Consider the following 144,179-nt stretch of genomic DNA (forward strand, 5'->3'; position numbering starts at 1 on the left):
TGTTGGGAAATTTGGAGAGACCTGGCCAGTCAATTACTAACATACTCATACTCTTAGTAAAAGCATTTATCTTCAACTCACAATCTATCGATTCTATTCGATAGATTCAAAATTCTATGTTAAACATCACAGCATAGTTGAAAGATACATTTGCGTATAGAAATACGAAGAGGGTGTCCAGCAGAGATAGATGGGATGGGCTGAGGGAAATTGAGAGTTGGGATGTGGAACTGGAGATAAGTGGGAGAGAAGTTGGGGGTTCAAGCTGGGTGGGGGGTTCAATGACAGTTAAAGATAAAAGTCAAAAACAAAGTCAAAATAAGCACAAAATACAAGTTTAAATAACATATTTAAAACATAAGTGATGCATGGAGACAGTTTTATGCAACTACAACTACCACTGCATACATATACAGAGCTCACCCTACTCACTCTCCACCTCTTTCTGTGTGTTTGATCCTCAGTTCAGACAGAGTGTTCCCAGAGCGACTACATGAGCACCAAACCCAGAGCTCCACTCAGGGGGCCCAGGAAGAAGCAGGGGGTCCAGCATCCAATCCGAATGGGACGATACTGACCACAGTCATCCTCAGATCACAATCCTTCTCATACAAACGCTAAACGAGAATTGAGCCTTAATTTGCCTTTGAGAGCTGACTGCTGAAACACACCAAGTTCTTTATGTTAGCCTGTTCTTTAAGTCACGTGGTATACATCTAATTGTACAACTGATTGTGTGTAAATAAAGATTGAGTTATCTTATAAATGTGAATCAAATAATTATAGTCTGATGTAATATGATCTTCTGGGAAACTATTGAGAATGGACTCTTGAAGTTGTGGGCAGCATACCCCCAACAACAACAAATAATACAAAATGAATGTTCATCTCTCATATCCCCATGCATACGGTAGTCAACGCGCGCACACAAACACACACACAGACAGGTTAAGCGTATAGACACAGGGACACCCTCAGTGATATGTAGTGCGCGTGTGGCATAGCTAGATGAAGACCCTAGTGAATGGGTCTCACATGAAACAGTGGTTTCCAAATACGAGGGGACTAAACCACATGCTCTCTCTCTCTGAGAGCCACTGTGGTTTTCATGTATGGGTCAACATAAGGGACTGTCCTACATTGAAACTGACACACTGAATTACAAATCCCTGCTTGTGCTTTAGGTCATGACCTTAATGTAAGGTACATCTCTCTATTTTCACTACGGAACACATTGTGTTCACGTGTGTAACTCGGCCGATAAGAAAACGATAGGAAAAAACTTCTGCAATGAAAAAAAACACACAAAAAAACACTGCATCATTTCCTGAATAAGGTTCCCTTGGAGGTTGTTTTTTTGTGCCATTGTGCACTTTTGTATGCATAAGAGGCACTCCTCCTTGATGTTGCACACCTTGCAGTTTCTATGTAGTTAGGGTAAACACACTGCAGCAGACTATGAGGGCTGTACAGGTTTCATTTCACAATGTAGTAGTGCGTATGTCCAAAATGGAAACCTTTTCTCTTTCTAGTGCACTACTTTTGACCAGGGAGTGCGCTATAGGGAATAGGGTGCCGTTTGGAACGCATTCCGCATAAAAGTCTGAGGTTAACAGAAGTTTAGGAGATCTTACACGTTTTATTCTTTGAGATATCATTTAGTTATCGTGAACCTTATGAATTATAAAGCCTTTTATGTGCTGTATGGGCTTTTTTTAAATTACATAAATGCTTTAAAATGACCAAGATTATCTCATAGAACAAAACGTATATGATCTCCTAAGCCTGTGTTGACCACAGACCTTATTTTTTGGCAATTACCCAGAAACTCCATACATTTTCCCATAGGCTCTGTCCAACGAACCATGGCTGAGTTAGTGCCTACAACAACAAAAAACGCCATTAATATTGCTCTCAATGCGGGACGCCGGATGGCTATAGTGTAGCAGGGCTGTTAGGATGATCATGAAAGGATCATCTGCATCGCTTCAGCCTTGACATGACTGACAGTCACGTGTGAGTGTATGATTGCTCTGGGGGAAATTCTGGGTTTGGTGTTTATGTAGTCACTCTGGGAAGACTCCACTCTCTTTAGTCTGAGTTGATGATCATTTACAGACAAATGTAGTAATGAATAATATCCTGTGTGGACCAGTCGGTAGAGCATGATGCTTTGTATGTATGCATGACTGTACGTCTCTTTGGATAAGAGTGTCTGCTAAATGGCACATATTTTACTATTATTTTATAAAGACTTAAATGTAGAGAGGAAATAGGGTGAGCTACAGTAGGTGTGTGTGTGGGTAAAGTCTACACCTGTTGTATACGGCGCAATCAAATTTGATTTAACTTGTGTGTGTTTGCCTATAGTAAGAGTGGTATTTTTGAGTAAACTTTCCAGCGACCGTCATTATCCAGAGTCACTTCACATCATACAGATAGATACCTTAATTCAAAATTGAGAGGGCTATTAACCCCCTCCCCTCCCCCTTTTACCTTAATAATCTGCATGATGTGAAGTGACTCTGGATAATGACGCTCACTGGAAAGTTGACTCAAAAATATCATGAAAAACAAGAAATGTTGGCCTATACAGTCGGCACAACGTGGTGTATGGTTATAGGATTTGGCGCATTACACGTCTGTGATAATATAAGTGCAACATTATGTAAGTTTATCTGACTAACTGACTGACTGACTGTCTGTTGCAGGAGACAGTCACATAACCACAGACAAAACCCACGTTGTGCGATGGTTGTCACTGACAGGTGCTAGGTAGGCCTATGTAACAACCGCGTGATGAGTAACTCTGCCTGAGACCTGAATGCTTGCATTAGCTCTAGCTCAGCAGGCTAACACAGTCTTGGGGGCAAGACCCAGGTTCGAACCCTGGTCACTCACATTGGTGCCGTAGCCCAGGTGGGTCTCTGCGAGTTCTACCAGAAGCAGTGAAATATGATATAAAGTGAGTCTATATAACAGTTCTGAGATAAGAAGGGCGAAATCAAACATGACTAATGCGATACGAGGTTCCAAGCCCTAACACACAGAGAAGTATCAAATTCAAAGGGCATCAAAGGTCACACACCGTTAGAGGGCGGATACTCTTGTGAAGTTCAGAGTGCACTGCCACAGAGTGCGGATGTTTTTTCCTCAAGAGTCTGTGCAGTCAGTCGCCCTGTTAGATGTGCAGCAGAGAGAGTTGCTTACAGTTGACGAGGGCCAGATTGTTGGTCACGGTGAAGTGACAGGGAAGGATGTTATGAGATGTACGCTGTCATCGTGTGACGAGCATACGTTGAGTGATGTCTAGGTAGAGCAGAGCAGTCACTGTCTCGGTCTGGTTGGCATACAGTGTATCGTCTCATTTACCCTGATTGTTGTGCACTGTAAAGGGATACTAGGGGAGCTTCAATTTTACCACAAAACTGAGGACTTTCAAGATGAACGTTTACTGGATACCCACAATCCTCCTCTCCCTCTGCCTCTCCAGTGCTGCCAACATGATAAGCTCCCACAACTGTAAAGGTAAGACCTGGGCCTGCTTAAAAGCTCACGTTCTATAGTAGTTATGACTGAAAATATGATGTATTATGTATACTAAGTACTATCCATCCAGATGTAATGTATGCACATGTAACAACAAAATAAAAATCTGGGGGGGATCGATATGGGCCAAAATGAATAAATAAAAAGCTCTGGGCCAGTTCAGGAACGTTATAAAATGTTCATATACAAATGTATTATGTAGAATAGATATGAATGTCTGTCAGGTAGAATAGGGAATCGTTTCAGCTCTAATTATTACATTTCTATCTGAATGCTTCACCATTGGACTTTGTCATTATCGTTCATCTATATTCTAAGTATCAACAAATGTCACATCAGGCAGGATCCATAGCACTACCAGAACATTCTGATAACTGGAACAAAAGCAAAAGGTGGACCAATCAAAGAGTTGCAGATCATTCAAGATTGCAATGCTTGCAGAGGTGCATGGTTTTATTAGATGTGGATGCTAGTTGCAGTGGTTTGAATTCCTCCAACACATTACTCAAACTACTGTAGTTAAACCCCTATTATAGATGTGGATATGCTTTAACATCTATACTGCAGCTATATTATGAATAGAATAAGCAGGTGTATGTAATGCATTGAATTGGCTGTTTCCTCATTTTGATAGGTCTTGCAGAAATGAAACGGCAGGGGTGGGGGGGACAAGGATTCAACTAAATGACTCACATTTTCTATTCCACACAGTTACGGGACTGCCTCTCTCCACCACTTTTTGAAATCTCAGACCACAACAGTTGTTTTGGAGAATGTTCAATGTGTGGGTTAAAATACTGTGAAATTATGCATGTAAATAATCCAAACATGAGAGTATAAAAAGACTAGGTAAGCCTTAGAAGCCATTTCCTGTGTGTGTGTGTGTGCGTGCGTGCGTGCGTGTGTGTGTGTGTGTTTTACTATACTTGTGAGTTCCAAAAGTCCTCAGAAGTTCGCTAAAATTCTGATAATATTTAACAAGTAAAATAGTTATTTTAGGTTTAGGGGTTAGGTTCAGGGTTAGGGTTAGAATTAAGGTTAGGTTTAAAATTGGGGTTAGGGTTAGGAGTTAGGAGTTAAGGTTAGGGTTAGGGAGAATAGGATTTTGAATGGGAATCCATTGTTAGTCCCCCAAAAGTCCTCACAGGTATAGAAATACATAGCTGTGTATGTGTGTGTGTTCAAGATCAAAGAGACAAGCAATTTGGCAAATGACAGGAGTGGCAAGGAGTGGAACGTTAGCTAAAAAGACTGGTAACCAGAGTAGGTTTCTACTAGCCTGGTCCCAGATCTGTTGACAGTGACTCAAATGCTGTTATTGTCAAGCTAAAAAGTCTGGTCTCACAAAAATTTGTCTGGCATGACAATTCTATAAGGACTTGGCAAGAGAGCAGAAACAGACTGGCACCCAGGCTAGGTTTACACCCCATTGCACTCACCAAATCTTGCTGTGTCAGATCAGTGATTTCTTCAAGGAAAGACGGAGGGAAGTATTTAAACAGAGCCCTTGTCTACTTCCCCCTGATATAACGCACACAACTGACGGCCTCTGTTTGACTTTTGACCTTCCCTCATCAGACAAGCTCAGAACGTTCCATGTGGTCCGTGTGTCTGTCAACGGCACTGCATCGGTCAGCTGCCCCAACCTGACAGGCAAGGACCAGGAGGAAATGAGATTCCACCTTTACTTGGGCTTGGTCGAGGTTGGCAACCACACTCACGACAGTGCTCACAACCACAACTCCACAGAGACCGTGAGTCCTGTTGGGGAGGGTCTGGGGCTGAGGGTGAACGAACAGGACCATACGGTCAGTTTTGTCCTCTCTGGAATGACCACGGAGCGCGCTGGGGTCTATACCTGTGAGGGGCAACCCATGTACCCACCTCCCATTGAGAAAGTACAAGACGAGACTCAGACTGTGGTCCTGGTTGAAGGTATGTTTACTTCAAAAGGAACTAATCTATTGCAAGCACACACAAATTCACACGCATGCGTGCAGGCATGCATTCACGCACAGTAGTTCAAAATGCTATATCTTGATTTGAAGGAATATACACTGAGTGTACAAAACATTAGGAACACCTGCTCTTTCCATGACAAAGACTGATCAGGTAAATCCAGGTGAAAGCTATGGTCCCTTAATGATGTCACCTGTTAAATCCACGTCAATCAGTGTAGATAAAGGGGAGGAGACAGGTTGAAGAAGGATTTTTAAGCCTTGAGACAATTGAGATATGGATTGTGTATATTTGCCAATCAGAGGGTGAATGGGCAAGACAAAGATTTAAGTGCATTTGGACAGAATATGGTAGTAGGTGCCAGACACATCGGTTTCAGTGTGTCAAGAACTGCAACGCTGCTGCCTTTTTCATGCTCAACAGTTTCCCGTGTGTATCAAGAATGTTCCACCACCCAAAGGTCATTCAATTAACTTGACACAACTGTGGGAAGCGTTGGAGTCAACATGGGCCAATATCCCTATGGAACGCTTTCGACACAATGTAGAGTCCATGCTCCGACGAATTGAGGCTGTTCTGAGGGCAAAAGGGGATGCATCTCAATATTAGGAAGGTGTTCCTAATGTTTTATGCATTTAGTGTATATTCTAATGATGTACTTGTGCTTAAAGGCCAAACGGGCCAGTTTCCTGGACCTAGATCATCTTATTTATTTGACTTAAAATGCACTTTCAGTGTAAAAACTCAAGTACCCCAGGAGTATACTTAATCTGGATCTGTAAAACTACCCCTTGAAGTTTAAAACTTACATCTCTCTCCCTCTGATTGGTTGGTCAGCATACCAGTGCCAATCAGGAAAGACTGTGGGATGTGTAGGCTCTAGAGTGGATGGTGTCCCTGTTTGGGCATGGGTGCTGGGGTTCTGGATCACCATCATCTATGGCCTGGCTGTCACTGTCATCACCTTTGTCATCTGGGTAAGTGGCATCTCGCTTCCTTTACTCAGAGAGATGGTAACTTGTCTTACATCCATGAGGTGCTGCCTCCTGAGATAAAAAAAAATATAAGTAATCTCTCAAGCCTTGGCATAAATTCAATGCATAATGAACTATTTAGTCCAAGAATGTAATACAGTACCAGTCAAAAGTCATCACACCTACTCACCTTTGTTACTATTTTCTGCATTGTAGAATAATAGTGAAAACATCAAAACTATGAAATAACACATATGGAATCATGTATTAACCAAAACAAGTTTTTTTTTAATCTAAATATATTTTATATTCGAGATTCTTCAAAGTAGCCACCCTTTGCCTTGATGACAGCTTTGCACAGTCTTGGCATTCTCTCAGCCAGCTTCACCTGGAATGCTTTTCCAACAGTCTTGAAGGAGTTCCCACATGTGCTGAGCACTTGCTGGCTGCTTTTCCTTCACTCTGAGGTCCAACTCATCCCAAGCCATCTCAATTGGGTTGGGGTCAGGTGATTGTGGAGGCCAGGTCATCTGATGCAGGACTCCATCACTCTCGTTCTTGGTCAAATAGCCCTTACATCGCCCAGAGGAGTGTTTTGGGTCATTGTCCTGTGAATTTTCCCACAAAGCGCAAACCAGATGGAATGGCGTATCGCTGCTGAATGCTGTAGTAGCCATGCTGGTTAAGTGTGCCTTGAATTCTAAATAAATCACTGACAGTGTCACCAGAAAAGCACCCCCATACCATCACACCTCCTCCTCCATGATTCACGATGGGAACCACACATGCAGGAATCATCTGTTCACCTACTCTACGTTTCACAGACACGGCGGTTGGAACCAAAATTCTAAAATTTGGACTCCTCAGACCAAAGGACAGATTTCCACCGGTCTAATGTCCTCATGTTTCTTGGCCAGAGCAAATCTTTTCTTCTTATTGGTGTCCTTTAGTATTGGTTTCTTTGCAGCAATTCGACCATGAAGGCCTGATTCACGCAGTCTCCTCTGAACAGATGATATTGAGATGTGTCTATTACTTGAACTCTGTGAAGCATTAATTTGGACTGCAATCTGAGGTGCAGTTAACTCTAATGAACTTATCCTCTGCTGCAGAGGTAACTCTTGGTCTTCCTTTCCTTTGGCAGTCCTCATGAGAGCCAGTTTCATCATAGCGCTTGATGGTTTTTGCAACTGCACTTGAAGAAACTTTCAAAGTTCTTGACATCTTCTGAATTGACTGACCTTCATGTCTTAAAGTCATGATGGACTGTAATTTCTCTTTGCTTATTTGAGCTGTTCTTGCCATAATATGGACTTGGTCTTTTACCAAATAGGGATATCTTCTGTATACCACCCCTACCTTGTCACAACACAACTGATTGGCTCAAACGCATTAAGAAGGAAAGACATTTCACATATGAACTTTTAACAAGGCACACCTGTTAATTGAAATGCATTCCAGGTGACTTCCGCATGAAGCTGGTTGAGAGAATGCCAAGAGTGTGCAACGCTGTCATCATGGCAAAGGGTAGCTACTTTGAAGAATCTCCAATATAAAATATATTTAGATTTATTTAACACTTTTTTGGTTACTACATGATTCCATATGTGTTATTTCATAGTTTTGATGTCTTCACTATTCACTATCTTCACTATTATTCTACAATGTAGAAAATAAAGACAAACCCTTGAATGAGTAGGTGTGTCCAAACTTTTGACTGGTACTGTATGTATTGAAAACACAAGTGATACATGGAGACAGATTTATGCAACTACCACTGCATACATATACAGAGCTCACCCTACTCACTCTCCACCTCTTTCTGTGAATTTGATCCTCAGCTCAGACTGAGGAGAGTGAAGTGTTCCCAGAGCGACTACATGAACATCAAACCCAAAGCTCCACTCAGGGGGCCCAGGAAGAAGCAGGGGGTCCAGCATCCAATCCGAATGGGACGATACTGATCAGTCATCCTCAGACAAAAGCAACACGAGAGTCGAGCCTTCATTGGCCCTTGAGGGCTGACTGGAGAAACAGACAAAGTTCTTTATGTAGATACAAAAGCTAGCTCTTCAAATTATGTGGTGTACATCTAATTGTTCATCTGATTGTGTGTAAATATAGAGAGTTATCTTAGAAATGTTAATCAAATAATTATAGTCTGATGTAACATGATCTTCTGGGAAACTATTGAGAATGTAGTTTTGAAGTTGTGGGCAGCATACTATATAAGTAAATATCCCCATGCATACTGTAGAGAACGAGCACACGCCAACACACACAATTTGGTTATGCGTACAGTCACAGGGACATCCTCTTTGATTTGTAGTGGGTGTGTAGGAAGACCCTAGCTCTGTGGTGAATAGAACCACATTTTCACACTCTCTCTGAGAGCCACTGATTGTCATGTACAGTATATGTACAGTGCCTTGCGAAAGTATTCGGCCCCCTTGAACTTTGCGACCTTGTGCCACATTTCAGGCTTCAAACATAAAGATATAAAACTGTATTTTTTTGTGAAGAATCAACAACAAGTGGGACACAATCATGAAGTGGAACGACATTTATTGGATATTTCAAACTTTTTTAACAAATCAAAAACTGAAAAATTGCGCGTGCAAAATTATTCAGCCCCCTTAAGTTAATACTTTGTAGCGCCACCTTTTTCTGCGATTACAGCTGTAAGTCGCTTGGGGTATGTCTCTATCAGTTTTGCACATCGAGAGACTGAAATTTTTTCCCATTCCTCCTTGCAAAACAGCTCGAGCTCAGTGAGGTTGGATGGAGAGCATTTGTGAACAGCAGTTTTCAGTTCTTTCCACAGATTCTCGATTGGATTCAGGTCTGGACTTTGACTTGGCCATTCTAACACCTGGATATGTTTATTTTTGAACCATTCCATTGTAGATTTTGCTTTATGTTTTGGATCATTGTCTTGTTGGAAGACAAATCTTCGTCCCAGTCTCAGGTCTTTTGCAGACTCCATCAGGTTTTCTTCCAGAATGGTCCTGTATTTGGCTCCATCCATCTTCCCATCAATTTTAACCATCTTTCCTGTCCCTGCTGAAGAAAAGCAGGCCCAAACCATGATGCTGCCACCACCATGTTTGACAGTGGGGATGGTGTGTTCAGGGTGATGAGCTGTGTTGCTTTTACGCCAAACATAACGTTTTGCATTGGTGCCAAGTTCAATTTTGGTTTCATCTGACCAGAGCACCTTCTTCCACATGTTTGGTGTGTCTCCCAGGTGGCTTGTGGCAAACTTTAAACGACACTTTTTATGGTTATCTTTAAGAAATGGCTTTCTTCTTGCCACTCTTCCATAAAGGCCAGATCTGTGCAATATACGACTGATTGTTGTCCTATGGACAGAGTCTCCCACCTCAGCTGTAGATCTCTGCAGTTCATCCAGAGTGATCATGGGCCTCTTGGCTGCATCTCTGATCAGTCTTCTCCTTGTATGAGCTGAAAGTTTAGAGGGACGGCCAGGTCTTGGTAGATTTGCAGTGGTCTGATACTCCTTCCATTTCAATATTATTGCTTGCACAGTGCTCCTTGGGCCTGTTCGGGACAGATTTGTACCTTTTCAGTTCGGGCATTTGAACTTGCAACCTTCCGGTTACTAGTCCAACGCTCTAACCACTAGGCTACCTTGCTGGTGGTTCTGGTGGTTCAAATCGAGAATTCCCCAGCTACAGGCCTCTCTCAACTGTTTCAGTGTATTGCAATATTGTCACGACTTCCGAAGTCGGTCCCTCTCCTTGTTCGGGCAGTGTTCGGTGGTCCTTCTAGCCATCATTGATCCATTGTTCATTTTCCATTGGTTTTGTCTTGTCTTCCTACACACCTGGTTCCAATCCCATCAATTACATGTTGTGTATTTAACCTTCTGTTTGTCCTTGTCGGAGATTGTTGTATGTAGGTGTTTATTGTTATTCTGGTGTGCGATGGTTTTTGCACCCTCTATTTGTTATTTTGTTTACTTTGGTTTTCGGAGGTTTTGATGTTTATTAAACAGCTCCGTTTTTACCAAGTTCATTCTCCTGCGCCTGACTTCCCTGCCACCAGCACGCACCACATTACAAATATTTTAGATTTAACCATTGTTTAACCAGATTTTTATAGAACTACTTTACAACTCGTCCTTTAAGGGTTAACTTAAGTAACTCAGCCACAAGGAAACGTTAAAATACAAACAAAACTGCTGTAATGACAAAAAAAAAAACACACCTAGCATCACTTCCTGTCTACTGTTTCCTTGGAGGCTTGTGTTTTGTGCCATTGTACACTAGAGTATGCGTAAGAGGGACTGCACCCTGATGTTGCACACCTTGTAGTTTCTATGTAGATAGGGCAAAAGCATTAAACCAACAGACTATTTTATTTTTTATTTAACCTTTATTTAATCAAGCTAGTGATTCAAATTGAGCATTCCCAAGCTTACAGGCCTCTCTCAACTGTTTCAGTGTATTGCAATATTTTAGTTTTAATCATTGTTTACAGATTTTTATAGAACAACTTACAACTCGTCCTTTGAGGGTTAACTTAAGTAACTCAGCCACGAGGAAACGTTAAAATACAAGCTGTAATGACTGTAACGGAAAAAAACACACCTAGCATCATTTCCTGTCTACTGTTTCCTTGAAGAGTGTGTTTTGTGCCATTTTATACTAGAGTATGCATAAGAGGGACTGCACCTGATGTTGCACACCTTGCAGTTTCTGTGTAGATAGGGCAAACGCATTAAACCAACAGACTATTACATTACATACATTTTCTTTTAACCTTTATTTAACCAGGAAAAGCCCATTGAGACCCAGAGTATCTTTCTCAAGGGACACTTGGCCAAGAAGGCAGCAACAATCAATACATTACATAATTAAAACATACAACAATACAACATGATCCAGCCTAAAAAAAAGCATTTTACACTCCTCTGTAACAGAGTCTCCCATCAATATTTTAAATTAATTCAGTGGCACTAACATATCTAGATGAAACATGGATTGTAGACTATTCAATGCATCTGGTGCACAAGAAGAGAATGCAATCTTGCCTAATACTGTGAATGTCCTGGGGACTTTAAGTAGCAACCACCTAGCAGACCGGGTATGGTAACTGCTGGTGGAGAAGGAGACCAGACTACAGAGGTAAAGAGGGAGTTTAGGGCTTTGTAGATGAACACATGCAAATGTATTTTCTGCGCATATAAAGTGAGGTCCATCCTACCATTTGGTACAATGTGCAATGGTGGGTGAGTAACTTGGCATTTGTAATAAAGCGCAAGGATGCATGATAAACAGTCCAGTCTCTGTAAGACAGAGGAGGTTGCATGCATATACAACAAGTCACCATAATCAATTACAGCGAGAGGGCTGTACAGGCTATGAGGTGTACAGGTTTCATGTCGCAATGAAACATTAGCCACATACCAAACGGCACCTTCTCTCTTTATAGTGCACAATTTTTATATTATATACTACATATACTGTATACTACAGTGCATTCGTGAAGTTTTCAGACCCCTTGACTTTTTCCAAATTTTGTTACATTACAGCCTTATTCTAAAATGGATTAAATTGCCCCCCCTCCTCATCAATCTACATACAATACCCTGTAATGACAAAGCAAAAACACATTTTTAGACATTTTTGCAAATGTATTAAAAATCAAAACTGAAAATCAGATCAAATCAAATTGTATTTGTCCCATACACGTGTTTAGCAGATGTTATTGCGGGTGTAGCAAAATGCTTGTGTTTCTAGCTCTAACAGTGCAGTAATATCGAACCGTAATATCTAACAATTTCACAACAATATACGCAAATCTAAAGTAAAGGAATGGAATTAAGAATATATAAATATTTGGGAGAGTAATGTCAGAATGGCAAAGACTAAGATACAGTAGAATAGGACAGAATACAGTATATACAGTGGGGAGAACAAGTATTTGATAAACTGACGATTTTGCAGGTTTTCCTACTTACAAGCATATATAGGTCTGTAATTTTTTATCATAGGTACACTTCAACTGTGAGAGACGGAATCTAAAACAAAAATTCAGAAAATCACATTGTATGATATTTAAGTAATTCATTTGCATTTTATTGCATGATATAAGTATTTGATCACCTACCAACCAGTAAGAATTACGGCTCTCACAGACCTGTTCATTTTTCTTTAAGAAGCCCTCCTGTTCTCCACTCATTACCTGTATTAACTGCACCTGTTTGAACTCGTTACCTGTATAAAAGACACCTGGCCACACACTCAATCAAACAGACTCCAACCTCTCAACAATGGCCAAGACCAGGGAGCTGTGTAAGGACATCAGGGATAAAATTGTAGACCTGCACAAGGCTGGGATGGCTACAGGACAATAGGCAAGCAGCTTGGTGAGAAGGCAACAACTGTTGGCGCAATTATTAGAAAATGGAAGAAGTTCAAGATGATGGTCAATCACCCTCGGTCAGGGGCTCCATGCAAGATCTCACCTCGTGGGGCATCAATGATCATGAGGAAGGTGAGGAATCAGCCCAGAACTACACGGCAGGACCTGGTCAATGACCTGAAGAGAGCTGGGACCACAGTCCCAAAGAAAACCATTAGTAACACACTATGCCGTCATGGATTAAAATCCTGCAGTGCACGCAAGGTCCCCCTGCTCAAGCCAGAGCATGTCCAGGCCCGTCTGAAGTTTGCCAATGACCATCTGGATGATCCAGAGGAGGAATGGGAGAAGGTCATGTGGTCTGATGAGACAAAAATAGAGCTTTTTGGTCTAAACTCCACTCACCGTGTTTGGAGGAAGAAGAAGGATGAGTACAACCCCAAGAACACCATCCCAACCGTGAAGCATGGAGGTGGAAAAATCATTCTTTGGGGATGCTTTTCTGCAAAGGGGACAGGACGGCTGCACCCTATTGAGGAGAGGATGGATGGGGCCATGTATCGCAAGATCTTGGCCAACAACCTCCTTCCCTCAGTAAGAGCATTGAAGATGGGTCGTGGCTGGGTCTTCCAGCATGACAACGACCCGAAACACACAGCCAGGGCAACTAAGGAGTGGCTCCGTAAGAAGCATCTGAAGGTCCTGGAGTGGCCTAGCCAGTCTCCAGACCTGAACCCAATAGAAAATCTTTGGAGGGAGCTGAAAGTTTGTATTGCCCAGGAACAGCCCCGAAACCTGAAGGATCTGGAGAAGGTCTGTATGGAGGAGTGGGCCAAAATCCCTGCTGCAGTGTGTGCAACCCTGGTCAAGAACTACAGGAAACGTATGATCTCTGTAATTGCAAACAAAGATTTCTGTACCAAATATTAAGTTCTGCTTTTCTGATGTACCAGATACTTATGTCATGCAATAAAATGCAAATTGAATTTCTTAAATATCATACAATGTGATTTTCTGGATTTTTGTTTTAGATTCTGTCTCTCACAGTTGAAGTGATAAAAATTACAGACCTCTACATGCTTTGTAAGTAGGAAAACCTGCAAAATCGGCAGTGTATCAAATACTTGTTCTCCCCACTGTACATATATGAGTAATGCAAAATATGTAAATATTATTAAAGTGGCCAGTGATTCCATGTCTATGTATATAGGACAGCAGCCTCTAATGTGTAAGTGGTGGCTATTTAACAGTAATTAACTGCTTGATGGCCTTGAGATAGAAGCTGTTTTTCAGTCTCTTGGTTTCAACTTTGATGCACCTGTAGTGATCTCGCCTTCTGGATGATAGTGGGGTGAACAGGCAGTGGCTCGGGTGGTTGTTGTCCTTGATGATCTTTTTGGCCTTCCTGTGACATCGGGTGGTGTAGGTGTCCTGGAGAGCAGGTAGTTTGCCCCCGGTGATGCGTTGTGCAGACCTCACTACCCTCTGGAGAGCCTTACGGTTGTGGGCGGAGAAGTTGCCGTACCAGGCGGTGATACAGCCCAACAGATGCTCTCGATTGTGCATCTGTAAAAGTGTGAGTGTTTTTGGTGACAATCCAAATTTCTTCAGCCTCCTGAGGTTGTAACAGGCGCTGTTGCCCCTTCTTCACCACGCTGTCTGTGTGGGTGGACCATTTCAGTTTGTCCGTGATGTGTATGCCGAGGAACTTAACTTTCCACCTTCTCCACTACTATCCTGTTGATGTGGATGGGGGGTGCACCCTCTGCTGTTTCCTGAAGTCCACGATCATCTCCTTTGTTTTGTTGACGTTGAGTGTGAGGTTATTTTCCTGACACCACACTCCAAGGGCCCTCACCTCCTCCCTGTAGGCCGTCTCGTCGTTGTTGGTAATCAAGCCTACCACTGCAGTGTCGTCTGCAAACTTGATGATTGAGTTGGAAGCGTGCATGGCCACGCAGTCATGGGTGAACAGGGAGTACAGGAGAGGGCTGAGCACGCACCCTTGTGGGGCCCCAGTTTTGAGGATCAGCGGGGTGGAAATTTTGTTTCCTACCCTCACCACCTGGGGGCGGCCCGTCAGGAAGTCCAGAACCCAGTTGCACAGGGCGGGGTCGAGACCCAGGGTCTCGAGCTTGATGACGAGCTTGGAGGGTACTATGGTGTTGAATGCCGAGCTGTAGTCGATGAACAGCATTCTCACATAGGTATTCCTCTTGTCCAGATGGGTTAGGGCAGTGTGCAGTGTGATTGCGATTGCGTCGTCTGTGTACCTATTGGGGCGGTAAGCAAATTGGAGTGGGTCTAGGGTGTCAGGTGGGGTGGAAGTGATATGATCATTGACTAGTCCCTCAAAGTCATTTAGCTCAGTTACCTTAGCTTTCTTGAGAACTGGAACAATGGTGGCCCTCTTAAAGCATGTGGGAACAGCAGCCTGGGATAAGTATTGATTGAATATATCCGTAAACACACCAGCCAGCTGGTCTGTGCATGCTCTGAGGATGCAGCTAGGGATGCCCCCTGGACCGGCAGCCCTGCTAGAGTTAACACGTTTAAATGTTTTACTTAAGTCGGCCACGGAGAAGGGGAGCCCACAGTCTTTGGTAGCGGGCCATGTTGGTGGCACTGTATTGTCCTCAAAGTGCGCAACAAAGTTGTTTAATTTGTCTGAGGAAGATGTCGATGTCCGCGACGGGGCTGGTTTTCTTTTTGTAATCCGTAATTGTCTGCAGACCCTGCCACATGTCTTGTGTTTGAGCCGTTGAATTGCGACTCCACTTTGTCTCTATACTGACGCTTTGCTTTTTTGATTGCCTTACGGAGGGAATAACAACACTGTTTGTATTCAGCCATGTTTCCAGTCGCCTTGCCATGATTAAATTAGGTAGTACGTGCTTTCAGTTTGCGCGAATGCTGTCATCAATCCATGGTTTCTGGTTAGGAAAGGTTTTAATAGTCACAGTGGGTACAACATCTCCTATACACTTCCTTATAAACTCGCTCACCAAATCAGCGTATACATCAATGTTATTGTCTGAGGCTACCCGGGAACATATCCCAGTCCACGTGATCAAAGCAATATTGAAGCATGGAATCCAATTGTTCAGACCAGATTTGGATAGACCTAAGCACGGGCGTTTCCTGTTTTGGTTTCTGCCTATAGAAGGGGAGCAACAAGATGGAGTCATGGTCAGATTTGCCAAATGAGGGTGGGGGAGGGCCTTGTATGCATTGCGGAAGTTAGAGTAGCAGTGGTCGAGTGTGTTACTCAGTCATGCACTGCAATCGATATGCTGATAGAATGTAGTTCTATCCTTGTTCTTGGATTAGTTTTGTTAAAATCCCCAGCTACAATAAATGCAGCCTCAAGATATGGTTTCCAGTTTGCATAAAGTCCAGTGAAGTTCCTTGATGGCCATCTTGGTATCAGCTTGCGGGGGGATATACACAGCTATGACGATAACTGAGGAGAGTTCTCTTCGAAGATAATACGGTTGGCATTTGATTGTGAGCAATTCTAGGTCAGGTGAACAAAAGGACTTGAGCTCTTGTATGTTGTTACAATTACACCATGAGTCGTTAATCATCAAACATTCAACCCCACTGTCACGTGTGCTCCCTCTCCGGCCTCTAGGTCACCAGGCTGCTTGTTATTGCGCACACCTGTCACCATCACGTCATCAGACTTACCTGGACTCCATCACTTCCCTGATTACCTTCCCTATGTATGTCACTCCCTTTGGTTCCTTCCCCAGGCATCATTGTTTCTGTTTCTTGTTTGTGTTTGTTTTGTATTATGTTCTGTTTATTTTATTAAAACACTCACTCCCTGAACTTGCTTCCAGACTTTCAGAGCACATCGTTATAGAATGACGCCTCCCCTAGTGAAGCATCAGGGAGTTTATTCATTTTTTTATAATTGATTTTTTGGGTGGGAATGACGTCGGGTCCGGGAGCCGTTACAGGCTCTCATGCCTTAGACAGATTGCCAGGCTCCCCTGCCTCCGCCGGCTCGTCAGGCTCTCATGCTTCAGCCGGATTGCCAGGCTCCCCTGCCTCAGCTGGTCTGTCAGGTTCCCTCGCTCCAGCCGGCGACAGGTTCAACTGATGATGAAGATTGCAACAGAGAACCTGCTGACACAGGAGCTGTGCATGAAGGAGGAGGTGTACCATCAGAGCCTCATCAAGCCACTGCACATACGGATCAGCAGGTACGTATGGAAGCTAGCTGCGTCTCAATGTGAGGCAGGGCTGGGATCAATTCCATTTCAATTGAGTCAATTCAGGAAGTAAAGTGACATTTCTATTGCCATTGAAAATATTAGAAAATGTTTGTCTCAAATATGTTTGTCTTGTACAGAAGTCATAGGCAGAGGACCTGGCCCTCCCACAGCTCCATAAAGTCACTGTCTACACCAGGCCTTCCAACAAGCACACTTCATCATCCTCCTGGATTTTTTAAACATTTATTTTTACCTTTATTTAACTAGGCAAGTCAGTTAAGAACGAATTCTTATTTTCAATGACCTAGGAACAGTGGGTTAACTGCCTGTTCAGGGGCAGAACGACAGATTTTGTATCTTGTCAGCTCAGGGATTTGAACTTGCAACCTTTCGGTTACTAGTCCAACGCTCTAACCACTAGGCTACCCTGATACTAGGCTACCCTGATTATAAGGGTAGCCTAACCACTAGGCTACCCTGATAGTTGGCCTGAGGACAGAGAGGGTGGAGGACGAGGAAGAAAGCAAGGTTTGTAGTTTGAATGGCTCGTCGGTTAGTTAGAGCACGGTGAAAGCAACACCAGGATTGTGGGTTGGATTCTTGTATCATCCACTCCACATACGCTGAACATATGTCCAGTTCTTTCAGTGTTGACAGTTCTTTAAGTTGCTTTGGATAAAAGTGTCTGCTAAATGAACATATTATTTTTAAGGTGAGAAAGGTGTCGGAGCGTTACCAACCGTATGGGCACCTCAACGACGAAAGGGCGCACATGAACGTGGCGGTGATTGTGGCTGGGAACTCCTTGGTTAACCTGAAGTGCTCCCTTTTGCTAGAGAATGCTCCCTCGGTTGACAGCGGACGCTTTATGGGCATGGCAACTCAACTGGAGTACGAGGCGGGGCACACATTGCACAGAAGCTGTCTGTGAGGACTGCAGGTAACAAATCAAAATTGTACATTTACATACATTTTGCTCTCATACTTAGTCAGTGCATTCAACTAAAGTAGACGACAACAACATATCCCAGTCATTCCAAGTGAAACCTTCCTCAAATCAACTTTTTTTCCTTCATTTTTTCATTACCATTACATTTGTATCTATAAAATGGATAAATATATTCACCTTAAATTGGAGAGAAAAAAAACTCAAACATTCATGTGATTCTTCTTTATCATTTCTGTCAGATGTGACAGATATCATCGGTTGAGGCAACATCAGCGGCAGTTCCCATGTTGACCTACAGAGGGCGAAGGTTTTCCAATACGAAGGGACCATCTGGGGACCATCAGATTTTTCTCAACCAGTCCTAGAGATTATATATGACAGGTAACTTAACTGTTTGCCAATAGGTTATTGCCAAATTGTTTATCAATGAGTCTGTACTGTTCCTCTAGTCTGTATGTGCTGTATAGCCAACTCCTATGGTCGTTGTCATGACAAAATGTCCTTAGGATTTGGCAAGACAGCACCGTCAGATCTGGGACGAAGCTACGGTTCCTGTGCAATTTCATTAAAAAATAAATAAAAGGAGAGCCGCACACTCTATGAGCTCAGATGCAAAAATTGTATGTCCAACGTTTCGACAGACAAGCTGTCTTCACCTGTGCTATTTCATACCTATATTCAACTACCATAAAAATACCACTGCACTAAGTTTTGATAATATGTGTCATCAGTACTCTAGTTCTAACACACACATAGTACACTCAAATGTTGAATAGCTTTTTTTTCTCAAAGGAAATGGCTACAGTCTGACTTTCTGAATTTGGTCAGTTCCCAACGTGCCACTGTAGCCTCCAAGTCCCAGAGGGCTACAGCCATATCAGCCACTAATAGGATCATTGCAGTTCTAAAGGCCTGGAACTGCAACTCTTCTGCTAAGGAGGTCCTCTCCTTTGGCATACTCAGCACAGGTAGGGTTAAAAGTCAACATAGTGACAGCTGCAGGTAGGAGGGAATAATACTAGTCTGGTCCCAGATCTGTTTGTGCAGACTTGCCAACTCCTTTAGTCATTGACATGACTATAGCTTAGCTATAGACTTAGCTATAGAAAGACTGCATCATTAAGCCTGATCCTAGATCTGTTTGTGCTGTAACATTAGCATTGACAACAGCCATAGGATTTGGCTATTGCAGCACCTAAAGATCTGGGACCAGGGTATATAGTAATTGTATATATTGTATCAGCATTTTATATCATGTATTTCAGGATAAGTTTCAATGTCACGAGCACAAGTAGAGTGAAATGCCTTTTTTGCAAACTCTTAACCCAACAATGCAGTAATCAACAACAAACGTAATACTAAAAATAACAGGGTATAACAAAAACATACAATAAATAAGAACACAAGAAAGTAAGCATACTAAATAAGTGCTGCCTATGAAGCCAATAGCCTGTATTCATAGTGTCTGAGTATGAGTGCTGATTTAGGATCAGGTCCCGCCCTCTGTTAATTTATTATGATCTAAAAGGTTAAACTGATCCTAGATCGGCACTCCTTCTCTAAGACACTTTATGAATAAAGGCCCTGATATCTGTCTTCTCTTGGCCTCTCTGCAGGACAGTACAACCTCCCAGCTGGTGTAGTATTCTCAATGCCAGTGAGCCTCCAGGATGGTAGATGGTCCGTGTTGTCTGATGTAATTGGTGATGAGAAGAGGGCCACACTGCAGATTGCTGCAGACCAACTCAGGGAGGTGAGTATAGTAACTTGGACACAGACACAGCAATCACATTGTGTCTCATAGTTTAGTATGCTTCTGTGCCAGTGTTTTTAGATTATTTCCCGGGGGGGGGGGCTGATCTGTATCAATGGCAGTGGAAACATCTGTACTGCATTGCCCTCATTCCTTTGGATTAATTGATTTTTCATTAACTTTTAATTGCAAAGTAATGTTTCTTTTGTGTTTATACTATTTTGTTTACACTATCCCTAGGAGAAAGATCTTGCATCAAGGACAAGAAAAGACACTGCATGAATTTACACTACTTTCTGACGCACTTCCTGTCAGAGTTGTAATATGTTTGTTCAAAATAAACAATGCTCTTTATACTTTTTGATAAAGACATCTGATATTTATTTGCGTATTAAAGTTATTCAAGGTTGAATGTTTTACATTTTTGGTGACTAAATAAATAGTGATGACCTCAATGAATTATATCATCATCACTGGACTTCTGGTTGCACCTTTCCCGACTGTATCCTTCTTCCCCACTGCATCCTTCTTCCCCACTGTATCCTTCTTCCCCACTGTATCCTTCTTCCACACTGCATCCTTCTTCCACACTGCATCCTTCATCCCCACTGCATCCTTCATCCCCACTGCATCCTTCATCCCCACTGCTTCCTTCTTCCCCACTGCTTCCTTCTTCCCCACTGCATCCTTCTTCCCCACTGCATCCTTCCCCTTCAACTCATTGTTTGAGCTATGAAGTTATTTTTACATAGTTCATGCCATTCTCAGATTCCATGTCTGTAAGCCTTATGTAACGGGTGGGGTTTGAATCCGAAATCGTCCACATCAGACCTAAGGGCAAAGGCTGGAACGCCAAGGTTCTAGTGAGGAATGTTTGCAGATTTGCATGTCTCGTTTTCAAGAGGCTCTGCTTACCAAGTGTTCATGTCAGTACTGTAACACAGCACTGACCAAGATAGTTCACCATTCGTTCACACTGACACCCTCCTAGTGCTTCGAACCAACAAGAAATCATTCATTTTATACAAGAGGGTCTTAGCTTGCCCATGTTCAACACCTTGAGATGTATTTAGATAGACAAAGCCTTGTTCTTTTTTTTTTAGCTCAGGCAGTGCAACTACACTTGAACCCCGTCAGACAGACAGACTTCCGCAGAGGAAATTCACGCCATATGTTAGACCTGCAACTCACCACAGGCGTTTGCATTTGAGTTTTGACTCAAAATGGGGGGTGCTGTATTGAAGCCACAGCGCAAAAAGCTTGCATTTATAAATGACTGATTTTCACAAACTGCAGGTTTGGTACATCAAAACACCTTTAGGGTGAATTTAACCACTTCTGGTTGCTCCAGGAAGCTTAGAATCAACACAGGTTAACCTCATAATGGCCTGATGAATTGTCATCGAAAGGCATTCATAACCCACATAGGCTTCAGGTTGAATTTAGGGGAACAGGCAATGTATTCCAATGGGGAGAGATGTCATTGTAAATGGTGAGATGAAAAAAACCTGTTTTCACTGTTAAGTTATCGAATTGAATTATCGAATTGTGCTTCTAACCCTAACGGTTCTTTCGCTGTCACCCAAAAGCACTTGAAATTTAGGTCCAGGCTTCATTATGGGCCTACCTTTTTTCACAGTAGCTGCGCTCAGACCGAGCGAGCTACGGTCAAGCGGGGCATCTCGTTGAACTCGGCACAGCCTAGAGATTATGGTAATGCCATTGCAGGCTCTGTGTGTCTTTAAGCTCCACACTGTGTCACTCCATCCTTGCTGTGTGTGTGTGTGAGAGAGTTTTTTTCATTGACATCTGTTGGGAGAAATGACTGATTTACAGTTTGAGGGTTGCTTAATCACAGATACGAAGTTTTGGAAACATCTAACCTTTTTAACCCTTCGAAACAACCCCTATGACCCCAATTTAAGGCACTTCCGGGTGGCACAGGAAGCAAAAAGTGAACGCATATCCTGATTGGGGTAGGCTTTTACAGAATCCTGAGTTTAAAGTCTTTACGTTAATGCATACTTTTAAACTAAACATAATACAAAAATAACAGATTTTTTTTAGGGGGAGGGGGGTACTAATTTTACTGTCCCCACAACAAATACTAAGTGGTAAATAAGTAATTTAGTCTTTAACATTTAATTGAAATACTGTAGAATTCCATTAATTCCTATGGAGGACTGTGCCTATTGGGGAGTGCCAATGTGGCTTCAAAGCCTCAATGTCCAATATATAGCATCAGCAATAAAGGATATGTTAGAGGATATGTAAGTGGGCTGTCTTTTATTTAATTCCCAACCCCCAAACACACAAGAGGCTATAAGCAGCAAAGTGTCAGGAGCAGAGCAGTGCCCCTTGAGCAGTGGAATAGTGCCTTGCACAAGGGCCCAACAACAGGTTTGGGCTGAGTTCTGGTGAAGCAGCAGTTCCACATTGGCGTCAAACAGGAATGGCTTCACACACACATGTGTAGGCTACATTATGTAACTATTCTTATATCATGGTCCATAGATAAACACTGCATGCAATAACACACACACACACACACACACACACACACACACACACACAAACTCAGCAAAAAAAGAAACATCCCTTTATCAGGACCCTGTCTTTCAAAGATAATTCGTAAAAATCCAAATAACTTCACAGATCTTCATTGTAAAGGGATTAAACACTGTATTCCAATGAAACATAAACAAGTAATGAACATGTGGAACGTAGTTAAGACACTAACAGCTTACAGACTGTAGGCAATTAAGGTCACAGTTGTGAAAATTTAGGGCACTATAAAGAGGCCTTTCTATTGACTTAAAAACACCAAAAGAAAGATGCCCAGGCTCCCTGCTCATCTGTGTGAACGTGCCTTAGGCATGCTGCAAGGAGGCATGAGGACTGCAGATGCGGCCAGGGCAAGAAATTGCAATGTCCGTACTGTGAGACGCCTAAGACAGGTTACAAGGAGACAGGATGGGCAGCTGATCGTCCTCGCAGTGGCAGACCACATGTAACACAGGATTGGTACATCCGAACATCACACCTGCGGGACAGGTACAGGATGGCAACAACAACTGCCGAGTTACACCAGGAACTCACAATCCTTCCATCAGCGCTCAGACTGTCCGCAATAGGCTGAGAGAGGCTGGACTGAGGGATTTGTAGGCCTGTTGTAAGGAAGGTCCTCATCAGACATCACTATCAACAACTTTAAATATTTACATGTGTTAAATTTGAAATAAAGGCAGTTGACAGTGAGAGATTTTTTGTTGTTGTTGCTGAGTTTACACATACACACACCATTGCTCACACCCAAGCATTTTTTTTCATTTGTATGATAATGATGTAATATTGATTTAGCCAATTAAATGCATGCGAAGACAAATTCCTCACGTGCTCTGAAGCTGTCTTTTCCCTCTCGCGCCCTCTCAACGGCTCGCTAGACAGACGCTTACAAAAAGGCGCGTAGTAAAGATTAAATAGTCGTTAGTTTACAAGTGATCTTGATTAATTTACTCGGAAACTCGATTTCAACATGAGGGAAATTGTTCATCTGCAGGCCGGTCAATGTGGAAATCAGATCGGTGCCAAGGTAAGGTCATTTATTTTATGAAAATGTATTGCAAACACAGTTGCATTTTTCAAAGTAAGTAACGTTAGCTAGCTAACTTTGTGTCGCTAGCCTGCTCATGAGGTAAATCCAAACTAAAGTATTTGCGATTTGCTAGTTAACGTTAGCTTTGGTTATCTGAAATGTGTGGTTGATATGAAGAGTAAAATTCGGTCAACTTTCGATGGTTGCTCGGCTAGCGCCTAACTTTAGCTTGCTAGCTATAATGCTATGAGTAACGTTTACCCGCCCACATGCCACTAACCATTCCAACATACTTTTGCAGTTTTGGGAGGTTATCAGTGACGAGCATGGAATAGACCCAACAGGCACTTATCATGGAGATAGCGATCTGCAGCTTGAGAGAATCAACGTGTACTATAATGAGGCAACAGGTAACCAACTGAAAATGATCCTTTATGTACATAGCGGTATTTTTTGTATATATTGTAACGACCCGGTGTTTATAAGCGTCCGCTCGAGCATGCTTTTGCTGCACAGTCATAGCGCGCTGCACTTCGGGCTAGAAGGTCGAGGGTTCGAGACCTGCTCCCTGCGGTTTCATTACATTGGTGTCAGAAGTGATCGGACCTGGCATCCACGACAGTGCGTGTGCCTGGCGGGTGAGCGCGTTCCTGTAAGAAGTTAAATCGCAAGCTAGCGCGAGGACGCGCTCTTTGAAAGGAGCGAGTAGTGTAACGACCTTGGTTTTATAAGCGCGGATATCGACTCTGCGGCACAGTCAATAGCGCGCTGGACTTCGGGCTAGAAGGTCGAGGGTTGGAGACCTGTTCCCTGCTTGTTTCATTATTGTGGTTTCAGATCTTATAATACAAATTGATAGTAGCTAGTTGAAGTGATTTTAAAGTGTATTTGCGCTTTTGTAGTAGTGTCAAGTTTTCAAAAAAATGGTGTTCTCTTTAGTTAAAGTCCTTCGTAAGATACACATCGTCACACTGATATTATTCAATTAAAATATTGACATCAACCTGTCCAGATTGTAAGATTTGCTTCTGTTCTGTAGTCCCATTCTGAAATTGGCTTGCAGTCAGCTGCAGCATTGTATTTGATATTTTGATCTGGGAATGTGCCAGCAGCTCAAGCTTCTTTGTTTATGTGCCAGTGAAGTGAGTTCTGAAAAACAAGGTATGCATCTTAAGGTTTGTGTGAAAACTTTGTATGTCCAAACTCAGAATAAAATAGGCCTGATTTCAGATCTTTCAGGTATAAAATATAATTTGGAAAATCGTTCTTGCACAGCATGTAGGCTGAATGTTTGTTTTAATTTTACTATTATATTAATTGTATTATTGTGTGCATACTCAGTGCCAACCGTGTTCCTATTGGTCAGTCACCAGGATCGGCTCATAACACCAGCCACACTACATGATAAAGGCCCAAAAATTCAGACACTGCTAGAATTTTGTCAGCCTATGACCGCACGAAGCGGTACTTAAAATTGCCAGACCTAGACCCTGTCACACTGAACGAGCCAAGACATCAGACAATCGTTAACGACCTAAGAATCTGCCTACAATGTCGACATTTTGTCTAGGACGGAAAAAATTGTGGCATAAGACGGCTAAAATCGTAGTCAGCAAAGGCCTTAAAAAGGTTGGATGGAAACCTGGTAATGCATGTAAAGTACATGTCATGACAGGCCTGATGGAAACAGAATGTCAGTAAACATTCCAAATGTCGACAACAAAATACACTAGACATGGTGGGATCTTTTTGTGTTGGTAAAATAAATTGTCGGTGGAAACGCATTTACGCGCAAATATTGATATAACAACCATCATATCGAAGTAAACTTGGAATCACGCAACATGGTGTGGTCTCCGACTCAGAAACAATGCCATTTATTAGGCTACAGATGAGATCTTTATGCTCCTTTCCAATAAATAGAGGGTCTAATTCTGGTGACTTGATGCTTGTCTGCTTTTTGACAAACACAAATATTCTCACTCTTATCCATAATAAATCTCATGTAGACTAGCCTACCCGCACTGTATCTGCAAGCTGTTGGCTAGAGTGCATGTGCCAAGACCAGAGTAGGAACATTTGCCATTTAAGAGAATGAAGTTTACGATGGAAACAGTTTACGATGGAAACACATTGAACTTTAGTTTTTTTTTTTTTTGTATATGAAAACATGTACTTTTTCTCTTATCACACTGGTTTTTATCTGCAACAATTTGCATGAAAATCTGTCACAAATTATTGACCCATAATGTGATTGTTAATTTATTTCAGGTGGCAAGTATGTTCCTCGTGCCATTCTAGTTGATCTGGAGCCTGGCACGATGGACTCTGTCCGCTCTGGACCATTCGGCCAAATATTCAGACCGGACAACTTTGTCTTTGGTGAGGAAATGCTTTGAAATTGTAAATTCATTTCACCTGGTCATAGTCGATTCTACCATAGTAATACGCCTAGCCTACATCTCATTGCGTTGCTTTTTGTTGTTTGTCTAAAGGACAGAGTGGTGCAGGTAACAACTGGGCAAAGGGCCATTACACTGAGGGAGCAGAGCTGGTAGACTCTGTCCTGGATGTGGTGAGAAAGGAAGCCGAGAGCTGCGACTGTCTTCAGGGTTTCCAGCTCACCCACTCCCTTGGAGGCGGTACAGGCTCTGGTATGGGTACCCTGTTGATTAGCAAGATCCGTGAGGAGTACCCTGACCGCATCATGAACACCTTCAGTGTGGTGCCCTCCCCCAAAGTGTCAGACACTGTGGTGGAGCCCTACAATGCCACCCTGTCTGTGCATCAGCTAGTGGAGAACACTGACGAGACTTATTGCATCGACAACGAGGCCTTGTATGACATCTGCTTTCGCACTCTGAAGCTGACAACTCCCACTTACGGGGACCTCAACCACCTGGTGTCAGCCACCATGAGTGGTGTCACCACCTGCCTGCGCTTCCCCGGCCAGCTCAACGCCGACCTACGTAAGCTAGCTGTCAACATGGTCCCATTCCCCCGCCTGCATTTCTTCATGCCAGGCTTTGCCCCCCTCACCAGCAGAGGCAGCCAGCAGTACAGAGCGCTGACGGTGCCTGAACTCACCCAGCAGATGTTCGATGCCAAGAACATGATGGCTGCCTGCGACCCCCGTCACGGCCGCTATCTCACTGTGGCCGCCATTTTCCGTGGCCGCATGTCCATGAAGGAGGTGGACGAGCAGATGCTGAATGTGCAGAACAAGAACAGCAGCTACTTTGTCGAATGGATCCCCAACAATGTCAAGACTGCAGTCTGCGACATCCCGCCCCGCGGCCTTAAAATGGCCGCTACCTTCATCGGCAATAGCACGGCCATCCAGGAGCTGTTTAAGCGCATCTCTGAGCAGTTCACAGCCATGTTCCGCCGCAAGGCGTTCCTGCACTGGTACACTGGAGAGGGCATGGACGAGATGGAGTTCACCGAGGCCGAGAGCAACATGAACGACCTGGTATCGGAGTACCAGCAGTACCAGGATGCCACCGCCGAGGAGGAGGGCGAGTTTGAAGAGGAGGGAGAAGAGGATATGGGTTAGACGGATAAAAGGGTTTTTTAAAATCAATTTCAACTGCATTCCATTCCTGGTTTCAGTTTATTCTTTTATTCTTTCACTGCACAAAGAGCTGCTGTCAGTGTTTAACCTGTTGTAATTGCAATAAATCTTATCAGCATTTTCTGAACTTGTTTGTGTTCCTTTGTAGATGTAAAAGATCAAACTGATGAGTAGTTTCTGAAAAACAGGAGAAATTTGAAAATAGATACCCTTCTTCACAATACAGTTCTTGTTAGGTGCCTTTATAGATTAAGAAGCAGTAAAAGCATAGGCAAACATTTCTATAACACAATTTGTTAATATAATCTTATAGTTGGTTACAGTGGGATTACAGCAAAATAAATTACTTTTTAAATGAATCGCACTAAATTGCCTCATTGGCAACGTAGTGTTATCAGAATTCTTTAAGGGACATTGGTGTAATAAAAGCTGCAACATACAAATTGCATGCTTGCCAAAAGTCCAAGGTCTTGCTCCCTTCAAGTTTGGAGAGGACAATTGCATTTTTAATGCTTGGTAATCACATGCAATGTTCCAAATTGCTCTCATTTTGAGGGAAACTTACAGAAGTGCTTGGAAGGCATTGGCCAGGAAAAAGGTTAGTTTATATTACAATACAGTGCACAGGGACAACTTGGGTTGGGGAACTTTAGACTAGACATTGGTGGACGCCATTTTCTACTTCACATTCATTTTTCGTCTACATATTAGTCTCCATGTGCAATGGGATCTTCCATTGCGCAAACTAAAGTACCTCCCACTCCTTGAGATTCAGATAGGCACACTTGCAGCAACAAACCTGTCCTAGTTAAATTGGGGTCGAGCTGAATTCCCACTAATGACCAATTTATGAAATTAAGAATTCCAATCATCAGGTTGCAACATTTATAACCCATTGTTACATAGGACCTAGGTCACATACCTTTTTGGGGAGATAATGCAATGCATGTGTATTCCTATTACTTTCAATAATTTGTCATAGCGAATCGCAGTTGTATGTGGGATTGCCGTGACAAAACCAGCATAAATAACCTTTACATGTAAGGTACCTAGTCTAGACAGACTGGTTGCCTCCCACAATGTTACAAATGTTTTGCCCTAGGTCTGGGATTTCCAAGAGTATTAAGTACCCATAACATTTAAGTTGTACAAATATTAAGCAATTGGTGGAGGTGAAGTAGCACTTGCATTAATTTACAAACATTACAGAATACAACTAACAAAATAGACCTTTGAGATGTTGACAACGAGCAATTGAAAAGGTTGTCAGCATACCACAGTAAGTACGTTTTATATGGGTAAAGAAATTTACCATCACCTGGTTTGGGGATAAAAAGATAATACACCCTAAAATTGAAAGATCTATTATTGTTTGGGAGATTTCACAATTTTGCTGAGTGTGGAACTTACTTGAGGGGCTGCTGGTCATTAAATTGCCTTTGATAAAACTCCCAAACAATGTATTTGTGCGTATGATGTCCAACACACCCTAAGTTTCTGAAATGTAATTTTAATAGATGGTTAAAGTAAGTCCTGTGTGTATGGCTAATTACTGCAATACTAAGTTTTGTTTGGGAGATTTCACAATTGAGTGCTGCATTTACTTGAGGGGTTGCTGGTCAATAAACTGCCTTCAAAGAAACTCCCAAATGTACGCATTTGTGCATACACGATGAAAACGTGTTTTGCTGAAGATCTAAATCCAATGCAGATTGTAGAATCGACTTGGGTTACTGACCATAGAGAATCTTTATTACTTTAAAATTCCCGCATGACGGCAATAAATAGTTTATATCATATATATTAATATAATCAAAACAAAAACCTTTTCTTTCTCTCAAAGAATCCATCCACATATAATATGTTAATCATTTCCTTTGAGAAGGGTGGTTGTAGATCTGGTCCCTATAACCTGGTCCCATTGCAGATTGTGCTGTAATATACCAAACTGCATTTAGCATTACAACATACAGCACAAACAGATCTGGGACAAGGCTCCAAACCCTTCCTCCTGCCACCCAAACACATTACTAGTAGTTCCCAAAACTCAAATGGCTTGTTCCCTTGGTTAAAAGCAATACAACCCTGTCAAACACAGGTGCCATCAAGCCCGAGCCTCGAGAAACACAAGTTTAATCCCAAATGGCACCCTATTCTAGCTATAGTGCACTACTTTTGACCAGAGCCCCATGGGCCCTGGTAAAAAAGTAGAGCACTGTAAAGGGAAGGGTCCCATTCGGGACTCATACACAGTGATAGTGTGAAGGCAGAATCAACCACAGTGATCTCAATCACTAACCAACTGCCACTAACCACAGACACTTTGATAAGTGTACATATATATCTGTATAATGTATATCTACATAAAACAAAACAGTAGGGTATGAGCGGTGATGAGGATGCTAGAAGTACTCTGGTTGGTGCATTGGAGATGGGGGTGTGTCTGTGGGAGAGGCCACTCCCACTATCCCCTGTCCATCAGGACTGAGAAGACCCAGCAGGTCCTCGTCCATCTCCTCCAGTTCACTTTGGTCCAGAAGCTCAAAGTCCTCATCCTCGGTCGGTACAAACATGTCATCCGGCATCTCCTCAGCACTCCTCTCCTCGGTCTCCACAGCGACCGCATCCTGGTCCTTTTCTGCCTCGGCGACATGGGGACTTTCCAGGGTACTGGGGGGCGTGTCGGTGGGCAGGAAATCTGCGATTGAGGGGACCTTGCTGTCCTCGGTGGAGCGTAGCATGGCCGACAGAGTGTTCTGCACCACTGTGGAGATTGCCGTGTTCACAATCTCCTCACTCAGGGCTTCCAGTGACTGCCTCGGGGCCTGGGTCTCCACTTCCCCCCCATGCACCACCTCCTCCGGTGTCCCAGCACCCAGCAGTGGTCCCTGGTCCCCACCTGGTGGCCGTCCACGTCCGTTGAAGTGTGTGTTGACAAAGTGGAGTGGGGAGGCCAGGTGCTGGATGAGGAGGCTGGCCGGGCTCATGGGCTCCCCCCCCTCCGAGGGCCGTATTCCCCCAGCCGTAGCCCCATCCCCTTGGCCCTGACCGGGGCCCCGCAACGGAAAGTGGAGGAGGCTGTGCTTGATGGGAAACTCGTCAACCGAGGAGAATTCAGATCGGTTCCTTAAGAAGGCCTCCTCTGGGTCATTGTGCACACTCTGCTGGTCCGGGTCTAAACAGTCACAGGAGAGAGAGAGGATGGGGTTAAAAGGTAGTCAGCGATACATGAAGTAAATGGGAATATTGGGTTGACTTCTAAGAGTGTGAATCGCAAGGCTGAACTTCTCTGCTGTTTTGGTCCAGCAGCTGTCACATTGCAGCAGCTTGAAGCTCACCTGCACATGGCCAGATATTATTTGTGAGTGAATATCTACAATATCCTGCTTGTGGAAACGCCATGTCGATGAGTCACAGTTTTTATTTTACCTTTATTTAACCAGGTAGGCCAGCTGAGAACAAGTTCTCATTTACAACTGCAACCTGGCCAAGTTAAAGCAAAGCAGTGAGACAAAAACAGGAGTTACACGTGGGATAAACAAAAGGTACAGACAAAATCACAATAGAAAAATCTATATATAGTGATTAGAAAATTAAAATTAATATGAAATTCTGATATATAGTGAATGAAGAAGGAGTCAACAGCATATATCAAGATAATGACAAATCAAATTTGGCTAGTGCCAATATTTGATTCACATGATTTGGGCTGTGTAACATGCTGCTCAATTATAAAAATCCCTGCAAGCCAATTCTGTCCTTTCGCCGCACACATTTAAAAGCGTCAGATTGATCATAATTCTAAGTATCCCTATATTTGTTATTACGGTGCTATTACTATTATTAGTGTTCCTTTCGCAGGAGTCTCGTAGATTAACCTGGCCTGAGCGCAATGGCAACCATGTATTGTGCTAATACAGCTGAGTAAACGGTGTTAAACTGGAACCTTGTAGTTGTGTCGTATTTCACTTAACATTGGTGGCAACGGATGGCTAGTACCTACAATGTGCCACCTCGCTTCGACGAGAAGAGGTCGTATGAAAGTTGGAAACATTTAACTTGGAATCTGGACACGGGTTACTAATCTGGACAAGAAAAAGCAAGTATTTGCGTTTGTATTATCGCTCGAAGGATGAGCGAGAGATACAGCACTGGAAATATCTGTTGAGGATTTGAACAAGGATGACGGTATGGGAACTTTGATTAGAGCACTGGAATCTGTGTTTCTTAGAGAAGAGAAAGACCGTGCCTACGAGGCATATTCAAACTTTGACAGTGTTAGAGACATTTCGGTTGCAATTACGGACTACATCATTGATTTTGAACAAAGATACAATAGGATGCGCAAGTACGAGATGGTTCTCCCGGATGCCGTGTTAGCTTTCAAGTTGCTATATACTGCCTTTCTGGGTGGTAGGAAGAAACAGTTGGCTTTGACTGCTTGTACTGTGCTGACTTTGGCGTCAATGAACACGGCACTAAACATACGTTTTGGTGAAAAATACTTCTGTCGCGCCAAAAACAGATGGGACGACCTGGGACGAGGATCCACACCCTTCTCCTGCCAACCAAACACATTACTAGTAGCTCCCAAAACGCAGATGGCTTGTTCCCTTGGTTAAAAGCAATAAAAGCCTGTCAAACACAGGTGCCATCAAGCCCAAGCCTCGAGAAACACAAGATTCATCCCAAATGGCACCCTATTCCAGCTATAGTGCACTACTTTTGACTAGTGACGCAGCATATACATAGAGCAGCAGAGAAAAGGCGCCAAAAAGTTACTCATGACAACCAGACGAGGGCGCCAAATCCACTGGACAGATATGGCAGGAGATTAAAATGGGCCATTTGTCAAAGCACTTACCATTGGGTTAAAGACTGTCCTCATAAAAAAATGAACACGTTAAACAGAGGAAAATGCAAACAGAGAGAACAGTGTAACACTGTTTTCAAACCAATCTGCTTCTGAGTTCTTAGAATCTGCTGTGATTGCTACTGCATGTACACACACAGTTTGTGGCACAAAATGGCTTGATAACTATGTCAGTGAACTAAATATGAAAGAGGTACAAAATGATTGACACACCAAGCAACAGAGCTTTCAAATTTGGAGATTTAATTTAACTAGGCCAGTACAGTTAAGAACAAATTCTTACTTACAATGACGGCCTAGGAACAGTGGGTTAACTGCCTTGTTTAGGGGCAGAACTACAGATTTTTACCTTGTCAGCTCGGGGATTCGATCTAGCAAGCTTTTGGTTACTGACCCAACACTAGGCTACCTGCCACCCCGAGATAGGGGAATTGTTCATTCTACCAAGAGAGTTAAGATACCAGCAACTATTGGTCAGACTAATAAGTGTCACATTGAAACAGAGGTGGTCCCTACAGACATCCCCTTACTATTAAGCAAAGCTTCCATCAAGAAGTCAGGGGCTGTACTAGACATAAAAAAAAGACAAGGCAGTGACGTTTAAACAATCAGTGACCCTTGAACTTACTACCTCAGACCACTATTGTGTGAACGTTTTAGACAAAGACATCACACAGAGACCATGTAAAAATGAGATTCTGACAGACACAGAACTAAGGAAAAAATGTATTGTTAAAACGTCAAACCGTTTGGACATGCAGTTGGCAGACTTCAGAAATTACTCAGCAGTTCTGGGAATAGTGATGAGAGTATTTTTCATTCTACGGCAGATAGTTAACAGTTGTGAGACTTGTCAGAAATATAGCAAAACTAAGACCAGGCCAGCTGTTGGTTTGCCACTGGCTTCCAAGTGGTTGTAGATCTACATGAGTTGGGACCAAGTGTGTGGTACCTTCACATGCTTCAGTGCTGGAAGCATTGTCAATACAATGAAACCCAGTGAAAACATCAATTACTTAATTCATTCCTGGATAAGTGTGCATGGCCCGCCCCAGAAATTGTACAGTGACCATGGAGAATTCAATAATAATGAAATAAGAGAAATGGCTGAGAAATTCAACATGTAAAGACAACTGCTGCATACAGTCCATGATGCAATGGATTTATGGAGAGACAATCAAACACTCAGAGATTCTGAAAGTGAAGCAAGACAATGGATGTGACTGGAAAACAGCCCTAGATTAGGCTTTGATGGCAATAAAAACGCAATGCACAATTTTCATGGCTACAGCCTAGAGGTCGACCGATTAATCGTAATGGCCGATTAGCTTGTCCTGCGTTGCATATAATCGATGCGGTGCCTGTTAATTTATCATCGAATCACAGCCTTCTTTGCCAAACGTGTGATGATTTAACAAGCACATTTGCTTAATAATCCTTAAATGCAATAGGGCCAAAAGCACTTCTAGTGGCTAAATGTTGGGGAGCTAGCTGCTGAAGAACTCCCAAAATATTCACCGACATGCACCTCAGTCACTCAGATTGCTGCTGACAGTAATCTGCCAGAAAAAAAAATGGAAACTTAATTCCATAGACATCAAATCTGCATTTTTTTCAGGGAACAGAGCTGTCAAGGGACATTCACATCCGACCTCCGCCTGAAGCTAAGAGTGAAGGAACACTGTGGAAACTAAAAAGTGTGTATGGCCTGGAAGAGGCATCACTCTTACTGATGCAACAATGCTGAGTACAGGTGGAAAAATGTCACAAATGGATCCTGCAGGCTTCTAATGCAATGTGACTGGAGTACTTCCCTGTCATGTTGATGACTTTATCTGGGTTGGCTCACGGACCTTTACTCCAACTGATTCCACACCTCAAAGCTGTTTTCCAGGTCAGCCGTGAGGAGCATGATCATTTTTGTTATGTTGGCATAGAGGTTATTACAGCCGATGGAACAATACTGATGCAACAGGAGAGCGAAATCAAGAATCTTCAACCTATCCACATGGATTCTTCAAGAGCTAATTCCCCTCTCGGTGGAATTGAAGTTGATCAATTGAGTTCAAATATAGGTCAAATTCTATATGTTGCTTGACAGAGTAGACCTGATGTAATGTTTGATGGCTGCAACTTGGCATCCAACACAAAACACCACTGTACAAACCATTCACGAGGCAAACAAAGTTGTTCGTAAACTGTAATCACAAGTGACTAAAGTTTCAGCATGTTTGAAAAGTTGACTCTGAAACTAGTTGTCTTCAGTGATGCTTCCCTAGGGAACCTTACAGATGGAAGCACAAAGTGGACATGTAATTTTGTTAATGGGTGAAGGAGGAAGATTCTCACCTATCTGTTGGCAGATAAAAAAGGATCAGAAGTGTTGTCCAAAGCACACTTGCTGGAGAAACTCTTGCTCTTGCGGATGAAATTGACAATGCTATCTTTCTTGCAACTCTGTTCTCATCAGAGCTTACCACTGGTGAGACAAAACAGCACATTCTACCTGTAGTTTGTGTCACTGACAACTACTCCTTAGTTGATGCTGTGAAGTCAACCAAGTCTGTCACAGAGAAAAGACTGCCTTGAGATAAGCAGCATCAAGGAACTAATTCAAGCATCGAGAATCCAGCGGATTTTGTGGTCGGCAACAAGGTAGCATCCGGTCTTGTGCTCCTAAAGGCACTCAGTAATGGAAAGTGGCAGCTTGAGAAATACAAATAAAAACTCACACAACCCATTTGTAATGGGGAACTTAAATAATACTTGGGACATTCAATTGTTGTTGATGGTTTATTTGTCTTTAAAAGAAAAAAGTGGGAGATTGTTAAATTCATTTTTTAAGTAAGTATCACTATATTTCTGTTTAGGGCGCTAATCACTCTGTTATTAGCAGGAGTCTCGTTGTAGATTAACCTGGCCTGAGCCAATTGCAGCCATGTATTGTGCTAATACAGTTGAGTAAACGTTGTTAAACTGGAACCTTGTCGTATTTGAGTTAACACAGAGGTATGTCTAACATCGGGTTATATGCTAGGGCTGGGCATTTGAAATGATTTCACTATTAGAATAATAACATGATTTTTCAGATAGTCTAAATACATGTTTTAAAGATATATATTTTTGTTTACTTCAATGGAGACTTGCTCGCGTAACTTGAGAGCCGGTGCGCTGCGCTATGCTTGGAAGTGTGGGGGAGGGGCGATAGGGGAGCAGGGGCCGGTGTGTGTGACAGTCTGTGTGTGTGGTATGGAGGGAGAGAGAAAGATGCCAAAACGACTCGCGCTAGTTAGACAAACTTGTTGCTGCCATTTGGTTATCATACCATCTGCAAGTGCCCTTCTTGACTGCATCTAATCTTTGTAAAGAAGCTGTCTACAGTAGCCAGCTAAATAGCTAAAGTAGCCAGGCTTATTGAGGCATCCTTGTGTACAACAACTTTATTCATATGAAACCACAGCCTACCACTTGGTTGATCATTGTAGCCTAATTCCATTTAGCATTGATTAGAAATCTCCCACTTCACTTGCTACACACATGGAGCCTCTGATTGTCGTGTCGCTTTGATTGACCGACAATAACAACACACTAGGCTACCGGTGAGTATTTGTTTATGGGGCAAAACATTTTGCTTCGGTTTGCACTAATAAATACACACCATTTATTTTCTTTTAAATCCAAGTTGCAGGACAGATACTTTGGAGGAAGGGCCTGTTGTGCTTGGGTACTTGCCTTCAGAGACGTCTGTGAGCTGTGGGGTGGTTGCTCTGGATACGGAGAACCCCCCACTCTCCAAAATGGATGCTTCCTCGTCAGACAGCTCCGAGTCGGTGATGGCCATAGCCAGGGCTGTGGTCTTTGCATCCACCTGACCAATGACATGGCACAATTTTATGATATCACCATTGTTCTATAGTGAAAGGCTCTCGACAGAACCCATACTAGAGCCCAATTAGGTGATTAGAAAGTCAAGCAATAATATTGTCTTATCCTCTCAATTGAATGTCAACATTGAAACATGAATTAAACCACATTCTGTAAAAAAACAAACAATATTTAGTCATTCATTGAGGGGAATGTCTTGGTAAAGTATGAATAATCTCTCATTCCTCCTGAAGTGTGCGTTTGCTCTATTCCATACATATTTAAAATAATTGAATTTATAGGCGTGGGCTAGAGGGAGTTTCCATAAACATGAATTTCCTTTCAAATCCATAAGGGGAAGTGAACATGTACACACTTCGGGAGAAAGGAAAGATTATTGGGATGCAACACTTGTCAAATTTTGAAACAGCATAATTATTTGACATGCATGACTCAGCCAGTACTCTACACAGACCGGTGTGGCATAACCAATCAGAGCTGCGGTAGACCTATTTCACAAGCATTTCGCTACACCTGCAATAACATCTGCTAAACACGTGTACATGACAAATAAAATAATATTTTTGATATGCAAATAGACCATTGCCATTTATGAATCTGTGCCATTTACTTTAAACTGAACTGTATTTACAGCATGAGCGGTCGTGAGTAGATGCTCTTGTTTTGAGATCAAAGCGAGAGCTGCATGTAGCCACCTATGCACATTTTGTTCATATCCTTTTCTAGTGAGTCAGTTATTAGCCCAGTTATAGATCATTGGTAGTCTGCAATGGGGGAATGACTGCTTCCTACAAGAGCACAACACCTGTACATCTCTAAACATAATTGAAAAGCAAGTCAGGTAAAGATATATATATATTTTTAAAGGGGCAGTGCTGTTTTTTGAGGCAGGCTTGAATAAGCTAAGTAGACAATAGGCAGCACAATTTGTCTGATTCTCTGTAATAATGGTATGGGAATAATAATCCATATTATCTTGTAAAGTGGTTTCTTGCATCAGTCACAACATTTTCAGTCACTTCATTGTCTGAGTGGATAAAGATTCATGTCAAGCCCTGCATGTTTATTTTTTTTCAAAAGTCTCATGGAATGTAGGCCGACATTGAACATCACACATTGGCTGAATGATAGAACAGCTATTTCCAGATTAAAATGTTTTGGGATGCATTTTCTCCATTGTTTCTGATGGTAGGTCACTCTGGTAAGACTACATTATGATCAAATAGCCATAGTAGTCTACTTGGCCACTGTTAAAAAAAATAACTTAAAGCGGGTACAGCCTCAGTGTTCACAGTAAACGTGTACTGGAAGTTCCACTGAATTGTCACATTCAAGTTGGGGCTCAGCAGACCTGAAATTTGCTCAGTGACGAAATAGACGAGGGAACATTGCCCCCAACCCTAATTCTAACCTTAATCCCCTAGAAATAGCCCTGTTCCCCTTGTGGGGGCCGACAAAATGTCCCCAGTTAGTCAAATTTTTGTTCTGGTCCCAACTTACCAGGGGGGCAAAGCAGGACAGCTCCTCCTCACTCTCGCTCTCTGTCTCAGCCCTGGGCTCATCCCCTTCCTCCACCTCCTTCTTCACCTCTGCAACACACACACACAGTTTAAAGGGTAACTACAGGACCCAATAAGTTGAATTTAAGACTTAAGGCCTTTATAATGACACTTGGCAAGCAATTTAATACAAATTGAGGTCTGCGAGCGCCACACCAGCTAATTTTCTTCTCCAGAAATGAGCCCATGTTGGCGACAAGTCATATTTTCACCAAAGGTGGCTCATTATCAGGCAGGTGTGCTATTTTAGCATTGAGCCTGATGAATGTAGTAGCATAGTGGCTACTGGCTAGACTATAGATGGCTGAAGCATGGGGTTGCCCATCTGCATTTGTTGGGTTACCCCAATTGACTGATCATTAACTAAGTTTCCAGAATTTTGGCTTTGATACCAATACCAACTTAGTATAATGATACTCAATACCACTGATAAAAAAATGCCTTAAAAAGGTCAAATATACAGCACTGTTACTGTATAAAACACATGGTCAACCCTCCATCTGGAGAGCTAGGCCACTTGGTGTGCAGGCTTTTGATCCAGCACTGCTCAAACACACCGAAGTCAGCTTAACAAGGTCCTGTTGAGCAGTTGATTTGTAGAGTCTGGTTTGTTAGAGTGGGGCTGGAACAAAAGTCTACATATACTGTAGCTCTTCTAGGGTTATTATGCTATAACATTAGACTACAACCAAAAAGTTGATTCATTAAGTCAGGTATCAAATGGCTATACTTCGAAGCAAGGTAGCGAAGTGGGAGGGCTCTAGACTGACTTTCCAGTGTCAAGTAAAGAAGTATGCCATTTCAGTAACATATTCAGGGAGTGCATGATGGATATTTTGATGTGCAATATTTCAAAATATGATCCAAAATAATTAGATATTTTTGTCTCTTTAGAGATGAATTTGCCTGTATATTTGTTGTGCATATATATTGGCCTAGGCTATAGCCAATGCTACATACATTTACCAACTGAGGAAGTGGAAACTCAAAACATTTTAGCTAGATTGCTAAATATGTTAGATCAATTGTATGGCGAAAGAAACTAACAGTAAATGTAACGTCCTACAAAAACTTTCCATTGGTAGCATACTTGATGTATTCACCATAAAAATTCACTGCTCCGTTGGCAAATCATCTCAATTCCATACTGTGTTTGTAAAGTGTTTTTTTCCTCTATATTGACAGTTCAGAAATAGAGTCGCTTAACAACAGTAACAGTAGTTGTTTGAAAAACTGTCTTTCACGCAATTATATTTTGAAATGTTGCTCAACTTTCAGTATGCTTGCGCTTATCAGAATACATCCCTCCCTTCAATCCATGTGCAAAAAGGGGAGCGAGAGTGAGAAACATGGACAGGGCAGATACTTTCGTTGCAGGAAGCAGGTTAATGTACATTACAGTTGACCAAATAATGGTTTTAGAACCCCCCCCCCAAAAAAAAATTTTTTTTTTTTTTTAAATCAGCAGCATCGTTGATTAGCCTAATCACCGAAATTACAAACATAAGCAAAGTTGCTTCGGTACGAGCAGGGCAGTAATTTTCAGTTCATCGTCCCATCTCTAGTTAGTGTTGTCTTTCAAATGGCATCGGCTACCTTGCTCTCCCCTCTGGCAACGACGTGACTCAGAGGTGTATATGTGGATAGGTCTTGAAAGTGCGCCCAGAGTATTATCAATTTAATCAATTTAGTTTGTTTTTCCAGCGGTGGCAACAACTAAGCAGCTGCATAATATAACAGAAACACTGTAGTCATCTCTGTTGCATATTTTAAAGCCCTTTAAAAGTGCAATTTAAGACATTTGAAGACTTAAGGCTTTTAAGGATCCGTGGACAGGATGTCTGAAAATAAATTTGCTCCAGCTGCCACACCAGTGCCACAAACCGGAAGGGAGGAGAACGATTTCCCAGGCAACCCTGACGTTCAGTGTTCACAGCTAGAGAGGGGACCTGGTGACATGTGAATGATGGCAGGGCACACACACTAAAAGACACACACGCACCATCAAACACATACTGACAGACAACACGCGCGCGCACACACACACACAGTGTAAACTCACTCCTCTTATCGTGCTTGCGGTGCTGCGTGTCTCCCTTCATGCTGTAGTCCAGTTTCATCAGAATGGGCTCCAGGCCTGTGTACATCCGTTGGATAAGCTCGTGGTACACCACCAGAGGCCACACCAACACACTCAGCGCTGGGCACAGGACAAAAAAAACAACCTCAACATGGCACTTAAATGGCGTTTGACTCACCATGACAAGCACAGCATCCCAAATGGCACCCTTTTGCCTACATAGTGCACTACTTTTGACCAGGACCCATAGATTTCTGGACAAAAGTAGTGCACTATATAGGGAATAGGGTTCCATTTGGAATGCACACCATCTTTAGTTTAACCAGAGAAAGGGATATACCTCAGGGTTGTATTCATTAGTGAACAACGTAGCAAAACATTTTGCAACTGAAACCATTTACTCCAAACACTACAACTAAGCTGTTCCTATTGCAAATGTTTGGATAATGTGTGCACTATAGACTACAACCCTAGAATACTGAGCGTCACATATGGTCAATACATTTCCGGGTTGGGGAATGGCAACACTATAAATGGTGGGATGAAGGTTGCATTTAGAAGTTATTGGCAATTGTTATGCAGTAGCACTGCATTTCTTAGACAACCACACCCTTTGGCATACTGGTTGGTTGGTTGCCTTTGTGAAAAACAAGGAAAAATAATTGAAAAAGCAAGGCAGCTCACCGATGATATAGGATATCATGATTCCTGGTACGTAGTGTCCCACCACGGCAAGCACAGAACAGCCAGAGCACATCATGGCACAGAACTGGAGGGAGAAAAGAGACGCAGTGTCATTAAACTTGCAAGTTGGCTGAAACTAATGTAGAGGAGGGACAACTACTTCAGCAAATACCTCTTCAGGTCAGAGGAGGATGGTGGGAGGCGCTATAGGAGGCGGCTCATTGTAATGGCTGGAATGGGATTCATGCAACGGTATCTAACACATGGAAATCACATTTGACGCCGTTCCATAAAATCCATTCCAGCCATTACAATGAGCTCATCCTCCCCTCCTACAGCTTCTGCCACCAGCCTCCTCTGCTTCAGCTATACAAAAAAATGTATGCAACTCAACCAATTTAATGTTTTGATAAACCATGACTTTGAGGCACTTTATAATATAACAATATGGTAACAGTTTTAATACACGTCGACCTCCAGATACCAAATGACAATCAGTATATGTGGCCCACGTGGAAATCGAACCCACAACCCTGATGGAGGCAATGAGCTCTAACCCACTGAGCCGCCAACAAACCCAACATACCTTTCCATGGTTCTGCCTTTTGTACTGCAGCATCTCCTGGACGAAGAGGCAGCAGTAGAGGTAGCTCTCCACCAGGTGGTGGCTGAGCTCTGGAATACTGAGGAGCCGGGGTTGCACATTTATGGTCTCTCTGCAGTCAGAGAAAGAGACTGTGGGATGTACACACGAACACAAGCAGTACTAAGCCAGACCTAAAAGGATTCAAGCATCTCAGAGTAGGAGCGCTGATCTAGGATCAGATTACAATGGATAGAGTGAGCCTGGTCCTAGATCAGCTCTTCGACTACTCTTTATAAATATGTGCCCTGATGCTATTGACAGGCACAGACCATCAAACAAGTAGGGAAAACACCTGAATATTCACATGATAGTCACTAACAGTAAAGTGCTTGAAGGTGTTATAGGAGCAGGGTGAGTTAGGATGTGTTTCAAGGCCCAGTGTAGTCAAAATTGTGATTGTCCTGTGTTTTATATTTCCACACTATGAGGTTGGAATAATACTGTGAAATTGTGAAAATTATGATAATTCCCTTTTAGTGTAAGAGCTGTTTGAAAAGAACGCCTGCAATTTCAGCCTGTTTTGGTGGGATGAAGTTTAGGCCTTCCATGGTGACATCATCATGCATTAAATTAGTTAATAGACCAATAAGAAAGAGAATTCCAAACCTCTGCCAATAACAGCTAATGTTACATGTTCCCCTACCCACTCAGACCCCTCCTAGCTAAATTCTTGCTTGAGAAATTGCTCTTTACTAAGAAGTTATTTGTTTATTTTTGTACTATTTTAATTGAAAACAAATCACAGTAAGGTACTTAATCGTTACCCAGAAATGATTTGATATTGAGATTAAAACAGCTGCATTGGACCTTTGAGTCAAGATGTGTACCTTTCCATTGGGTTGGCCTCAGGATAGTGAACTGTAGTGGAGAGAGGAGACAGCACAGATTTGGTCATCTAAGTCCAACATCAACAAGGCACTTTAGACTTCATATAGGCTTGGTAATCAAAGTCATCAGAACAATGTTATGTAAAATCAAATCCAAATCGACAGCACTAACATTTAACCAGCTTATCAAATCGTGACCTATACTAGCATTTCAGACTTCACACTGACCCCAGGGCCAGGGGTGGCTGTGGCATGAGCAATGCATGCATGCACCTACTAAACTCAGCAAAAAAAAAAAAAAGTCCCTTTTTCAGGACCGTGTCTTTCCAAGTTAATTCGTAAAAATCCGAATACCTTCACAGATCTTCATTGTAAAGCGTTTAAACACTGTTTCCCATGCTTGTTCAATGAACCATAAAAAATTAATGAACATGCACCTGTGGAACGGTCATTAAGACAGTAACAGCTTACAGACGGTAGGCAATTAAGGTCACAGTTATGAAAACTTAGGGCACTAAAGAGGCCTTTCTACTGACTCTGAAAAACACCAAAAGAATGATGCCCAGGATCCCTGCTCATCTGTGTGAACATGCCTTAGGCATGCTGAAAAGGAGGCACGAGGACTGCAGATGTGGCCAGGGCAATAACTTGCAATGACCATACTGTGAGACGCCTAAGAGAGTGCTACAGGGAGACAGAATGGACAGCTTATCGTCCTCGCAGTGTCAGACCACGTGTAACAACACCTGCACAGGATCGGTACATCCGAACATCACACCTGCGGGACAGGTACAGGATGGCAACAACAACTGCTGAGTTACACCAGGAACACACAATCCCTCCATCAGCGCTCAGACTGTCCGCAATAGGCTGAGAGAGGATGGACAGGGCTTGTAGGCCTGTTGTAAGGCATGTACACCGTCGCTGGACCAGACACGACTGGCAAAAAGTGCACTTCACTGACGAGTCGCTGTTTTGTCTCACCAGAGGTGATAGTTGGATTCGCGTTTATCGTCGAAGGAATGAGCGTTACACCGATGCCTCTATTCTGGAGCGGGATCAATTTGGAGGTGGAGGGGCCGTCATGGTCTGGGGCGGTGTGTCACAGCATCATCGGACTGAGCTTGTTGTCATTGCAGGCAATCTCAACGCTGTGTGTTACAGGGAAGACATCCTCCTCCCTTGTATGGTACCCTTCCTGCAGGCTCATCCTTACATGACAATGCCACCAGCCATACTGCTCGTTCTGTGTGTGATTTCCTGCAAGACAGGAATGGCAGTGTTCTGCCATGGCCAGCGAAGAGCCTGGATCTCAATCCCATGGAGCACATCTGGGACCTGTTGGATCGGAGGGTGAGGGCTAGGGCCATTCTCCCCAGAAATGTCCGGGAACTTGCAGGTGCCTTGGTGGAAGAGTGGGGTAACATCTCACAGCAAGAACTGGCAAATCTGGTGCAGTTCATAAGGAGATGCACTGCAGTACTTAATGCAGCTGGTGGCCACACCAGATACTGACTGTTACTTTTGATTTTGCCCCCTCTTTGTCCAGGGACACATTATGGAATTTCTGTTAGTCACATGTGTTACGTTTCCCAGTTTCTGTGTTGTTGTGGGTTTGTATGTATGTATTTCAGGAAATGGCTTCCTGGAAGTCCACCAAGCAGCTGATTGGTCGGCCCCATTGCAGATTGGAGCTGACCCCGCCCTCTCGTCAGGGGATACAGCTGTCTGCAATTACAGACATCTTCTCCAGCTGTATATAAGCCAGTGTTCCTTTGCTCAGAAAGAGAGAGCTTATTAGTATGTCTTGTGTTGCGCAGACATTTTTTTGTACAGTATTTAGTGGCCGGTCCTGCTGAGGTATGTTTTCGTCACAAGGACTTTGTTTTGATGATTGAAGGTGTTCACGTTAGTTTTATTATGTTTTTGTTCCCAGGGGGAAGGCACCTTGGGAGTGTTTAGGCAAGAGGCCTGCGGGCATATATACACACACACACATACATACACATATATATATCCCTAGTATGTACTCTGTCGATGCACACTAGGTAAGACCTGGGCAGACCATCCCCTGTATTTTGGTTAGTGCGCCAGGTGGTGCTAGTTAGGTAAGTTGTGGATAGGAGAGGGGGCTCTAACTTTCTTTGCTTCCATCCAGCAACTTTTCCCCAAAATTACCATGTGAAGGAATAAATTCCATGTTAACGGTAAAATTGTGTGTCATCCTTACCTGCACCTACAGTCACATACCTCTTTCACTCCACAGGGAGTTGTGTTGCATTGACTCCTCCAAGAGGCATGTGTAACATGTCTGTGGAACTTGTTCAGTTTGTCTGTTGTTGAATCTTATGTTCATACAAATATTTACACATGTTAAGTTTGCTGAAAATAAATTCAGTTGACAGTGAGGACGTTTTCTATTTTGTTGAGTTTATGAACTTACCTGTTGTAAGAGGTAACTTATGCTTCCATCTCTCCAGCTGCATGAGCCCTAGAATGGAAAGACTCAGGAGGAAGAGAGGACGCAGGGACGTCGAAGACAGAAGCCTGTAAAAAAGAAACAACCCATACCATTTTAAAATGTAACCAATGTTTGTCACGTTCCTAACATTAAATAACGTTAACTAGCGAGCCACAAGAGTGAATAGACTGTCAGCTAGCTCCCTGTCCTGGTTCAGGACAATACATAAAACAGATCTCCTGCCAACTTGGCCACGTTCAGTTGTCAAACGTTGCAGATTTAACAAGCCATGAATACAGCCGTCATGATTCCTTGGTCTACATGTCGGAGAGGCACGTTCTACATTTACTTACACGTCTTGTTATCTAGATTTGACAGCTGCCAACTAGGTAAGTTACTGTTATTTGAAAGAGAGCGCACTTAGAATTTATGTAGAGTATTTAGCGAAACGTTACTCGTTTATTCGATAATAGTAGGGTAAACTTTGGCATACCAAACTACCAGCAGACATCATTAAATAGCTAATTAGCCACCTAGCTAGCGCGTCACTGTCGCCCGAGGAGGATTATCGTTGTCATTCAATCTAACTACAGTAAGTAGCTACTACTACTATCAAGCTAAGACATTAGCTACAGTGCATCTTCCTATTCAGTGCAAAATAACTGATTACATGAGTGATTCTTACTAATTCTTTAGCATTACCAGAACAAGGTGTTCAGCGTGAGAGCAACAAAGATGCTGTAGAGCGGCCTTTCCCAAACAAGCAGCCTCTGCATCCATAACAGCAACGGCTCATATTGCGATAGCCAGCCTTGAAGACGCTCCCGCAGTTGCACGAGCTCAGGGTTCCCATCACCGCATACTTGCTCTGATCCTCCGGCAGGGAACAGGTCCTCGAGTACGGAAGAAACAGAGGGGCATCTAGCCTCCTCTCCGCTCGCCATCTTTCCCCCACTTTGTTGTGTTGTTTTGGTGATCACGGGGTATGGATAGGCGGATAGATCCGCGAAGGCCCGTCATGGATTTAAAAAAAAAAAAAAAAGTAGGAACCGAGGTTACTGGTGGTCACTAGTTACTACAGCCACAAAGTAATAAACCCCGCCTATTTCTACAATTGCTCGTCTTAAAATGAGATTTTAAATCTAACCCCAACCACACTGCTAATATTATGCCTAACCTTAAATTAAGACCAAAAATCTAAAATGTCGTTTTCATGAATTCTTACGATCTAGCAAATTAAGACTTTATAGGTGTGCTATCTAGTGGAAACCCAGTTTACTGGCTCAGCATGTCACGTGCTTCCTTGTTTACTGCGCTTGGTTTTGCAAAAACAATAGCTATTTACTGACATCTGCTGGATAAATTGGATAGTACTATCCAGTCTTACGTAAAATACCATTTATATTTTTATCTCCACTTGTTTCTCTGAAAAGCTTACATAAAACAGTGAAATCCATTGTGCAAGTCCATTAGAAAAAAAACAAGTCAAATTGATTTGAACATGTTTAATAGAACACAAATTCAGCGCAACACAAAGTAACAAACTTATATCGTCAATTTGATGAAATGTAACTAACGACTATTGTGATTCATTGAACTCAACTGATACAGCTGATTGTTGCAGATTGTTTTTCTCTACAACAGTATGTTGACATTTTGAAAACGGTCTCCCTTTTCATCCACCATGGACTTCACATTGTCCTCTAGTGATCTCAGTTTGATTTGCTTGAAATCTCTGGAAAAAAAAAAAAAACACAATAGTGGAAATGCAATATTATCAAAGATTGGAATTATTGTAACCAAAGCATATGATAAAAAAAGGTTGTGTGCATCAAAGTGTGTTCTTATTATATCAGCATAAATAGATAAGCTCCATACAGATTCTTACAGATTCTTGCCATAGACACAAACCAATCTGAGAGATGCAAATGAACAACAACATGGTTGCATCCCAAACGGCAACCTATTACCTACACATAATGAACTACTGACCGGAGACAGACTAGTGTCCTATCCAGGGGCTGTACTTGTACATCAAGGTGCCTCACACTACAGAAACAGGAGATGAACCGTTTCGGCTTGCACAAGCCAAGCTATTTATTAATTTTTCACCTGAGTCATATGGACACTGGTCAAAAGTAGTACACTATAGGGAATAGGGTGCCATTTGGCACCGAGATCAAATCAGATATCATCAAATCTTTATGCAGATACATCACCATATTCCTCTAGTGCCATACTGTAACTTGGCCTTTTAGCTGCAGCTAGTCCATAGAATGTCAACCACAAAAGCTTGGAATCTTCAAGATTCCAGTCCTTTTGAAAGTCATTGGATTTATACTGCTCCCCATGCACCAGGCAAGCAGGGAACGATAGGCCAGAGGTCATCATAATCACCCTTTGCAGAGAAAGTGTGTGTGTGTGTCTGTGCGTGTGTGCCCACTTGCATGTTGGTGCTTCAGGGTACGTGGTGGGGGGTTGATATGTGGCTGAAGCTCAGAGAAACAGGGTGCAACGTATAGCAGCAGCTGTTGTGGGGGGTCAAAGAAGTGTGTCGGACAGCCAGTCAGTGAGCTGGGGGGATTGGAGAGAGGAGAGAAAAAGGGTGGACATACCTGGGCCAGGAAGGTGGGGCTAGAGGCGGTGGAAGATGGAAGTAGGGCAAGGGGGCCTGACTCCCACAGGTGCTAAGAGGCTAAAAGGGCGTCAATACCTGCCGGGCTTAACACCATGGCCTGGAGCAGGTCAGAGAGAGAGATGATCCCCCTGCACACGTCCTCTTTGTCCACCAGGACCAGCCGATGGACCTGAGGGGAAAGGATGAGGAGTAAAAGAGGTGAGGAGAGGATGGAGAGAGGAATGGGGCAGGATGGGGTAAGATGGGGACAGGATGGAGGGCACGATGGGGACAGGATGAGGGCAGTATGGGGAGAGGATAGAGAGTGGATGGGGTAGAATGGGGAGAGAATTGGTGCAGAATGGGGACAGGAGAGGGAGAGGATGGGAGTGTGTGGTGGGAAAGGGCTGGTCATGGTTACACAACAAGGACTTACCAGTAATTAAGTAGAGTAGAGTAGAGTAGAGCAGTAAGCAGAGGGCTAATGCTGATACAGTCTACAGCTAATGCATTCAAATATATTTAAATACTGGTGGCCATAACTCTATTTATATTTCATTGTGTGGGCTTATAGAGCTAAATGTTACAGCATATCAGCGCCCATTACTTTGATGTCTTTTTTAAACAAACTGGTAGGTGGAGTGGAGAGAGAGGGCCACTGTGATAGAGGACATGACCTTGGTCATATTCAGTAGTGCACACCGTAGCAAAAATAACAAGTGTTTCTAATTGGACACGTTCAAGTAGTCCCTCGCTGTTGCAGCCCGTTTTCTTCCATTTGGAGCCTTATGAATACAACCCTGGTGGGAGCAGAGTGGGACACTAACCTCAGCCTTAATTATGCGATCAATGATGGTCTCCAGGGTCTCGTCGGGGAGGCACTTGATGACGCCCTCAATGAAACAGCAGCGCCGTCGGATGGCCTCCTGCATGGACATGTTCAGGTTGTTGTACGTCTTCTGGGCAGCCAGATTCTGTCTCCGAGAAGAAGAGAAGAGGAGCGGAGAGAACAATAAAAATGTACACAATGCACCAACAAAGATGTGAAGGGCTTTATTTTGTATTGTTTTCAAGTGAATTAAACTGTAATGGGCAGCTTTGGGGTACTTACAATCACATCAAATCTGGAGTAGAGAGCCACCACCTTGCCTTGGTGTACAAAGGACAGTGAGATACATAGCCTACCTACATCTTACAAGTCAAACTTTATTTTTGAAGGGCACCTACGTAAGGACATACACATACTGTACTAGTCAGTGTTCGACTTTGAGATGAGGTTAACCCACCTTGCTCGTTTACTACAGGCAGTGCGGAGACCCTCCTCTCTACAAACACAGACAGGGCATCGTAGACTGAGGCCGTCTGCTGGACCGTGGCAATGTTCCGGAATGTCCCGATCCCAACGTCCTGGATCGTCTTCTGCATGAAGCAGGGTTTTGGGACTGTCTTTTTCTGTGTAGAGTACTTTTAATTTTTTTTTAAAAAGGAACACAAGGATTGTAAAAGCAACACATACAGTTCACAACACCACTGTTTGAAATGGATGACCATATGATATGAGCATAAACACACAGACATCTTCTTCAAGTCATGTTGTCTTACAAATATATGGAGAAACTTGAGGATTCGCTTGTGCGTGAGAATGTGTAAGACATTTCCGGACACGGGATCGATAACCGGCAATCTGTGGATCTTATACCTCAGTAGGGAATAGATGGCGTCGAAGAGGCTGCAAAGGAGAGGAGGGGAGACTGAGTAGGCCCATAGTGTCTAACCCTGGAGAACACAACCAACATCCACACCTGGGTCATGTTGCAAAACGTTTTGCTACAGTGTGCCGTACTGAACACAACCCAGAACACTGCCTGTAATTGACTGACTCCCAGCCTCAATTTCCTTAGTCTGTTACTCATTTTAAAAAGTTATCAGTAAAAGTAACAACTCAGGCAAAGCCAGGTGACAGGAGTTGGTTTGACTGAGAGCTGCGTAGATTCACCTGGCGTCTGGAGCGATACTGTGAAGACAGTGGTTGGAGTATTGCAGGTACACATCTGCAGAGAGAGAGAGAAATAAACAGAATGGAAAATCACAGAAAGACATGTACGTATATACCATAGACATAGAACACTGTATCATTTGCTTTCTCTAGCTTATTTACTTGAATGAATCACCTCGCCATGTTCCAATTTGATGCCTCTCCAGCTCGTTCATTTGAACCTGTGGGAGGGTGGAAACATATTGGACAAATTATGATGAATTATTTCTGTGTTATTCACACAACCATGATCTTGTCTCCATTGAACATGCTTTATAGGCCAAGACTAGGCTTAAAGGGATAGTCCACCCAAATTGCAAAATGGTTTCCTTACCATGTAAGAAATGTATGGCAAGATAAGACAGCAATCCATGCTTTGGTTTCTAACCTGGCCACTGTCACCAAAGGCTAACTTTTAAGAATGTTTGTCCAAAAATCAATGCAGGTCAATATCCCCGTTATTAGCATTTTGCATGTTAAATGTCCAAATCATCTTTAAGGATGTTTATTGAGCTACACAATCCATTTCAGGCACATTGGGATGACTTGGACATGAAATGTGAAACATGCTTATGACTGGGATATTGACTGGCATTTGGTTCATATACGCACCAATGGGGACCTGTAGTAACGATGGAGAATGTTGATGAAATCTGTTATAGTCAGCATACCTGTGAGGACAATAGAGAGAGAGAGATAGAGAGAGAGAGAGCTCTTATCACTATTGGCATGGATACGTGCTAGTGTCTAGTCTTCATATCACACTACCCCCAAAACCAGCCCAAGCTTGCAATCATTCAGGACATTGCGTTGCCATAAGCATGTAGCAAGAGAGCACCCCCTAATCTCTTCACTTACCCACAAACCTCTGTGTCTTGCTATCCCAGAGAGGTGCAGCTCTCAAGCCGTTTGCTACAAGAGCGAAAAAGGCTTTCTTCACCTGCAAACATAGGATTTTTTTTAACACAACCAGTTAACACCGGTCTTAGTAGTGAGTATGTTTTAGGGAAGAAGGAATGAGGCTGCACATTAATTATTGCTGCAGGGACAAGGGAAAACCACTATAACTGACTGTAGCTGTAGTTACAGGAGAGAGGAACTCTGACTTGAAATGTCATACCAAAAGGGACCATGACCTTTCCCTTGGGAAGTGGAGGGAGAATATCTGGGCTGAGTTCAGCAGGAAGAGTATGTTCTGAAACGGGGAGGCACTACGTGAATTTGCCAAATAAGAACACAGATTTTAGTTTCCTGTAACCTGTTGTGAGACGTTTTGCTACGATGTGCCCTACTGAACACTGATCCTGGACTCTTGATTTGGCCCCCAAATGATTTTGTATTGTTCAGTTCCAACATACAAGTGGGTTACATGACCCTGGACTCTTACTTGTAGTGTTGTGTCAAATATGACCAGTTTACAGCTGGTTGGAATGGCCTCATAGCAGCAATGACTTTTCATGAACTTCATGTACATCTCAGCATCAGCCTCTGAAGTTATGGGTAAGTGAAGTGGGTACAAAGTTACACACACACACACACACACACACACACACACACACACACAGTTATAGATCCCCTATACACCTCATTCCATAAAACAGACACACAAATGTACATTCACACACACAAACACTGAAGGTTACCCGAATTACCTGAATTCTTCAATTCTTCACGCATCTCTTGAAACATGATCTAGACCAACAGAAAAAGAACACCAACAACACTCTATAACACCTTGATAAATGTGCTCTAAAATCACTGCTGGAATGAAGCTCGAAGGGAAAACATTCGGGATCAAGTTGAACTAAGCTCTAAACCAAAAACAGTTTACAATCCAAACAACTTGTTTTTTTACCCCAGCTTTACTCCTTGTAGTCCTAAATGTTTCAGTCCTACACACACTTCTCAAACACAAATCTGGCCAACTCGTGTACCATGACTTACCTGCCTGATAAGTATTTTCTCCATGAAAGACTTGGGCACAACTCACCCAACAATAAACGCTAGATCCTGCTACATGCAGGCTCCTCTCCCCCTGCCTGTCCCACAAACCAGTTGGGTCTATATTAGGAGCAGGAGTCTCAAGTGGTATGCAGAGGGCCAAGGGGATGGGGGTGGGGTCTGGGGTGAGGCGCAGGCAGAAAAGGGGTGGGTACATTCCTCTCTGACATATTCTGCATAGTTTCTGTGTGGATTTGAGGAGCATTACATCATGTTGTTGACGGGTTCCTGGGTTGTGAAAACGTTTTGCCTGGCGATGTAACTGATCTGATACGCAGACTTGGCACCGTAGGACGACACGAGGAACAGCAGTCAAAAGGACGTGTTGTGTTGTAATATGGATATGTGCTGAAGTTGAATGCAATGGAGAGGTGCTGCAGTGTTTTAAAGGCTTGCTATGACTCTGGTGATGGGTGTAACTATGTTGACTGTTTTGATTCAGCTGTAATGGCTTCCTGTTCCCATTGGCATTGTGTTGTTCATTGTTATTTGCACGAGCTTGAGGAGGGCAGCAATAACAGGAAACGAGGTGAAGCACACTATGTTGTGCAGAGTTGTTGCTGGGTAGATTGCATTTGAATTGCGTTTCCTTGATTCCTCACATCTTCTCTCCTTTCAAAACACATTGGAGAAGATTGGGGCTCATATTTACAGTCTCAGAGTAGGAGTGCTGATCTAGGATAAAGTTGAGCCGAACACAACCTTACAGTGAAATGCTTACTTACAAGCCCTTAACCAACAATGCTATAAGAGGTTAAGAAAAATAAATGTTAAGTAAAAAATTGAAAATAAAAGTAACAAATAATTCAACAGTAGCGGTAAAATAACAATAGTGAGGCCATATACAGGGGATATCGTTACATGGTCAATGTGCGGGGGCACCGGTTAGTCGAGGTAATTGAGGTAATAATCTCAGTCTAAAAATAATTGTCCTCTCACTGTCAACAGCGTTTATTTTCAGCAAACTTAAGATGTGTAAATATTTGTATGAACATGACAAGATTCAACAACTGAGACATAAACTGAACAAGTTCCACAGACATGTGACTAACAGAAATTTAAAAATAATGTCCCTGAACAAAGGGGGGGTCAAAATCAAAAGTAAGTCAGTATCTGGTGTGGCCACCAGCTGCATTAAGTACTGCAGTGCACCTCCTCCTCATGGACTAGATTTGCCAGTTCTTGCTGTGAGATGTTACACCACTCTTCCATCAAGGCACCTGCAAGTTCCCGGACATTTCTGGGGAGAATGGCCCTAGCCCTCGCACTCCGATCCAACAGGTCCCAGACGTGCTCAATGGGATTGAGATCCGGGCTCTTCGCTGGCCATGGCAAAACACTGACATTCCTGTCTTGCAGGAAATCACGCACAGAACGAGCAGTATGGCTGGAGGCATTGTCATACTGGAGGGTCATGTCAGGAGGAGCCTGCAGGAAGGGTACCACATGAGGGAGGAGGATGTCTTCCCTGTAACGCACAGCGTTGAGATTGCCTGCAATGACAACAAGCTCAGTCCGATGATGCTGTGACACACCGCCCCAGACCATGACGGCCCCTCCACCTCCAAATGTATCCCGCTCCGACGATAAATGCTAATCCGACCATCACCCCTGGTGAGACAAAAAACGTGACTCGTCAGTGTAGAGCACTTTTTGCCAGTCCTGTCTGGTCCAGCGACGGTGGGTTTGTGCCCATAGGCGACGTTGTTGCCGGTGATGTCTGGTGAGGACCTGCCTTACAACAGGCCTGCAAGACCTCAGTCCATTCTCTCTCAGCCTATTGCGGACAGTCTGAGCCCTGATGGAGGGATTGTGCGTTCCTGGTGTAACACGGGCAGTTGTTGTTGCCATCCTGTACCTGTCCTGCAGGTGTGATGTTCGGATGTACCGATCCTGTGCAGGTGTTGTTACATGTGGTCTGCCACTGAGAAGACGATCAGCTGTCCATCCTGTCTCCCTCTAGCGCTGTCTTAGGTGTCTCACAGTACAGACATTGCAATTTATTGCCCTGGCCACATCTGCAGTCCTCGTGCCTCATTGCAGCATGCCTGAGGCACGTTCACACAGATGAGCAGGGACCCTGGGCATCTTTCTTTTGGTGTTTTTCAGTCAGTAGAAAGGCCTCTTTAGTGTCCTATGTTTTCATAACTGTGACCTTAATTGCCTACCGTCTGTAAGCTGTTCGTGTCTTAACGGTCGTATGTTCATTAATTGTTTATGGTTCATTGAACAAGCATGGGAAACAGTATTTAAACCCTTTACAATGAAGATCTGTGGAGTTATTTGGATTTTTACAAATTAACTTTGAAAGACAGGGACCTGAAAAAGGGACGTTTCTTTTTTTGCTGAGTTTATGTACATGTAGGTAGAGTTAAAGAGACTATGCATAGATAATAAACAGTAGCAGCAACATAAAAGAGAGGTCTGGTTAGCCCTTTGATTAGCTGTTCAGGACTCTTATGGTGTGGGGGTAGAAGCTGTTAAGAAGCCTTTTGGACCTAGATTTGGCACTCCGGTACCGCTTGCCGTGTGGTAGCAGAGAGAACAGTCTATGACTAGGGTGGCTGGAGTCATTGACAATTTTTAGGGCCTTCCTCCGACACCGCCTCGTATAGAGGTCCTGGATGGCAGGAAGCTTGGCCCCAGTGATGTACTGGACTGTACGCACTACTCTCTGTAGTGCCTTGCGGTCGGAGGCCGAGCAGTTGCCATACCAGGCAGTGATGCAACCAGTGCTCTTAAAATGCTCTTGATGGTGCAGCTGTAGAACCTTACGAGGATCTGAGGACCCATGCCAAATCTTTTCAGTCTTCAAGGGGGAATATGCTTTGTCATGCCCTCTTCATAACAGTCTTGGTGTGTTTGGACTATGATAGCTTGTTGGTGATGTGGACACCAAGGAACTTGAATCTCTCAACCTGCTCCACTGCAGCCCAGTCGATGCGAATGGTGCGTGCTCGGTCATCCTTTTCCTGTAGTCCACAATCATCTCCTTTGTCTTGATCATGTTGAGGGAGAGGTTGTTATCCTGGCACCACATGGCCATGTCTCTGATCTCCTCCCTTTTGGCTGTCTCATCGTTGTCGGTGATCAGGCCTACCACTATTGTGTCATCGGCAAACTTGACGATGGTGTTGGAGTCATGCCTGGTCATGCAATTGTGAGTGAACAGGGAGTACAGGAGGGGACTGAGGACACACCCGAGGGGCCCCCGTGTTGAGGATCAGCGTGGAGGATGTTGTTACCTACCCTTACCACCTGAGGGAGGCCCGTCAGGAAGTACAGGATCCAGTTGCAGAGGGTGGTGTTTAGTCCCAGGGTCCTTCGCTTAGCTTTTAGATGACAGAGGTAACCTGATCCTTGATTAGCAATCCTACGCTGAGACACTTTGTGAATACAGCCCACAGAACAGGAACCCCATATTCTGCTCCAATGCAGTTTGAGGAGACAAAGATGAGGAATTTAAGAAATTCAATTGAGAATCCAAAGATGGTGGCTTAGGTGACAGTGCCTTAGCCTGGTCCCGGATCTGTTTGTGTCGTCTTGATAAAGACCATGTGAATTGGCAAGACAGCCCAAACAAATCTGTGACCAGGTTAATGCTTGCTTGACACTACACATGTAGATCAGTGCCTGTGTGACTGCAGTTCTTAGATGTCAGCTCAAATGGCATATTGCTTTCTAGGGTGTGTGTGTGCCCAGATTGTGAGATTAATAACTCAATGTTGACAACTCACATTACATACTGTATGTCAGTGGACCATGTGAACAGCAATACAGGCATAAATTACAAATGATTATTTTTTGGTTAAGAGTCAAGCATTTTATTATTATTTTTTTTAAACAGATTTCTACACATTGTTTACAAAATTTAAGGATATTGTGCTTCAAAATCTAAGTCTGATTTGAAAAATGTTTTATTTAGATGTTTTCAGCAATTCAACAAAAGCCAAACTTCATGAGTTCATGTCCTAGGGACCACAGTGCCTCCTGGCTTTGTAAGAAAGGTGTCAATGTAAAACCAAGTCATATGTACAAATATCAAATTCCCTAGCAAGAACCTTCTATCTTGAGTAGAACAATATGAGAAGAGCCAACTGTTTTTCAGGGATGAGAGACTGAAATAGTATTACATCCCCATTCAAGTAAATCTATGGAGAAAGAAGACATTTTCCAATTTTGAGCGGGTGGAGAAGACAAATTGTATGCGAGTGATTGAGTGGTTTTTAATGCTGTCAGGTCTCCCCAACCAAATTGGTATGTTAAAGAGGGATACTAATTAATTGCATAAATTAAAAAACAGACATTTCTACTTAAAAAAAAGTGATGTTTTGCACAATACAACTGTTTCCATGAAAAGGGTAATTGGATGAAAATCGCATTCATTCGATACATTTTCAATCATATTCAAAACTCATTTAAAAAAACATCAAAACAGTAAACTGGTTATGACCTATTTCAGTTGCGTGGCATTCTGTTGTACAAACATGAAATTAGAGATCGCCACTGCATTCTATCATGGTAAAATAAATAGTTAGAGTTCCATCTGTCCCCCAGTGCTATCTGAGTTTAGGGTCATGTTCAGCAGGCAGGAAATGAAACAAATGTCCCCAAAAAGGGGTGGGGGGGCCTCTCTGACCTTGTCCAATAAAAAACTTCTATTTTCGTTTACTATTGCGAAGTGGTGTAAAGCATTTCGATATGATGTGCCCTAATGAACACGACTTGAGGGGCAGCCAAACCGAGATATGAATTGAATGTTTACTGTTTTTTCACTGGAATAAAAAAGCATTACATCTCTATTGTTCAGTGCAGGGACCAGTAGCCATCTGTGCAAAAATATGTTGACATTTTTTAAAATAACAACTACAGTAAATGAGAGAATAATAACCCAAAAACTCCATGGCAAATCAAATGTAGGCTAGTTGTCTCTAGCTTGAGTGCAAGTCTGTTTGTGCCATCAATCCAACTCCTTCTCACTCATTGTCATGCAATGTTTGGCTTGACAAGGACAGCAATAGAGTTGGCAAGAGCACAAACAGATCTGGGACCAGGCTAAATTGCCTCCCTTCTTAAAGCGCTACAGTACAGTACTGACTTAGAAAGCAGCCTTGCTTTTGTGGAGACAACTTACTTTCAACACATTCTCCAATAGCTATGATGTCACATCAACACTTAACTCTTCCAACTAAAAACTTGACTTAGCCCAACTCCCACAAGCCCCCATTTTCAAGCATAGGTAAAGAGTAGGTAGCCTGGGTACCAGTCTGTTTCTTCCATCATGCCACTTTGTCATGCCAAACATGGAGTGTGAGTGGAATGATGACACAAACAAATCTGGTACCCAGGCCAAAGACTAGGTAGTAACAAACGCTGTGTGGCTATGGTAGCCATGCTTAGACATGTTTTGTGTCTTTTTTAAACCAAACAAGAAAGATTAGTTTGCCATGTACACACCTTCTAGACCTCAAACACCTCCTTGACTTTGGAAACACCCATTGTAAAGCGATGTGATCCAACCTCCTTTGAAAAAGATACGTTAGAGAAGATACGAGGGTCTGAGCACAGAACTCAGATCTCACGCTGTTATGAGTTCATCTCACTTATTTACACCAATTCAGCTGGCAAACCACTGTACAAAATGTGCTACTCACCTTTAGGGGGCCTTATCTCAAATTTAGACAGTATATGCAACAAAAAAATGCACATACAATACAAAATCAATCCTTTCACTGCAACAGACGCATTCTGAAAAATCGGTTGGTTTAATTTGGAGTCCGGCGTCATAGCCATTGCAGGGTAACGATAGTGGCTTGTTTTGTCCGTCTGTGTCTAGCTGGGCATGAGGAGAGATTGGGCTTTCTCGATGGGCAGCATGAACTGTGGGCAGCAGGGTCCGACACGGAGGGTTGCCATGCCAGTCAGACGGGAGTCCAGGAGCATCGGGGTGGCTCCGTAGAGGAGGGGGGCAGGGGCCAGCCACGGTGCTGCGGGGTGACCAGGGGTTCCAGGCTTAAGTAGTGGAGCAGAGGTGTTCGATGGGCCGCACTGGATGGAGCCAGGAGGGAGGCTCCCCACTGTAACTGGGCAGCCGGGGTAGTGCAGAGAGGAGGCGGACAAGGCTGGTTCAGTGTCAGGCTGGGGGTGTGGGTCAGTGTGGCTTAGGGAAGTGAGGAGAGAGCCCCATAGACACAGTATAGAGGTCTGGGAGGTGGTTGGCGAGCCGTGGTTGTCGTGGGTGTGGAGAGTGCCAGGTCTGCGTTTGTGACTGTCGTTGCCCAAGACGCAGCAGCGAGGGAGGTCGGATGCTGGACTTGGGGTCTCTGGGACTGGGAGCAGGCCTAGTGGTGGTGGTGGAGAGAGGCTGGAGCTAGGCAGGTGGACTTGGCTGACTGGGGACAGGGGCTGGTTGCTCCTGGGGAGGCTGGTGGCGATAAGGCCCGCGACACTGGTCAGATACACCAGCCCCAGCATGCAGGTCACCTAGAGAGAGGTGAGGACGTGGATTTAGTGGATTTCTTTCAGTGTGTTTTTCCTTTCCTCCCAAACTAACTACTTTCAAAAGTGTTGCTTCTTTCAATCAACACATAGTTTGTGGGTTTCTACAATGAGCAGTTTTCAGAAATTGATGTGATGGAAATGTTATACTTGTTCTTTTTCTTATAACTCATTTCTGTGTTCATTCATGTGCTGTTCTAATAACCAATTTTTGTGTTCATGTAAGTGACTGATTTAACAAATCCTCACTTATCAGTATCTACAATTTGGCAGTACGCTCAGACCTTGTTATGAGAAAGAAAGATATTTCAGTTTCAAGGTCTCAGCTTAGAGAGAAGAAGCCTCGTGAGGTATTGGTCTGTCACATGTATGACCCAATACTGATCAGTCACACAAATTAAACAAAACTGTAATGATGAATTAATTATGCTAAATCATGCAAATATAACTTGTCTGTGTATAGCAGTATATAAGACAACTGCTAGGACTGCCACAGCAGAGCTCCTAACAGAAATTCACTATGGATTGAGTTTGTTGAAACCTCTCCAGCACGCTGACAATAAACACTGATTAATTTAAGCTCAACTTCGAGTGTCCCTGTGTAAGAATTTCCATGACATTGACATGTTAATTTCAGGGGCGTTTCTGAGACTAGTGTTGTGTCCATTTGGCACAAAACAGGAGAAAACATACTACCTGAACATGTCAAATAAGAAATGCTATTGTCCATTTCAAAATGTTCTGCTACAGTGTGCCCATACTGAGGATTACCCACAACTCAGTCCTTTAGTGCACTGTGGACCCCACTGCCCTGTCCTCTGACCACTGGCCCCTCCTCACCTTGGCAAAGTGCAGGTAGATGGCCGTCAGTGCTTGTCGCCACGCCGCCTGCTCCAGAAGCACACAGAGGTCAGTGTAGGTGAACCAGCCTCGCTTCATCCCCTGGTTCTCTGCAATACTGGAGTCACAACAGGCCAGAGTTAACACACAAACAGTCCACACTCAATGCAAACAGAGAGGGAGAGATGGACCTAGAACAGAGTCTGGCTACGCTCATGTTACTACGCTCATGTGACACACATGACCAACCCTTTGTTTGAAAAAGCAGCTCTGTATCAGATCTACCAGCCAAATTACCACAAGAACTTGACACTACTAATTTAGTTATTCCCTGAAAAGTCATGGGGCTTACAAAAATAGAAGTCTCTATGACATTCCGAACCCTTCATAGCTTCTTGTGTTTCTAATGGTTCTAATGCATTAGGAGTCACACACAGACACATCCACCCACCCCGACACAGGCAGATTTTTTCTTGAGCTGATGGTTAGGGGGTCGGAACATAATAACAAATATTTTGTAGACTGCAAATTGACTACAAGAAGGCCAAACAGATATATTTGACTAAAGCAATAATTTCAAATCTTGCACAGATTTGTATACGATCACATATACTGTATCTCTCTCTATTATGCATAGGAATACTTTGGAACAGAGTTCCAGAATTAAAATCACTTGGTTGATTTGCTGGTGTTTTTACATTAAAGTAATGTCCAACAATACATTGGAAAAATATTTTTTAATTAATTTTTTAAATCACCCATGGGGAAACCTGCACCAGCACGAAAAACGATCTACGTGAATGACGACAATCACAAACCTGGTTTCTAGTTGATTCAGTATGCCAAAGTAGTCCCCTGGCTCAGTGAAGAGGCTCCACTCCTAAAACACAGAAGTGAGAGCAGCTGTCAGATTGCATATTATATGTCCATACAAATACAGTACAATGGGATTTAAATATTAGTGATGGGTGGGTTGACACAACCTGCAGTCCCTGTGGTTATAACCACGGGCGGGTGAGTTTAGGGTCATGAAATATTGTGTGGATGACGTGTGTGTGCTAGCAATGTTCCCTCTAAGCTGCAGTTCTTTATTTGTACTATTTTCGACATTGTAGAATTATAGTGAAGACATCAAAACAACATATGGAATCGTGCAGAACCCAAAATATATTTATAATTGAGATTCTTCAAAGTAGCCACCCTTCGCCTTGATGACAGCTTTGCACTCTTGGCACTCTCTCAACCAGCTTCATGAGGAATGCTTTTCCAACAGTCTTGAAGGAGTTCACACATACTGTTTGCTGAGTACTTGTTGGCTGCTTTTCCTTCACTCTGCGGTCCAACTCATCCCAAACCGTCTCAATTGGGTTGAGGTCGGGGATTGTGGAGGCCAGGTCATCTGATGCAGCCCTCCATCACTCTCCTTCTTGGTCAAATAGCCCGGAGGTGTGTTTTGAGTCATTGTCCTGTGACTAGTCCCACTAAGCGCAAACCAGATGGGATGGCGTATTGCTGCAGAATGCTGTAGTAGCCATGCTGGTTAAGTGTGCCTTGAATTCTAAATAAATCATTGACAGTGTCACCAGCAAAGCACCCCCACACCATCACACCTCCTCCATGCTTCAGGGTGGGAATCACACATGCAGAGATCATCTGTTCACCTACACTACTTCTCACAAAGACACGGAGGTCAACAACAAAAAATCTCAAATTTGGACTCACCAGACCAAAGGACAGATCTCCACCAGTCTAATGTTCATTGCACATGTTTCTTGGCCCAAGCAAGTCTCTTCTTTTCTTATTGGTGTCCTTTAGTAGTGGTTTCTTTGCAGCAATTCGACCATGAAGGCCTGATTCACGTAGTCTCCTCTGAACAGACGATGTTGAGCGTGTCTGTTACTTGAACTCTGTGAAGCATTTATTTGGGTAGCAATTTCTGAGGTTGGTAACTCTAATGAACTGACTCTGGGTCTTCCTTTCAAGTGGCGGCCCTCATTCATGAGAGCCAGTTTCATCATAGCACTTGATGGTTTTTGCAACTGTACTTCTCTTGCCATTTTTCAGATTCACGCGCCAAATAGCCTACACCCCAATTGTAAAATGCTTTTGGGAAGGGGCCGAACAGAAAAAAGTTCATGGCGATCCAGTGAAGCAAAAAGGACAATAAGAGAAAAGCTACGAAATGGAGAGTTGAAAATAAAGAAAAGGCGGGGCAAGAAAAGTAATGTTTGGGAAAGATTTGGTAAAGTGGTAAAAGAGGATGATAACAGTGTCAGCTATGTTATGTGTGATGATTGTGAGGCGCTATACTTTAAAATAGGCATATGACACTTCAAGGGAACTGTAGCCCACTGTTCAGATGGGTTAAAAGGATACTGAAATCTGGACACTGACTTTAGGTCTATAACCTCTCACAAAGCCTTAATATTAACCCCATGCGGAACATAGCATTTATTGCAGTAAAATGATACACCAAATGTAGGAAACATTTAGACTCAAACAGGAGTGGAGAAATCTGATTTTTCTTTCAGCATCTTGAGAAAAAGCGAATGCGCAGTTAGATACCATCTGTAGAGGTGCTATCTTTATCAGCATCATAAAAGCTGATAGTATTTCAACCACATAAAATATGCATCCAAGCACAACTGAAATATTTTCAGAAACCTGTTGGATTGTTTACACAGCTTTCTATTTCCTTACAACAAGTCCACCTGATGCCATTTGGAAATTCACACAGAAAATATTTCCTTTTTTTTGTTATTGCATTTTCTCCAGGTTCCTGAACGTCTTTGCTCCGTGAAAGAAGCAGAGACGACAAATGTCAACTACATTGAAGCATTCATTCTATCGATTTGTGATATTCTGGTGAGCAAGGGTTTATTTAGTCTTCTAGGGAAACATAATGACGGAAGGGAAGCTGCATGTATCTAATTATAGACAAGGTGACTAAAAAAGCCTACCAAAATGTCCATAATTATAAGCAGAAACATACCTAAGTCAGGCAATAAAAAAAAATCATGCACCTTCTGTCAAAAAATCGTTCTGCCGTCGCTGACTGTAGCCTACAGCGCATTTTCTATTTTAGCTGGTTAGGGTCGGTCCCCAGACATTCATTGCGGACGGGTACGGGTGAACTAATGGTTGACCCACGCACCACTATAAAATATATGGCTCTGAGTGGGACCACACGTTTCTGAGCCTGTGTATATGTTGAGCGGGTCTGTTACTTGAACTCTGTGAAGCATTTATTTGGGTAGCAATTTCTGAGGCTGGTAATGTAATACTACGTATAACTTACAATGGCATCGAGGAAATTCATCTCCAGAGTGTTGACAGTCTGGACGTCCAGTTTCCCAGCAGCCCCCCACTCGTCATTGAACACCTCCTCATCCTCCCCTTCGTCGTACAAATATTTGCTGGCAACCATCTGGAGGAAAGGCGAAACAGGATTAGGAGGTTAAGATCAGTCCATATGTCATAGAAAGCTAGATGTGTTTGCATCTTTCTCCTCACACATACTACACAGGAGATTCCATCTTATTACTTTTGACGTGACTATTGTTGTTGACTGATGTCCTGCATTGTTGAAGAAGCTATCACGTCAGCATTTTGTTGCATCTTTTATACCTGCTGTAAACAGTTTGTGACAAATAAAATGTGATTTGAAAACATTTTCCAGACACACACTTAAGCCTACTCCTGGTCTAAAAAGCACATTGCGGGTGGCTGCGGGAAATTCTAAATTGAACAAGAATTAGGTGTAGTATATGGGTCTGGGCCCTACATGCCCAGCAATTATAGATGCCCATTTTCATAACAAGCTGTTCTGTGACCATTACGTGCATAGCCGTGGCTTAATTCTGGCGAGACGACTAGTGTTTCACAGACATCGCTATGACCTAATTCTGGCGAGAAGACCTGTGCTTTTCAGTCACCCACATGGCCATTGCATAATTCTGGTCAGATGGCCTAATGCTTATCACATAGGCTAAATAGCCTTTGCCGAATTCTAACGAGACAACCTGCAAGTCCCAAATGGCACCCTATTCCAATCAATCAAATAAATATTGTCACATACTTCTTAAACAACAGGTGCAGACTAACAGTGAAATGCAGGTCATTGGTCTGACAATAAGCAGTACACTACAAAGGGAATAGGGTGCCATTTGAGATGCATGCAACCTTTGGCCCACATACCATGGAGATAAGGAAGAGGTCAGAGGAGGAGATCTTTTGCAGGTATTCGGGGTTCCTGTGTCGTAGCCTTTCGATGTAGACCAGGGCCAGCATCATGGCACACGGAGAGATGCATGCCTCCCTGAAAAACAAACCAACTATATTAAGTTATGAAGACCATTATATGCTAAAAAAGGATAACAACTGTCAACATTCACTGACAACATACCTCGCGACATGAGCAGCATATTTCTTGTGCAGTTTTCGAATTGGGCTAGGGGCAGATTTCTGAAGGAGTTCCACAGCAATATCTAGAAATCATATTCAGAACATATGAATCAATCATTCAAATTCACAACATAATAAACAACAGTCACACATGGACAGGACACAACCTAACAGACAGAATAGCTAACCTGTAACAGGACAGGAAAGGTTATCTAGAGAGCCGTCTTGGTCCAGGCCATAGTACAATCGCTTCCGCACTCTCTCAGACAGTTTCTGATGTCCAGGAAGAAACTGTGAAGGCAGATCAGAGTTCATTGAGCGAAGGGCCTAATTTCATGACAAAAACGAAACTGAAATAACGTTAGCTAGCTAACTTTACATAAGCAAGTCATGTCAACACGGTTGGAATAAGTTAGTTAGCTAACTAGCTATCCCACAAACTCTTATATTCGGTTATCCCATTGGGTTTGCTGGCTACCGTTTTACGAGGTAACAGTTAACGTTAGGTGACAAGTCATGAAGTTGAAGCTAAGTCCAGAACAACCACATTCACATATAGCTAACGTTAGCAGGCTGGTTAGCTACGTTACCGCGTGAGCTAGTACAATACGTAACGTTAAACGTTAACTTGGCCGTGTTTTGATGTTCAATTGTAAGACAGGCATACAACACGTGTTGTTTAACCTGGTATACCTATTTAAAATGCGATTATTACCAAATATGTCTAAAACTCACGTCAACCCGTTTGCTGTCATATTTCACTACCTAAACTAGCCAACTCAGCTAGCGTCACTCGCCTTGACAGGCCAACTTACCGTAAACTCCTGAAAGTCAGAAAATTGTAATGTTCGTTCACTAAACAATTCGTTGAAATCCATGATGTCTATCCAACATTAGCCAAATAGAAGAAAGAGAAAATCTAGCTGAATAGCTATAAAACGGCGCCTGGTTTTACTCAGGCTAGCTAGCACAGCAGTAACCCCGGTCGTGATGGCTGACAAGACAGGAGGGCGGGAACAGTTATGCAATGTGCTAAATGGCTACAAAATGTTGTCTAATAATATAAATCTAACAATATGGTAAATTAGTAAAAACAGAGCCCACTTCGTCATAATATATCTTTAATTATACCATTTATTAACATATACACAAAGAAATAACAAACCATTTATGTATTTGACATCCAGGCATAGCCTGATGCCACACACATTGGAAGTGTGACAAAGGCAAAGACCACACTACAAAACAAACTATGCCCCCAAATCACAAACAAAAGAGTTTGACATTGTGTCAAAGCAGTTATTATCAGAACAAAAATGTTGCATTTCTGTAATGGCACAAATGGAATGGCATCAAACACATGGAAACCAATAGTTTGATGTATTTGATACTATTCCACTCCAGCCATTATCACAAGCCTGTTATCCCCAATTAAGGCGCCACCAACCTCCTGTGGTGTCAATGTCACTCATTGACACAGAACATTTAAACTCATGGGCATTAGTGTAAATTATTTGACTGCACCAGTTTGCGCACCTACAAATGATTGACTGCTGTAGTGGTAGAGCAATGATTTGCTAGCAAAACCACTCTAGCTCTTTGGTATTACTTCTGTAGTCACAAATGCATTTGGGATTCATCTATTTATTTCAGTCTGAAATAACTTTTCATGATGTAGTCTGCTGTGCAATATATGGATGGTAAGTATGTCCATTTTCACGTTCCCTTGATTAATGCAGACAGTTTCCAATTCAACCCCAAACTCGTAACTCTAGGGACTTCACGTAGATATAAAGTTCCCATTCTCTCTCAAATAACTCAAGTTCAGTTAAATGGCTAGATCTTCCCTTATGGCCCTTTTTTTAAATAAATGAAACAAAATTTGACAATACATACTGTAAATGGAGTGTGATTATTATCAACAGATATTGACAAACTCCACACTGCCTTGGGAATGCAAGGCATAGATATTTACAAATTCAAATACAGACTAATTTCTTCCATTAAAATAAAGATACACTAACAGTAGTTCTTTACGCAAAACGGGTAGCAGCATAGAAAGGTTTGAGAATTCTGAGTTCATTCAAAGATAAAGGTTGCCTTTTCCATCGACTCTGTTCTCTTTAATATACTGCCAGTAGTTCTTATTGATCACCATTGGTGACAAATAAAAGTTACAGCCAGCTAATTTTCCATGTATCAGTCAACACCTAGACTGTACAGTACATGATAATGCCCAAGTCTAATTGGAGTAAAACTGATGCAGTTTCGATGCTAAATGGACCAAATACAGACTAAATATCTGTTTTACTAATAACCAAAATTAGATTGAAGTTCTTGTACGCATACCTTTGTACTAAGACAAAAAACAATTAGAGTGAAACTGATTTTTTTGTTAACCATTCACATCGGTCTGAATCGCTTCATTAGTCTATTAAGTATAATATAAGTCTATTGCTTGTATAGTAGCTAACAAAAATGATCCGTCTCATAAGCTAAAAAGTGGGTGTAGTAAAATATATATATATATATATATATATATATATATATATATAAAATTTACAATGAACCTGTAGATGCTGTAAATAAAACAAATACTTATCTCTACCCCTAAACATTAGTCAACAATTAAAAGTTTTGTGAGACACTGTGCCAAACTGCCTTATACCTGCGCTTAAGGGTAGGTATTAGTCTACTTTGGACTTGCTGTCACTTCAAGAGGACGGATTATGCGGAGTCCTGGTTGTGTTCATTAGGCACTAATCTCTCGTGGACAGACGCATGTAACAGAACTGGTATCGTAGTGTATGTCAACAGACTGTGGGATGCGACAACAGCGAGGTGCACAGATTTATGCCACCGATCATTTGGAGAAATCATGATTTTGCAGGTGTTCGCATCTTTCACATTTTGGAAAGGGAAGGGACATTTGGCCCCTAGACTTGCCCGTAACATGCAGAGAGGGTTGGGGTGGGGCTTAACTTCACTCATAACCGAATGAACCTCAATGGACAGATACCTTAAAAAAGTACAGACAAAACAGCCTTTTAAGGTATCTAATCCTCTCCCTGCATCCCTCGCCCGTCTCCTCACAATGTCTACATATCCTTGAACCTCTCACTCTATCCTCAGTGGCTCCTGTGGCCTGCAGTGACTGATGGGGGCTGTAGTTTCTCAGACTTCCTGTCTTTTGCTTCTGTGTCAGAGGCTGAGTCTGAGTCCTGGGCATGTTGCTGCTTCATCCACATGTCACAGTACAACCCTCCCTTAGCCAGCAGCTCATCATGCCTGGGAGGGAGAAAGTGGAGAATATGTAGTTACAATGGGGACACACAATCACCATTAAAGTCATCATCATGTACTATGCCAAGATGTTCCCACATGGGCACTGTATGGTTTTGAGAATAAGACTACAGTGTGACTATAGCATCATAAACATTGGTCTGTTCCATTCTTTAGATGTTGGTTTCTTGAAGAGCATAAAACAATATTTTGATTGGAATAGGCTTGTGGAGTGTGCAGACATAGAACAATCACTCTTTCAACCATTCCCTCACCGTCCTCGCTCTGCTATCTGACCGTCACTTAGAACAAGAATCTGGTCGGCACCGATGATGGTCGACAACCTGAAGACAGACAATTCATAATCAGACGACAGACCACACTGATCCAAACCATACAAACTCAGCAATAGAGGGGAGAAATGTGTGTGTCCTAATCCCAGAAGGTTGGTTGCACCTTAATTGGGTAGGATGGGCTTGTGGTAATGGCTGGAGTGAATAGTATCCAATACATCAAAACACATGGTTTCCATGTGTTTGACAGCATTCCATTCGCTGCGTTCCAGCCATTATTATGATCCATCCTCCCCTCAGCAGTCTCCACTGATCCTAATGTATGGTTTCCCTCTATACATGCATTTTTGTCCACCTGAGACCCATCCCTTACCTGTGAGCCACGACGATGGTGGTCCGATTGGAGCACACTTTGATGAGCGACGCCTGAATGTTGCGCTCCGTCTGTGTGTCGAGAGCAGATGTGGCCTGTGTAGAGGGAAAACTTTATGAGATAAATTACATGGCTAAAATATTCAAGTTCAGTGAACTTGTATTAATCCACTGTAACACAATATGACAGGAGGATCAGTGGTGTGGGGGCAAACATTGGCCCTCATCAAATACGTTAAGAATGCATCCTTGCTTCCTCTCGTCCTTGAAGAAATATCTGATCTGATATGACTGGACTGGTGAAAGCTAAGTGATAGAGCTGTTGATTTCACCTATCATTTTGTGTAAGCTCAGCAATAACTTCAAGGAGAGGAGGGAGAAAGTGTGTGTTTTTAAAGTATTTGAACACTCCGGGGTGACGTTTCTTCTAGGTAAAAGGTCTAGGACCAGCTTTCCCTCCCCAATCCTAAACTTAGCCAAAAAAAAAAATAAATGCTAAACTGACCCAAGATCAGTGTCTCGGGGCATCGTCGCCCTACACCTTGAACAGGGTCATTGAGCCTACTGGTAAACCTTCCTGAAAGTTTACCTCATCCAGCAGGATGATCTGAGGGGCCTTGAGGATGGTCCGGGCGATAGCCACCCTCTGCTTCTCCCCCCCGCTCAGCTTCAGACCCCTCTCACCCACCTGGGTGTCATATCCTGGGAGGGGGACAGACAGAGAAAACACATACAAATGTCACTCACGTCATACATTAACAATGCACCTGGGAGCTACTGTGTGTTTCAGGAAATGTAGATGTGCATGTCAAAATGCTTCAGCAAATGTTGTTGGTAAATACAAAACACCTATGCAAACCCTTAAAACAACAACATTGACACCCATAAGCCAACTTCAGGTTAAGTACAGCCAGAACTGGGCCTCCCGGGTGGCGCAGTGGTTAAGGGCGCTGTACTGCAGCGCCAGCTGTGCCACCAGAGACTCTGGTGGCACAATTGGCCTAGCATCGTCCGGGTTAGGGAGGGCTTGGCCGGTAGGGATATCCTTGTCTCATCACGCACCAGCAACTCCTGTGGCGGGCCAGGCGCAGTGCACGCTAACCAAGGTTGCCAGGTGCACAGTGTTTCCTCCGACACATTGGTGCGGCTGGCTTCCGGGTTGGATGCGCGCTGTGTTAAGAAGCAGTGCGGCTTGGTTGGGTTGTGTATCGGAGGACGCATGACTTTCAACCTTCGGCTCTCCCGAGCCCGTACGGGAGTTGTAGCGATGAGACAAGATAGTAGCTACTAACAATTGGATACCACGAAATTGGGGAGAAAAAGGGGTAAAATGTTTTTTAAAAAGTACAGCCAGAACTATAAATGGCAGCATATAGCGCTGGTTTCCCAGACACAGATTAAACCTAGTCCTGGACTTAATGTAGAATCTCTATTGAAACATTTTTTGGGGTCCAGGACAAGGCATATTTAACCCTTACCCAGTAAATTGACTGAGAACACATTCTCATTTACAGCAACGATCTCGGGAATAGTTACAAGGGAGAGGAGGGGGGCAAGAATGGGCCAATTGGAAGCTGGGGATGATTAAATTGCCATGATGAGGGCCAAATTGGGAATTTAGCCAGGACACCGGGGTTAACACCCAAACTCTTACTAGGCCTGGGTGATATATCAAATTAATTCAAATGTATGTTTTATCACGATGTTCCAAAATGCCTGTATCGTAAGAATCAAGGTTATTTATTTGGGTTTTTTATGAGTGTTCTTCTGTCTTTTTGGTCTCGTCCCCTTCACTCCTTCTGTGTTGTGTGCACCTTTCCACAGACAGCAAGTCCCTCCCCCCTTCCACTCACAACAACAAAATACAAAAGATAAACTTGCTATTTGCATTTGAAGTTTGGTCCAACAGAAGCAGTAATATGGACACAGAAAAACTTAGACATTTTATTGTAATTACATGAGAACTTAACCTTTTTATGTCTCAATTCCCAAAATATAGAACAGAGCAGACCCTACTAAAACGAGAGTATGGAAAATGAATGCTCAGTTTGTACCGCTAGCAGCATTTTAGCCACAGACTTATGTGCTAGAGGTCTATTCTGTGTTTTAGAAATGTGCAATGAGAATAAAAAATATGCAGTTATATAATGAATTGGCAACTCGTTCTCATTCTGAGAAATAAGCATCTTCTCATCAAGTTAGGCCGCTTGATTTCAATATCTAAACAAAGTGAACAGGCTATGTTTTTCAAGCAGTTGGAAGCAGGAAGGTGTGTCCATAACAGTTCAACTGTTCTACGTTGTTAGAAATAAAATTGATTCAGGTACTCACTAGCACATAGGCTTGTGCTTGAGAGATTGTTTATGAGATCTGTGCTAATTTTCCATAACGCCTGCTTCAAGAAGTTGGTCATTATTAGTGGATGTGCATTTTTCATGGTTCTGGTTACGAAAGGGCATTTTTTATGGACAAACTTGAAAGTCAGATCAGTGATTATTGCAACAACAACAAAAAGGAGGTTAAACTAATTTGATGAAATAATTCATTACATTATTCCTGACTGTTTGAAATGCAGTGTATTGAGCTTTAATTGTGCAACAACGCCTATTTAGAAAAAAATGTAAAAAAATAAAACGAGATACACAACATGGTCAATGGTATGTGGACACCTGCTCATTGAACATCTCATTCCAAAATCATTGGCATTAATTTGGAGTTGGTCCCCCCTTTGCTGCTGTAACAGTCTCTACTCTTCTTGGAAGGCTTTCCACTAGATGTTGGAACATTACTGCGGGGACCTGCTTCCATTCAGCCACAAGAGCATTAGTGAGGTCGGCACTGATGTTGGGCAATGAAGCCCGTCTCGCAGTTGGCTTTCCAATTCATCCCAAAGATGTTTGGTGGGGTTGAGGTCAAGGCTCTGTGCAGGCCAGTCAAGTTCTTCCACACTGATCTCGACAAAGCATTTCTGTATGGACCTCAGTTTGTGCAAGGGGGCATTGCTATGCTGAAACAGGAAAGGGCCTTCCCCAAACTGTTGTCACAAAGTTGGAAGAACAGAATCGTCTACAATGTCATTGTAATGTTAAGATTTCCTGTCACTGAAACTTAGGGGCCTAACCCGAACCATGAAAAACAGCCCCAGACTGTTATTCCTCCTCCGCCAGATGGTGAAGCGTGATTCATAATTTCAGAGAACGTGTTTCCACTGCTCTAGAGGCCATTGGCGGTGGGCTTTACACTACTCCAGCTGACGCTTGGCATTGCGCATGGTAATCTTAGGCTTTGTGTGCAGCTGTTCAGCCATGGATCCCATTCATGAAGCTCTCGACGAACAGTTATTGTACTGACGTTGCTTCCAGAGGCTGTTTTGAACTCAGTACTGAGTGATGCAACCGAGGACAGACAAGCGCTATGCGCTTTCATCATTTGGCGGTCCCGTTCTGTGAGCTTGTGTGGTCTAACCACTTCGCGGCTGAGCCATTGTTGCTCCTAGACGTTTCCACTTCACAAAAACAGCACTTACAGTTTACCGGAGCAGCTCTAGCAGGGCAGAAATGTGACCAACTGACTTGTTGGAAAGGTGGTATCCAGTGGTACAAAGTACTTAAGTAAAAATACTTTAAAGTACTACTTATGTCGTTTTTTGGAGTATCTGTACTTTAATATTTATATTTTTGACAACTTTTACATCACGACACAGTCCTAAAGAAAATATTGTACTTTTTACTCCATACATTTTCCCTGACAACCAAAAGTACTCGTTACATTGTGAATGCTTAGCAAGACAGGAAAATTGTAAAAATCACACACTTATCAAGAGAACACGTGGTCATCCCTACTGCCTCTGGCCTGGCGGACTCACTAAACATAAATGCATCTTTTGTTGGAGTGTGCCCCTGGCTATCCATACAGAAAATGGTGCCGTCTGCTTTGCTTAATATAAGGAATTTGAAACGATTTATACTTGTACTTTTGATACATAAGTATATTTTAGCAATTACATTTACTTTTGATACTATAAGTATATTTAAAACCAAATACATTTAGAATTTTACTCAAGTAGTATTTTACTGGCTGACTTTCACTTTTACTTGAGTAACTTTCTATTAAGTTATCTATACCTTTACTCAAGTATGAAAATTGGGTACTTTTACCACCACTGGTGGCATCCTATGACGATGCCACATTGAAAGTCACTGAGCTCCTCAGTCCGGGCCATTCTGCTGTCAATGTTTGTCTATGGAGATTGCATGGCTGTGTGCTTGATTTTATACCTGTCAGCAACGGGTGTGGCTGAAATACCTGAATCCACACATTTGAAGGGATGTCTACATACTTTTGGCCATGTAGCGTATTTATTGTGAATCACACACGTTTGAAAAAAAATCTAGATATGATTTTTTGGCAATATCACACAGCCTTAACTCTTACGATAAGTGCAATATGATCTTTAGTGACCAGAGTTAGGACATCCGTTTAACGACCCATCCGAAAGACGGTACCCTACACAGGGCAATGTCCCCAATCTCTGACATGGGGCATTGGGATCTTTTTTTTAGACCGTAGGAAAGAGTGCCTCCTACTGGCCCTCCAACACTACTTGATCTCCCATCCAGGGACTGACCAGCACCGGCCCTGCTTAGCTTCAGAAGCAAGCTAGCAGTGGGATGCAGGGTGGTATGCTGCTGGCTTAAATCGGTGTTCAAGAAACCGTCAAAAGAGACGGTGGTATTTCCGTACCTTCTGGGAACGTCTGGATCTTCTTGTGGATGTCTGCGGCAATGGCCGCCGCCTCCACTTCATGGTCGCTGGCAGAGATGCGTCCGTAGCGGATGTTGTCGCGGATGTTGTCGTTGAAGAGGACTGTGTCCTGGGGCACCACGCCGATGTGGGCACGCAGAGACACCTGCTTCACCTGCACCCAGAAATGAAGAGTCTCAGATGACACTTAAGCAGTAAAGGGTGAAACGGGGAGGCACTACCTGAACTTGTAAAACCACCAGAGCGCATTGAAAACAAAATGTTATATACAGCATGTGATCAGACAACTATTCTTGCAACTGGGCAAATTACTCACCTTAGAGATGTCCTGGCCATCGATGCGGATGCATCCCCCCTGGACGTCATAGAAACGGAACAGCAGGCGAAGGAGGGTGCTCTTACCGCACCCTGACTGGCCAACCTAGGGGCGTCCACACACAAACACAGACAGTTGAGAAGCGAGAACAATCGACAGATCCAAACCATCACGACTGTTGAGAAAAAGAGAGAAATTAACCACTCTTCAAGACCCAAGTCTAGTATTATTTGCTTTAAGAGCCACTGAACACGCTGATTGGCACGTGCTTTTTTCTGTTGCCATTCAAAAAACGAGATTTCAGTCTCAAAAGTGTGTTTCCTGACCGATTCCGCGTTTGGTTAATGTTTGTCCCCCATGAGACACTGCAGATGCAGAAGCCTATTTCACGTTCCCTCAAAATCCCCAAAATGAATCTAAGATAATGCAACAAATCTGTAATTAATTTTGCTGATGTTTAAGTGGAGCAATTTTACATCTAACTAAGGAGTTTGGTGCAGTATTTCGTAAGTTAAAAAAAAGTGTGTGTGGTGTTATGTAAACAAAGTCAGAGCCGCTGGGCAGTTCTGTCTCACTGTCTATGCTATTGGATAGAGAACAATCACCACAGCTGTTCACCCCATTTTAGCTGGCAAATGAACGTCGCACACTTTGTAGTCAATTTTGACACTAGAATAACTATTTTTGACTCATATCGATGACACATAGGCCGTTTTCAAAGGGATGTATTGTTTTTTAAAGGCAGTCGCTCTTTCACCCCTGGGTAATGCTTGGAATTCAATCTTACCAATGCAACAGTATGGCCTGGCTGCACAGTGAATGATACGTCCTTAAGAATCTCCTTCCTTAAAAAAAACACAGAAGCACAAAAAATATATGTAATCAAAGGAGAACACTGGAACAACCACAACTATTGATTATTCATCAAACTGTTTCTGAAACATTAACTGTGTAAGGCTAGTGGTTAATTTGGAAATTGGGAGGTGCCGGAACAAAAAGTGAGCCGAGGGAGGGTGACCTGGTGGGCCTCTTAGGGACCGGAACACATGGGAAAAAAAGAAAATCACCTTTATAATAAAGAATTGCATGCATATAGAGGTGCTTTAAGAAGTTGCACACACAGGGATTCTTTTTTTTAAAGTTTAGGGTCTGGGATTTTTTGTTGCCTTTCATAAACACATTTCTTGCAATTCTACATCATTTTAGATGACTGGGGACTTGAGCAGAATCTTATTTAATACGTCACAAATGATTGAAATGACATTCTACTTTGACACTGACAAACAGAATCTGACATCAATAAAAACGACCTTGTATTGAATCCATCAACTCGATTCAACCGCGGGCCGATTCTTTCTTAAGCGGATGGTCGGGGGGCCAGAACATAATTACAAATCATTTGTAGACTGCAAAGAATCGACCGCAAGAATCCCAAACAGACATAATGTTTGACTAAAACAAAATCATTTCAAACCTGGCTTGCGTTTGTATACGATCACGTCTCTATTATGCGTGGGAATACTTGGGAACAAATGTCTTAAATTAAAATCACTTGGAGTGGATAACCCAGAGTTTAGTCTTTTATGTCCAACAATGAAAATTCACTCAAAAATGTGTATTTTTTGCTCATATAACATGGGGGGCCAAATAAAACCTTATTCAGCCCACGGGCCGCCAATTGGACTAGGTGTGTGGAGTGACATAAATGGTAAAATATGAGGAAATTATAGTCCTAAAAAAGCTTTCCAGTTTCACTGACTCACCCAATGACGCGCAGCTCACTCACCGGCTATGGCTAAATTATAGGCCTACTCCACGGTGTAGTAATCTGATTTATTTCATTTATTTCTGAATAGACAGCAGTAATTCTGTAACTTTGGCAAATGTATTTATATTTATCAAGGGTGCTCAGGCATGTCCAGCACCCTTCCCAGGGATATGTTTCTACGAGGAAATAAACAAAGTGCAACACTGCAGAGATTAGAGTTGCAGGCTCATGTCTATCAGAGCAGAGAGAGGGAGGGAGATCATAGAAAGTGAATCTCATTCTATTTCCGAGAAAGATACATGCACGCTCCTCTCTCTCACACACACCACAGCAATGGCCACACATTGGTCTATACAGGCTACAATGTTGCGCAAACCATAAACCTGGACAGGCCCAACACAGATCAATTCTTAGAATATCAGGCACATTTTCACATGACGGTTTATAGGGGGTATGAGAATTACAGAGGAGGCACTTGAATTAACTGATAGATTTTATTATAATTTTGAAATTGCAAACAGTGAAACTAATTGTTTATGCCAAGAGAGGTGCCGGATCCTGGTAAATGGGTTCCGGTGTTATGCTAAAAGCTCCCCCTGCCAGAATCCCCCCCATCGCGTGAATGCGCACGTACTCAATTCTTCATTGCTGCGACTTGCTTGAACACGCACGTACTCAATTCTTCATCGCTGCGACTTACTTGCTTGTTGAGATTTTTAATCACATTTCGCTGCGTTTCATTTGATTTTTTATGTTGGTTTGATCGCTGGGGAGGCACCAGTAATGTCTACAGTTTTCAGTTTGGCTATTTGTTTCAAGTGTGTTAGTCTATAAATAAATTTCTTTGCCAGAATTCGTCATCTCTCCAATGTCTTATTCGACGAGCAGTTGTTCTGAAATGTTTATTGCTTGCCTTCATTTTATTCCCTCCTCTATGTTTAATATAACACACATACATTAATTATTCGGGGCAACCCGAAATGAATAATTAATGTATGTGTGTTATATTAAACAGAGGAGGGAGTAAAATGTAGGCAAGCAATAAACATTTCAGAACTACTACTAGTTGATTAAGGGAGAGATGACGAATTTTGAGAGGCGCTGGATCATTCGTCCAAAGAAGACCTAAAAATACATCTAAGTGATCTAAGCAAGGACTTACCCGTCAGTGTAGCTAAAGTACACATTCTCAAACTCCACTTTTCCCAGTTTATAGAGAAGATTCCCTGCATTCACCACGTCCTTCACCTGAAGGGAAGTCAAAGTAAATCTATTTGACCAAAAAACTATTTCTCATAATGCAGTGCAAAGAAATCCTGACAGACACCAAAATGCTGGTCATTGACTCTCTCGTAATTGGTCAGCTGCTCGATTAAGTTCTAGGTCCACACATGTTAAGAGAAGAAATCAATTGCTAGACCAAGGAGTGGAACTGGAACAAGGAGCTCCACTCTCTCTGTTTGCAAATTACAGGCAGAAAGTCTATCCCACTTCTGAAATTCGAAAGATGCTAAGACCTGCGAAATCGTGATTTGTCCAAATAACCCGTGTCGAAAAACCAAACACTGGAACTACTACTGCTCGTTATCCTACGCATCCCAATCTCTCGGTTAACACGCATAATCTTCCCATGAGAGATTGGCTAATGTTGATGAAGACCATCGACAACCAATTTCAAAATTACCTCCTCTTCTTCGGTGAAGAGCTTAAACATGCTCTCCATGTCGATGAAGGACTTCTGGATGATTCTGTGGAGGATGAAGACCAATGTATTATACAGAGCCCGTTTTGCATTATGGGTACTGTAATACATGATGCCTTTCATAGATTTATCGCAATAGTCTAGCTTCATAAGGAAGTAAGGAAGTAGAATTGAAACTCAGCCCATAACACCTCTTACCTGTAGTAGGTTCCAAACCAGTTGAGAGGGGTGTAGAGCTGGATGATGTAGGTGCCAAAGAGGATAAAGTCTCCAAGCTGGGGATAGAGGGCACTAACCTGGTTAAATGTATCATAACACTTCAAACACCATATTTATTATTAAGAAAAACGTGTAACATCACTCAGTGTTATAGGATTTCTTTCTTCAAACATGCATTTTTCAAGCATGAAACCATAGCAAGGCTGCTTGGCCTTATAGTGATGCAATATGTCTATGTTTTGCATTTGTATTGATTTTGTTTGTCTGCAAGGCAAGCTGAAGAATAATTTCCTTATTAGAGTACAATGAAGATTTAGAATCTAATGTAGGACATAGAGACGAAAAACAGCGTAGCCCTTGCATAGTGAAAGAGAAAAGCGGCCTGAGATTGAGGTGAGACTGTTGAGCTTTTCGCACTACTGAGCCAAACCCAGCTGCAGTGGCCTGGTTATGCCTCCACACATTCACCGTAGTTGCTGGAACCATGCTGAAAAGCACAATGTGAAAAGAGCCAGCAGTTTGTTTTAGAATGGCTCAATAGTGTGAAAAAGGTAACAAAATGAGTATCTAGGCCCTTAACATGAAGTTGTAAAATACTGAACTCCCCTTTAAAATGGGTTCTCATCCTGAAAGTGTCTGTTTAACAAAAACCAAACCAGTTTTACAGTTTTTCCTGGCTCATTGACTATTATTGTCAGGGTGAGGAACTGTTACATTCATTTGTAAAATACTGTCATTTCAGCAAGCCAAGACACCCACCTGTTCAGATTTTTCTGAAATTGCTTTTGTAGTTAGAAACAGAAAACATTTGCATTCCTGTAAAATGATTTTGTTATATTTTAATCTCTGAGAAATTAAGATAATTAATTTCATCCAAATATGCCCTTTTAATTTTTAGGATTCACATAATATTCAACAAATATAGCAGTGGGGTATGTTGAGACATTTTTTACATTCAGCATCGCTACATCAAGGGAAATATACCATTATTTCTGACAAAGATTTCTACAGTACACACACTACATGACCAAAAGTAGGTGGACACCTGCTCGTCGAACATCTCGTTCCAAAATCACGGGAATTATTTTGGAGTTGGTCCCCCCTTTGCTGCTGTAACAGCCGCCACTCTTCTGGGAAACAAAGTACTGAGTAAAGGGTCTGAATACTTACGTAAATGTGATATAATTTTGTTTTTTTATATACATTTCCTAAAAAAACTGTTTTTGCTTTGTTATTATGGGGTATTGTGTGTAGATTGTTTTTCCCCCTCATCAATGTAATACATTTTAGAATAAGGCTATAACGTAACAAATGCGGAAAATATATTATTTAATGACAAAGCAAAAAAAAATAAATGAAAATGTTTGCTAATGAAATATCAAGTTTACAAATAAGTATTTGGTCAATAACAAAAGTTTATCATCTCAATACTTTGTTATATACCCTTTGTTGGCAATGACAAGAGGTCAAACGTTTTCTGTAAGTCTTCACAAGGTTTTCACACACTGTTGCTGGTATTTTGGCCCATTCCTGCATGCAGATCTCCTCTAGAGCAGTGATGTTTTGGGGCTGTTGCTGGGCAACACAGACTTTCACCTCCCTCCAAAGATTTCTATGGGGTTGAGATCTGGAGACTGGCTAGGCCACTCCAGGACCTTGAAATGCTTCTTACGAAGCCACTCCTTCGTTGCCTGGGCGGTGTGTGCTGAAAGACCCAGCCACGTTTTATCTTCAATGCCCTTGCTGATGGAAGGAGGGTTTCACTCAAAATCTTACGATACATGGCCCCATTCATTCTTTCCTTTACACGGATCAGTCGTCCTGGTCCCTTTGCAGAAAAACAGCCCCAAAGCATGATGTTTCCACCCCCATGCTTCACAGTAGGTATGGTGTTCTTTGGATGCAACTCAGCATTCTGAGTTTTTACCAAAAAGTTATATTTTGAATTAATCTGACCATATGACATTCTCCCAATCTTCTTCTGGATCATCCAAATGCTCTCTAGCAAACTTCAGACGGGCCTGGACATGTATTGGCTTAAGCAGGGGGACATGTCTGGCACTGCAGGATTTGAGTCCCTGGCGGCGTAGTGTGTTACTGATGGTAGGCTTTGTTACTTTGGTCCCAGCTCTCTGCAGATCATTCACTAGGTCCCCCCGTGTGGTTCTGGGATTTTTGCTCACCGTTCTTGTGATCATTTTAACCCCACGGGGTGAGATCTTGCGTGGAGCCCCAGATCGAGGGAAATTATCAGTGATTGATTTCTTCAAACCAAGCTGCTTACCTATTGCAGATTCAGTCTTCCCAGCCTGGTGCAGGTCTACAATTTTGTTTCTGGTGTCCTTTGAAAGCTCTTTGGTCTTGGCCATAGTGGAGTTTGGAGTGTGACTGTTTGAGGTTGTGGACAGGTGTCTTTTATACTGATGACAAGTTCAATCAGGTGCCATTAATACAGGTAACGAGTGGAGGACAGAGGAGCCTCTTAAAGAAGAAGTTACAGGTCCGTGAGAGCCAGAAATCTTGCTTGTTTGTAGGTGACCAAATACTCATTTTCCACCATAATTTGCAAATAAATTCAATAAAAATCCTACAATGTTGTCGTAACCGGCTGCGACCGGGAGGTCCGTGGGGCGACGCACAATTGGCCTAGCGTCGTCCGGGTTAGGGAGGGCTTGGCCGGTAGGGAAATCCTTGTCTCATCGCGCACCAACGACTCCTGTGGCGGGCCGGGCGCAGTGCACGCTAACCAAGGCTGCCAGGTGCACGGTGTTTCCTCCGACACATTGATGCGGCTGGCTTCCGGGTTGGATGCGCGCTGTGTTAAGAAGCAGTGCGGCTTGGTTGGGTTGTGTATCGGAGGACGCATGACTTTCAACCTTCGTCTCTCCCGAGCCGTACGGGAGTTGTAGCGATGAGACAAGATAGTAGCTACTAAACAATTGGATACCACGAAATTGGGGAGAAAAAAAATAACAATAAATCCTACAATGTGATTTTCTGGATTTTTTTTCTCATTTTGTCTGTCATAGTTGAAGTGTACCTATGATGAAAATTACAGGCTTCTCTCATCTTTTTAAGTGGGAGAACTTGCACAATTGGTGGCTGACTAAATACTTTTTGCCCCACTGTATGTCCGGGAGCTTACAGGTGCCTTGGTGGAAAAGGGGGGTAACATCTCACAGAAAGAACTGGCAAATCTGGTGCAGTCCATGAGGAGGAGATGCACTGTAGTACTTAATGCAGCTGGTGGCCATACCAGATACTGACTGTTGCTTTTGATTTTTACCCCATCTTTGTTCAGGGACACATTATTCCATTTCTGTTAGTCACATGTCTGTGAAACTTGTTCAGTTTATGTCTCAGTTGTTGAATCTTGTTATGTTCATACAAATATTTACACATGTTAAGTTTGCTGAAAAGAAACGCAGTTGACAGTGAGGACGTTTCTTTATTATTATTATTTATTTATTGAAGATTATATAAATCCTATAAATTAAAATTGCCAATTTGGGTGCAAATCAATTAGCTTAATTTACCCTAGATCAAATTATACATTTCAATAAAACAATGTTTCAGGAATGCTAATCTTATCTGTTTCTAACCTAAGAAAGATTTCAGCACAATCTGAGAAAGTGGGTGTCAAAATCCTCTTTCTTCTCCTTTTCGAAGTGGAATGACCCTTAAGCTAGCAAGCACTCTGAGCTCAGTACCTTAAACTTGCCCTCCTGGAAAAAGTAGGCACAGAGCAGTGAGCCTGCCAGTAGGCCTGAGCCAACAATCAGGTTCTGGGTCTGGTTCAGGAAGGCCAGAGAGGCTTGGGTCTTCCATTCTGAAATCTAGGATGGGAGGGGACAGACAGACAGAATGCAAATGCAACATTAAAATCAATATAGTTATAGCCTGGTCCCAGATCTGCTTGTGCTGTCTTGCCAACTCCTATAGTCATTGTTATGCAGACCATAAATACAACATTATAATAAATAGAGTTAAAGCCTGGTCTCAGATCTGCTTGTGCTGTCGAAAAGACCTGGAAACAACAGATTTACAAAAGGTAAAGAGCAACGTCTACTGGTGGCCGTTCTAAAATCATAGCACATCAATAAATGGCAAGCTCAATCAATCAACATTTCAATCAAATGTATTTTAGAAAGGCCTTTTTATATCAGCAGTTGTCACAAAGTGCTTATATAGATACCCAGCCTAAAAGCCCATAGAGCAAACAATGCAGATGCACAAGCACATTGGCGTGGAAAAACTCCATAGAAAGGAAGAAACCTAGGCAGAAACCAGGCTCTGAGAGGTGGCCAGTCCTCTTTTGGCTGTGCATTATAAGAGTACATGGCCATCAAGGCCAGATCTTTCTTCAAGACATTCAAATGTTCATCTATGACCAGCAGGGTCAAATAATAAATCAGTGTTTATAGAGCGTGCAACAGTTCAGCATCTCAGGAGTAAATGCTGGCTTTTCATAGCCAAGCATTCAAAGGTTGAGACATCAGGTCGGGGGGGGGGGTAGAGATGGAGAAGCATCGAAGGTGGTCAAACACATCTACCCCATAAACCAAAGCAAGCACTCTGGTGTAACTTTACACATATCTACATTCTCAACTCTTCAGCGTTTGACATCTATAGTCTAGATTACCTGATACTTCAGGATGGCGTCCTCAAAACGGTTCACTTCATAATTTTCTGCGTTGTAGTACTTCACCTGTTGGAAAAACAGTCATGAAGCAACTTTGAAGCTGCAAAAATGTAATGTGGTGGGGATTCTGGATTGTGTTCATTAGGTACCCAAACAGACTGAAACAGGGAGAGACTACCTGGACTTATTTTTCATTTTCTGTTGCAAAACATTTTTTTTACATTTTCCTTTGTGTGTCCTGTGGTGGTTATTTCTTTATTATCAAATGAGGAGAAACAAACTTATCACACAAGTCAGAGTTGTACTTAAAACAAAAATATTTATGAACTTATTAATAAGGAAAGCAGGTCATGATGTGAGTGCTCTGCAATAACAAGGCTGGTCAACCCAACACTCTTGACTGTTGGGTTGTGAGCCCTGACACAAAGAATACAAAGATATTGTATAGCAAAGATACACCCACTTAGTTTACATGACAAACAACAGATATGTGGAATGGGTCACAAGGTGAGACTTGATATAAGAGAAAGGAGTATCCCCCAGCCAAATAGTATTTGTCATGTAGACTTTTCTTATTGTACAGAAACCAGAGTTTGGCCCCTAAGACAAGGTTCCTCTCATACCAGAGGCATCTCTCCCTGGTACCTAACAGTAAACAAACACCAAATCATTCTATGAAATGCATGCTGTAGGAATTAATCACCAAACCATTCATAAATCAAAGGCTCCTCTCAGTTCACACACACAGATAAGCGAGTACTAATAGAACCCTATTCTATTGCATAAAACAACCATTTGATGCAATAACAGTATTATAACTTAATCTTGTCATTTCTCCACTATAGTACTAATGAACACGACCCAATATTGAGGTTATAAGTCAATGGGAGCATCTCCGTACCGTCTCAAAGTTGAGCAGGGAGTCCACTGCCTTGGACTTGGCGTTGTTGTCCTGGGTGTTCATGTCTCGCCTGTACTTAGTCCTCCATTCCGTGATGATGATGGTAAGGGCTGGAGCAATATATTGATGAACCATTATGAAATATTACATTGTTATTACCAGGGGTTGGAACCCGTTCAGGGAACAGAACCAAAAAAAACTAAAAATGAAGAAGGAAACTGATCTCTAGTGTTCCGGAATATAACCATTCTTTTTAAATCTTGAGAACCGGTTAATAATGAATGTTATTTTTGGTTCCAAAAATATTCCTCCCGATCAATTATGTTTATATAATTCTGTAAAGTTATAATGATAGATATTGAGTACCACAGTATGAGCCATAATACCCATAAAATCTAGTGGTCAAACAAGGAAATGGTTCCAGAAAAATGGCGCCGAGAAGAAGGCTGACGTGTCTCCAACAGATTGTGTTTTTTTGTTTGTTACTATTTGCTCTCGTTTGTAAACTTATTTTGTACATAATGTTGCCGTTACCGTCTCTTATGACCAAAAATAACTTCTGGACTTCAGGACTGCGATTACTCACCACAGACTGACAGAATCCTTTTTTTCTCTTAACGAGTCAAACGAGCCCAAAGCCAACGACATACTGCTTTCCAGGGAACAGGCCCAGATCCCGTGATATGCATGAAAAGGAGGTGGAGAAAAAGGGGCCAGAGGGCGGGCTGCCTTTTGAGAATTTGTAGGTGATCGAATAACTCACTTCCATCCATTCTGCTAGCAAACGTGCAATCTTTGTAAATAAAATAGATGACCTATGTACACATTTAAACTACCAACAGGACATTCAAAAATGTAATATCTTATGCTTCACGGAGTTGTGGCTGAAAGACGGCACTCTCAACATACAGCTGGCCGGCAGAATAGAACAGCGGTGTCTTGTAAAGACAAGGGGCGGCGGTCTATGTATTTTCGGAAACAGCTGGTACACGATATCTAAGGAAGTCTCGAGCTATTGCTCGCCTGAGGTAGAGTATCTCATGATAAGCTGTAGACCACACTATCTACTTAAGAGTTTTCATCTGTATTTTTCGTAGCTGTTTAGACACCCCCACAGTTAGAGGCTGGCACTAAGACAGCATTGAAGGAGCTGTATTCCGCCATAAGCAAGCAAGAAAACGCTCACCCAGAGGCGGTGCTCCTAGTAGCCGCAGACTTTAATGCAGAGAAACAGAGGCAACATCTGCACGGAGCTAAATGGTAGAGCTGCCGTTTTCAAGGAGCGGGACTCTAACCCGGAAGCTTATAAGAAATCCTGCTATGCCCTCCGACGAACCATCAAACAGGCAAAGCATCAATAGAGGACTAAGATAGAATCGTACTACACCAGCTCTGAAGCTCGTCAGATGTGGCAGGGCTTGCAAACCATTAGACTACAAAGGGAAGCACAGCCGAAAGCTGCCCAGTGTCAAGAGCCTACCAGACAAGCTAAACTACTTCTACGCTCACTTTGAGGGAAATAACACTGAAAAATGCATGAGAGCACCTGCTGTTCCGGAATACTGTGAGATCACCCTCTCCACAGCCGATGTGAGTAAGACCTTTAAACAGGTCAACATTCACAGACAGATTACCAGGACGTGTACTCCGAGCATGTGCTGACCAACTGGCAAGTGTCTTTACTGACATTTTCAACCTCTCCCTGTCAAATTCTGTAATACCAACATGTTTTAACCTTTTGTGACTAGGGGGCAGTATTTTCATTTTTGGAAAAATAACGTTACCGTAGTAAATGGGATATTTTGTCAGGACAAGATGCTAGAATATGCATATAATTATAAAGAATACTAAGGTAACCTGCAAAAATGACTACCGACCCGTAGCACTCACGTCTGTAGCCATGAAGTGCTTTGAAAGGCTGGTCATGACTCACATCAACACCATTATCCCAGAAACCCTAGACCCACTCTAATTTGCATAATGCCCCAACAGATCCACAGATGATGCAATCTCTATTGCACTCCACACTGCCCTTTCCCACCTGGACAAAAGGAACACCTATGTGAGAATGCTATTCATTGACTACAGCTCTGCATTCAACACCATAGTGCCCTCAAAGCTCATCAATAAGCTAAGGACCCTGGGACTAAACACCTCCCTCTGTAACTGGATCCTGTACTTCCTGACAGGCCGTCCCCAGGTGGTAACAGGTGGTAAGGGTAGGCAACAACACATCTGCCACGCTGATCCTCAACACAGGGGCCCCCCAGGGGTGTGTGCTCAGTCCCCACCTGTACTCCCTGTTCACTCATGATTAAACGGCCAGGCACGACTCCAACACTATCATTAAGTTTGCCGATTGAGGCAATAGTGGTAGTCCTGATCACAGACAATGACGAGACAGCCTATAGGGAGGAGGCCCGAGACTTTGCAGTGTGATTCCAGGATAACAAACTCTCCCTCAACGTGACCAAGACAAAGGAGATGATTGTGGACTATAGGAAAAAGAGCACCGAGCACGCCCCCATTCTCATCGACGGGGCTGTAGTAGAGCAAGTTGAGAGCTTCAGGTTCCTTGCCGTCCACATCACCAACAAACTAATATGGTCCAAGCACACCAAGACAGTCACGAAGAGGGCACAACAAAACCTATTCCCCTTCAGGAGACAGAAAATATTTGGCATGTGTCCTCAGATCCTCAAAGGGTTCTACAGCTGCACCATCGAGAGCATCCTAACTGGTTGCATCACTGCCAGGTATGGCAACTGCTCTGCCTCAGAACGCAAGGCACTACAGAGGGTAGTGCAAAAGGCACAGTACATCATTGGGGCCAAGCTTCCTGCCATCCAGGACCTCCATACCAGGCGGTGTCAGAGGAAGGCCCTAAAAATTGTCAAAGACTCCAGCTACCCTAGACATAGACTTTTCTCTCTGCTACCGCACAGCAAGTGGTAACGGAGCACCAAGTCTAGGTCCAAGAGGCTTCTAAACAGCTCATTCCCCCAAGCCATAAGACTCCTGAACATCTAATAAAATGGCTACCAAGACTATTTGCATTGCCTCCCCCCTCCCTCTTTTACACCGCTGCTACTCTCTGTTGTTATCATCTATGCATAGCCACTTTAACAACTCTACCCTGCACATTGACTCTGTACCGGTACCCCTCTGGATATAGTCTCACAGCTGTTATTTTACTGCTGCTCTTTAATTACTTGTTACTTTACTTCTTATTCATATTTTTTAAAACTGCATTGTTGGTTAGGGGCTTGTAAGTAAGCATTTCACTGTAAGGGCTACACCTTTTATATACGGTGCATGTGACTAATAAAATTTGATTAGATTTGAATAATTTTCCCACCATTTATTTTAGAGACACTTAAAATAAGGGTGGTGTTTCGTGTAGGTTTACCCTGGCGTGACGTTATGATTACCGTGTAAATCTCTTGAAGACTAAGTGACTTTTATCAATATATTTGCCTGTATTTATCACCCAAAAATGAAATGCTAATTAGCTGCTAATGTGGCGATCATAAAGGACTACAAATTTAATGATCTGGACTAGACTGTCGAAAAGAGGCAAAGGTAAGAATCTCTGAATTAACTACCTAATTTTAGCTACATTGAGCAATGAATAAATTGGCAACATTTCTTTAAAATGGACAATTCTTTGAACTGTCTTGTGTAAGTTTTAAAATATACACAATACCTGTTACCAAAGGTGTCAGCGAGAGATGACTTGCAGGAGCTGCAGGGATTTGTAGTCTTGCATGATGTCTACTTTGATGATAATTAGCATTTTTGACTCTGAGCTGAATTATATGTATTTTGTAAAAAATAAAAATACATTGCTGTTACTCAATGTTTATTATCTATGCATAGTCACTTTACCCCTACTTACATGTACATATTACCTCAATTACCTTGACTAACCTGTACCTCCGCACGTTGACTCAGTACCGTTACCCCTGTACAGAATATAGCCTTATTATTGTTATTTGTAGTGTTGTTGTTTTTTTCTACATTAGTTTATTTAGTAAATATTTTCTTAAGTAAGCATTTCACAGAAAGATTATATTTGGCGCATATGAACAATTGGAACCATTTCCCTGTTTGACCGCTAGGTTTTATGGGAATTATGACACCTCCACTGTGGGGCTCTATAGCTCAAGCACATTCTAGTTCACGTCATGTCATGATGATGTTCGGCGCTTCAAGCAAAGCACCCTCCATGTCCACCTCTCTCTCTCGCTCTCCCCCACCGGTGAAATTTCAGTCGCATCTCACACCTGCACTTATCTGTAATGTAAATCTGACCAATCAAAAATGTAAACTACTAGCTGAAATTTGACTCCAAAAATGGTCATTTTTCATGAAATGTCCTCTTGGATCACTGAGATTAGGATCTGTACTTATCTATTTTATAATTATTAATATGTTTTTTGATCAGATATTATGCATTTTACCACCATTTTTTACAAAATTCACATTACCGCAACAGTTTTAAAAAAGTTAAACAAATACATTTATAATATTATTTATCATTTCTCCCATAATGAAAAGGCCAGAGTTAAACATAACACTGAAAATACATTGAACACTAAAATATATATTTTTTAATTCCCCCAAAAAGTGGATAAAAAGGCCAAGTGGGGTAAAGGGGCTGTTATAGAAGAACAACCTCATTCTGAAGATACACTACCGTTCACTTAGAAATGTCCTTGTATTTGAAAGAAAAGCCCATTTTCTACACATCAAATTGATCAGAAATACAGTGTAGACATTGTTCATTTTTTATGGAATATCTACATAGGTGTACAGAGGCCAATTATCAGCAACCATCACTCCTGTGTTTCAATGGCACATTGTGTTAGCTATTCGAAGTTTATCATTTTAAAAGGCTAAGTGATCATTAGAAAAAACTGTTGTGCTGATTAAAGCATCAATAAAAGTTGCCTTCTTTAGACTAGTTGATTATCTGGAGCATCAGCATTTGTGGGTTCGATTACAGGCTCAAAATGGCCAGAAACAAAGAACTTTCTTCTGAAACTCGTCAGTCTATTCTTGTTCTGAGAAATTAAGGCTATTCCATGCGGGAAATTGCCAAGAAACTAAAGATCTCGTACAACTCCCTTCACAGAATAGCGCAAACTGGCTCTAACCAGAATAGAAAGAGAGCTGAGCAACAACTGAGCAAGAGGACATATCACATTTGACTCAGATCAGATTATTATTACCTTATAAATATAACTGAATTGGTTCTGGAAAGGAGGCCTTGTACTCACTGAGGTAGAGGAACATACAGACGAATATGATGAGTCCGAACCAGGCGTTGAAGTAGGTGATGAAGTAGATGATGGAGATGACGATATCTGCGATGGTGGGGAAGATGCTGAATACAATGTAGCTGTGGAGAGAAAGAGAGGGAGTCCAGGTTTACCTCTGGGTTCAGACACAGAAAGTCACACACACAGGAAACTACAGACTGTCCAGAGGTCAGGATAACACTAAGAAATTAAGACATACTACAGTCGTGGCCCAAAATTTTGAGAATGAAACAAATATTAATTTTCACAGTCTGCTACCTCAGGTTGTATGATGGCAATTTGCATATACTCCAGAATGTTATGAAGAGTGATCAGATGAATTGCAATTAATTGCAAAGTCCCTCTTTGCCATGCAAATGAACTGAACCCCCCCCCCCAAAATTCCACTGCATTTCAGCCCTGCCACAAAAGGACCAGCTGACATGTCAGTGATTCTCTTGTTAACACAGGTGTGAGTGTTGACGAGGACAAGGCTGGAGATCACTCTGTCATGCTTATTGAGTTCGAATAACAGACTGGAAGCTTCAAAAGGAGGGTGGTGCTTGGAATCATTGTTCTTCCTCTGTCTACCATGGTGAGATGCAAGGAAACACGTGTCGTCATCATTGCTTTGCACAAAAAGGGCTTCACAGGCAAGGATATTGCTGCCAGTAAGATTGCACCTAAATCAACCATTTATCGGATAATCAAGAACTTCAAGGAGAGCGGTTCAATTGTTATGAAGAAGGCTTCAGGGCGCCCAAGAAAGTCCAGCAAGGGCCAGGACCATCTCCTAAAGTTGATTCAGCTGCGGGATCGGGGCACCACCAGTACAGAGCTTGCTCAGGAATGGCAGCAGGCAGGTGTGAGTGCATCTGCACGCACAGTGAGGCTAAGACTTTTGGAGGATGGCCTGATGTCAAGAAGGGCAGCAAAGAAGCTACTTCTCTTCAGGAAAAACATCAGGGACAGACTGATATTCTGCAGAAGTTACAGGGATTGGACTGCTGAGGACTGGGGTAAAGTCATTTTCTCTGATGAATCCTCTTTCCGATTGTTTGGGGCATCTGGAAAAAAGCTTGTCTGGAGAAGACAAGGTGAGCGCTACCATCAGTCCTGTGTCATGCCAACAGTAAAAGCATCCTGAGACCATTAATGTGTGGGGTTGCTTCTCAGCCAAGGGAGTGGGCTCACTCACAATTTTGCCTAAGAACACAGCCATGAATAAAGAATGGTACCAACACATCCTCCGAGAGCAACTTCTCCCAACCATCCAGGAACAACACTGCAAATATTGACTCTTTGCATCAACTTCATGTAATTGTCAATAAAAGCCTTTGACACTTATGAAATTCTTGTAATTATACTTCAGTATTCAATCGTAACATCTGACAAAAATATCTAAAGACACTGAGGCAGCAGACTTTGTGAAAATTAATATTTGTGTCATTCTCAAAACTTTTGGCCACGACTGTACAGCGGGATGGATCATAGTTACACGGCCTGGCAAGTAGAAATGGAAGGTGGAATCAAGTTTAAGGTGGAAAGGATAGAGCAAACACCAGAGGAAGCCATATCTAAGCTTTGAGGATAAAGTAAATCAGATCAAATATGTATGTCAAATATTTCCAAACACTTGAGATACGATTGATACTGAATAGTTCAAAAAGTGCAAAGTTAAGGGCAAGCTCAATCAAGCATACCTCAGACCAATGTTCCCTCAATTTTTTCAGCACTGAGCAAATTTCAGGTCTGCTGAGCGCAAACTTGAACATTGTGAAAATTCTGTGCAACTTCCGGCAGGCGTTAAATGTGAACACTGAGGCTGTACCTACTTTAAATTACAGTTAAGTGGTCAAGTAGGCTACTGTGGCTATTTGATCATAATGAAGGCCTACCCGTGGCCTACCATCAAAAACAATGGAGAAAATGTATCCCAAAACATTTTAACATGGAAATAATTGTTCTATCATCCAGCCTACAGTAGCAGCCAATGTGTGGTGTTTAATGTAGTCCTACATTCCATGACACTTTTGAAAAAAAACATGCATGGCTTGACATGAACCTGTTTATCCACTTGTCCTTCAGACAAGGCAGTCTGAAAATGTTGTTGTGCTTTTTGATGCAAGAAACCACTTTACAAAATAAAACAATTATTCCCATACCATAATTACAGAGAATCAGACAAATTATTCTACCCTCTGCGTATTGGATACTTAGCTTATTCAAGCCTGTCTCAAAATACAACACTGCCTCTAAGACAAAAAAAAAACTTGATCTGACTCACTTTTCAAAGATAGCTAGAAATGCACACGTTTTGTTCTATTGTAGGAAGCAATCACTCCCCCATTGCTGACTACAAATTATCGATAACTGGGCTAATAAGTCAGTGTTTGACATATACGACCTGTGTCTGAAAGATATCATTAGTAATCTAAGGCAGATGAGTTTCCCACTTATAACGTAAAACGCTTAGAAAAATGCTATATACAGTTGAAGTCGGAAGTTTACATACACCTTAGCCAAATACATTTAAACTCAGTTTTTCACAATTCCTTACATTTAACCCTAGTAATAATTACCTGTCTTAGGTCAGTTAGGATCATCACTTTATTTTAAGAATGAGAAATGTCAGAATAATAGCATAGAGAATGATTTATTTCAGCTTTTATTTATTTCATCACCTTCACAGTGGGTCAGACGTTTACATACACTCAATTAGTATTTGGTAGCATTACCTTTAAATTGTTTAACTTGGGTCAAACGTGTCGGGTAGCCTTCCACAAGCTTCCCACAATAAGTTGGGTGAATTTTGGCCCATTCCTCCTGACAGAGCTGGAGTAACTGAGTCAGGCTTGTAGGAATTAAGGAACAGTCACTATTCCTCTTGTAGTAACAGCAGTTACAAAAACTCAGCTAATTGCTATGCAATTAAAATACAATATTACCAAAGTATTATGTAACATGCTAATAAAATGCTGCTTCAAACGTAATTAGTTTTATTACACAGGTATAAGAACAGTTGAATGTTGTGTTACTGAGAATGAGAACTAAGAAAATATGTATTTTAATGTCGACACGAAACGAAATATCCAAGAACTACCTTCTTGAATCAACTACAGCCAATGTTTGTAAGTAAAAGCTATTTCTAAGATGCCTACTTTCAGTTTTTCCGAACTAGCTTCACTCGCGAATAAGAGGGAGGCTTGCGCCACCAACGCTGGCACATGTGAGTAAGGTGTTTACATAAACATTTTCTTACTCGGCCTACTGCTATTATAATTATTAGTAGGGATGCACAATATATCGGTGAACATATCGTAATCGGACGATATTAGCTAAAAATGCCAACATCGGTATCGGCCAATGTCTAGTTTAACGCCGATGTGCAAAATCGATGTCAAAGCATACCTATTTAAACGTACATGACGTAATGACACCACGTAACATTTTGCGTGACATGTGCAACACAGCATTCCTAACCTAGCCCTCAATGTCTCCAGTGTGGATCGAGCAGTCAACAAGTCGAGTAGTCATTGAAAGAGTAAGAACATTTCAGCGAGACAAGTCGTACACAATATCCATTAAAGCCAAGATAATGGAATTCATTGCCCTTGACAATCAACCGTTCTCTGTCGGGGGTGATGTTGGCTTTCGCCGACTGGTTGAGCACCGGTACACACTACCAAGTGAGCTATTTTTCAGATGTTGCCCTACCGGAGTTACACAGTAATAGTGTCACTGCTATTAGCTTCACGACATACATACTATGGAACGCCATTTCGGTCTTTGCACGTCAGTAGCACTGTCAAAGCTGTACAAAAAAATTCTGCAAACAAGCAAACACCGGTCACGAACGATGTGTTATAAATACTGTGTTGGTAATAAAGCATAATTTCTTCGACCACAACTTCTGGGGTAGGAAGCTTTAGCTTGGTACCTAGCTAGCACCAATACAACCAGCCTGAAAACAATGACCAGTAGAAACTGCAGTCATTTTCATTATTCTTAGCAATGATTTAGGAATCCTTGTGAGTAAGTATTGTTGTTCGCCTATTGAAATTGAACTTCAGTTCATGAAAAACAAATTGCTAGCCAGCTACTTAACCCTGTTGCCCAGAGCTAACGTTATAAGCAGCCAGCTAGGTTCATCTGGCTAGATATATGCTCGACCAGACCAGGTTGTGTTGTGAAGCTCGCCACAATAAGGATTAGGCACAATAATGGAATTTGATGTTTGCCTTCAAAATAAAAGTATGTCATTGACAGTGATGCTAATGAATACAAATAGTAAAATTATGCCATACTTTTATTTTGAAGGCTAACCGCAAAGTCCACTATTGTAGCTAATCCTTTTGTGGCTAGCTTCACATAGATGGGTCTGACCATTAATCAAATAAGAACTGTCCTATAAATTAGGGTTATTTTAGATGATGACACTTAGCTATATAGTTAGCTAAGCTAGCTAACTACAGCTACTGAAACAGATAATGTCATTTTGCTAGGTTTTTGGGGAAGAACATTGTTTGCATCCATGAGCAAGCTAGCTTTTTTTATGACCAGCAATGTAGGTGCGCGAGACAACTTTGCCAGCTTCATAGCACACGTATCGATGAATCATTGTGACATGAAATACGAGTGATAGTGTAATCAACGTGTAATAACTACGTAAAAAATTTATGAATGCGTTAAATCATTATGTGACTTGCAGTCATATTCAGGTCCTGATTGGTCTACAAGCTTATTTGACATGTGGAATAGTGTTAAATATTATATTATTTGATACGCAAAAACCCAAACGCCATTCCATAGAAATCCTGGTTGAGAATGAAATGACTGAACAAATGAACAATGGCACAGAAAGTAAGTGGCACAGCAAGTAAGTGAAATAAATAGGTTTTGATGATGTTTTACTGGTAATGGGGACATACGTAAATGCCAACAAAATAACTTGTTGGTCAGTGTGGTGTGTGTGTGTGTAACTTTTATTTAACTAGGCAAGTCAGTTAAGAACAAATTCTTATTTACAATGACGGCCTACCCCGGCAAAACCCGGACGACACTGGGCAAATTGTGCGCCGCCCTATGGGACTCCCAATCACGGCCGGATGTGATACAACTACAGGGACTGTAGTGATGCCTCTTGCACTGAGATGCAGTGCCTTAGACCGCTGCGCCCATGTGTGTGTTTTAACTATTTAACTGTACTAGAATGCTTAAAAGGCTGATAAAATTGTAAATATCAGATATCGTCATATCGGTGCATCACTAGTGGGCATGTAAACGTACTCATTGACACACACACAATTTATTATTATGAGTCTCACCTGAGCAGGGTGTTGATGGAGGAGGTGCCGCGGTCGATGCTGCGCAGGACGTCCCCGGTGCGTCGGCCCAGGTGCCAGCGCAGTGACAGTGAGTGTAAGTGGCCGAACAGACGTACCTGCACCACCCGGTTGGTGTACTGCTGCACGCGGATCCACAGGAAGGAGCGCAGGTTACTGATGAAGCCAGACGCACCTAGGAAAGAGGGGGGAAAGAAAGAGGGGGAAGGGGGAAAGGGGAGAGGAGTGAGAGAGCGAGGAAACAAAAGAGAGAATTCAAATAACAGCACTCAAGGAATGAGTAAAGCGGTAGAGAAAGAAAATATGGGGTGAAAGTCCCACTCACCTGCCCCTCCACCTTGCAGGATCTTGAGCAGGACATAGACACACACAGTGGTGACCAAGGTCTTCCAGCGGCTCCCATCAGTCAGCTCATTCACTGTGACAGAAAGAGAGGTTTTGAAAAGGAATGACAGTTTCAGGTCATCTTTTCTGCAGTTGTGCTGGGTAGATATTCAGATGTCAGCCTCAATGATATCAAAGCCTTCTGGAAAAAAAAGATGACCTGCAATGCAAACAATAAGGCTGTGACAACAACTAAGATCTTAAAAGGTATTCAGAAAAAAGCTGGTTCTTGGGGAGATGTTCAGAAATGAGGGAGGATCTCTCACCGATGTTCTTGTAGTAGATGGGGACAAAGACATTGATGACCCTCTCCAAACCAAGCAGGCACAGGCAGAGCAGCACCAGGCCCTGTAGTAGAATATTGCCCCGGGGCCACATGTAGGGCACCAGCAGACGCACCTTCTGCCCAAAGTCCTGCCAGGTAGACTGGGACTCCTCCGCCCCACTCAACAGGGGCTGAGGTAGAGATAGGGGTTATTATGGGACATGGTGGCACAGACAGACAAACAGACACTCATTACAAACTTACACACATACACAAATTGAATCAGGATATATTCTTATTTATACAGTCATTGGATATTATACACACATAAGGGATGTGTTTACTAGGTTACCTGGCCAGTGCCGCCCTCCACGTCACGTTCGTCCTCGTTGATCAGGAGCATGTATGGTCTCCGTGGCAACCCCGGAGCCTTCAGGCCCAGGAAGAAGAGTGTTCCTGTGCCGAGGTAGCGCATCAACCACAGAGAAAACTCCACCTCAGGTAATGAATGAAAAATGCTTAGTCATAACTGATCCTTTAAAGGGGCAATCCGCAGTTGAAACAATAACAAAGTGGGTACCCCGCCTGTTTTGGAAAAAAGCTGAGGGATCGGTTTGGAGAAATGAAACCACTCAAATTCATAGACCAAGCTATGTATGAAAGTACTGACCATCCATAATATAAAAAATTATTTGAATCATGCTTTGAGGCTATACAGTGTTTGTTAACGTTTATAAACATTGGAGTAAAACAATCTTATATTTTGGGTTCTGATGTGGTGTGAAAGTTGAACTAAGCTCATGAGGAATTTATAAACTACACCATCGTTCAAAAGTTTGGGGTCACTTAGAAATGTCCTTGTTTTTGAAAAACAAAAGCACATTTTTTGTCCATTAAAATAACATAGAATTTATCAGAAATACAGAAATACATTGTTAATGTTGTAAATGACTATTGTAGCTGGAAACAGCAGATTATTTTTTTATAGAATATCTACATAAGCGTACAGAGGCCCATTATCAGCAACCATCACTCCTGTGTTCCAACAGCACGTTAATATTAGCTAATCCAAGTTTATCATTTTAAAAGGCTAATTGATCCTTAAAAAATCATTTTTCAATTATTTTAGCACAGCTGAAAACTGTTGTTCTGATTAAAAAAGCAATAAAACTGGACTTCTTTAGACTAGTTGAGTACCTGGAGCATCAGCATTTGGGTGTTCGATTACAGGCTCAAAATGGCCAGAAACAAATACCTTTCTTCTGAAACTCGTCAGTCTATTCTTGTTCTGAGAAATGAAGGCTATTCCATGCGAGAAATTGCCAATAAACTGAAGATCTCGTACAGCGCTGTGTACTACTCCCTTCACAGAACAGCGCAAACTGTCTCTAACCAGAATAGAAAGACGAGTGAGAGGCCCCTGTGCACAACTGAGCAAGAGGACAAGTACATTAGAGTGTCTAGTTTGAGAAACGGACACCGATCCCGTAGAGGTTAATGATCCCAAGCCCAGAAAAAAAGCCCAAATGATTGTGCAGTTATCCAATACATGCTGTATATGATATAGGTTAATGCACATTACTCATGACAGAAAAACATAAAAGCCCATAGATGTAGCTAGCTATATGCTCTCTTCAGTAAATAAATTAAACAAGCTCCACTATACTAATCTTTGAGTGCGAACTGTATTACTGTACTGTAATTTATGGACTGAAAATACACACATCGTTCAAGCCATGATTAAGCAGGGAGATAACATGCAATTCTGGTGCAGCACATGCAACCTCAAAGTTACAAGTAGCCTATAAGCTAGTGAATTTGATTTGAACTTTGAAATATAAATTAGGGCCTATTTGTATAATTAGTAGGCTGACGCATATATACCTTTCATAATACTTCCCCTAATGTTATTAGCCTACCTCATATCCTCTTGTTGCGTCATTCCTTCCTCGCATTCAACAGTTGTCCTTATCTTCATCATTCTAATGACATCCTTAAATAATATAGGACTAGAATTAGATGCAGAAGGCTTTCAATTCTCTTCACGAAGATTAAATGGGTCTGAAAAATGAGCCTACCGCCATCGCACGTTCGCTCTTCTTTAAAATGACCTGTGAGTTCTACAATGTCCATCAAGCTATTCTAGTCTAGCTTGTCCTGCATGGTACTCCAAAAGCTAAAGAGAGTTTTTTAACGCGAGAGGCCAGTGGCGCACAGGTGAGTGCGTATCGCGCAAGAGAGGCTATAAGTTAGAAGCTTATTACGCATAACCCATCATTAAGTAACTAAATACAGGGCTAATACTGCATTGAATGTATTACCAGAAAGAGGTAGGCTAGGACATCTATTTACAGTATACACACTACATCTATACACATATATATACAGTTGAAGTCAGAAGTTTACATACACTTAGGTTGGAGTCATTAAAACTTGTTTTTCAACCACTCCACAAATTTCTTGTTAACAAACTATAGTTTTGGCAAGTCGGTTAGGACATCTACTTTGCCTGACAGTAACTTTTCCAACAATTGTTTACAGACAGAATATTTCACTTATAATTCACTGTATCACAAATCCAGTGGGTCAGAAGTTCACATACACTAAGTTGACTGTGCCTTTAAACGTCTTGGAAAATTCCAGAAAATGATGTCATGGCTTTAGAATCTTCTGATAGGCTAATTGACATTGTTTGAGAATCTATTGGAGGTGTACCTGTGGATGTATTTCAAGGCCTACCTTCAAACTCAGTGCCTCTTTGCTTGACATCATGGGAAAACCAAAAAAAACAATTGTAGACCTCCACAAGTCTGTTTCATCCTTGGGAGCAATTTCAAAACGCCTGAAGGTACCACGTTCATCTGTACAAACAATAGCACGCAAGTATAAACACCATGGGACCAGGCAGCCGTCATACCGCTCAGGAAGAGATGCGTTCTGTCTCCTAGAGATGAACGTACTTGTGCAAAAAGTGCAAATCAATCCCAGTACAACAGCAAAAGGACCTTGTGAAGATGCTGGAGGAAACAGGTACAAAAGTATCAATATCCACAGTAAAACGAGTCCGATATCGACATAACCTGAAAGGCCACTCAGTAAGGAAGAAGCCACTGCTCCAAAACCGCCAAAAAAAAGCCAGACTACGGTTTGCAACTGCACATGGGGACAAAGATCATACTGTATGGCCATAATGACCATCGTTATGTTTGGAGGAAAAAGGGAGATGCTTGCAAGCCGAAGAACACCATCCCAACCGTGAAGCACAGAGGTGGCAGCATTATGTTGTGGGGGTGCTTTGCTGAAGGAGGGACTGGTGCACTTCACAAAATAGATGGCAATAGAAAATTATGTGGATATATTGAAGCAACATCTCAAAACATCAGTCAGGAAGTTAAAGCTTAGTCGCAAATGGGTCTTTCCAAATGGACAATGACCCCAAGCATACTTCCAGTTGTAGCAAAATGGCCTAAGGACAACAAAATCAAGGTATTGGAGTGGCCATCAACAAAGCCCTGACCTCAATCCTATAGAAACTTTGTGGGCAGAACTGAAAGAGTGTGCGAACAAGGATGCCTACCAACCTGACTCAGTTACACCAGCTCTGTCAGGAGGAATGGGCCAAAATTCACCCAACTTGTTGTGGGAAGCTTGTGGAAGGCTACCCGACACGTTTGACCCAAGTTAAACAATTTAAAGGCAATGCTACCAAATACTAATTGAGTGTATGTAAACTTCTGACCCACTGGGAATGTGATGAAATAAATAAAAGCTGAAATTAATCACTCTCTACTATTATTCTGACATTTCACATTCTTAAAATGAAGTGGTGATCCTAGCTGACCTAAGACAGGGAATTTTTACTAGGATTAAATGTCAGGAATTGTGAAAAACAGAGTTTAAATGTATTTGGCTAAGGTGTATGTAAACTTCCGACTTCAACTGTGTATTTATGTGGGGGAGTGTCCAGAGGGAGAGGGATGTGGAAGGGCAAGAGGGGGCAGTGACTCAGCACTTCTAGAGTTACTCATAGCTGAATAATGATCATGGCTCACCTCCCTTCCACTGTTGCGTCATGGTTGGAAAATCAGTTCCTATTTTAGCAGTCTACTGGTGAGAAACTGCTTTGAAATAGACTGTTAAAAAAATAACTACAACCACAAAGGATTTAGAGGTTATTAAGTAGGTACTTGAAAATAACCATATTACATCTAGCCTATGTGTCCCATTTACATAGATATCACACCCTATGAGCAGACTAACTTAATTTTTTAGAAAGCCCACTACTACACTTGTGTAATGGAGTGTTGAAACTAAGTTTAATACTTATATCAAGCAACATTATATGTCAACATTTGAACAACCTCAGTGAAACTATGGAGTGGGATGGCAGTTTATCCTCACTGACGGTTGAGCTGTGGGGTTTATTCCAAATGGGTGAAATGTTTGTAACGTTGCAGATAGAAAGGCAATGAAAAGATCTTAACCTGACAGTTAAACATGTATGTTATCCAACAATATATTTATTTCTGAAAGTCCTGTAATGCTACACCCTCCTAAACAGACTCCAGTGCATTATGTATAACAGACGTGCCTCTCTGAGTAATTTGTAGATTGAGGACATTCTATAATGTTACACCCTGCTGAACATACCCCTCCTCCTCCCTCACCTGCTGCTGTGTGTTCTCCAGGCCCCACCACCAGTAGGGGCTGGCCCAGGAGACGAAGGCCAGGTTCTCCGCTGAAAATGCCACAGCCCAGAAGAGCAGCAGCACCGTGCTGTGGCCCCGCGTCCGGTCCCTCACCAGCACCCTCCTCCTCTCCAGCCTTAGCAGGGCCACTGCCCAGACCCAGCCCAGCATGGACAGGCATCCGTACAGCACCACATAGCCGGGGAGCTCCCCTCCTCCGGCTGCCCTCCACACCAGCCCCCCTAGGAACTGCAGCAGGAGGAGTAGGGAGACTGCCAGTTGGAGGCCATAGAGGCGCGAGCGCGGCACGAACTTGGGCTCCATCTCGGTGCCGTAGCGGCGGTAGCAGACGCAGTGGAAGGCGCCGAAGAAGAAGGAGAGGGTAAGCAGGACGGTGGGCACCAGGGTGAAGTAGAAGCAGGGCGAGATGCCGCCCTCCAGCCAGGCTTCGGAGATGGAAGCGCTGGCCTCACAGTAGCTTTGCACTACCACCATGGTGGCTGGGAGCTGGGGAGACGGGGGAGGGGAAAGAGAGTATTCACTATAACAGACATATTACTACCACATTAAGCCTACACATAGGGCTCAAGATCAGAAACCTGGTCCGCATGCATGTTAAGAGATTTTAAAAAGGCAGGACAGGCAAAGAAAATCATACAGTAGACTGCATGAAATTAGTTTTCAAAAACTGTATTTTCACCGGACCGTATTTGTATCCTATTCTAAACTGCTATTCATGATGACATTCAACTAGTCTAACTTCTTCCATTCATAACTCTCCCAGCAGCGATTAAAAGTGAAGTTAGTCAACACAATGAACACCTGTTCATTATTTTGCTATACCCTACTTAATGTATCAGGGTCAAGAGCAGATTGAATCTCCTTGAGGTGTGTGTGTTATACTATGAAGCAAAACACAGCAAGCATCTCTTCCAAGTCTATACTCATTCAACAGACTTCAATATGCCTAGGAGATCCATGACAGCCCTGCTATATCGGGCTGTGAACTTTACGATATGGTTAGTGCTTCTGTCATGGCTCCTAACAGCATCCCAGCCAGTCAGGTGAATCCACACCCTATAGTGTCATCTGGGGTGTGCGGTGGACCAATTCTGATTCAGTCAAGGCACTTAAGACACCCAAAACACATCACATTTCATCAACTGATATTCATTCAAAATATCACACTAGAATTAGGTTACAGTGGTATGCCGACACATGTACCATGGAGTAGCTTGGCATGTTGGAACAAGCCCTCACAAGCTCCAGTTCAGAGAGGTCACTGTGCACATTGTAATTTCAACTAATACAATTATTCATTTGGATGTACATGACTTAATGAAAGAACAACTGCACTTTATTATCAAAACCCCCCAAAAACTATTAAACCCTATTACTCCATTGTTTTTGTTGTCATGTGATATGGAACTTTAAACAAATGCTTCAGATTATGTTTTACAAAAACGTTGTGGCTGTTATGGAATCCTTTCTTGAGCACGACAGATATCATCATAGGAATCAAGATGCATATTCCCCTGTGGCATTGTTTAGCCTGTTTTTCTTGGTGTCCATTTCTTTACAGTGGTAATTTTTCTCCAGCTACCATTTGTGGGTTTTTCAGTCAGTCAACCTATCAAGATAGCTAGCTAGCTAAATTAGCTAGTTTAGATCTGTTGCTGTTATAACAACACTCACCTTCTCAAGACAAGCTGGTGCTGGAAAGCGATTTAGTGAATTGAAGCTCCCAACAAATAACCCGTTTTACGCGAAGAGATATTAAAAGTAAAAAATAACAATAATGGTCATTTTGTTGTATCCACTTGTAAATTGTCCTTATTCTTGTCGCGGCAGACAGGAGCAAAGTAATTCCATCACTCGACAATCGACACTTTCTTACAAAACACTACTGCCTGAACCGGGTCCTAGAGCCCCCTGGATAACAAGCATGTTCAAATATAATGTTACGCAATCTCATATATGGCCAGTAGATGACAGTACATACAAAGACATCATACCTCACATCAAAATGCCATCTGAACGCTGGGTCTCATCACAGTTTACGGAGAAGAAAAGGCTGTATCCAGTCAGTATACCAACTAAGATGTTGGTATCCAGTCAGTATACCAACATCTTAACTACAGAAGATTAAGATGGATAAGAAAAAACATTTGATCATTCCTGCAAGTCCTATCAAAATGAGGAGTAGAAATGTCAATGCATTACAAATCAAATTGTATTTGTCACATGCCATGTAAACAACAGGTGCAGAAAATCTGTGAAATGTTTACTTATGGCCCCTCCCAACAATGCAGAGAGAAGGAAAATAGAGAAATAATTGAAAAGTAATAAAACGTAATAATAAAACGAATAATAAATAAACAATGAGTAGCGATAACTTGGCTATATAAACAGGGTACCAGTACAGAGTTGATGTGCAGGGGTATGAGTTAATTGAGATAGATCTGTATGTATAACTAGGAATGAAGCGATTAGTCAACCAGACAGATAAGGAACAGTAGCAGCAGCATATGTAATGAGACAAAAAGGGTCAGTGGGGTCAAGAAAAGTGTCAATGCAGAAAATACGGGTGGCTATTTGGTTAACTATTTAACTAACTACCTAGCAGCCTATTGCCTTGGGGGTAGAAGCTGTTCAGGGTCTTGTTGGTTCTAGACTTGGTGCATCGGTACTGCTTGCCGTGCGGTAGCAGAGAGAACAGTCTATGACTTGGGTGTCTGGAGAATTAGCACATTTTTAGGGCCTTCCTCATAAATCGCCTGGTATAGAGGACCTGGATGGAAGGGAGATCGGCCCCAATGATGTCCTGGGCCGTGCGCATTACCCTCTGTAGCACCTTGCTGTCGGATGCCAAGCAGTTGCCATGCCAAGCGGTGATGCAGCCATTCAAGATGCTCTCAATGGTGCAACTGTATAGCCTTTTGAGGATCTGAGGGCCCATGCCAAATCTTTTCAGCCTCCTGTGGGAGAAGAGGCGTCGTCGTGCCCTCTTCACGACTGATTTGGTGTGTATGGACCTTGATAGTGATGTGGACACTGAGGAACTTGAAGCTCTCAACCCGCTCCACTACAGTCCGTTCGATGTGAATGGGGCGTCCTCGGTCCTCCATGTCCTGTAGTCCACGGTCAGCTCCTTTGTATTGCTGATGTTGAGGCGGAAGCTGTTGTCCCGGCACTACACTGCCAGGTCTATGACCTCCTCCATTTAAGCGGTCTCATTGTCATCAGTGATCAAGCCTACCGCCGTTGTGTCATCAGCACTCTTAATGATGGTGTTGGAGTTGTACTTGGCCACGCAGTCATGGGTGAACAAGGCGTACAGGAAGGAACTAAGCCGCACCCCTGAGGGGCACCAGTGTTGAGGTTCAACATGGCAGATGTGTTGTTGCCTACCCTCACCACCTGGGGGAGGCCCATCAGGAAGTCCAGGAACTAGTTGCAGGAGGAGGTGTTCAGTCTCAGGGTGCTTACCTTAGTGATGAGCTTGGAGGGCACTGTGTTATTGAATGCTGAGCTGTAGTCAATGAACATTAGTCTCACATAGGTGTTCCTTTTGTCCAGGTGGGAGAGGGGAGTGTGGAGTGCAATAGAGATTTGTGGATCTGCTGGAGAAGTATTTATTTTATTTTTTATTTCACCTTTATTTAACTAGGTCGGCCAGGTGAGAACAAGTTCTCATTTACAACTGCGACCTGGCCAAGATAAAGCAAAGCAGTGCGACAAAAACAACACAGAGTAACACATGGGATAAACAAACGTACAGTCAATAACTTAATAGAACAATCTACATACAGTGTGTGCAAATGTAGTAAGATTAGGGAGGTAAAGGCAATAAATAGGCCATAGTGGCGAAATAATTACAATTACAATTAACACTGGAGTGATGTGATGTGCAGATGATGATGAGCAAGTAGAGATACTGGGGTGCAAAAGAGCAAAACAAATAACAATATGGGGAGGAGGTAGTTGGGTGGGCTATTTACAGATGGGCTGTGTACAGGTGCAGTGATCGGTACAGTGCCTTGCGAAAGTATTCGGCCCCCTTGAACTTTGCGACCTTTTGCCACATTTCAGGCTTCAAACATAAAGATATAAAACTGTATTTTTTTGTGAAGAATCAACAACAAGTGGGACACAATCATGAAGTAGAACGACATTTATTGGATATTTCAAACTTTTTTAACAAATCAAAAACTGAAAAATTGGGCGTGCAAAATTAGGTTGATTAGAAAGGCCTGCTCGCTGAAGTATTTTTGACAGTGATGGGGTTGGTCGTTTGACCGTGGACCCATTACGGACGCAGGCAATGAGGCAGTGATCGCTGAGATCATGGTTGAAGACAGCAGAGGTGTATTTGGAGGGCAAGTTGGTCAGGATGATATCTATGAGGGTGCCCATGTTTACAGATTTAGGGTTGTACCTGGTAGGTTCCTTGATAATTTGTGTGAGATTGAGGGCATCTAGCTTAGATTGTAGGATGACTGGGGTGTTAAGCATATCCCAGTTTCGGTCACATAACAGTACAAACTCTGAAGATAGATGGGGGCAATCAATTCACATATGGTGTCCAGGGCACAGCTGGGGGCTGAGAGGCAACAAGCTGCAACAGTGAGAGACTTATTTCTGGAAAGGTGGATTTTTAAAAGTAGAAGCTTGAACTGTTTGGGCACAGACCTGGATAGTAAAGACAGAACTCTCCAGGCTAACTCTGCCTCCTATGGCAGTTCTATCTTGACGGAAAATGTTGTAGTTGGGGATGGAAATTTCTAAATTTTTGGTGGCCTTCCTAAGCCAGAATTCAGACAAGGCTAGGACATCAGGTTTTGCGGAGTGTGCTAAAGCAGTGAATAAAACAAACTTCGGGAGGAGGCTTCTGATGTTAACATGCATGAAACCAAGGCTTTTACGGTTACAGAAGTCAACAAATGAGAGTGCCTGGAGAATAGGTGTAGTACTGGGGGCTATAGGGCCTGGGTTAACCTCTATATCACCAGAGGAACAGAGGAGGAGTAGGATAAGAGTACGGCTAAAGGCTATAAGAACTGGCCGTCTTGTGCGTTGGGAACAGGATAAAGGGAGCAGATTTCTGGGCGTGGCAGAATAGATTCAGGGCATAATGTACAGACAAGGGTATGGTAGGATGTGAGTACAGTGGAGGTAAACCTAAGCATTGAGTGACAATGACAGAGGTTGCATCTCTGGAGGCACCAGTTAAGCCAAGTGAGGTCTCGACATGCGTGGGGGATGGGACAAAAGCATGTCTAAAGCATGTTGAGCGGGACTGCGGGCTCTACAGGGAAATAAAACAATAAGAACTAAACGAAACAGCAGTAGACAAGGCATATTGACATTAGAGTGGCATAAAGCAATCACAGGTGATTGGTCGGGAGAGCTAAGACAACAACGGTAAATGGTGATGAATGGGCAGAGAGGACCACACAGGACCTGAGTTCGAGGCTGGGGCCGACAGATAAACAAAATGAGGTACAGTGTTAATGAATAGTCCAGCAGGCATCAGCTGTGTAGCTGAGTGATCATAGGGTCCAGTGAGCAGCAATAGGTGAGTCAGGGAGCCGTTCGTTAGTCACTACCACGCTAGGCGAGCGGGAGACACAGTGTTCAGAAAGCTAGCAGGCTGGGGTTAGCAGATGTTAAAACCATATCGGACAATTACGTCGGCAGACCAGTCCTGATGGATTGGCGGGGCTCCATGACGACAATAAAGAGTCCAGGCCAATTGGCAAAAGAGGTAATGTAGCCCAAGAATTTGCTGGTATACTCTGTCGGCTGGCCGGGAGATGGGCCTAGCTCTAGGCTAGCTCAAGGCTAACTGGTGTTTGCTTCTGGACAAGATGCATTAGCCCACAATAGCCACTCGGTTGCAGCTAGCTAGCGGTGATGATCCGGTGTAATGGTCCAGAGCTTGCGGCAGCAATTTGGTGATGTGGTAGAGAGATATATGCTCTGGGTTGATATCGGTCTGCAAATTGGAGTGGGTCTAGGGTGTCTGGGATGGTGGTGTGACCAGCCTTCCAAAGCCTTTTTATGAATACAGATGTGAGTACTAGTTACAGTGCTGTGAAAAAGTATTTGCCCATTTTCAAATTTTCTCCACTTTTGCATATTTTCTATACTGCATGTTATCAGATCTTCAACCACAACCTAGTATTAGATATAGGGAAGCTGAATTAACTAACATTATATACATACTTAATTTAATGCATAAACAAAGTTATGCAACACCCAATAACCTTGTATGAAAAAGTAATTGCCTCCTTACACCTACTAACTGGTTGTGCCACCTTTAGCTACAATGACTCCAACCAAACACTTCCTGTAGTTGTTGATCAGTCTTTCACTATGCTGTGGATGAATTTTGGCCAACTCTTCCATAAAGAAATGCTTTAACTCAGCGATATTTGTGGGTTTTTAAGTTATTTTCAAGTCCTGCCACAACATCTCAATTGGGATTGGGTCTGGACTTTTACCCGTTCCAAAACTTCAAATGTGTTGCTTTTTAGCTATTTTCATATAGACATCCCCAAACCATCACAATACCGCCCCCGTTCTTGACCCGTTGGTATAAAGGTTCCTACTGTGGAATGCTGTGTTTGGTTTTCGCCAGGCATAATGGGATCCATGTCGTCCAGAAAGTTATACGTTTGACTCATCTGTCCATAGAACATTCTTCCAAGACTCTTGATGATCATCCAGGTGCTTTTTGGCAAACTTGAGTCAACTTTTTGGATGAGATGTGACTCATTATGTCTTGTGAAAACCAAACACTGGTGTTAGCTAGCTAGGTGCTGGCGCTGTTGCTGCGCAACCGAAGTGCTTTTGTCTGATTTGAGAATTTTGCGATTCGGCTGAAAAAGACGTTAGCATTGTTAGAAATGCTTCAAAAATGTAGCACATCATTGGTTGTTAATGGACAGAAGTACGCACGTGAGAGCGATAAATTATAAATGTAAAGTCCAATGGTCACTTACTAGAAAAGGTTGTGTTTTCTAGGTGGTTTTCTCATGTTTTATGCTGAATGCTTTTGCTTCTTCAAATAAATAGAATAAATGTAAAAGTTTGTTAATTCCTTTAATAGTAAACCCATCTTTAAGGCCTGCAAGATGACCTCAGCTAATTGGGCATCAATCAAATAACACAGTGAAGTTGCTCTGACCTTGAGTGGAACCTGTTGATAACATGTACACCGTTCCATATGTCGTTATATTATCTCCTCAGCTTCTTCTATCTTCTGGAAATAAACCCTAGATAACTTTCTCAGAGAGTGTTACAATAAACTGCAGCACTTCAGACTTCATATGACTGACAGTCACACAATGTGTGTGTTCTTGTTCTTCTATCCTTGTGGGACCTGACATACCCCAAAGTACCCACAAGGATAGTAAAACAAGGACAATTCTCCCTCTTCCCACAAGGACAAAAGCTATAGGGGTTAGGGTTATAATTATGGTTAGGGGGTAGTTTTAGGGTTAGGAGTTAGGTTTAGAGGTTAGGGAAGATATATAACTAATTATTTCGGTTGCCATTTGTCATTATGTATTTTTACTTTGTTTGTATTGCTGTGTTATGCTGTATTATAATGTTATATAATAATGTTGCATAATCACATTTTGGTGTAAAAACCATGGACATTAAAAACCAAAAAAATATGTTTTAAGTGAGAAGAAGGCATTGGTCTGAAGCCAAAAAAGAAAGGAAACTCACATGAGCGCCACAATGCCTACTCTACCCATGCTCTACCAAGGTTTACATGCACAAAGCTTTGAACTACTACAGTGGGTATGTTGGTCTACTGTACTTCAAACAATGTGTATATCAGGAATCAAGGTAAGACCCAAGTGTGAAGTAACAACATTTATTGTAACCACAGGGGCAGGCAAACGACAGGTATAAATACACAAGGAATAATGGGGAAGATGGGCGACACCTGCAAAGGGGGTGGAGACAAGCACAAGGACACGTGAAACAGATCAGGGCGTGACAGTGTAGGCAGGTTGCTTAGGATTCAAACCTTCTTCAGCTGGATAATGAACTTTACAGTGTCTTGCTATGAAAATGATGTATACAGTGCATTCGGAAAGTATTCAGACCCCTTGACTTTTTACACATTTTGTTACGTCACAACCTTATTCTAAAATGGATTAAATTAATTAATTTATCCATCAATCAACACAAAATACCCCATACATTGGTGGTTACAAACTTCTAACATTTAAGAATGATGGAGTCCACTGTGTTCTTGGGGACCTTCAATGCTGCAGAAATGTTTTGGTAACCTTCCCCAGATCTGTGCCTCGGCACAATCCTGTCTCGGAGCCATATGGACAATTCATGGAAATTGTTTTGCTCTAACATGCACTGTCAACTTTGGGAACTTGTGCCTTTCAAAATCATGTCCAATCAAATTGAATTTACCACATTTGCAAACATTTCTAAAAACCTGTTTTTGCTTTGTCATTATTGGATATTGTATGTATATTGATGAGGAGAAATAACAATTTAATCAATTTTAGAACAAGGCTTTAACGTAACAAAATGTGGCAAAAGTCAAGAGGTCTGAATACTTTCCGAATGCACTTTATAGGACTACATATATTATATACAGTACCAGTCAAAAGTTTGGACACATCTACTCATTCAAGGGATTTTCTTTATTTTGTACTATTTTCTACATTGTAGACTAATAGTGAATACATTAAAACTATAAAATAAAACATTTTGTAATCATCTAGTAACCAAAAAAGTTTGAGATTCTTCAAAGTAGCCACCCTTTGCCTTGATGACAGCTTTGCACAATCTTGGCACTCTCTCAACCTGCTTCATGAGGTAGTCACCTGGAATGCATTTGAATTAACAGGTGTAACTTGTTAAAAGGTCATTTGTGGAATTTCGTTCCTTCTTAATGCATTTGTTCCAATCAGTTGTGCTGTGACAAGGTAGGGGTGGTATACAGAAGATAGCCCTATTTGGTAAAAAACCAAGTCCATATAATGGCAAGAACAGCTCAAATAAGCAAAGAGAAACGACAGTCCATCATTACTTTGAGAAATGAAGGTCAGTCAATGCAGAAAACTTCAATAACCTTTAAAGTTTCTTCAAGTGCAGTTTCAAAAATCATCAAGTGCTATGATGAAACTGGCTCTCATGAGGACCTCCAAAGGAAAGGAATACCCAGATATTACATTTCAGGTAAGACCCAGATGCAGACAACGTCAAAGTAACAACAGTTTATTAATTGAACAGGGGCAAGCAAAAAGCAGGTCCAGGGCAGGCAGAGGTCGTTAATCCATATAGGTGGGGCAAAGGTACAGGACAGCAGGCAGGCTCAGGGCAGGCAAAGGTCAGTAATACAGAAAGGTGGGTCAAAGGTACAGGATGGCAGGCAGGCTCAGGGCAGGAGAAATTTAGCCTCTCCCGAGCCCGTTGGGGAGTTGCAGCGATGGGACAAGATCAACAATTGGGGAGAAAAAAGGGTTATACAACATTTTTCCAACAAAAAAGAACAAAAAAACACCATTTATAAAATGCAATTGTGTTCATTGTCCGTAGCTTATGCCTGCCCATACCATAACCCCACAGCCACCATGGGCACTCTGTTCACAACGTTGACATCAGCAAACCACTCGCCCACACAATATCATACGTTGTCTGCGGTTGTGAGGCCAGTTGGACGTACTGCTAAATTCTCTAAAATGACATTAGAGTTGGCTTATGGTAGAGAAATGAACATATTTAAGAGTGGCCTTTTATTGTTCCCAGCACAAGGTGCACCTGTGTAATGATCATGCTGTTTAATCAGCTTCTTAATATGCCACACCTGTAAGGTGGATGGATTATCTTGGCAAAGAAGAAACGCTCACTAACAGGGAAGTAAACAAATTTGTACCCAAAAGTAGATAGAAATAAGATTGTGTGTACGAAACATTTCTGGGATCTTTTATTTCAGCTCCTGAAACATGGGACATCAGTGTATGTATATATCATCAGGCTGTATGTATTTTTAGATATAGGCCTATTGTAAATGTGTATTATTGTAGCGTCATCATCTTCACTGCAAAAATAAATACAAATACGAAGATAACTTAAAGCTACATATTAATTTGACAGAGGAAATGAACTGTCCATTGATCAGCACAGCAATTGATAAAACAGGAACATGTTTGCAAAACAAGTGGTTCTGAGCTGATGTCAATATAACGTAAACTAGCGGTTACAGAAATTAGGAATGCAGACAGGCTAGCTCATTATATCTATATGAGTGCCTGTGTCCAACACACAACCACCAGTTGTTATGTTGGGCACCTACTGACCAAACAAAGGATGGTATTATCAAAAGAAAAATCTCAATGACATATATTGCTAAAATTAAGGTTTAGGGAAATACAGGCAGGCACCACATTACAAGACAAAACAGCTTACTTGAAAAAAAGCCTGATGGTCTTGTAAGTATAAAAGCAAAGCTTACTTTCATGTCATAAAAAAAATCTTGAAAAGGTAGTGGAATGAGATAATGTCTTAGTGTGGTGTGTGAAGAAACCATTTGCATGCGGTACAAATCACATTATTGTGAATTAGGCGGTTTTTAAAATTTAATAACCTAATATTTTGAATTATGATTATAGTGTAAGAGAGTAGTACTAAGCTCATCAGGCATTATATTCCATTATCTGGGTACATTTCATTATTACAAATCAAATGAAGTGCAGGACATCTTCTAGATTGTGGCTTTATCAAAATTCCTTAAATAAACTTAACATAGAAGTATTAACAAAATCCTTGAAAGCTATTTTACATATACAGTGGGGCAAAAAAGCATTTAGTCAGCCACCAATTGTGCAAGTTCTCCAAATTAAAAAGATGAGCGAGGCCTGTAATTTTCATCATAGGTACACTTCAACTATGACAGACAAAATGAAAAAAAAAAATCCAGAAAATCCACAAAGGTTTTTCTCAATACTTTGTTATATACCTGTTGTTGGCAATGACAGAGGTCAAACGTTTTCTGTAAGTCTTCACAAGGTTTTCACACACTGTTGCTGGTATTTTGGCCCATTCCTCCATGCAGATCTCTAGAGCAGTGATGTTTTGGGGCTGTTGCTGGGCAACACGGACTTTCAACTCCCTCCACAGATTTTCTATGGGGTTGAGATCTGGAGACTGGCTAGGCCACTCCAGGACCTTGAAATGCTTCTTCCGAAGCCACTCCTTCATTGTCCGGGCGGTGTGTTTGGGATCATTGTCATGCTGAAAGACCCAGCCACGTTTCATCTTCAATGCCCTTGCTGATGGAAGGAGGTTTTCACTCAAAATCTCACGATACATGGCCCCATTCATTCGTTCCTTTACACGGATCAGTCGTCCTGGTCCCTTTGCAGAAAAACAGCCCCAAAGCATGATGTTTCCACCCCCATGCTTCACAGTAGGTATGGTGTTCTTTGGATGCAACTCAGCATTCTTTGTCCTCCAAACACGACAGGTTGAGTATTTACCAAAAATGTATATTTTGGTTTCATCTGACCATATGACATTCTCCCAATCTTCTTGTGGGTCATCCAAATGCTCTCTAGCAAACTTCAGACGGGCCTGGACATGTACTGGCTTAAGCAGGGGGACACGTCTGGCACTGCAGGATTTGAGTCCCTGGCGGCGTAGTGTGTTACTGATGGTAGGCTTTGTTACTTTGGTCCCAGCTCTCTGCAGGTCATTCACTAGGTCCCCCTGTGTGGTTCTGGGATTTTTGCTCACCGTTCTTGTGATCATTTTGACCCCACGGGGTGAGATCTTGCGTGAAGCCCCAGATCGAGGGAGATTATCAGTGGTCTTGTATGTCTTCCATTTCCTAATAATTGCTCCCACAGTTGATTTCTTCAAACCTATTACCTATTGCAGATTACCTATTACCTCTTACCTATTGCAGATTCAGTCTTCCCAGCCTGGTGCAGGTCTACAAGCAGGTCTACAATTTTGTTTATGGTGTCCTTTGACAGCTCTTTGGTCTTGGCCATAGTGGAGTTTGGAGTGTGACTGTTTGAGGTTGTGGACAGCTGTCTTTTATACTGATAACAAGTTCAAACAGGTGCCATTAATACAGGTAACAAGTGGAAGACAAGACGAGCCTCTTAAAGAAGAAGTTACGGGTCTGTGAGAGCCAGAAATCTTGCTTGTTTGTCGGTGACCAAATACTTATTTTCCACCATAATTTTCAAATAAATTCATTAAAAAATCCTACAATGTGATTTTCTGGATTTTTCTTTCTCATTTTGTCTGTCATAGTTGAAGTGTACCTATGATGAAAATTACAGGCCTCTCTCATCTTTTTAAGTGGGAGAACTTGCACAATTGGTGGCTGACTAAATACTTTTTTGCCCCACTGTAGCTAGTAACTTTACTAAGTACCTGGACATTTTAGCCAAAACCTGGTTGCCTCTGCTAGGAGGCTGAAACTTGACTGCAAGTGGATCTTCCAGCAAGACAATAACCCCAAGCACACATCAAAATCCACAAAGAAATGGTTAATTGACCACAAAATCTAAAAAGTGCAATGGCCATCTCAGTCGAATGATATCAAGGATCTGGAAAGATTCTGTATGGAAAAATGGTCTAAATTTGGGGAGTTTCTCCCATTCTTCTCTGCAGATCCTCTCAAGCTCTGTCAGGTTGGACGGGGAGCGTTGCTACACAGCTCCTTTCAGGTCTCCAAGTCAGAAAATTGAAATGTTCATTCACTAAACAATTAGTTGAAATCCATGCTGTCTATCCAAAATTAGCCAAATACTAGAAAGAGAAAACTCTAGCTGATTATCTATAAACGGCACTAGCTAGCACAGCAGTTACACCCGTTGCAATGGCTGCCAAGCCCGCTTAGAAACCAATCAACAGCTAAGATGAAGGCAGGGAAGGAACAGTCTTGGGAACAGTTATGCAAGTTACTGTATGGCTACAAAATGTTGTCTAATAATATAAAGCTAGCAATATGGTAAATTAGTAAAAACAGATCCCACTTCGTCACAATACACCTTTAATTATACCCTTTATTAACATATAAGACAAAACAAACACATTTTTCTCTGTGTCAATCAGTGGAGGCTGCTGAGGGGAGGCCTGATCAAAAAGAATAGCTGGAACAGTGCAAATGCAGCGGCATCAAACACATGGAAACCAATAGTGATGTATTTGATACCATTCCACTGATTCTGCTCCAGCCATTACCACAAGCCCGTTCTCCCCAGTTAGGGTGCCACCAACCTCCTGTGGTGTCAATGTCAGTCATTGGCACAGAACATTTCAAACTCATGGTGCATTCGTGTAAGTAAATTTGACTGCAACAGTTTGTGCACATTGTACACCTACAAATTATTGACTGCTGTAGTGGTAGAGCAGTGATTTGCTAGCAGAACCACTCTTTGGTATTACTTCTGCAGTCACAAATGCATTGCGATTCAACTAATTAGTTCACAGTCAGACAGCTTTTCATGATGTAAAGTCCGCTGTGCACTATATGGATGTTAAGTATGTCAGTTTTCACTTCCCCTTGATTAATGCAGTTTCCAATTCTGATTCAACCCCAAACCCGTAACCCTAAGGACTTCACGTAGATAAACACTACCATTCAAAAGTTTGGAGTCACATAGAAATGTCCTTGTTTTTGAAAGAAATACAATTTTTTTGTCCATTAAAATTACATCAACTTGATCAGAAATGCAGTGTAGACATTGTTAATGTTGTAAATGACTATTGTCGCTGAAAACGGTAGATTCTTTGTGGAATATCTACATAGGCGTACAGAGGCCCATTATCAGCAACCATCACTCCTGTGTTCCAATGACACGTTGCCAAGAAGTCCAGCATTCTGGAGTCGCCTCTTCACTGTTGACGTTGAGACTGGTGTTTTGCGGGTACAATTTAATGAAGCTGCCAGTTGAGGACTTGTGAGGCATCTGTTTCTCAAACTAGACACTCTAATGTACTTGTCCTCTTGCTCAGTTGTGCACCGGGGCCTCCAACTCCTGTTTCTACTCTGTTTAGAGTCAGTTTGCGCTGTTCTGTGAAGGGAGTAGTACACAGCGCTGTACAGTGCCTTGCAAAAGTATCATCCCCCTTGGCATTTCCTATTTTGTTGCATTACAACCTGTAATTTAAATGTATTTTTATTTCGATTTCATGTAATGGACATACACAAAATAGTCAAAATTGGTGAAGTGAAAACAAATGTCTTAAAATTACAGAAAAGTGGTGCATGCATATGCATTCACCCCCTTTGCTATGAAGCCCCTAAATAAGATCTGGTGTAACCAATTACCTTCAGAAGTCACATAACTAGTTAGAGCCAGTTTGCGCTGTTCTGTGAAGGGAGTAGTACACAGTGTTGTACGAGATCTTCAGTTTCTTGGCAATTTCTCGCATGGAATAGCCTTAATTTCTCAGAACAAGAATAGACTGACAAGTTTCAGAAGAAAAGTTTTTGTTTCTGGCCATTTTGAGCCTGTAATCGAACACACAAATGCTGATGCTCCAGATACTCAACTAGTCTAAAGAAAGCCAGTTGTATTGCTTCTTTAATCAGAACAACAGTTTTCAGCTGTGCTGACATAATTGCAAAATGGTTTTCTAATGATCAATTAGCCTTTTAAATGATACACTTTGATTAGCTAACACAATGTGCCATTGGAACACAGGAGTGATGGTTGCTGATAATGGGCCTCTGTACGCCTATGTAGATATTCCATTAAAAATCAGCCGTTCCCAGCTACAATAGTCATTTACAACATTAACTGTATTTCTGATCAATTTGATGTTATTTAAATGGACAAAAACATGAGCTTTTCTTTCAAAAACAAGGACATTTCTAAGTGACCCCAAACATTTGAACGGTAGTGTAAAGTCCACATTCTCTCTCAAATAACTCAAGTTCAGCTAAATGGCTAGATCTTCCCTTATGGTCCTTTTTAAAAATAAATTAAACAGAATTTGACAATACGTACTGTAAATGGAGTATGATTATTATCAACAGATATTGACAAACTCCACACTGCCTTGGGAATGCAAGGCATAGATATTAACAAATTCAAATACAGACATATTTCTTCCATTAAAATAAAGATACACTGACAGTAGTTCTTTACTCAAAACGGGTAGCAGCACAGACAGGCTTGCGGATTCTGAGTTCATTCATAGAGAAAGGTTTGCTTTTCCGCTCTGATTTTAGTCAATTCTACCGATTCTGTTTTCTTTAATATACTGCCAGTAGATCTTATGGATCACCATTGGTGACAAATAAGTTACAGGATAATTTGGCATGCATCAGTCAACACCTAGACCCGAGTCTGATTGGGGTAAAATTGATGCAGCTTGGATGTTAAACAGACCAAACACAGACTAAATATCTGTTTTACTAATAACCAAATTAACATTTTAAAGTTGAAGTTCTCGTACACATACCTTTGTACTTCTAATTTTTTTTTTTTTGAATTTCTTTGTTTAAACATTCAATTCGGTCTGAATCGTTTCATTAGTCTATAAAGTATAATGTAAGTCTATTGCTTGTATAATAGCTAAAAAAAATAAGCTTAAAGTGGGTATAGTAAAAATAAAATAATCTCTAGATGCTTGTAAATAAAACTAATACATTCGTCAACCCCTAAACATTAGTCAACAATTCAAAGTTTTGTGAGACACTGTGCCAAACTGCCTATACCTGCGCTTAAGGGTAGGTATTAGTCTACTTTGGACTTGTTGCCACTTCTCTGGACGGCTGCAGTCAACCGACTTCAGACAGCAAGAGGACAAATTATACTGAGTCCTGGGTCATGTTCATTAGGCACTAATCTCTCGTGGACAGACGCATGTAACAGAAATGGTATCGTAGTGTATGTCAACAGACTGTGGGATGCGACAACAGCGAGGTGCACAGATTTTTGCCACTGATTATTTGGATAAATTAGGATTTTGCAGGTGTTCATATCTTTCACATTTTGGAAGGGGACATTTGGCCCCCTAGACTTGCCCGTAACTTGCAGAAAGAGTGTGTGTGGGAGGGAGCTACCGCCCTGCTTCTGCTACTCGTTCTACTATCTTTTCCGACACGTTAACGAGCATTTGACTCAATTTAAAAAAATTGCGCTGGGGCAAGTGAGATTAATTACGCAGAAAACGGATCAAAACAGACTGCAATAAGGAGGGACTTCCTGGACTTGTCCAATAAGAAACACTAATTTTAGATTTTAAAACATTTTAAAACATTTTCTGTTAACCTAATGAACACGATCCTGAATACACTTAAAAACAACTGGCCTGAGGCATTCATGGCACAAACATTTTGATTGAATGATCAAACATTAAATACCCAATAAATATCTGCTTAAAACTTCACTCATGACCGAATGAACCTCGATGGACAGATACCTGAAAAAAGTGCAGACAAAACAGCCTTTTGAGGTATCTAATACTCTCACTGCGTCTCTCGTCCTCCTCCATCTCCTCACAATGTCTACATATCCTTGAACCTCTCACCCTATCCTCAGTGGCTCCTGTGGCCTGCAGTGACTGATGGGGGCTGTAGTTTCTCAGACTTCCTGTCTTTGGCTTCTGTGTCAGAGGCTGAGTCTGAGTCCTGGGCATGTTGCTGCTTCATCCACATGTCACAGTACAACCCTCCCTTAGCCAGCAGCTCATCATGCCTGGGAGGGAGAAAGTGGAGAATATGTAGTTACAATGGGGACACACAATCACCATTAACATCATCGCCAAGATGTTCACACTATATGGTTTTGAGAATAGGACTATAGTGTGAGAAGCATCATAAACATTGGCCTGTCCCATTCTTGGCATTTACATACATTCTTTAGATGTTTGTTTCTTGACGAGAATAAAACAATATTTTGATTTGAATAGGCTTGTGGAGTGTGCAGAAATAGAACAATCACTCTTTCAACCATTCCCTCACCGTCCTCGCTCTGCTATCTGACCGTCACTTAGAACAAGAATCTGGTCGGCACCGATGATGGTCGACAACCTGAAGACAGACGATTCACAATCAGACTAAAGACAGATCCAAAACATATAAGCTTAACATTAGAAGGGTATTAGTTGGTACCATAATTGAGGAGGACAGGCTAGTGGTAATGGCTGGAGTGGAATGGTATCCAATACATCATGATGCCATTCCATTCGCTGCGTTCCAGCCATTATTATGATCCATCCTCCCCTCAGCAGTCTCCACTGATCCTAATGTATGGGTTCCCTCTATACATGCATTTTTGTCCACCTGAGACCCATCCCTTACCTGTGAGCCACGACGATGGTGGTCCGATTGGAGCACACTTTGGTGAGCGACGCCTGAATGTTGCGCTCCGTCTGTGTGTCGAGAGCAGATGTGGCCTGTATAGAGGGAAAACTTCATGAGATCAATTACATGACTAAAATATTCAAGTTCAGTGAACTTGTATTAATCCACTGTAACAATATGACAGGAGGATCAGTGGTGTGGGGGCAAACATTAGCCCTCATCAAATACGTTAAGAATGCATCCTTGCTTCCTCTCGTTCTTGAAAAAATATTTGATTGGACATGGCTGGACTGGTGAAAGCTAAGTGATAGAGCCATTGTTTTTACCTATCAATTTGTGTAAGCTCAGCGATAACTTCAAGGAGAGGAGGGAGAAAGTGTGTGTTTTTAAAGTATTTGGAGGTTTCTTCTAGGTAAAAGATCTAGGACCATCTTTCCCTCCCCAACCCTAAACTTAGCCCAAAATGAAAAAAAAATGAAAAAATGAAACTGACCCAAGATCAGTGTCTCAGGGCATCTATTTGAACACGGTCATTGACCCTCCTGGTGGCCCTTCCTGAAAGTTTACCTCATCCAGCAGGATGATCTGAGGGGCCTTGAGGATGGTCCGGGCGATAGCCACCCTCTGCTTCTCCCCCCCGCTCAGCTTCAGACCCCTCTCGCCCACCTGGGTGTCGTATCCTGGGAGGGGGACAGACAGAAAACAGACACAAATGTCACCCACCTCATACAGTAACAATGCACCTGGCAGCTACTGTGTGAACGCTGCAAATTTCCCCACTTGTTTGAGGAGATTTAGATGTCAAAATGATTCTGCAAATGTGGTTAGTAAATACAAAACCTTAAAACAACAATATTGACACCCATAAGCCACCTTCAGGTTAACTACAGACAGAAATATAATGGCAACATACAGTTCTGGTTTCCAGGCACAGATTAAGCCTAGTCCTGGACTCAACAGAGAATCTCCACTGAAATAGTGTTTTAGTCTAGGACAAGGCTTAATCGGTGTCTGGGAAACCAGAAAAAGAGGCTGTGGTATTTCCATACCTTCTGGGAACGTCTGGATCTTCTCGTGAATGTCTGCGGCGATAGCCGCCTCCTCCACTTCGTGGTCGCTGGCAGAGATTCGTCCATAGCGGATGTTGTCGCGGATGTTGTCGTTGAAGAGGACCGTGTCCTGGGGCACCACGCCAATGTGGGCACGCAGAGACACCTGCTTCACCTGCACCCAGATACCAAGAGGCTCAGAACACACTATATTAATACAAGGTCAAGCTCATTAGGACACGCAACGGAAAAATGTTTTCAAACGTCCTGATAATAGTTTTTTCTTAATTTGGTGCCTAATGAACACGACCCAGGTGTGTATCATATTAACTATACTGTCTAACTGAACCAGAAGACAACCAACATATAACAAACCTAATGTTATATACAGCATCTGCTAACAAGGCAGTTTGTCTGGGAACTATTTTTGTGCAACTGGGCAAATTACTCACCTTAGAGATGTCCTGGCCATCGATGCGGATGCATCCTCCCTGGACGTCATAAAAACGGAAGAGCAGGCGAAGGATGGTGCTCTTACCACACCCTGACTGGCCAACCTAGGGATGTCAACAAAGACACAAACTGTTGAGAAGCAAGAAACATCTGTACTACACATGGTTCAGACACTAACCATCCCATGACTGATAGAGAGAAATCAAACACTGCTCAAGTGTGCGTAACCTCTGGGTAATGCTCGGAAGCTTCGAATCCAATCTTACCAATGCAACAGTCTGGCCTGGCTGCACAGTGAATGATACGTCCTTAAGGATCTCCTTCCTTAAAAAAAAAAAAACACACACAGAAGCACAAAATAAATATTTAATCAAATTTTATTTGTCAAACGCGCCCGAATAATACAGGTGTAGACCTTACTGTGAAATGCTTACTTACAAGCCCTAAAACAACAGCGCAATTTTAAGAAAAATAAGTGTTAAGTAAAAAACAGATAAGTAAAAAATAAAAAAATAATTAAACAGCAGCAGTAAAATAACAATAGCGAGGCTATATACAGGGGATTCCGGTACAGAGTCAAAGTGCGGGGGAACCAGTTAGTTGAGGTAATATGTACATGTAGGTAGAGTTAAAGTGATTATGCATAGATAATAAACAGAGAGTAGCAGCAGCGTAAAAGGGGGGTAATGCAACTAGTCTAGGTAGCAATTTGATAAGCCGTTAAGAAGCATTTTGGACCTAGACTTGGCGCTCCGGTACCGCTTGCTGTGGGGTAGCAGAGAGAACAGTCTATGACTAGGGTGGCCGGAGTCTTTGACAATTTTTAGGGAATGCCTCTGACACTGCCTAGTATAGAGGTCCTGGATGGCAGGAAGCTTGGCCCCAGTGATGTACTGAGCCGTACGCACTACCCTCTGTAGTGCATTGTAGTCAGAGGCAGAGCAGTTGCCATACCAGGCAGTAATGATGGTGCAGCTGTAGTAACTTTTGAAGATCTGAGGAGCCATGCCAAATATTTTCAGTCTCCTGAGGGGGAATAGCTTTGTCGTGCCCTCTTCACGACTGTCTTGGTGTGTTTGAACCATGATAGTTTGTTGGTGATGTGGACACCAAGGAACTTGAAGCTCTCAACCTGCTCCACTACAGCCCGGTCGATGAGAATGGGGTTGTGCTCGGTCCTCCTTTACCTGTAGTCCATTTAGGCAGGTTACCTTAGTGTTCTTGGGCACAGGGACTATGGTGGTCTGCTTGAAACGTGTTGGTATTACAGACTCAGACAGGGACAGGTTGAAAATGTCAGTGAAGACACTTGCCAGTTGGTCAGCACATGCTCTGAGTACACGTCCTGGTAATCCGTTTGGCACTGCGGCCTTGTGAATGTTGACCTGCTTAAAGGTCTTACTCACATTGGCTATGGAGAGAGTGATCACACAGTCATCCGGAACAGCTCATGCATGTTTTAGTGTTACTTGCCTCGAAGCGAGCATAGAAGTAATTTAGCTCGTCTAGTAGGCGCGTGTGTTGTAGTCTATAATAGTTTGCAAGCCCTGCCACATCCGACGAGAGTTGTAGCCAGTGTAGTACGATTCAATCAGTAAAATCTTAGTCCTGTATTGATGCTTTGCCTGTTTGATGGTTCGTCGGAGGGCGTAGCGTGATTTCTTATAAGCTTCCGGGTTAGAGTCCTGCTCCTTGAAAACGTCGGCTCTACCCTTTAGCTCAGTGCGGATGTTGCCTGTAATCCATGGCTTCTGGTTGGGGCATGTGCGTACAGTCACTGTGGGGACAAAGTCATTGATGCACTTATTGATGAAGCCAGTGACTGATGTAGTGTACTCCTCAATGCCATCGGAAGTATCCTGGAACATATTCCAGTCTGTGCTAGCAAAACAGTCCTGTATCTTAGCATCTGCTTCATCTGACCACTTTTTTATTGACCGAGTCACTGGTGCTTACTTGCTTTAGTTTTTGCTTGTAAGCAGGAATCAAGAGGATAGAATTGTGGTCAGATTTGCCAAATGGAGGGCAGGGGAGAGCTTTGTACACATCTGTGTGTGTGTGTGGAGTAAAGGTGGTCTAGAGTTTTTTTCCCCCCTCTGGCTGCACATTTAACATGCGGGTAGAAATGAGGTAAGGCAGATTTAAGTTTCCCTGCATTAAAGTCCCCGGCCACTAGCTGACTCTGGATGAGCATTTTCCTGTTTGCTTTATTTATTGTCTACTGTTTGCTTTGTTTATTATCCAATGATTGTACGTTGGCTAATTGGACCGATGGTAAAGGGAGTTTACCCACTTGCCGTCAGATCCTTACAAGGCACCCAGACCTATGTCGCCAATCAAAGGAGAACGCTGGAACTACCACAAATATAATTATTCATCAAACTGTTTCTGAATCAGTCTCTGTGTATAGCCTAAACACATTTCATCAGTCCAAACAAGACCTGAATATAAATAAATACAAATCTTAGGACTTACCCGTCAGTGTAGTTAAAGTACACATTCTCAAACTCCACTTTTCCCAGTTTATAGAGAAGGTTCCCTGCATTCACCATGTCCTTCACCTGAAGAGAAATCAAAATAAAGCACATCAAATTACAAAAAATGTATTTCCCATAATGAAATGCAAAGATTAGATTCTGACACAGGGAGAATCTCGATTGGTTTTGCTTGCCTCCTCCCTCCTCTCTTCCATCCTCGCCTCGTTTGAAAAAAGTGGAATGTAATCAAGGAGAGATGGCGAGGAGAAGGAACGTGGAAACAAATAAGCTTTTCATGAAATTAGACTTTCTCCACTGACGCATCATCAGGCAAATGATGCTTACAGCAAAATAAATGTGTAGTGATAAACTAAATTAGCTAGTTGTGCACGTCATTTTATAGATAAAAGGACTTATCCTTTTGTATATAGTGTATTGTTTTTAAATGTGAACATGCTTTTCTCCTCCGTGAAAACAAAAGCTGTTCGAAGGGATTTTAAAACACTTCCATGCTACCTGCCACGAGGATACTATTGTGCATCCTCGGTCAAAGTAGGTAGTCGAGGATGGGAGAAAACTACCTACTTGCGAATTGGTACTTCTCGATCACTTATCGTTTTTCCAGGTCACGGAGGATGGAGGAGTGGAGGAGAGGACAGACTTTTCCAATTGAGTATCTCCCATACACACCAAAAAGCTGGTCATTGACAACCAATTTCAAAATTACCTCCTCTTCCTCTGTGAAGAGCTTAAACATGCTCTCCATGTCGATAAAGGAGTTCTGGATCATTCTGTGGATGTTGAGGACATAAGTATTATAAAGAGAACCAGTTGTGCATTATGGGTACTGTAGTACATGGTGCTATAAACAATGCCTTCTATAGATCTGTGTCAATAGTCTAGCTTCATTTGCTTGCGTCTTTCCTGATCAAGTCAGACATGTGGAAGCAATATGGTGGAAACCAATACAGTCCATTTAGCTATAAGTGACAGACATAAAAGAGACTAGAGAAGGTGAGGAAGTAGAATTGGAACCCAGCCCATAACACCTCTCACCTGTAGTAGGTTCCAAACCAGTTGAGAGGGGTGTAGAGCTGGATGATGTAGGTGCCGAAGAGGACAAAGTCTCCAACCTGGAAAGAGAGTGCATTAGCCTGGTTAAACCAGACTGAACACTTGGTTCACTATTGTTTCACTTCATTCAGTTTTGTTTAACCAGGCTAATGTTCACAGCATCTGACTTGAATGTATACTTCATACACCACATGTATTACTGAGAAAAACATGTAGTACCACAACACTGTGTGCAAAGGTACGTTTTTTAGCAAATGTTCAAACATGCATGAAAACATACATGCAGAAAGTAGCAAGGCTGCACGGCCTAGTAGTGATGTTGTGCATTTGTATTGATTGCTTTTGTCGGCAAAGCAAGTTACAAATCATTTCCTTAATAGAGTATAATAACGTTTTCTAATCTAATGTAGGACATAGAGCTAAAAAACAACATAGCCATAGCATAGAGTAGAGAAAAGTGGATGAGTGAAGGGAGCTTGAGGTGGGTCAATAGGGATTTTCACACTACCGAGGCAAACCAAGCTGCACTGGTCAGGTTACACATCCGGATATTTACCATAGTTGTTGGAACAGTGCTGATAAGGAACATGTGAAAAGAGCCAGGGCAGTTTGTTTTCGGTCGGCTCGATAGTGTGTAAAGGGTAGTAGAATGAGTATCTAGACCTTTACCGGGAACTTCAGTAGTTCACAACTTCATGTTAAATAGTTTCTCACCCTGAAAGTTGTTATTTACTAAAACCAAACATGAATAAATGATCATAGTCCTGGCTCATAGACTATTGTCAGGGTGAGGAACCATCTAACATTAAATTGTAAAATACTCAACTTTCCCTTTAAGCTAGTAACGGCTCCGAGCTCAGTACCTTAAACTTGCCTTCCTGGACAAAGTAGGCACAGAGCAGTGACCCGGCCAGTAGACCTGAACCGATGATCAGGTTCTGTGTCTGGTTCAGGAATGCCAGAGAGGCTTGTGTCTTCCACTCTGAGGTCTAAGATGGGAGGGGACAGACAGATTAAAAAGGCCACAAACACAACAGTACAATCAAAAGAGTTATAGTCTGATCAGATCAGTTTGTGCTGTCTGTTTGCACTGCTGAACAGACCTAGAACCAGGATAGAGATACAAAAGCTAAAGAAATGTCTGCTGGTTGCAGTTCTAAAATCCTAGAACATCCTGAATGATGGCAAGCTCTATTTAACTATGCTTCTGAGGTGGTCAAAAAAAACATTGTATACAGCTATTCATTCTGCTACTGGTCACTATATTACTCCTGTTTACATGTACAGTTGAAGTCGGAGGTTTACATACACTTAGGTTGTAGTCATTAAAACTCGTTTTTCAACAACTCCACACATTTCTTGTTAACAAACTACAGTTTTAGCAAGTCGGTTAGGACATCCTCTTTGTGCATGACACAAGTAATTTCTCCAACAATTGTTTACAGACAGATTATTTCACTTATATCACTGTATCACAATTCCAGTGGGTCAGAAGTTTACATACACTAAGTTGACTGTGCCTTTAAACAGTTTGGAAAATTCCAGAAAATGATGTCATGGCTTTAGAAGCTTCTGATAGGCTAACTGACATAATTTGTGTCAATTGGAGGTGTACCTGTGGATGTATTTCAAGGCCTACCTTCAAACTCAGTGCCTCTTTGCTTGACATCATGGGAAAACCAAAAAAAACGATTGTAGACCTCCACAAGTCTGTTTCATCCTTGGGAGCAATTTCAAAACGGCTGAAGGTACCACGTTCATCTGAACAAACAATAGTACGCAAGTAGAAACACCATGGGACCACGCAGCCGTCATACCGCTCAGGAAGGAGACTCGTTCTGTCTCCTAGACATGAACGTATTTTGGTGCGAAAAGTGCAAAACAATCCCAGAACAACAGCAAAGGACCTCGTGAAGATGCTGGAGGAAACAGGTACAAAAGTATCTATCCACAGTAAAACGAGTCCTATATCGACATAACCTGTTAGGCCGCTCAGTAAGGAAGAAGCCACTGCTCCAAAACCGCCATAAAAAGCCAGACTACAGTATGCAACTGCACATGGGGACAAAAATCGTACTATTTGGAGAAATGTGCTCTGGTCTGATGAAACAAAACTGTTTGGCCATAATGACAATCGTTATGTTTGGAGGACAAAGGGGGAGGCTTGCAAGCTGAAGAACACCATCCCAACCATGAAGCACGGGGGTGGCAGCATCATGTTGTGGGGGTGATTTGCTGCAGGAGGGACTGGTGCACTTCACAAAATAGATGGCATCATGAGGGTGGAAAATTATTTGGATATATTGAAGCAACATATCAAGACACCAGTCAGGAAGTTAAGGCTTGGTTGCAAATGGGTCTTCCAAATGGACAATGACCCCAAGCATACTTCCAAATGGCTTAAGGACAACAAAGTCAAGGTATTCGAGTGGCCATCAGAAAGCCCTGACCTAAACCCTATAGAAAATTTGTGGGCTGAACTGAAAAAGCGTGTGCCAGCAAGGAGGCCTACAAACCTGACTCCGTTACACCAGCTCTGTCAGGAGGAACGGGCCAAAATTCACCCAACTTATTGTGGGAAGCTTGTGGAAGGCTGCCTGAAACATGTGACCCAAATTAAACAATTGAAAGGCAATGCTACCAAATACTAATTGAGTGTATGTTAACTTCTGACCCACTGGGAATGTGATGAAAGAAATAAAAGCTGAAATTAATCCTTCTCTCTACTGTTATTCTGACATTTCACATTCATAAAATAAAGTGGTGATCCTAACTGACCTAATGCAGGGAATTTTTACTATGATTAAATGTCAGGAATTGTGAAAAACTGAGTTTGAATGTATTTGGCTAAGTTGTATGTAAACTTCCGACTTCAACTGTATATATTATCATTCGTATATTACCATATGCTACCAGTCACTTTTGTTTACATGTAAAACGCCTTCATAAACTATGACTTTTTCCACATTTTGTTGTGTTACAGCCTGAATGGATTCGATTTAGATTTTTTTGTCACTGGCCTACACACACACACACACACACACACACACACACACATAATGTGGAATTATACATTTTAGACATCTTTACAAATTAATTAAAAATTAAAAGCTGAAGTGTCTTGCGTCAATAAGAATTTAACCTCTTTGTTACGGCAAGTCTTAATAAGTTAGGAGTAAAAATGTGCTTAAAGTCACATTAGTCGCATGGACTCACTCTGTGTGCAGTAAGTGTTGAACATGACTTTTGAATGACTACCTCATCTCTGTACCCCACACATACAGATAATTGTAAGGTCCCTCAGACGAGCAGTGGATTTCAAACACAGATTCAACCACAATGACCAGAGATTTTCCAATGCAGAAGGGCACCAAAGAAGGGCACCTATAGGTAGATTTTAAAAAAAGCTAACGTTGAATATCTTTGAGCATGGTGAAGTTATTAACTACACTTTGGCTGATGTATCAATACACCAAGTCACTACAAAAATACAGGCATCCTTCCTAACTCAGTTGCCGGAAAGGAAGGAAACCGCTCAGGAATTTCACCATGAGGCCAATGGTGACTTTAAAACAGTTACTTGGCTGTGATAGAAGAAAGCTGAGGATGGATCGACAACATTGTAGTTACTCCATAATGCTAAACTAATTGACAGAGTGAAAAGAAGTAAGCCTGTACAGAATACAAATATTCCAAAACATGCATCCTGTTTCCAACAAGGCACTAAAGTAATAGGGAAAGGGGAAGTTGGGATACCTAATCAGTTGTCCAACTGAATGTATTCAACTGAAATGTGTCTTCCGCATTTAACCCAACCCCTCAATCAGAGAGGTGCAGAGGGCTGCCTTAATCGACATCCACGTTTTCGGCGCCCAGGGAACAGTGGGTTAACTGCCTTGCTCAGGGGCAGAATGACAGATTTGTACCTTGTCAGCTCGGGGATTCAATCCAGCAACCGTTCCTGTTACTGGCCCAACACTAATTACTAGACTACCTGCTGCAAGAAATGTGTCAAAGCAATTAACTGAGTACCGTAACTCTCCATATTTTCAAGCATAGTGGTGGCTGCATCATGTTATGGGTATGCTTGTAATCATTAAGGACTGAGGAGTTTTTCAGATTTTTTTTTTTAACGGAATGGAACCAAGCACAGGCAAAATCCTTCAAGGAAAACCTGGTTGAGTCTGCTTTCCACCAGACACTGAAAGATGAATTCACCTTTCAGCAGGACAATAACCTAAAACGCAAAGTCAAATCTACACTGGAGTTGCTTACCAAGAAGACAGTAAATGTTCCTGAGTGGCTGAGTTATAGTTGACTTAAATCTACTTTAAAATCTAAGGCAAGATCTGAAAATGGTTGTTTAGCAATGATCAACAGCCAATTTGACAGAGCTTGAAGAGTTTAAAAAGAATAAAAATGGGCAAATGTTACACAATCCAGGTGTGGAAAGTTCTTAGAGACCTATCCAGAAAGACTCACAGCCGTAATCACTGCGAAAAGTGCTCCTACAAAGTATTGACTCCTGAGAGTGAAAAGTTACGTTAATTTGATATTTCTGTATTTCATTTTAAATACATTTGCAAAAATGTCTAAAAACACATTTTCACTCACTCATTATGGGGTATTGTGTGTAGATGGGTGACACAAAATTCTATTTAATCTATTTTAAATTTAGGCTGTAAAAACAAAATGTGGAAAGTATGAATACTTTCTGAAGGCACTGTGTATTCATCCGCCTGTCACACCTGCTGACACTCACTCACCACACACACACCACATGCTTCTGCCATCCTGTTTACTATTATTATTTATCCTGCTACCAGTCACTTTCTCCTTATCCCTGCCTACATGTACATACCTAACTCCAGTATCCCTGCACATTGCACATGTACCCTGTATATAGCTTCCTCTCTTATTTCTTGTGTTATTACAAAACATGTTCTTATTAATTATACTTTTTTGATATTATATTGAATACTGCACTGCTGGGTAGGGGCTTGCAAGTTAAGACAATGAGCACCACCATAATGAAGGCGTGATTTACGACTTCTAACTTTATAGATTGTGTGTGGACATTCATTTCCCAATGAACAAACAACTTCTGTACTTACAGCACTCATATAAATTTATGTTTATCAGATTTTTGCTTCGGCTGACCTAATTTTTATTATTGACATTTGCCAATACAACTCATGAATGCAACTGTTGGCTAAATATAAAAGACTGGACAGATAAATGAAAGTCATATATATGAAAAACTGATTTCTGCTGGGTTCTTGGGACTGTGCATGTGAAAATCCAAAGCAAGCACTCTGGTGTAAATGAACTCAGATCTATATTCTCAACTCATCAGAGTTTGACATCTATAGCCTGGATTACCTGATACTTCAGGATGGCATCCTCAAAACGGTTCACCTCGTAATTCTCTGCGTTGTAGTACTTCACCTGTTGGAAAAACATTAAAATCACAGCCATGAAGCAACTCTGAAGTTGCAGAAATGCAATATGTTTGCGGGCATCTTCATGTGCCACCATGGCAGGTAGGGATTCTGGGTCGTGTTCATTAAGCATCAAACAGACAAACTGGGAGGGACTACCTGGAATGTTAATGTTGAATAATGTTTTTAAACATTTTCTGTTGTGTGCCCTAAAGAACACAATCCAAGTAGAGGTTAAAGGTCAATGGGACCATCTCGGTACCGTCTCAAAGTTGAGCAGGGAGTCCACAGCCTTGGACTTTGTGTTGTTGTCCTGGGTGTTCATGTCTCGCCTGTACTTGGTCCTCCATTCCGTGATGATGATGGTAAGGGCTGAAGAGATGTATCGATGGACCATTATGAAATATTACATTGGTATTACCGGATCTCGGTCGAACGCATACGTAAAATACTTTCAAATAGGTGTGATTGATTTAGCTTGGAGTTGATTAAAAATGGCGCCAGAGAAGAAGGCAGAAGTTTAACGTGTCCCCAACCGATTGTGTTTTTTGTTTGTTTATTTGCGTTGTTCGTAACTTATTTTTAAACTAATTTTGTACCTAATGTTGCCGCTACCGTCTCTTATGACTGAAAATCACTTCTGGACATCAGGATTGCGTTTACTCCCCACGGCTGGCAGAATCCTTTTTTTCTTTTAACGAGTCTGACAAGCCCAACGCAAACTATATACAGCTTTCTCGGGAACATGCCCAGATCCCCGTGATATGCGTGAAGAGGAGGTGGAGAAAAAGGGGCCAAAGGGCGGGCTGCCTTTTGAGAATTTGCAGGCGATCAAATAACCCCCACTTCCTTCAATTCTGCTGGCAAACGTGCAATCTTTGGAGAATACAATAGATGACCTATGCGCAAGATTAAACTACTAACAGGACATTCAAAACTGTAATATCTTCTGCTTCACGGAGTCGTGGCTGAACGATGACACTATCAACATACAGCTGGCTGGTTATACTCTGTACCGACAGGAAGAGTGGCAGAACAGTGGCATCTGGTATGACAAGGGGCAGCGGACTATGTATTTCTGTAAATATCTAAGGAAGTCTCGAGCTATTGCTCGCCTGAGATAGAGTATGATAAGCTGTAGACCACAGTATCTACTTAGAGAGTTTTCATCTGTATTTTTCGTAGCTGTTTAGATACCACCACAGTCAGAGGCTAGCACTAAGACAGCATTGAATGAGCTGTATTCCGACATAAGCAAACAAGAAAACACTCACCCAGAGGCAGCGCTCCTAGTTGCAGGGAACTTTAATGCAGAGAAACTTAGCTAATTTTTATCAGCATGTTAAATGTGCAACCAGTGGGAAAATAAATAAATAAATAAAAAACTCTAGACCACCGTTACTCCACACACAAAAAAGACACATACAAAGCTCTCCCTCGCCCTCCACATGGCAAATCTGACCACAATTCTATCCTCCTGATTCCTGTTTTCAAGCAAAAGGAAGTGACTAGATCAATAAAAAAGTGGTCAGATGAAGCAGATGCTAAGCTACAGGACTGTTTTGCTTGCACAGACTGGAATATGTTCCAGGATTCTTCCGGTGGCATTGAGGAGTACACATCAGTCACTGGCTTCATCAATAAGTGCATCAATGACGTCGTCCCCACAGTGTCCGTACGTACATACCCCAACCAGAAGTCATGGATTACAGGAAACATCCGCACTGAGCTAAAGGCTAGAGCTGCCACTCAAGGAGCGGGACTCTAAGCCGGAAGCTTATAAGAAATCCCACTATGCCTTTCAACGAACCATCAAACAGGCAAAGTGTCAATTCAGGACTAAGATTGAATCGTACTACACCGGCTCTGATGCTCCTTGGATGTGGCAGGGCTTGCAAACCATTACAGACTACAAAGGGAAGCACAGCCGAGAGCTGCCCAGTGACACGTGCCTACCAAATGAGCGAAACTACTTCTATGCTCACTTCGAGGCAAATGGCACTGAAACAAGCATGAGAACACTAGCTGTTCCGGAAGACTATGATCACGCTCTCTGCAGCCGATGTGAGTAAGACCTTTAAGGCTGCAGGGCCAAACAGATTACCAGGACGTGTACTGCGAGCATGCAATGACCAACTGGCAAGTGTCTTCACTGACATTTTCAAACTCTCCTTGTCCGAGTCTATAATACCAACATGTTTTAAGCAGACCACCATAGTGCCTGCGCCCAAGAATACTAAAGGCAACCTGCCTAAATGACTACCGACCTGTAGCACTCACATCTGTAGCCATGTAGCTTTGAAAGGCTGGTCATGGCTCACATCAACATCATTATCCCAGAAACCCTAGACCCACTCCAATTTACACACCGCCCCAACAGATAATGCAATCTCTATTGCACTCCACACGGCCCTTTCCCATCTGGACAAAAGGAAAACCTATGTGAGAATGCTATTCAATGACTACAGCTCAGCATTCAACACCATAGTGCCCTCAAAGCTCATCAATAAGCTAAGGAACCTGGGATTGAACACCTCCCACTGCAGCTGGATCCTGTACTTCCCGATGGGCCACCCTAGGTGGTAAGGTTAGGTAACAACACATCTGCCACGCTGATCCTCAACACAGGGACCCACAGGGGTGTGTGCTCAGTCCCCTCCTGCACTCCCTGTTCACTCATGACTGCACAGGCAGGCATGACTCCGACACCATCATTAAGTTTGCCGATAACACAACAGTGGTAGGCCTGATCACTGACAACGACGAGACAGCCTATAGGGAGGTCAGATACCTGGCAGTGTGGTGCCAGGACAACAAATTCTCTCTCCCTCAATGTGGTCAAGACAAAGGAGATGATTGTGGACTAGAGGAAAAGGAGGACCGAGCACGCCCCCATTCTCATCGACAGGGCTGCAGTGGAGCAGGTTGAGAACTTCAAGTTCCTTGGTGTCCACATCACCAACAAACTAACATGGTCCAAGCACACCAAGACAGCTGTGAAGTGGGCACGACAAACCTATTCCTTCTCAGGAGACTGAAAAGATTTGGTATGGGTTCTCAGATCCTCAAAAGGTTCTACAGCTGCACCATCAAGAACATACTGGTTGCATCACTACCTGGTCCGCAAGGAACTACAGAGGGTAGTGCAAAAGGCACAGTACATCACTGGGGCCAAGCTTCCTGCTATCCAGGACCTCTATACCAGGCGGTGTCAGAGGAAGGCCCTAAAAATTGTCAAAGACTCTAGCCACCCAAGTCATAGACCGTTCTCTTTGCTACCGCACGGCAAGCGGTACCGGAGCGCCAAGTCTAGGTCCAAAAGGCTTCTTAAACAGCTTCTACCCCCAAGCCATAAGACCCAGACTATTTGCATTGTCCCCCCCGGTACCGGAACCCCTCTGTACATAGTCTCGCTATTGTTATTGAACTGCTGCTCTTTAATTACTTGTTATTTTTTATTTCTTATCCGTATTTAACATTTTTAAATGCATTGTTGGTTAGGGGCTCGTAATTAAGCATTTCACTGTAAGGTGAATACCTGTTGTATTCGGCGCATGTGACCAATACATTTTGATTAGATTTAATTTACACTTTTGGGACTATTCCATTGGTGCAGGTCACGTCATTTGAAAGTATTTCACACATTTGACTCAGATCAAATTATTATTACCTTAGAAATATAACTGAATCGGTTCTGGAAAGGAGGCCTTGTACTCACTGAGGTAGAGGAACATGCAGACGAATATGATGAGTCCGAACCAGGCGTTGAAGTAGGTGATGAAGTAGATGATGGAGATGACGATATCTGCGATGGTGGGGAAGATGCTGAATACAATGTAGCTGTGGAGAGAAAGAGAGGGAGGCCAGGTTTAACTCGGAATGAACACACAGACTGTCCACAGGTTAGGATGACACTAAGAAACTAAGACATACTACAGGGGGATCATAGTTGAGTCACATCACACTGGTTGGTAGTGATGGAAGAAATTGAATGTAGACTAAATTTTATAAGGTGTGTCGTGGAAGAATCAGAATATGTTGGTAACATATGTAAGATGTTTAATATTCATCAAATGTGTGTAAGTTACTTCTCATCAGAATGGTATTTTTGTATAATACTGTGGCGAGGTTGCGGTTATCTGTTCTATGTCAAGACTAAGTTGCATGGGCCGCAGAGAGGGGAGAGGTCAAAGTGTCATCATGTGTAAACATATCTTTTTGCTCCACAATGTCTGTGTGCCAGTCAGTGTGTCTGTGTGATCTTGTCCAGGATTGGTTGTATTTAGAATTGGTTGTATCTAAATGACAATTTGATATATGCCTGTTGATATGGAGGATTGGTTTATGGTTCTGAGGTTGAGAGAGGAGACAAAGCTGAACAATGAATTATGCCGATGCTGTCTTATCCTGTGTATCTTTGCTATAAAGGATCCCATTTGCCATCGTGGGACTCTCAACTTTTCATTAGAGATACTGAACTGTTGAAAGTCAAAAGAAGGATGCCTGTATCTTTGTAGTGACTTGGAGTATTGATACAACATCCAAAGTATAATTACTAACTTCACCATGCTCAAAGGGATATTCAATGTCTGCTTTTTAAATGTTATTGTTAAGTAAATTTTTACTCCTGAACATATTTAAGTTTTCCATAACAAAGTGGTTGAATACTTATTGACTTATTGACAAGACATTTCAGTTTTTCATTTTTAAATCATGTGTTGTTTTTTTTAAAGTCAAGGGTTGTGAATATTTTCTGAAGGCACTGTACAGTATATACACTGAACAAAAATATAAAACGCAACAGGCAACAACTTTAAATATTTTACTGAGTTACAGTTCATAAGGAAAATCAGTCACTTGAAATGAATTCATTAGGCCCTAATCTATGGGTTTCTCAAGACTGGGAATACAGATATGCATACCTTTAAAAAAAGGTAGGGGCGTGGCTCAGAAAACCACACACACAATTTATTATTTGGAGACTCACCTGAGCAGGCTGTTGATGGAGGAGGTGCCGCGGTCGATGCTACGCAGGACGTCCCCGGTGCGTCGGCCCAGGTGCCAGCGCAGTGACAGTGAGTGCAAGTGGCCGAACAGACGCACCTGCACCACCCGGTTGGTGTACTGCTGCACGCGGATCCACAGGAAGGAGCGCAGGTTACTGATGAAGCCAGACGCACCTAGGGAGAGAGTGAGGTTCAGGAAAGAGAAGAAGAGGGAGAGGAGATATATAGAGCGAGAGAGACATTTAAAATAACAGTACTCAAGGAGACCAAGGAATGGGTGTAGCAGAGAAAGACAATATGGGAGGTGAAATTCCCCCTCACCCAGGGCTCTAAATTAAAATATATATTGGTATCACTGGTGTTCCCAATTTTAAAAAGTTAGGGGCACCACATCAAATTTAGGAGCACCAGAATATATATATACACAGTGGGGCAAAAAAGTATTTAGTCAGCCACCAATTGTGCAAGTTCTCCCACTTAAAAAGATGAGAGGCCTGTAATTTTCATCATAGGTACACTTCAACTATGACAGACAAAATGAGAAAAAAAAATCCAGAAAATCACATTGTTGGATTTTTAATGAATTTATTTGCAAATTATGGTGGAAAATAAGTATTTGGTCAATAACAAAAGTTTCTCAATACTTTGTTATATACCCTTTGTTGGCAATGACAGAGGTCAAACGTTTTCTGTAAGTCTTCACACACTGTTGCTGGTATTTTCGCCCATTCATCCATGCTCCTCTAGAGCAGTGATGTTTTGGGGCTGTTGCTGGGCAACACGGACTTTCAACTCCCTCCACAGATTTTCTATGGGGTTGAGATCTGGAGACTGGCTAGGCCACTCCAGGACCTTGAAATGCTTCTTACGAAGCCACTCCTTCGTTGCCCGGGCGGTGTGTTTGGGATCATTGTCATGCTGAAAGACCCAGCCACGTTTCATCTTCAATGCCCTTGCTGATGGAAGGAGGTTTTCACTCAAAATCTCACGATACATGGCCCCATTCATTCGTTCCTTTACACGGATCAGACGTCCTGGTCCCTTTGCAGAAAAACCGCCCCAAAGCTTGATGTTTCCACTCCCATGCTTCACAGTAGGTATGGTGTTCTTTGGATGCAACTCAGCATTCTTTGTCCTCCAAACACGACAGGTTGAGTTTGAGTTGAGTTTTTACCAAAAATGTATATTTTGGTTTCATCTGACCATATGACATTCTCCCAATCTTCTTCTGGATCATCCAAATGCTCTCTAGCAAACTTCAGACGGGCCTGGACATGTACTGGCTTAAGCAGGGGGACACGTCTGGCATTGCAGGATTTGAGTCCCTGGCGGCGTAGTGTGTTACTGATGGTAGGCTTTGTTACTTTGGCCCCAGCTCTCTGCAGGTCATTCACTAGGTCCCCCCGTGTGGTTCTGAGATTTTTGCTCACCGTTCTTGTGATCATTTTGACCCCACGGGGTGAGATCTTGTGTGGAGCCCCAGATCGAGGGAGATTATCAGTGGTCTTATATGTCTTCCATTTCCTAATAATTGCTCCCACAGTTGATTTCTTCAAACCAAGCTGCTTACCTATTGCAGATTCAGTCTTCCCAGCCTGGTGCAGGTCTACAATTTTGTTTCTGGTGTCCTTTGACAGCTCTTTGGTCTTGCCCATAGTGGAGTTTGGAGTGTGACTGTTTGAGGTTGTGGACAAGTATCTTTTATACTGATAACAAGTTCAAACAGGTGCAATTAATACAGGTAACGAGTGGAGGACAGAGGAGCCTCTTAAAGAAGAAGTTACAGGTCTGTGAGAGCCAGAAATCTTGCTTGTTTGTAGGTGACCAAATACTTATTTTCCACCATAATTTGCAAATAAATTCATTAAAAGTCCTACAATGTGATTTTCTGGATTTTTTTTCTCATTTTGTCTGTCATAGTTGAATGTGTACCTATGATGGAAATTACAGGCCTCTCATCTTTTTAAGTGGGAGAACTTGCACAATTGGTGGCTGACTAAATACTTTTTTGCCCCACTGTATTGTTTCATTGATTGATATATAGCTTATATTTGGCTTTGATGAATTATAGCTGCTTTTGAAGCACATGTTGTGCCCTGGAAACTAATATGTAACACTGTAAATACATTAGGTTATTATAAAAGCTAAAACGTTGATACAAATACCGGTAATTGAAATTACAATGTAATTTGTGGAATATTAAAAGCACTATTTTCCTATTGAGAGAGAGAAGGGTGTAATTGCAGACTGCAATTATGGGTGTTTTTTAAAATATATAATAGGGGTTTCTTGACCCATCAAATTACACCCATTGATGCTCGCCATTGGTCCTTGGCTCTTTCTTTCACGTTGGGGACAACAGTTGTTGACAAGTGTAGCATTGTAGCTAAGCCTAACCCTTTTCCTAACTTTAGTCTTCTCCCAACATGCCACGTTAATTATCCTAAACTGCCACGTTAATTATCCTAACCTGCTATGTAAATAAATCATGTGTCGAAAAACCATCTGTCGCATGACACCAGAATTGACCAATGGCAGGCACCAATGGACGTTTCCTGATATCAAGGAATGACCACATCAGAAAATGCCCCGAACTGCAGTCTGCAAATACACCATATTGTTTGAGATGCATTAGATAAAACATTTTACACGGTCTCTCTAAAAACTCAGGTTTGTGATGATGACATACAATATATCCCTCTTTCATTCATTGCTATATTCATTGATCTCCTGAAGAAGCTATCCCTTTTCCTTTCTTTCTGTGCCACCAGTCTGGATAGACTGTTCAAGTCACCAGGTTGTTAGCTAGCTAGCCAATGACAGAACAAAGTGTCAACAAATGGTTCGAGAGTAGTTTTAGAACGGCCCACAACATGGGTTATGAATGTAAAATGTGGTCCCAGCTATCCGCTATAGGAAGACAAAAATGTTGCGGCACTAATACGGGTCAGATCTTTTGACCTGGTTGGGCTTGAAACAAGCCGCTTTCGCTGTAGTAATGGTGCAACAAGGACACTAACGAATCTGCACTCGCTTATTTCTCTAGGGAACTCAGAAACAACGGTACGGCTAAGTCTTATCATTACAACAACTAACTGGGAGATTTTTTTCATACTTGCATAGTGCTCCCAAAATAAAAAAGTAGTCACAGGGCAAAATATTATTTACCAAATGAGTCGCACTTTAGAGCCTTGCACTTACCTGCCCCTCCACCTTGCAGGAACTTGAGCAAGACATAGACACACACAGTGGTGGCCAAGGTCTTCCAGCTGCTTCCATCAGTCAGCTCATTCACTATGAGAGTGAGAGAGAGAGGTTTTGAAAAGGGTTGACAGTCCCAGGTCATCTTTTCTGCAGTTTTTCTGGGCAGATTATCATGTCAGCCACAATGATATCACACAATACTTCTGAGAATATGCAGCGCAGCACCAATAAAGACAACCTGCAACACAACCAATAAGGCTGTGACAGCAAACAAGTAGGAATTTAAAAATGAATCCAGATAAAAGCTGGATCTAGGGCAGATGTTGCGAAAGGAGGGATGCTCTCTCACCAATGTTCTTGTAGTAGATGGGCACAAAGACATTGATGACCCTCTCCAGACCCAGCAGGCACAGGCAGAGCACCACCAGGCCCTGTAACAGCATGCTGCCTTTGGGCCACATGTAGGGCACCAGCAGACGCACCTTCTGCCCAAAGTCCTGCCAGGTAGACTGGGATTCCTCTGTCCCATCCAACAGGGGCTGGCATACAGATAGAGATATTAGGGGTTATTGTGAACTTAATAAATAAAGACAGAGACAACAAACAACAACAAAAAGGGTTGTGGCCGAGGACTTTATGCAGGCAAACTTAAATCGGGTTGACCTAATTTCTACCAACATGTCACCTGTGCAACTAGAAAAAAAAAAACGGCGTACAAGCAAAAACTAAAGCAGGTTGTACCAGTGACTGGCTCAATACTGAAGTGGTCAGATGAAGCGGATGCTAAGCTACAGGACTGTTTTTCTAGCACAGACTGGAATAAATTCCGGGATTCATCCAATGGCATTGAGGAATATACCACCTCAGTCGTCGGTTTCATCCATAAGTACATTGATGATATCGTCCCCACAGTGACCGTACGTACATATCCCAACATGAAGCCATGGAGCTGCCGTTTTCAAGTGCTTCAAGTTCCTTGGTGTCCACATCACCAAGAAACTGTCATGGTCCAAACACACCAAGACAGTCGCAAAGAATGCACAACAATGCCTAATTCCTCCTCAAGAGGCTGATAAGATTGGTGGGTTCCCAGATCCTCAAAACGTTCTACAGCTACAACATTGAGAGCATCCTGAACGGTTGCATCGAGGCCTGGTATGGCAACTGCTCGGCATCCGACCGTAAGGCGCTACAGAGGGTAGTGCATACGGCCCAGTACATCACTGGGGCCAAGCGTCCTGCCATCCAGGACCCCTATAATTTTTTTTTTTACACTGTGGCTACTCACTATTTATTATCTATGCAGTCACTTTACCCTTAACTCCCTGTACATATTACCTCAATTACCTTGACTAACCTCTACCCCCGCACATTGACTCGGTGCTGGTAATGCCTCGTTATTGTAATGTGATATTTAAAAAAATGTTTTTTTAAACTTTTAGTTAATTTAGTAAATATTTTCTTAACTCTATTTTCTTAAAACTGCATTGTTGCTTAAGGGCTTGTAAGTAAGCATTTCACGGTAAAGTCTACACCTGTTGTATTCGGCGCATGTGAGAAATAACATTTGATTCCATTACTAGGTTACCTGGCCAGTGCCGCCCTCCACGTCACGTTCGTCCTCGTTGATCAGGAGCATATATGGTCTCCGTGGCAACCCCGGAGCCTTCAGGCCCAGGAAGAAGAGTGTTCCTGTGCCGAGGTAGCGCATCAACCACAGAGAAAACTCCACCTGAGGTAATGAATGAAAAACGCTAAGTCATGACTGAGCCTTTAAAGGGGCAAACTGCAGTTTTGGTAAAAAGCTGAGGGAATGGCCTGGAGAAATGGAACCACTCAAATACATAGACAGAGCTATGGATGCAAGGACTGACCATCCATGGTATCAACATTATAGTTTTAACCATCTTTAGAGGTTATACACTGTTTGTTTACATTTACAATGTTATAAACATTAAAGTAAAACAAGCTCATATGGGGTGTGACAATTGAACTAAGCTCATGAGGCATTCAAAAGTTATAATCTTCAAGAATCAATGGGTGTAGATCATTAGTTCAAAAATGGATGTAGCAATTACACATTGACTATTTAAAGGAATCTTGCACTCATATACTATATTTTAGTATGTTGTCCACTGATAATTCAATCCCAATGGGACTGTTAATACAATCCCATCACAATCGCAAATGGTGCACGTCAGGAGTCAAAAAAAAAAAAAAGAAGTGAGTTTTGTATTCCTTTACATAAGTGCTGACTGACAAGCATAACTGCATAAAACACAGAAAAAATGATTTCAATACTCCATTCAACACATACAATTTACATTTAAGTCATTTAGCAGACTCTCTTATCCAGAGCGATTTACAGGAGCAATTATGGTTAAGTGCATTGCTCAAGGGCACATCGGCAGATTTGTCATCAAGTCTGCTCTGTGAGGCAGCGGTTATCATTCAAAGGTGAGAGGTGAGTCAGTGGTTACAGTCAGACTGACTGTACAAAGTAAAATACTGTACATATTATGACAAAGTAAACAGTGGACCATGTCATATACTATGTGGTATAACAACCCATTGGAAGAACGAAGATGGTGAAAGCTTGGTAAAAAGCTAATGAAGATGTATTCAGAATGCATCAGTTGAACACACCTGGGAGACATATTAAACAGCCATACTTCCAGACATGACTTGTTCAATCTAAAGTCATGCTGAGTAGGACGACCAATGACAGCCACAGGGTGGGACTAAGAAAAGGCATGATCTGATTGGTTACAACATTTATATTTGGGGGCGTGGCCAGAGGGAGAGGGATGTAGAATGACATGATAGGGCAATGACTCTGCACTTCTAGAGTTACTCAAAGCTGACTAATGAGAATGGTTCCACCCCCTTTCACTGCTGTGTCATGGTTGGAATGCCAGTTTCTATATTTTTTTTATTTATCCGTTATTTTACCAGGTAAGTTGACTGAGAACACATTCTCATTTACAGCAACGACCTGGGGAATAGTTACAGGGGAGAGGAGGGGGATGAATGAGCCAATTGTAAAACTGGGGTTTATTATATTAGCAGTCTTCTTGCGAGAAACTGCTTTGTAATATTCTTTTTTACAATCACAACAGTCATTACGAAATGGGATTTAAGAAACATAAAACCTAGCCTATGTGTCCCATTTATGCAGATACAGTATCACACCCTATGAGTAGACTAACTTACTTTTTAGGAGGCCAATTACTAGACTTGTGTGATGGAATGAAAAAACTCAATGTTAAGTTTAATACTAATAGCCAGTAACAATATATGTCAACGTTTTAACAACCTCAATGAAACTAGGGAGTGGGATCGCAGTTCATCCTCACTGTGGGATTTATTCAAAGAGATGAAACGTTTCAAACGATAGACAGAAATGCAAGGAACAGATCTAACACCATTTCCAACTTAACCTGACAGTTAAACATGTTTATTCTACACAAATACATTTCTATCTGAAGGTCCTCTAACGCTACACCCTCCTGAACAGACCCCAGTGCCACATTCAGTAGGCAAGGTTGTGAAACATTCAGATATAAATACATTATGTAGAACAGATGTGTCTCTTTGAGTGATATATAGTGAGGAGTCACATCAGCTCTATTGGGGACATTCTATAATGTTAAACCCTCAACAATACCGTTGGTCCTCTCTCACCTGCTGCTGTGTGTTCTCCAGGCCCCACCACCAGTAGGGGCTGGCCCAGGAGACGAAGGCCAGGTTCTCTGCTGAAAATGCCACAGCCCAGAAGAGCAGCAGCACCGTGCTGTGGCCCCGCGTCCGGTCCCTCACCAGCACCCTCCTCCTCTCCAGCCTTAGCAGGGCCACTGCCCAGACCCAGCCCAGCATGGACAGGCATCCGTACAGCACCACATAGCCGGGAGCTCCCCTCCTCCGGCTGCCCTCCACACCAGCCCCCTAGGAACTGCAGCAGGAGGAGTAGGGAGACTGCCAGTTGGAGGCCATAGAGGCGCGAGCGCGGCACGAACTTGGGCTCCATCTCGGTGCCGTAGCGGCGGTAGCAGACGCAGTGGAAGGCGCCGAAGAAGAAGGAGAGGGTAAGCAGGACGGTGGGCACCAGGGTGAAGTAGAAGCAGGGCGAGATGCCGCCCTCCAGCCAGGCTTCGGAGATGGAAGCGCTGGCCTCACAGTAGCTTTGCACTACCACCATGGTAGCTGGGGAGACGGGGGAGGGGAAAGAGAGTATTCACTATAACAGACATATTACTACCACATTAAGCCTACACATAGGGCTCAAGATCAGAAACCTGGTCTAATGTACCATGGAGTAGCTTGGTATGTAGGAACGAAGCCCTCACAAGCTCCAGTTCAGAGAGGTCATGGTGCACATTGTAGTTCCAACTAATAAAATTATTAATTTGGATGTACATAAATGTTCAGAACAGCTGTACCTTACTATCATACACCCCCCCAAAAACCTCCAATGTTTATGTTTTTGTCGTCATATGAAATGGAACTTTCTAAACAAATGCTTCAGATGTTGTTGCTCTCATGGAATAATTTCTTGAGAACTACAGATATTATCATGGTAATCATGATGCATTTGTCCCAGGGGCATTGTTAGCCTGTTTTTCTTGGTGGCCCGCTCTTTGACAGAGGGCATATTTAAACAATGTGACAACAACGACAGAGCTTCAGAATAACCTTAGCAGTAGAGTTTTTCTCTAGCAATCATTTGTGAGACTTGCCTAGTTAAATAAAAATGTAAATAAATACATTTGTGGCGTTATCTGTCTGACCTATCAAGATAGCTAGCTAGCTAAATTAGCTAGCTTAGATCTGTTGCTGTTATTACAACACTCACCTTCTCAAGAAAAGCTGGTGCTGGAAAGCGATTTAGTGAATTGAAGCTCCAAACAAATAACCCGTTTTACGCGAAGAGATATTAAAAGTAAAAAACAACAATAATGGTAATCTTGTTGTATCCACTTGTAAATTGTCCTTATTCTTCTTGTGGCATGCATGGAGTAAAGTATTCCATCACTCGACAATCGACACTTTCTTACAAAACACTACTGCCTGAACCGGGTCCTAGAGCCCCCTGGATAACAAGCATGTTCAAATATAATGTTACGCAATCTCATATATGGCCAGTAGATGACAGTACATACAAAGACATCATACCTCACATCAAAATGCCATCTGAACGCTGGGTCTCATCATAGCTTACAGAGAATAAATAATAATATAATAACATTATACAGTCAGTCAGTATACCAATATCTTAGCTACAGATGATTAAAATGGATAAGAAAATACATTTTTTGATCGTTCCTATCAAAATGAGGAGTAGCAATTTCAATGCATTACAAATCAAATCAAATTGTATTTGTCATATGCTTTGTAAACAACAGGTGCATTTCAAACAGTGAAATGTTTCATTACGGCCCCTCCCAACAATGAATTGAGAAAGAGAAATAGAAAAGTAATAACACGTATTAATACAAGTAATAATAAATAGACAATGAGTAGTGATAACTCGTCACACAGGGTACTAGTACCGAGTTGATGTGCAGGGGTACGAGTTATTTGAGATAGATATACACATATAACTAGAAATAAAGTGATTATTTGACCATTTGGTTAACTATTTAACTAACTCTTTAGCAGTCTTATGGCTTGGGAGTAGAAGCTGTTCAGGGTCTTGTTGGTTCTAGACTTGGCGTCACTTGAGTGGGTTGAGTCACTGATGTGATCTTCCTGTCTGGGTTGGCGCCCCCCCTTGGGTTGTGCCGGGGCGGAGATCTTTGTGGGCTATACTCGGCCTTGTCTCAGGATGGTAAGTTGGTGGTTGAAGATATCCCTCTAGTGGTGTGGGGGCTGTGCTTTGGCAAAGTGGTGGGGTTTTATACTTCCTGTTTGGCCCTGTCCGGGGTATCATCGGATGGGGCCACAGTGTCTCCCGACCCCTCCTTTCTCAGCCTCCAGTATTTATGCTGCAGTAGTTTATGTGTTGGGGGGCTAGGGTCAGTTTGTTATATCTGGAGAACTTCTCCTGTCTTATCCGGTGTCCTGTGTGAATTTAAGTATGCTCTCTCTAATTCTCTCTTTCTCTCTTTCTTTCTCTCTCTCAGAGGACCTGAGCCCTAGGACCATGCCTAAGGACTACCTGGCATGATGACTCCTTGCTGTCCCCAGTCCACCTGGCTGTTCTGCCTGCAGCTATGGAATCCTGACCTGTTCACCGGACGTGCTACCTGTCCCAGCTTTAAGCTCTCGACCCACTCCACTACAGTTCCTTCGATGTGAATGGGGCGTCCTCGGCCCTCCGTGTCCTGTAGTCCACGATCAGCTCCTTTGTCTTGCTGATGTTGAGGGGGGTTGTTGTCCTGGCACTACACTGCCAGGTCTCTGACCTCCTCCATTTAAGCGGTCTCATTGTCATCAGTGATCAGGCCTGCCACTACTGTGTCATCAGCACTCTTAATGATGGTGACGGAGTCATGCGCAGCCACACAGACGTGGGTGAACGGGGAGTACAGGAAGAGACTATTCCGCACCCCTAAGGGGCACCAGTGTTGAGGTTCTGCATAGTGGATGTGTTGTTGCCTACCCTCACCACCTGGGGGCAGCCCATCAAGAAGTCCAGGATCTAGTTGCAGAAGGCTGTGTTCAGTCCCAGGGTCCTTACCTTAGTGAAGAGCTTAGATGGCACTGTGGTATTGAACGCTGAGCTGTGAATGAACAGAATTCTCACATAGGTGTTCCTCTTGTGCAGGTGAGAGAGGGCAGTGTGGAGTGTAATAGAGATTGTGTCATGTGTGGATCTGTTTGGGCGGTATGCGAATTGGAGTGGGTCCATGGTATCTAGGATGGTGGTGTTGATGTGAGCCCTGACCAGCCTTTCAAAGCCTTTTTATGAATACAGATGTGAGTACTAGTTATAGTGCGTACTGTGAGTACTAGTTACAGTGCTGTGAAAAAGTATTTGCCCACTTTCTAAGTTTTTCTACTTTTACATATTTTTGATATTGAATGTTGTCAGATATTCAACCACAACCTAGTATTAGATAAAGGGAACCTGAGTGAACAAATAACGCAGCAATTACATACATATTTCATAAACAAAGTTATGCAACACCCAATGCCCTTGTGTGAAAAAAGTAATTGCCCCTTTACACTCAGTAATTGGTTGTGTCACCTTTAGCTGCAATGACTCCAAACAAACTCTTCCTGTAGTTGTTGATCAGTCGCTCACATCGCAGTGGAGGAATTTTAGCCCACTCTTCCATGCAGAAATACTTTAACTCATCAACATTTTTTTTTTTAAAGCATGAACTGCTCGTTTCAAGTCCTGCCACAACATCTCAATTGGGATTATGTCTGGACTTTGACTAGGCCGTTCCAAAACTTCAAATTTGTTACTTTTTTAGCTATTTTCATATAGACTTGATTGTGTTTTGGATCATCGTCTTAAAAAAAAAAATTGTAAATAATTATTTGATACAAAAAAACAATGAAGGGGTAACAAAGTATTAGAACATGAAGGACAAACAATACAGCATCAAGACACTATCAAACATGTATCAGTCTTTCCGCAACAGAGCCATCCTTATGTGTGAGGGTGTCTACTACCACTATCAAACATGTATCAGTCTTTCCTCAACAGAGCCATCCTTATGTGTGAGGGTGCGTGTGCATTATAGTGATATAAAATATATGTCATTAGTTTCCTTTTTCATGATCACAATCTTGTGAAACCCGGACCCTCCAAGATTCCCCCACAGTTCCCCAATAGCTGTCCCTCAACCATTCGAGACCCCTCCCACAGTCCCCCCCCTCCCCCCAAAGAAAAAAAATTAAAAATACAATTAATTCCATTAATTCCATTCCCCACCCCCAAGAACCCCCCAATGCACCAACAACCAAGATAATGAACTAAAGAGAAAAAAGGAAAAGACAGAAGAAAACAGCAAACAACAATGCAAATTATTTATTTTTTAAATAATACATTTAAAACAAAGGACATCAAGGACAACTGAAATAACAGCAATGCCTACTTTATATGTTTTTATGCATGTCTGGCACTATTACATGTATGTGTGTGTTCTTGTATGTGTTTATTTGAATGAGAGTGTGTGTATATGCATGTGTACAAACACCTGCACGGCATGAGCCCCAGGCAAACTGGCATTAGTTGTAAAAACACTGCCACTTAGTGTCGTTGAAATGTACTTTTATTATGTTTCATTTTTACTTTTTTTCCCTTTATCTATTGACCATCATTCTCTCTCTCACACAGCAACTCCACTCCCAATTCCACATACCAACCCTCAGCTTCCCTCAGTCCATCCCATCTATCTCTGCTGGCCACCCACTTCGTGTTTCTATGATGTTTAACGTACAATTTCAATCTATCTAATCGAATATAATCTACAGATTGCGTGTTGAAGATAAATAATTTGACTAAGAGTATTAGTATATTAGTAATTGCCTGACCCGGTCTCTCCAGATTTCCTAACAGTACTATTTCTAAGGTCCATTTTAGATCAATGCTATGCATTTTCAGCCATTCCTGAACCTGAGACCAGAAACAATACCAAAATACATGGTCTATTGATTCTGTATCCTCACAACAAAATCTGCAGAGCTTTGATGATTTTATGCCCCAAATATTCAACATTTTGTTGGTGGCAAGAATTGTATATAATAATTTTAGCTGAAAAGCACGAAGTCTTGAATTTTGCGTTGTTTTTATATATCAACTCATACACCCTGTACCATCGAATCGGTACATCAAAAATCTCTTCCCAACTATTTTGCAATCTGTATGGCACAGTTGTCAACATCCTGGTCCTCAAATGAAACTGGTATACTTTCCTATTTATGCTATTTTTGTTCCTCCGCCAGTTTTGTTCCTTTATATTGGACAGACAGACCAGTTCCCCACTTTCTCCCGCTGCCACCCGCCTCCTCCATTTTTGGGGCAATGCTGTAATCAATTGGTGGTACTCTTGGATTGAGCAGACCTTCCCGTACAGTTCTGATAACTCAATAAAGGACATAACTCTACCGTTCCAAGGGAACAAAATTCCCTTTTCAAACATCTTTCCCATAAATACAGGTATTTTATCAACCAGCACATTTGAGTTCAGCCATAATATTTGTTGTAATATTTGTTCTATCTTTTCAGGGGGGAAGAAATTGAAATTGTAGCCAGCTCTGCAATGCTTGTTTGAAAAAGAGAGATCCTTTGAAAAAAGTATCATTTTCAATTAATCGAAAATGAGAAATGGCAATCTGCACAAAGGCAAAAAGTCAATTTTTAAACAATGGATGAGGTTTTCTTAGTAATCTACTTGAGAACCATTTAGGGTTCAAATAAATCTTTTGAATGAGTGAAGCTTTTAGAGAGAGGTTTAGTGTGTTTATATTTAATAATCTCAACCCACCCAATTCATATTCATTATATAGATAGGCTTGTTTCATTTTGTCTGGTTTAGCGTCCCAGATAAAGTGAAATATTTTTTGCTCATATGATTTGAAAAACGAATCATCAGGAGTAGGCAGCGCAACAAGTAAGTGAGTAAACTGAGATATGACTGAGGAGTTAATCAAGGCAATTTTTCCATAAATAGACAGATATTTTCCTCTTCATTGCAGGATCTTGTCTATTTTTACAAGTTTTCTATCTAAATTCATTGTGAAGAGCTTATTTATATATTTTGTGATATGAATACCGAGTATGTCTACTTCACCATCAGCCTATTTTATAGGTAAGCTGCAAGGTAATGTTAAAGTTGTATTTTTTAAGGATCCAATAAGTAATATTGTACAATTATCATAATTAGGTTTTAGTCCAGAGAGTACAGAAAAGTTATCTAGATCTTTAATGAGACATTTCAGGGATCTAGCTTGCGGACTTAACATAAAACTTGAGTCATCGGCATACATGGACACCTTTGTTTTTAAGCCTTGGATTTCTAATCCTCTATTGTTGTTATTGGGGCTGATTTGAATTGCTAGCATTTCGATAGCCATAACAAATAGATATGGTGACAGCGCACACCCTTGTTTAACTCCTCTTGACAATTCAAAACGTAGCTGTTATTTACTATTTTACACCTGGGGTTACTATACATTATTTTTTTACCCATTTTATAAGAAATGTAAAAAAATCCAGGCATTTATAAATAAAATCCAGTCTTACTTTATCAAATGCCTTTTCAAAATCAGCTATAAATACCATTCCTGGATTCTTATATGTTTCATGATGTTCTATTATTTCTAGTAGTTGTCATATATTATCTCCAATGTATCATCCATGTAAAAAACCTGTCTGATCAGGATGAACAATACCTGGTAAAACCCTTTTAATTCTGAGTGCTATGCATTTTGCTAGTATTTCTGCATCACAACATTGAAATGTAAGGGGCCTCCAGTTTTTTAGATAGACTGGGTCTTTATATTTGCCATCTGGGTCTTGTTCTAATAATAGAGAAATCAGACCTTACTGTTGAGTACCTGACAGACTACCATTTCTGTAGGAGTAGTTAAAACAATCTAACAATGGAGCTTTTAGTATATAAAAAAATACTTGATATCCCTCTACCGGTATGCCATCAAGGCCTGGGGGTTTTCCAGACTGAAAGGATTTAATAGCCTCAAAAAGTTATTCCTCTGTAATTTGGCCTTCGCACTGATCTTTCTGTACATTTGTTAATTTTCCATTTTTTATATTATTTGGAAAGAATTCCTTACCGTAATCCTCATTCAGGGGGAGGGGATGAGATGGAAAAGAGAACATCTGCCTAAAATAATTAGCTTCCTCTTCCTCTTTAAAATATAATTTGGAGAATCATAGATTACTTTTTCTCCATATTCCATCCAGTTTGCTTTATTTCTGTAATAGATTACATTAGATCGTCCTTGAATAAGTTCCTCAAGTTCTTTTTGTTTTTACTCTAACATATTTTGTATCTCTGTAGTATTGTTTGTATTGCTATCTATCTACCTGTACTATTAGTTCATGGATTTCCCTTGTTAGTCTTGTCTCTTTAGCCAGAAACTGCTTTTTTATTATGGATCAATATTGAATTGAATGACCCCTGAAGGTACATTTAAAGGTATCCCAAAAAATAAGGGGATTTGCTGAACCTATATTATACTGGAAAAATTCAGTTATATACTCTTTTGTCTTAGTTAAAAATAAATTGTCCTCCAGTAAACTTTGATCAAATTTCCAATATCCCCGTCCACGTGGAAAATGTACAAGAGTTATGTGAATGCCAATTAGATGATGATTCGATCGCATTCTGTCTTCTATTAAAACTTTTTTAACCTTTGATGCAAGAGAGAAAGAGACAAGAAAGTAGTCAAGACAACTAGCTTGATTAAGTCTCCTCCATGTATATCTCACTAGGTCGGGGTTTTTTAGTCTCCAAATATCCACTATTTCTAATGTGTCCATAATATTTGTGATTTCCTTAAGGGCACGGTGATGATAGTTTGAAGAGTGATTACCTTTACGGTCCATTGAGGTACTTA

At 42.1% G+C, this 144,179-nt stretch overlaps 7 protein-coding genes across 15 annotated transcripts; 2 read left to right on the plus strand and 5 right to left on the minus strand.

Annotated features, from left to right (window-relative positions):
* The first annotated feature begins 3,150 nt into the window (after positions 1-3,150).
* Positions 3,151-9,005, plus strand: si:dkey-1h24.6 (T-cell-specific surface glycoprotein CD28). The gene is made up of 4 exons (XM_024426028.2): positions 3,151-3,528; positions 5,128-5,484; positions 6,346-6,485; positions 8,324-9,005. Exons 1-4 carry the CDS (start codon positions 3,444-3,446, stop codon positions 8,444-8,446), a joined length of 705 nt encoding a protein of 234 aa, XP_024281796.1. The 5' UTR covers positions 3,151-3,443; the 3' UTR covers positions 8,447-9,005.
* A 14,188-nt stretch (positions 9,006-23,193) lies between these two features.
* Positions 23,194-27,093, plus strand: LOC112253918 (tubulin beta-4B chain-like). Its single transcript, XM_024426023.2, has 4 exons — positions 23,194-23,389; positions 23,694-23,802; positions 25,664-25,774; positions 25,888-27,093. The coding sequence occupies exons 1-4, from the start codon at positions 23,333-23,335 to the stop codon at positions 26,946-26,948; spliced, it is 1,338 nt and encodes a 445-aa protein (XP_024281791.1). The 5' UTR covers positions 23,194-23,332; the 3' UTR covers positions 26,949-27,093.
* Positions 27,094-27,192: 99 nt separating this feature from the next.
* On the minus strand, positions 27,193-45,016 carry LOC112266592 (reticulophagy regulator 2). The gene is made up of 9 exons (XM_024444197.2): positions 44,684-45,016; positions 43,964-44,067; positions 41,521-41,551; positions 40,634-40,763; positions 40,048-40,132; positions 39,346-39,483; positions 37,225-37,313; positions 35,572-35,707; positions 27,193-30,141 (listed from the first exon to the last, which is right to left on the minus strand). Exons 1-9 carry the CDS (start codon positions 44,923-44,925, stop codon positions 29,369-29,371), a joined length of 1,728 nt encoding a protein of 575 aa, XP_024299965.1. The 5' UTR covers positions 44,926-45,016; the 3' UTR covers positions 27,193-29,368.
* Positions 45,017-45,471: 455 nt separating this feature from the next.
* Positions 45,472-50,806, minus strand: LOC112253920 (5'-AMP-activated protein kinase subunit gamma-1). Of its 7 annotated transcripts, none has more exons than XM_024426025.1 (14): positions 50,624-50,806; positions 50,286-50,325; positions 50,021-50,121; positions 49,754-49,828; positions 49,492-49,573; positions 49,246-49,304; positions 48,770-48,815; positions 48,595-48,649; positions 48,201-48,327; positions 47,885-48,050; positions 47,710-47,747; positions 47,426-47,572; positions 46,597-46,788; positions 45,472-45,716 (listed from the first exon to the last, which is right to left on the minus strand). In XM_024426025.1, exons 1-13 carry the CDS (start codon positions 50,789-50,791, stop codon positions 46,669-46,671), a joined length of 1,224 nt encoding a protein of 407 aa, XP_024281793.1. In that variant the 5' UTR covers positions 50,792-50,806; the 3' UTR covers positions 45,472-45,716; positions 46,597-46,668. The 7 variants fall into 7 exon arrangements, with proteins under 7 accessions (XP_024281793.1, XP_042152999.1, XP_042152998.1 ...); XM_042297065.1 differs by having other exon boundaries at positions 46,695-46,788; positions 47,885-48,062; XM_042297064.1 differs by having other exon boundaries at positions 47,885-48,062.
* Positions 50,807-54,533: 3,727 nt separating this feature from the next.
* Positions 54,534-63,390, minus strand: LOC112253919 (protein CNPPD1). Its single transcript, XM_024426024.2, has 8 exons — positions 63,192-63,390; positions 62,565-62,667; positions 62,378-62,459; positions 62,170-62,290; positions 61,271-61,399; positions 58,791-58,852; positions 57,973-58,090; positions 54,534-57,117 (listed from the first exon to the last, which is right to left on the minus strand). Exons 1-8 carry the CDS (start codon positions 63,252-63,254, stop codon positions 56,467-56,469), a joined length of 1,329 nt encoding a protein of 442 aa, XP_024281792.1. The 5' UTR covers positions 63,255-63,390; the 3' UTR covers positions 54,534-56,466.
* Positions 63,391-63,480: 90 nt separating this feature from the next.
* On the minus strand, positions 63,481-98,504 carry LOC112266591 (ATP-binding cassette sub-family B member 6). Of its 3 annotated transcripts, none has more exons than XM_024444195.2 (20): positions 98,316-98,504; positions 96,600-97,120; positions 92,285-92,428; positions 91,934-92,123; positions 91,609-91,701; positions 91,266-91,458; positions 85,918-86,039; positions 80,636-80,745; positions 79,735-79,800; positions 78,803-78,928; positions 75,072-75,148; positions 74,856-74,919; positions 74,334-74,419; positions 72,191-72,248; positions 71,404-71,508; positions 71,067-71,241; positions 66,913-67,025; positions 66,325-66,419; positions 65,934-66,002; positions 63,481-65,664 (listed from the first exon to the last, which is right to left on the minus strand). In XM_024444195.2, the coding sequence occupies exons 2-20, from the start codon at positions 97,113-97,115 to the stop codon at positions 65,505-65,507; spliced, it is 2,562 nt and encodes an 853-aa protein (XP_024299963.2). In that variant the 5' UTR covers positions 97,116-97,120; positions 98,316-98,504; the 3' UTR covers positions 63,481-65,504. The 3 variants fall into 3 exon arrangements, with proteins under 3 accessions (XP_024299963.2, XP_024299962.2, XP_024299964.1); XM_024444194.2 differs by having other exon boundaries at positions 96,600-97,127; XM_024444196.2 differs by lacking the exon at positions 98,316-98,504 and adding an exon at positions 93,852-93,925 and having other exon boundaries at positions 96,600-96,726.
* A 13,598-nt stretch (positions 98,505-112,102) lies between these two features.
* On the minus strand, positions 112,103-137,701 carry LOC112253915 (ATP-binding cassette sub-family B member 6). The gene is given in 21 exon segments (XM_042297063.1): positions 112,103-113,332; positions 113,599-113,667; positions 113,938-114,032; positions 114,508-114,620; positions 114,990-115,164; positions 115,442-115,546; positions 115,709-115,766; positions 117,918-118,003; positions 118,647-118,710; positions 118,976-119,052; positions 119,857-119,982; positions 124,376-124,441; positions 124,697-124,806; positions 128,153-128,274; positions 129,422-129,614; positions 132,642-132,734; positions 132,994-133,183; positions 134,233-134,376; positions 136,329-136,581; positions 136,583-136,847; positions 137,497-137,701. Coding segments are annotated over 20 exon segments (2,559 nt in total). The 5' UTR covers positions 136,843-136,847; positions 137,497-137,701; the 3' UTR covers positions 112,103-113,172.
* Positions 137,702-144,179: the final 6,478 nt, after the last annotated feature.

Source organism: Oncorhynchus tshawytscha, linkage group LG14 (genome assembly GCF_018296145.1).
Source record: "Oncorhynchus tshawytscha isolate Ot180627B linkage group LG14, Otsh_v2.0, whole genome shotgun sequence".
In the NCBI taxonomy this organism is placed as follows: domain Eukaryota; kingdom Metazoa; phylum Chordata; class Actinopteri; order Salmoniformes; family Salmonidae; genus Oncorhynchus; species Oncorhynchus tshawytscha.

Excerpts from the sequence above, each read along its gene's own strand:
- si:dkey-1h24.6 (XM_024426028.2), top strand. The coding sequence starts at position 3,444 with ATGAACGTTTACTGGATACCCACAATCCTCCTCTCCCTCTGCCTCTCC. Across the intron at positions 5,485-6,345 it reads GACTGTGGTCCTGGTTGAAG|CATACCAGTGCCAATCAGGA; the intron begins GTATGTTTACTT and ends TTGGTTGGTCAG. Across the intron at positions 6,486-8,323 it reads TCATCACCTTTGTCATCTGG|CTCAGACTGAGGAGAGTGAA; the intron begins GTAAGTGGCATC and ends TTTGATCCTCAG.
- LOC112253918 (XM_024426023.2), top strand. The coding sequence starts at position 23,333 with ATGAGGGAAATTGTTCATCTGCAGGCCGGTCAATGTGGAAATCAGATC. Across the intron at positions 23,803-25,663 it reads GTACTATAATGAGGCAACAG|GTGGCAAGTATGTTCCTCGT; the intron begins GTAACCAACTGA and ends AATTTATTTCAG. Across the intron at positions 25,775-25,887 it reads ACCGGACAACTTTGTCTTTG|GACAGAGTGGTGCAGGTAAC; the intron begins GTGAGGAAATGC and ends GTTTGTCTAAAG.
- LOC112266592 (XM_024444197.2), bottom strand. The coding sequence starts at position 44,925 with ATGGCGAGCGGAGAGGAGGCTAGATGCCCCTCTGTTTCTTCCGTACTC. Across the intron at positions 44,068-44,683 it reads ACGCTGAACACCTTGTTCTG|GCTTCTGTCTTCGACGTCCC; the intron begins GTAATGCTAAAG and ends TCTTTTTTACAG. Across the intron at positions 40,764-41,520 it reads GAGGCCAACCCAATGGAAAG|AGAGACCATAAATGTGCAAC; the intron begins GTACACATCTTG and ends CTCTGACTGCAG.
- LOC112253920 (XM_042297064.1), bottom strand. The coding sequence starts at position 50,791 with ATGTACCCACCCCTTTTCTGCCTGCGCCTCACCCCAGACCCCACCCCC. Across the intron at positions 48,816-49,245 it reads GTTACTACAGGTCCCCATTG|GTTCAAATGAACGAGCTGGA; the intron begins GTGCGTATATGA and ends ACCCTCCCACAG. Across the intron at positions 48,650-48,769 it reads TCAAATTGGAACATGGCGAG|ATGTGTACCTGCAATACTCC; the intron begins GTGATTCATTCA and ends CTCTCTCTGCAG.
- LOC112253919 (XM_024426024.2), bottom strand. The coding sequence starts at position 63,254 with ATGGATTTCAACGAATTGTTTAGTGAACGAACATTACAATTTTCTGAC. Across the intron at positions 58,091-58,790 it reads CTGAATCAACTAGAAACCAG|TATTGCAGAGAACCAGGGGA; the intron begins GTTTGTGATTGT and ends TTGTGACTCCAG. Across the intron at positions 57,118-57,972 it reads TCTACCTGCACTTTGCCAAG|GTGACCTGCATGCTGGGGCT; the intron begins GTGAGGAGGGGC and ends ACCTCTCTCTAG.
- LOC112266591 (XM_024444195.2), bottom strand. The coding sequence starts at position 97,115 with ATGGTGGTAGTGCAAAGCTACTGTGAGGCCAGCGCTTCCATCTCCGAA. Across the intron at positions 91,702-91,933 it reads CATCTACTACAAGAACATCG|TGAATGAGCTGACTGATGGG; the intron begins GTGAGAGATCCT and ends TTTCTGTCACAG. Across the intron at positions 67,026-71,066 it reads GATCCAGACGTTCCCAGAAG|GATATGACACCCAGGTGGGT; the intron begins GTACGGAAATAC and ends TCCCCCTCCCAG.